The sequence below is a fragment of the Rhamphochromis longiceps genome, linkage group LG17 (genome assembly GCF_057381845.1).
Source record: "Rhamphochromis longiceps isolate RC_006_pf linkage group LG17, R_longiceps_female_GT1.1, whole genome shotgun sequence".
Taxonomy (NCBI): domain Eukaryota; kingdom Metazoa; phylum Chordata; class Actinopteri; order Cichliformes; family Cichlidae; genus Rhamphochromis; species Rhamphochromis longiceps.
Genome location: NC_140573.1, coordinates 7181692 through 7295726, shown reverse-complemented (window position 1 = coordinate 7295726; position 114035 = coordinate 7181692). Strand labels below are relative to the sequence as shown.

The window sequence follows — 114035 nt, the reverse complement described above, 5'->3', positions numbered from 1 at the left end:
ACTGACTGTGGTCATTACAAGAACAGGGCAGAATGGTCGTTTTCACAGGCAATTGGGAACTGCCTATTTTTCCTTTAGCAAATTAATGTGTTAATGTTGCCAATATGTTACACCAAAAAAAATTAACATGTCTAACCAGTGCTTCTCAAAACTTTTAACATGCACCACCCCCAACACCGTACCCTTCAAACTACCAATAACAATGTCACTGTTCTGTCACAATCAGGTCGGAATTGATGGAGAGTGGGGGTTGCCTAAATGGTTTAGGTTACATTTTAAATGTGTCGTTTTTTTGTTTATCCATATGGATGGATGGAGGGGGCAAGCTGGCAAAGTTTGTCATGTGCAGTTTCTGACAGGCTACTTCACAACAAAACAATTGCAGGTTGGTCTTAGAGGGCAAACAGAATAATTTCACTCGATTCATGGGTTACCTGACTGGTTGGGAAGGGAAAGAGCTGCCGTGTTGTCCGCCGTGGCTCCCAGTCGCTATAGTTAGCCTACTATGCCTACTCCAAGTAGTCCTATGTCATGCCGCTGCTACACGCCTCACAACAAATGAACTGCAAGCGTGTTCACGTGACACGGTGACAGTGAAAAAGCGACAGGGTTCGGGTGTCTTTGAAGAAGGGGCACAAATCAAGCCATTATTTTCACACCTTTTTAAATCGCGCAGCTTTAACAAAAAAAAAATCCACGTCTTTCAAAAGGGCACTTTTTTGGACTGAGGGCAAAAGGGCAAGTGCTTCAGCACCACCTCGTCTCTATCTGTGCACGCCAGTGCACTCTGTGGTGTGCAAAGGATTACAGTGTGTGTCCCGAGGGTTTGGTTTTTAGTGCGGAGAGCCTCGAGGTTTCAGCTCACAATCCAAGCAGTTTGTGTTGAATGGAGCTGCCTGAGACCAGAGGAAGGAAGTGCAGTAAAGCAGGTCTGAAATTAGGGGGGGAAAGACACGTAGATGATTGAGAGATGGAAAGAGACATCTTAAAGTTTAAAGCATGGCATTTTGGAATGTTAAAGGTTTGGTGAAATGAAGATATTTCAGGGCTTCTGTCTTTCCAGATGCCAACAGCTAAAAATGAGCAGCACCAATAGATGGTCAGTAATTAAATATGGATATGTGGCTATGCGTGGCATGTCTGTTTACTTATTCTTTCTGTTTCTGTTGTTCCAGGTATGGAACAGTGGAAACCTGAAAATTGTTTTAATTTTCAGGTTACAGCCGAAACATTATGCCAGTATTGCAACCCTCTTAATCGCAAATTTTGTCATTTTAGGATACTTTTGCTAAGAGTTGGATGAGATGAGTTATGTCATGGTCCCCGTGCCTGCTCGGCTGGCCCTGTGTGGCTACATGTTATGTTTTGTCTATTCTCTCTCTCCTCTCTCTCTGCTCGCTGCCTGCGCGGAGCTCATTGTGAGCTCCCGGCCTCCACCACCTGTAGGCAATCACCTGTGGCTCCTCACCTTGTTTGCTCCCGCTACTTAAGGCAGTGACTGAGAGCACCTCGCCGCTGGACTATTGAGTAACGCTCGTCAGTGCTACTTTAGCCTCAGCCAGTTTTGAGCTCTGTCCGTGAAAGTTCCGTGCTAACTCTTGTTCTCTGTATGCAGATTTCTCGTGCTTGGTTTGGGAACCCTGGCCCCCTTCTCCTTCACCTGTGTATAGAGCACCTGGAGTGTGTAAATAAACCTGTTTTTCTGAGATTTCAGTCTGCGCCGAGTCCTCCCTGCTCCTCCGTGACAAGTTATGTGTACAAGATGACCCACGGCACACTGCTTTGCAGCCACTCTCCAGTGTAGTACACACAGCTCTCCTGTCAGGTCCCGGCATCCCACTCAAATAGGGAAGGCATAATTATACCATGAAAATCAGCTGTGTCAGTCAGCCTTCCCCTGACACCACCCCTCCCCTACAGCTGAGCCACATACCACACCCCACCACAGTGTATATGTACATTTTTAATATTAACTTACTGTAAATTAGTGTTCATTGGTAGTGCCTGTAATGTTATTTTGTCTTATGTGATGGATATGTTGCACGAATCAGTTGTGTTTTCATACACCAGCGAAGCAAGCAAGCGCCGCTGCTCTAAATTTTAGAAATTCAATGTAAAACGCGACGTAGCTTGCGGCCAGTGCAGCCAGTGCAGGTGGCCAGCAGGGGGCGACTCCTGTGGTTGCAACAGACAAGTGTGGGCCTAACTTGTCCGAGTGCAGACCAGAAATCCTTTGCTATTGTCCAACAATAAAATTGCAACACAACAACATGAACTGTATTTTTAATTGTTTTATAGTGATAAGCTAAAAGTGTTATTTTTGAGGCTTCCTATGTCCGTGTTTCCAACCTTTGATCGAAGCCATTTCACTTGTACAAACATTGTAGCTTTATATTTACAGCCATGCATGGTGTATTTTCCTCTAATATCTGAAAATGTGCCTTCAGGTCCACCTGTCATCTGTCCAAGTTAAGCTTCAACGCCTAATTGCTGTGAGTTACTTTTGACTCGCATCAAATCTAAAGCGCTGATTCAGTCCACAGTCCACTATTATATCAGCAGTTACCATAATTAAGAAGCAGATTACTGTGTCAGGGCTCCTGCTTGACATTCTCCTCCATCTTCTCTCCACCTTGGAGATGTTTTCACAGAGCCTGCACAAACACACGGAGAGGGGGGGAAAGTCTCGCCTGCCAAAATTAGAGCGCCCCAACTTTATTCATTCCCTTTTTTTCTGCCTATGCACGGCGAGTGGGGTGAAGGGAGTGAAAGACAAATACTGTTAGCAGAGTAGGAGGATGATGGCACCATTAACATTTGGGAGTTGCATGTTTTTCTTTGATGCCGGAGTCCGGTCGGGGTCGGGGGCGCTCAGGTGTGATTAGCCGCGTGAGCCGGCGTGAGATTCCGATGTAAGCTCACATCAGAGGCAGTTAAATACTCCCAACAAAAGCTAGCATCTAAAGTCCCCATGCTGCGATAAAGCTGCCTAAAACAGTGGAAGATGCAGTTATTTACTCTCTTTTTCTGTCTGCATTCGAACGAGACTCACATTAGGCTGAACCTGATCTTTAAATGCCTTTTTTTTTAACTTGAATTATAATGTTAAAACACTAAAGGGAGGCACTGAATGCATGACTTGGAAGTTTGCATCATTCATATGGTTAAAGCAGCTGTAAAATATAAAACCTGAAAGATTTTTGTGTTGGTGCCAAACCCACAGAGGGTATCACCCAACTCTACATTTCCTTTTAGTTCTGCAGAGCTTTGACCCAAAACCCACAATACAGTTTCTGCATGGAAGTGAAAGGCACACAGGTGTGATTAGCAGCTAGCAGACCAGATATTTTTCCTCAATACTGGTGGAGACCAAAAGCAGAGCCATAATAATATTGATCATACGTTTACTAGATGACAAGAAACACAACTAACGTAAGTTAAATGCCGGTGGTGTTTTGTGTCTGCTGGGATGTGTTTTCCATCTTCCTACAGATTACAGGTTATTTCCTAGTTCCTTTTCAGATTTTCAGATCCGATAACAACCGATCTCTTTACCCGTCGGCTTCCCGTGGCTGTCATGCGACCGGCTATTGCAGTTAATAATACAACGGCTTCTTGACATTTTTGTGTTTCTTTTTATCGCTGTATAACTGATTTTAATTGAAAGCCTGCGTGCGCTAGTACCGCTTGCCACGAGTTCCCAGAATCCTTTGCGGTTCTACCCGTGAATGACGTCACATTTTCAATCTGCATGTTAAATTTTATATTTGGGGTAAAATATCAAGTCTTTTCAAGTAAACCGGTTCAAGTCCAATTCAAGTCCCAAGTCATTGGTGTAAAAATCCAAGTCAAGTCACAAGTCTTAGAACATTTTTTCAAGTCAAGTCTAAAGTCATAAAATTAATGACTCGAGTCTGACTCGAGAGGCAGCACGGTGGCACGGTGGTTAGCACTGTTGCCGCACAGCAAGAAGGTCCTGAGTTCAATTCCACCATCAGGCCGGGGTCTTTCTGTGTGGAGTTTGCATGTTCTCCCCGTGTTTGCGTGGGTTCTCTCCGGGTCCTCCGGCTTCCTCCCACCGTCCAAAGACATGCAGCTTGTGGGGATAGGTTAATTGGATAATCCAAATTGCCACTAGGTATGAATGTGAGTGTGAATGGTTGTCTGTCCCTATGTGTTGGCCCTGCGACAGACTGGCGACCTGTCCAGGGTGTACCCCGCCTTTCGCCCTATGACAGCTGAGATAGGCTCCAGCGCCCCCCGCGACCCTGAAAAGGATAAGCGGAAGCGAATGGATGGATGGATGGATGGAGTCTGACTCGAGTCCAAGTCATGTGACTCGAGTCCACACCTCTGCAAATCAATAAATCTGAGTTTGTAATTCCTGGCATTTCAAAGCAAGTCAGTCCAATATTACATTACAAAATATAATTTATTTATTTTTTATATAAAAGATTGCACATGCACACCCACACAATAATTTGTAACCATCAATATAGGCTGATAATTCTTATCATAAAGCCAGCACACAGTTGCAGACTTTTAAACAATATGGTCTTCAAGACACCATAGGGAAAGCTTAAACTGTTTGATTATAAATTTAAATGTACAAAAAAGGCAGTCTGAAAATCAAGTATAAACATTTAAAAACAATTTTACAAATGGACAAAGTACAAAAAGAGCAACAGTCACTCAAAATGAAGAGAAGCAATGTCTGAGGAAGTGGTTCGTAAATAGGAAAAAGGTGTTCATCAGTTTACTGTAGGTGCAGATGGCGGTCTGGCCGAGAATTGTACAGAAAGCATCCGAATGTTTTGCATACATTCTTGTTTGGTTTTTTTTTTCTTCTTTGTTTTTGGCAGTTTCAGTTCAACTCTTGTGTATAGAAAATAGTCTAGATTTAAACGGCATGGGAGGATGAAATGGGAAACTGAATGATGTAAGGTATAGTGATGGGTCGTTCGCGAACGAAATGGCTCTTAGAGCCGACTCTTTGACGTGACCGACGCGAGCCGGCTCCTTATCGCGAGCCGTCACGTGGGTTTTTTTTTTTTCTTTCTCTCAGCCTCTCTCTCGCACCTTTTTTCCGCTTCATTCTGCACGCGAGCCTTGTGCTTTACGCTGGGCAGAGGGGGGGAGGGGCGGTAGTTACACTCAGTAGCACAGGAACAGAGCCAGAGAGAGAGAAAGAGAGGCAGGGACAACAACATTAGAAAGGTATAGTAATCATCCACAACTATTTTCGGTTGCAGATGATAAAGGATTCAGAAAGTTTATTCATGCAGGTCCATATGACAGAGAATGTGCATCTTCTGTTTGTTTTCATATTATAATTTATATTTAATTGTGTTGTGGTTTGCAGTGTTTTGTGTTCTTTTCACTTTAAATTTGTAACAGGAAAAAGCTGAAAATTTAAATAGTTAAAACTTGAAATGTGAATAGTTGATTTTTGTATTATATGATTTATTTATTACATTTTATGTGGAGTGAATAAATAAAAGTATATTTACGGTGGCCCCTAGAGACAAAGCACATACAAACTTCAAATCACGTACGAACTCTGAAGCATGTACAAACTCCAAAACACGTAAAAACTCCAAAACACGTAAAAACTCCAAAGCACGTAAAAACACGTACAAACTCAGAAGCACATAAAAACTCAAAACACGTACAAAAGACAACAGAAGTGCTCCAGGATGCTGGGCGCAGTGTTGAGCCTTTGTTATCTTGTGGCTACACAAGCCAGCAAGTACCAACGACTGGATTTGGTGTGTGGTAGTAACAGGTAAATGAACTTTTTTTTTTAAATTATTTGAATATATATGAGTGCCTGTGTATAAATACACAAACAATACACACATGCTTTCAATTGTGTAATTTAAGTGATCTAGTAGCTCTGCTTTGGAAGTTCAGTTCATGCTAGAAATGTGTTTTGGAGTTTGTACGTGTTTTGTCTCTAGGGGCCACCGCATATATTTATATTTAAACATATATAAATAAAACCACTTTTTTTTACGTTAGTAATTCCTTTTGTGCATAATTTTATATTATTGTTAATAATAAATTAATTAAAGCAACAAAACAACCTGAAGAGCCGGTCCGGAGCCGAAAGAGCCGGCTCTTTTTAGTGAGCCGAACCGAAAGAGCCGGATCTCTAAAAAGAGCCGGAAATCCCATCACTAGTAAGGTAGGAGGAGGTGGACTGTTCCATTTCACGCACAAGGATGGACATCTGCACAATCCCTTAGGGCAGCTTTGAAAATGCATTGGCCTTCAATTCATTGTACATTCACTACTCTACATTAAGGTGTAGATATATATATAGATATATCGATATACAGTACTTGTATCCTGCACCAACATAAAGTGGGACACTGAACAGGCATCACTGACGGATTGGCTTGAAGTATTTCAGATCAAATATATTTTGGGTTAGGAGGGGTAGCATAGTGCATAGCATAGCATCTTGTGTCTCACTGTTTACTACTGTGAAGTCATCAAACCTGTAGCATTTAGTGAAGCTCAGAAGTGTTGCATGTTAGAAATCCACCGCAGTACAATGGCTGATTTGATCTGCCGATGCCATATCGCACAGTAACTATTTCTTTAATGCAACTGTAAAGTCATGTTTTAATTTGGGAGTATAGTGTCAACTTTAAAAAAAATCTCCAAACATATGAATTTGGTATAGGGGGAGAATTTTCAAAAGTTTTTCTAGGATTACAAAAATGTTTATTTTTGAGGTTTAACAATAAATGGACGACAACACTGGAGACTTGAATAATTCTACGTAAGCTCTGTCGCATGGAAACACAACAGTCACACAATACCCTGCATGTCACAAGTTGGGATTGACATTTGCGAACGGCTTTTATGAAGTAACATAAATGAATAGTAGGCATGAAACTGCATGCTCTACTGCAGCGGTCCCCAACCCTCGGACTGGTACACTCTAAGAAATGATACACTGATGTTGCTAGCATTATGTAAACGTTTTATGTTAAAATTAATGTCACCAATTGATTTTTAACTCTAAACACAATGATATTGTTTTGATTTTAATTAATAACACAATATTTCAATACAACAAAATGCAGTACATTAAATCCAATGTAAAAATTTCATTTAAAATGAACAGCACTTTAATTTGAAGAGGATTGCTCTCCGTACTTCTCAGTTTGCACATGTGCAGTGTGGAAGTTTGAACAACCGCCATTTTCAACCGAAACTTGCATCATGTTCAGAAGCCTGGATAAAATCCATTGTCATTTGAGGATTATTTGGTAAGTACAACCATTTAAGGATGACAAATTTGGTTAATGTGTACTAAATGATAAACATCCGACATTTTCGGGAGTACTTCTGTATGTTTTATTTTAAAACAAATGATGTCTGGTAAAAAATTTTTTAGCATTCTAGCTTGTATGCCTCTCACAGGTGTTAGTAGTCAGGCATTTAACAAATATTATTGGGCCCACTTCAGTGTAATTTCCCAAAATGTTTTACGATTCATGTTAAGCTGCAACTTGCCTACTAAGAACTGCAGCTTTAAAATTACTCCCAACATCTACCACGCATGCTCCCTGGTGTCAGTAATGACCACCAGGAGCGCCAGCGATCCTATCCGTTTGAAGAATGAAATATATGTATAGTGTATTTTAGAAACATGCATCAAATAAGTTGCTACATTGTTTGAAGGAATTCTACCCTGTGTTGATATCTGGTTTAGTGTTAATATCAGTGATTAAAGTGTAAGACATGCATTTATCTTGTGTCATTAAAATGCAGCATTATGTGTAACACAGCTATATGTAATGCATTTAACTCCTTGTATCAGTTCCATTGATTATCAAAGTGACAATTTGTGTGTTCCCCCCTTCATTTTACGTTGGTCAGCTAGTTCTGTCTGTCAGTAGATGCAACAAAAGTGGCTCAGATGTGGTTGTGGTTACTGTTATCTTTTATTGTAACTCTTGTTATTGTAATAAATAACAGAAAATATTGTGATAGGATTTTGAATCCATATTGCTGAGTTCTAATATTCTATTTCATTTTAACATTTTTAGGGGTACAATTAATAATTATATTGTTGAACAGTCTAGAATTGTTTAAAGAAAAATGTGAAAGCTTTCATGTATTGTCAAAATTGAAAAGCTTCTAGTTTTGTGTTCATATATTTGTTGATCTGACTCAGAAGAGTCAGTGCCTAACCAATCATTAACCTCACTGAATGTCACTAATGTGAGTTGTCAAACATTGTTTAATTACTCATCGCTAATCACTCATCTGTTAATATTTTTGACTTTGGTTTGGGAAGAGGTGGAAAAGAACCAAAATCTTGTCTCACATTGAGTTCTTATCTCCACCAGAATATCAGCATTGATGTTCGACGGGAATGCGTCCTAAAAACTATCTGTGTCTACTTAAATAAAAAGCCAGATGACCTGTTCAAGGAATTCTTGGTAAGTTAGAAAAGGGGAAAGATCAGTTTGTTTGTTTGTTTTTTTTAATTTGGGATAGTAAATTGAAGGTGGGCTCATTTGTTCATATGTATCTATATGCAATTAGCTTCCCCCCCCCTTTGTTTTCATTTTAAGGATGTGGATCTTAGTGCAAGAAGAGAAACGGAGCAGCTGACTTTAGGAGTCTGTGTTGTCAGACATGAAGGAGCAGACTCTGCAGATACACCTGAGGACATTTGTGTCATCATAGAAGGATACACTGTGCTGAAAGCTCTTAGTGATGTGGCAAAGGGGTGTGCCCTCCTGCTTGGACTAATCTACTAATCTACTAGTCTAAATCTGAGGTACCCAAAGCACCTGAAATACATACTTGAATTTCTTCAGAAGGTGCCGATGGAGTTGGATGGGAACAACCTATCCATGAAGGTGCAAGTTCTGAAAAACAAACTGCTTGAGTGAAACAGCCTGCACTGAACTATAGAGGACACTGAACTGGTTACAAGATTCTCAAACCCATCTCCTTGCACTTTATAAACTGTTCAGTTTGAATTCCGCAAGAACTTCTGCAAGGCCTCATAGTTTTTGGCATGCTTTGTTCATGTTGAACTTTTCATGCTTTGTTCATGTTGAACTTTTACCACCATCCAGCTACATTGAACAAGACTGCTCCTAAGTTTGGACTTCATTTTAAGTTTTGGAAAAAAAAAAGGTTTTTTAAATATGGACAAAAATGCCACTAAAATCATTTCTACTTGTTGTTTATAGGACTGTATTGTGAGTTTTCCATTGTACCCGAAGCAAGTTTAAATTAAATCATGTTAATGTTAAAAATGTTGGAATCACAACACTTTCCAGTTTTAATAACTTGATTTTAACATTCTGTATTATGTCTTCCTGAACTTAATATGCACTTGCATATATGTGAAGATATTTTTGTTTAGGAAAAAGGCATTGATCTAGAATTTTGAACAGCTCAAAGTTTGCTTCAGCACATTTTACACCAAGTGTTATTAAAGTTGGGTTAACTGAATAAAATTGTGTTTGATTTATTCAATTTACTTTAAATAGAGTAAGTAATTTAATCCTATAGTTTCATTAGAGCTCGTTTAGGGTTAGTCAATTTATCAGATGTACTTAAAATTTGTTGTTCAAATTAAATGCGTCATACATTTTAGATTTCACTAACCCAGTTGTGTGGAACCGGTTGACATAACTGGGTGGAGTAAATGCAACATCTTATTTTATAGAGTAAGTAGGGCTTGTTTTGGTTGAGTAGATTTTATTTAGTGTTGTCAATTTAAGTCAACATGTTAGTTAGATCAACATTATGATATTTAGTTAATACAACACCATTCTTGTGATTTGGATTTAATTAGCCAAAGCTTGACAGATGTACTTAAAATTTGTTGTTCAAATTAAGTGTATCATACATTTTATATTTCACTAACCCAGTTATGTGGAACCGGTTGACATAACTGGGTGGAGTAAATGCAACATTTTATTTCTTAGAGTGTACCGGGCCACGAGAGTTGAGGCTCAGGTGTGAAATGTATAGTTTTCAGGGTTATTTTGTTATCGTTTTTATCGTTTACTGTGTTTTCCTTGGTCTTTTCACATGTGTTATGAATAAGTTTTCCTTTTTCGGTACCGGTACTAGTTTTATTTTGTTGTATTTATCTACGACACCTTAAAGGTGTATTTATCTACGACACCACTCCGCTTAAAAACATAGTTCGGGGGGGGGGGGGGGGGGCGCATTTTATAATTACAGGTATCCCGTCATGGTCGGGTCCGTTTTGCCCGGATATAATTATAATATACTTATAATATATGGTTGATATGTGGATTAAATACATTATTTAATCTCAAGACGTTTGTTGAGAAAGTCGATGAAACTCAGTGGCGTATTAATTTTTTCAGTGATGCGGCCTATAAGTACATTGTGCACATTTGAATGAATGTCTTTATTCTAGCAACCAAATAAAGTTATTGTAATGTACGACTAGAAAGCGAAAATTTCTGAAGAAATTTTAAGTGTGCCTATGCCGCCGCTAATCAGTATAGTTTGCCATTCAAACGGCTACAGAGAGCAAAACTCAGCAGAGCAGCCATTCTCCACCATGAACTATGGTAAAACCAAACACCGCTCGCGCCTCACATGTCAGGCCCTGATATGTGCATTTGAATGTCTGAGTCCTCACAGAGGATTGGCTGCCTGGCAGAAATATATAGAAATAGTATGATTAAGCATAAATACTACATTTAGCAGAAATACTATATTAAGCACAAATCCTATAAAAAGCAGAAATAGTATATTAAGCACAAATCCTATAAAAAGCAGAAATACTATATTAAGCACAAATCCTATAAAAAGCAGAAATACTGTACTATGATTTGGTTGAAAAACTATAATTAATCAGAAATACTATATTTGGTAGAAATAATATGTTTTGGCAGAAATACTATCTTTACCTCAAATCCTATAAAATAGCAGAAATAGTATGATTTAGCAGAAATACTGTATTAAGCACAAATCCTATAAAAAGCAGAAATACTATATTAAGTACAAATCCTATAAAAAGCAGAAATACTATATTAAGCACAAATCTTATAAAATAGCAGAAATAGTATGATTTAGCACAATAGTAATAAGTTAAACAGAAAAATTGGAAAAGCAAAATGGACAGCTGAAAAAATGCTGAACATGCTGAGGGTCCCTCAAATATACTTGTTAAATGACAAAAATCTGCAAAAAAATCTATAACAGCCACACAATCACAAATACACTCAACAAAAATATAAACGCAACACCTTTGTTACTGCTCCCATTCCCCATGGAATGGACGTAGAGACCTAAAATTCATTCCAGATACACAATATAACCATCCCTCCCAAACAGTGGTCACAAATCAGTCCAAATGTGTGGTAGTGGGCACATCTGCCATATTGAGATAATCCATCCCACCTCACAGGTGTGCCACATCAGGATGCTGATCTGACATCATGAGTAGTGCACAGGTGTACCTCAGACTGCCCACAACAAAAGGCCACCCTGGAATGTGCAGTTTTTTGCGCTATTGGGGGTCTGGGGACCCAGAACCGGTCAGTATCTGGTGTGACCACCATTTGCCTCATGCAGTGCAACACATCGTCGCATGGAGTCTATCAGATTGTCAATTGTGGCCTGTGGAATGTTGGTCCACTCCACTTCAATGGCTGTGCGAGGTTGTTGGATATTCGTGGGAACTGGTACACGCTGTCGTATACGCCGGTCAAGCACATCCCGAACATGCTCAATGGGTGACATGTCCGGTGAGTATGCTGGCCATGCAAGAACTGGGACATTCTCAGCTGCCATCTGCCCTGAACAATGTGAACCATGATTCATCCGTGAAGCGCACACCTCTCCAACGTGCCAGACGCCATCGGATGTGAGCATTTGCCCACACAAGTCTGTTACGGCGACGAGCTGGAGTCAGGTCAAGACCCCGATGAGGATGACGGGCATGCAGTTGAGCGTCCCTGAGATGGTTTCTGACAGTTTGTGCAGAAATTGTTTGGTTGTGCAAACCAATTGTTCCAGCAGCTGTCTGGGTGGCTGGTCTCAGACATTGGAGGTGAACCTGCTGGATGTGGACGTCCTGGGCTGGTGTGGTTACACGAGGTCTGCGGTTGTGAGGCCGGTTGGATGTGCTGCCATATTCTCTGAAACGCCTGTGGAGAGACGGCTTATGGTTGAGAAATGAACATTCAATGCACGGGCGACAGGTCTGGTTGACATTCCTGCTGTCAGCATGCCAATTGCACGCTCCCTCATTGCTTGTGGCATCTGTGGCATTTTGCTGTGAGACAAAACTGCATATTCCAGGGTGGCCTTTTGTTGTGGGCAGTCTGAGGTACACCTGTGCACTACTCATGATGTCAGATCAGCATCCTGATGTGGCACACCTGTGAGGTGGGATGGATTATCTCAATATGGCAGATGTGCCCACTACCACACATTTGGACTGATTTGTGACCACTGTTTGGGAGGGATGGTTATATTGTGTATCTGGAATGAATTTTAGGTCTCTACGTCCATCACATGGGGAATGGGAGCAGTAACAAAGGTGTTGCGTTTATATTTTTGTTGAGTGTATATTGAATTTTAATCTTACAATGAGATCATCCCATAAAAAGGCTCTCTCTCTCTCTGTCACACACACGCACGCACACACACACACACACACACACACACACACACACACACACACACACACACACACAGGGAGAGAGAAGTAAGTTTCTAGGTCAGCCTGGGAGCTGCTGAATTTGAATCCACCAATCAAGAGAGGCTGTGTACTTTTTCCCGCCAAAATAGGTGCCTGCAGCACAGAGAGACACAGGATCTTTGCAGTCTATTTCTCATAATGAGGACTCCCCTCAAACAAATGACCATAATTTCCTAACCGTAGGGGCTAGAGCGGTCATTCTTACACCATTTTGTTCAGAAGAGATGGGGGAATCTTCCAGTGTTGACAATCTATCATTAAAATATGAATTATTAAAGATATTTGACTTCTAATGCACCATAACTGAGTAGAGCGAAGCAAAAACTGCCTTGACTTGCCCTCAAACAACGCTTTGTAACTCTAACGGTGTGTTCACACCGAACGCGATGGACGCGAATAGAGCGTCAGGTTTACATGTAAAGTCAATGGAAAGGCGCGATGACGCGCGTTTGCGGGTCCCGCGAAAATTCGGAAGCAGATTTGCGTCGCGAAAATGCCAAAACGCGTGAAACGCGCGTCAGTGTAGCGCGTCTGGCGCGTTTGACTCGCGAATAAAACCACGCGCGTGAGTTTTTGTGTTGCATTTTGTGCATACGCGCGTTTTGCGTCCCCCGCTCGAGTTGGAAAAATCTGAACTCCAGCGTCAAATCGCGCCGCGACAACCAATCAGGAGCCTGGTGACGTGGCTGTTACCTAGGTCAAAGGGGCAGATCCAGCCAAAGCCTTTCATACTTCAATGGAGGGGAAGGCTAATCAATGCGGTAGCAAACAACTCGGAGCTGTACGACACCAGCTGCTTTCAGTACCGAGACAGGAATAAAAAGGACCGAGCTTGGAGGAAGATATGTGAAGAGATCGGGCAACCTGGTAAGTTCATTCATTTCTCTTTTGAAAGTTTTCACTGACCCAGGGAAGCCGCACAAAAGCTAGCAAGCCACCGCTATTTTCCCACTGACGTACAAATACCGTTCTGCTTTTATGCATGTTGTCATTTAGGAATATATATTATTGTTTATTAATAAACAGCACACAGTGGTCCCGCTCATCCGTCACTGCTTTGCTTTTTCGCTGATTTTTTATTGCACAGTACAGCATTGCATTCTGCAGCCTGATTGACAAATCTGCTCCGTGCCGTGTCTCCTGCGCTTGCCAAATTTATCACGTTTGGTTTTGATAACCATCGCGTCCAATAGAAAAAACAGCACAAAAACACCCATAACTACGACCTTCATTCGGAAATAGACACCTGCACCGTGAGGGAAAAAGGCGCACGAAAGTGGCGGGCAGATGAAGACAAATACTTTTACGTTTTGCAATCTACAAAGGTTTGCACTTTGAGAATCAATTGTGAGAACTGTGACCAGGGGCTAGTTATTCTGAGAACCCCTGCAATAAATGAGGGACCACTGTCTACTCTACGATTATTATATCCAACCTGTTAACATTTAATACTGTATTGATAGAACCAACTGATTCTGCAGCAGAGCATCCCCAGTCCCTGAGCTCTTGCTACTGCACCCACAGATATGTACAGCAAGCACTGATATCTTTTTAGTCGGTGGGATTCCCTTGTGATCACCTTTACTAAATATCTACAACCAATCTGATTATATCCTGTTATTGTTTTTTTTTTTTCTCAATGTTGAAATTAAAATCTAGTAGCAGCTTTCTCATTTCTTTGTGTTTTGTGCTGTTTTACAGGCCCACAGAGGAGGACGGCTCCGAGGCAGATGAGGGACGGGTCCCAGGACGGTCCATCGGCGGTGGAGCTGGCCATCCTGGAGTCCCTGAAGAGGCCACACCAGTCTCCAATGGAGCATTTCCTCCTCAGCCTTGTTCCTGCTCTGGAGAGCAGCTGGTCCTTTTTATTCCTGTCTCTCTGTAAATTCTTATATTTTATATATTTATGTTTAATGTTTTTCTGTTTGAGACTTTTAATATTATTTCAAATAAATTTTTATAATGACTAATGTCTCAGTTCTACTACACAGCAAATGTTGGCACACGACTTGACACATGTAGAATTTATTTCATATTATACTAATGACAAAATATACTAATACAGTGGGATGCAAAGGTTTGGGCAACCTTGTTAATAGACATTATTTTCCTGTATAAATCCTTAGTTGTTACAATAAAAAATGTCAGTTAAATATCATACAGGAGAGACACAGTGATATTTGAGAAGTGAAAAGAAGTTTACTGGATTTACAAAAAGTGTGCAATAATTGTTTAAACAAAATCAAGCAGGTGCATAAATTTGGGCACCACAAAAAAGAAATGAAATAAATATTTAGTGTATATCAATGTGTGTGTCTCCTATATGATATATGGGGTGCCTTTGTCTGGATGTGCTTCCCATCCAGAGCTGCACAGCACAGAGGAAAGTTCCAGCGCTCCTGGAATCCCTCTGTGATGGACCGCCAGTCTCCAGTTGAAGGCACAGCCATGAAGTCGTCCACTAGACAGTCCCAGATGGACGTCGCTGCCTGGGGGGTGATCTGGCTCACCGTGGACACACCGACTCCGTAACTGAATGCTTGGTCGTGAAGGAGTCCCCGGTGACAAGGAACCTGGACAAAATTGTTCAAAATCAGTATTATGTGTACTGCAGTTACAAAATACATTATTCAAATTCCAAAATACTTTTGTGATGTCAGATTTAAATCACAAAACTTAAATCTTACATAAAACATTTTGTAATTATAAGGATAATTACAAAATGTATATTAGATCATATCTAAAACAGTTGTGTTTTGTTTTAACTTTAACATATCATAATTTGATTGGTAGCAACTTTTGCCACTACAGTGAGCCAATCACTCATAATTCCTAAACATGTCAATCAGGTAGGAATGAAGTAAGACATTAATAGAAATAAAGAGTTGTGTGTTGACATGTAGCCCTTTCCTTGCTTAAATCATTAATATTTTTGAAAAATTAATCTGTGATAAGACAGCTTATCAAGATAGAACCATGTAACTAAAGATGAACCAAACTGTTCAGTTTGATCTAACTCTGTTTTAATAAAGGCTGTGACCCCTGCTATAGAGTCTGACAGCTGCAGGGATTATATACAAATATTCAACTATCCCAGAATTAAACCAGGTCTAAATAAAAAGGAGTGAGTATCACTACAAAGGTTAACTCAGTGGTGCTAATGCTACAGTTTGATATCAGCAAACACCGAGCGCATACATTGATAGGACACCACAGCCATGCTATCATCGCAAACACTGATAACAGCATAAATCGAATTAAATCGGGGCTTGATGAGACCTTCTGAGTATCGCTAGAAATATTATAAAGAGTCGTCTCTGTACCACAGTTTGCTTTCAGTAAACATCGACAGCATTCACTGTTAGCATAGCACATCCATGTTAGCAGTGTATAACTGGATGGATTAGCATATTAGCACAGATATCAATAAAGGACTACCGTATTAAACACTTTTACTAACCTCAGGCAGACGGACAGGCGCTCTGCAGGTGGGATTGAGCGTCTGTAGTTGGTGTCTAGGCGGGCGATGCTGGGACCGACGAGGGAAAGCAGGTCCTCAAACTGGCCGACGGTGATAGCGCTGGAATCGGCCGTCATCCAGGCGCAGCTCCTGGAGCAAGTGGTGAAACTCACCAAACTGCTCATGCCTCTGGAGGACCTGATGGACCCAGGTACGGCGAGGACGTCTTTTACGCTGCTGCTCTGCTCTCCACAGTACATAGAGAAGGGAGACTCTCTCTTCAAGCGCTAGCTCGACAGCTGCCATCTTGCCGGTCTGGCACAACTCCCTCCCACATTCCTCCCACATTTCCGGTTCACGCGCGTCAAAATATGATATTTTGACTCGCGATGGATTTTTCTTGGACACGCGTTGAGACGCGAATGTACACGCGTCAAATTAGGGGCGTTTGGGGCGTTTTATTCGCGTCCATCGCGTTCGGTGTGAACACACCGTAAATCTATTTGGAGTATCGATATCATTCTTTCACCGTAAGAGACAGCAGGCTTTGGTGAACAGTCATGGAAATCTTCAGGTCTCTGTGGAAATCCAACAAAAAGTTATGACGAGAGAAAAAAGTGGTTCATTTCCACAGTTTGAAATCTGAAGAAATCTGTGCGATAGACAAATTTCCTACCCTCAAACAAGTCCAATCCAATTCATTGTGTCAAAACTGTGGGATGAGTTACGCTCCAAAATTTCAGGCGGAAAAAGGAAAATAATAATAATAAGAAGAAGAATAATAAATCCGAGAAAGAATAAGAAGTGTGCCTTTTGGCATAGGCACACTTAATAAATCCGAGCAATAGTAATAAGTGTGCCTTTTTGCATAGGCACACTTAATTATACACACACAAAAAAAAACAAGTTTAGCTCGAAAAGGAGTGGAATGAAGACAAGCTTTTTAACTCCCACCCCTACAATCTTATCTGAGTTTTAAATTTTATAGCTACACAGTACATTTAAATATTTATGACATACAATTACAATTATAAAATTGACATTGTCATAATTACAACATACAGTAGTGCAAATATTTAGCATCAATAATACAGTCTTTGTTACCACCGTTGAGTATCACAGTCATCACCATCAATACATCCTCTCCATTTATTATTTATATTTTGGCTATAAAAATATCAATGAAGTTTGCTTCCATTATATAGTAGTAACTTCATTAATTTTACTTTTAAGAATTAATTCTGGTCTACTGTTTCCTAATAATTGAGATAGCAGCGATAACAACAGCGTAAGACAATATCAACAGTGTCCATTTCAACTCTATAAGATAATTGTTTATATAGCTATTTGTTGTTGTTTTTTTCTTGTTTTTTTACAGTAAATCAACCAGTTTATTTTCCTCGTGAATGGGGCAAATAACAACATTCACTACACTGCATCTCATCTCTGCTGAGTTTAATCATCTTTAGGTATGTAGATGATTTTGAACCTCTCGAATAAGTTGATGTCGTCCTCCAGCTGCTTCATTTGCCTTTCGAGGCAGTCCTTGGTGGCCCTCTGTGACATAGTGTCGATGATGAGGGGAAGGGCCTGGTACTCGTGATGCAGCTTATCCCAGGTCTCCTTCAGGCGCTTCAGGATGGCTTGTCTCTCCTCCTCTGTTATGTGTTTCATGGCCCTCTGCTCCCGCTCTGCTTTTACAAAGTTTTCATACTCCTCTCGAGCCCTCCTCTCTGCTTCGCTGCGCTGCTGGAGGTACGCTGGTACTCTACCAAAGTCCTTTCGTGTGATGAACTTTGGGACAAGCCCTGAGTTTTCCAGCACCTGTTTGTGCCCCTTGCTGGTGTCTACGCATGCAGGCTGTGGTTTCATTGGCACCAGTTCAGGTGTTTCCTTTAAAAAGTCCCTCTTGGTGTGAATTCCCATCAGTGGTTTGTCATTCCTTCTGGGGACTGGAGGTTTCCTCTCAGTGAAAGAGCAGGTTTTATGAACATCTTTGGAGCTCTGTGTCTGTTCAGGCAGTTTGGGCTCTTTCGAATGCTTCTTGAGGAAATTCTCTGGAGATGGCAACTCCAATCTGGCAGGTCCCATCGTCCTTATCGGCTCCTTCACCAGTTTTCTCTCCAACATAACTGCAGGCCTGAATTTTGATATATACAGTGGGGCAAAAAAGTATTTAGTCAGCCACCGATTGTGCAAGTTCCCCCACTTAAAATGATGACAGAGGTCAGTAATTTGCACCAGAGGTACACTTCAACTGTGAGAGACAGAATGTGAAAAAAAAAATCCATGAATTCACATTGTAGGATTTGTAAAGAATTTATTCGTAAATCAGGGTGGAAAATAAGTATTTGGTCAATAACAAAAATACAACTCAATACTTTGTAACATAACCTTTGTTGGCAATAACAGAGGTCAAACGTTTACTATAGGTCTTTACCAGGTTTGCACACACAGTAGCTGGTATTTTGGCCCATTCCTCCATGCAGATCTTCTCGAGAGCAGTGATGTTTTGGGGCTGTCGCCGAGCAACACGGACTTTCAACTCCCGCCACAGATTTTCTATGGGGTTGAGGTCTGGAGACTGGCTAGGCCACTCCAGGACTTTCAAATGCTTCTTACGGAGCCACTCCTTTGTTGCCCGGGCGGTGTGTTTTGGATCATTGTCATGTTGGAAGACCCAGCCTCGTTTCATCTTCAAAGTTCTCACTGATGGAAGGAGGTTTTGGCTCAAAATCTCACGATACATGGCCCCATTCATTCTGTCCTTAACACGGATCAGTCGTCCTGTCCCCTTGGCAGAAAAACAGCCCCATAGCATGATGTTTCCACCCCCATGCTTCACAGTAGGTATGGTGTTCTTGGGATGCAACGCAGTATTCTTCTTCCTCCAAACACGACGAGTTGAGTTTATACCAAAAAGTTCTACTTTGGTTTCATCTGACCACATGACATTCTCCCAATCCTCTGCTGTATCATCCATGTGCTCTCTGGCAAACTTCAGACGGGCGTGGACATGCACTGGCTTCAGCAGCGGAACACGTCTGGCACTGCGGGATTTGATTCCCTGCCGTTGTAGTGTGTTACTGATGGTGACCTTTGTTACTTTGGTCCCAGCTCTCTGCAGGTCATTCACCAGGTCCCCCCGTGTGGTTCTGGGATCTTTGCTCACCGTTCTCATGATCATTTTGACCCCACGGGACGAGATCTTGCGTGGAGCCCCAGATCGAGGGAGATTATCAGTGGTCTTGTATGTCTTCCATTTTCTGATGATTGCTCCCACAGTTGATTTTTTCACACCAAGCTGCTTGCCTATTGTAGATTCACTCTTCCCAGTCTGGTGCAGGTCTACAATACTTTTCCTGGTGTCCTTCGAGAGCTCTTTGGTCTTGGCCATGGCGGAGTTTGGAGTCTGACTGTTTGAGGCTGTGGACAGGTGTCTTTTATACAGATGATGAGTTCAAACAGGTGCCATTCATACAGGTAACGAGTGGGGGACAGAAAAGCGTCTTACAGAAGACGTTACAGGTCTGTGAGAGCCAGAGATTTTCCATGTTTGAGGTGACCAAATACTTATTTGCCACCCTAATTTACGAATAAATTCTTTACAAATCCTACCATGTGAATTTATGGATTTTTTTTCCACATTCTGTCTCTCACAGTTGAAGTGTACCTCTGGTGCAAATTACTGACCTCTGTCGTCATTTTAAGTGGGGGAACTTGCACAATCAGTGGCTGACTAAATACTTTTTTTCCCCACTGTATCTGGGAGCTTTTTCCTTCTTTTTGTCTTCCACTGGAAGGAGATTGAAGGCACTTTCTGGAAGATGAACATCTTCAGACATCATGAATAAAGAGGCGATTAACGAAAGAGTGCCGTAGCTTCTTTTGAAGGCTAATAGCCTTAAAATCTCCAAATTTGTTTGACACCAGCTAGTTGATTAACGGTCAATTTAAATGAAACAAACTGACCTACGTTAAAAAATAAATAAATATTTTTTTATGCTGCTGTTGAACACTTTGAACTGTACGAATTATGAAAAAAATTTGTTGTTAACATTCTATATATAAACAAGGAAAATCACACCCTCGATTCCTCTTTGTACCTTGAGAATATACATTTTTTGTACCTCAATTTAAACAGATGAATATTTGGACATTGTTTGAGCTCGACATCCAATCTGTTCCAAAGTTTCACTCCACACACAAACTTTTCCTGGTAGTTCTAACTCTCTGCCTTTTAAAGTTACTACATCCCCTCAAATTGTAACCTCCTTCTTTATGTGTAAAGAGCTTTTGGATATTTTCTGGCAGTATACCCTTATTTGCCTTATATAGAAGTTGAGCAGTCGTGTATTCAACTAACTCAGTTAATTTTAATAGTTTTGACTGCCAAAACAATATATTAGTGTGACTATGATATCCTACCTTATACATTACTCTTATAGCACATTTTTGTAGTGTGACCAGATGGTGCAGAGAACTTTTATAATTATTGCCCCACACCTCTACGCAATAAGTCAAGTATGGTAGGACTAGTACACAGTATAACAAAAACAATGCATGGTAGTTTAAGAAGAACTTGGCTCTGTTTATGATTGAGATACTTTTAGACACTTTATTTTGTATATGTCTAATGTGTGATTTCCAGCATAATTTGCTATCAATCGTTACTCCCAAGAATTTTATTTCTGATACTACATCTATGTCTACACCATCTAATTTTATTGCAATATCTACATTTACATTGTAATTCCCAAAGAACATTACCTTGGTTTTGCTCAAATTTATAGATAATTTGTTAACATCCATCCATATTTTTAGTTTCCTTAATTCATTGTTAATGTTAAGTACTAGGTCACTATGATCGTCGTTAGAATAAAAAATATTGGTGTCGTCAGCAAATATGACTAGTTTTAATAACTTTAATACATTAAATATGTCATTTATATAAAGGTTAAATAGAGTTGGTCCCAGAATTGATCCTTGTGGCTAGAGCAGGGCGATATGGCCAAAAATATTTATCACGATATATACTTGAAAATTTGCGATAACGATATAACTGACGATATAATTGATGTGAGACAAAATACAACTCTACAACATTACTAGCGCAAAAAGACAACCTTCCATTTATTTTCACTTAAACAAGAAGCTGGTTTTTATGTACATTAAAGCTTTATAAAAATGTAACAGTGCAAATGCAAATTCCTTGCTGAAAGTTTAACCAAAAGGCATTTCCAGTAGAAATGGGCTGACATATCCTGAGCATAACCATGTCCACTGAAGTTAAAAAGAGGTGCTTTGCAACATTAAACTGCAGTGTGCAGTACGTATTTTTCGGACCATAAGGTGCACGGGATTATAAGGCACATTAAGCGAAACAAAGCAGTCAGATAAATCAAACTTTATTAAACTCATTCTTCTTGCTTCCTCCTCTTCTGTACCATTGATTCATTAATGTTGAATTCTCTGGCAGCTGCTCTATTCCCATGTTGTTGCAGTATATTAATGACTAACCTTGTATTGTGGATGAATTATCTCAGTTGTTCTCCTGACTGAAGTTTGGTCCGTTTACAGCATCCTGCCATGCGATTGCATTTGTCTCTAACCATGAGGAACCTTCACGTTAACTTTTATAAGTGGAAAAGTGTTAGTGATCGTCCTCCAGCTTCACTGTTTATGTTATGCTAACATAGTTGTGTCGCTAGCGATCACGTAGCACATCATTTTATACCAGCTAGCCCAACTTCAGTAACCCTACAAACGTCACTGCTGTTTAGTTTCCTGTCTTCATTTATGTTGGAAGTGATAGCAGAGCTGTACGTTTGATTTTTTTTTCAGAAATCTCTCAGTCAGAACATGCAATATCATGCTTAGGTAACTAGCGAAACTAGCGAGCTAACTTCCGCTAGCTTCCTGCTAACGTCTAACTCCGTTAAATGTAATAAATTTTGTTTTCATGGATGCCTGGAAGTTAAACTTCATAGTTACACCTGGTAAAGCAGCAATGCTGATCGTTTTATTAAAGATGAAAGAATTTAGACAGTTTTTAACTCTCAGTAATGCTGCAGTGTTGTTTGACCTGAAAAAGACGGAGTTTAGGACCCAGATTACTCCCAGATTTAAGAGCATCTTAGTCCGACAAATACGACAATAACGACGGCCGCTTGCATGTTCTGCAAAAAAAAAGTGCTTTGTTGTGTATCTGACGGACAAACACCAAACCAGTTCCACATCACTGAAGTTGCACCATTTTTACAAACCAATTCTGGTTCATCTGTTTCACTCAACAATCGGCCATGTGCGTATGAAAACAAAGGCACTGCGCATGCGCGTTTTACTCCCATTCTATCGCGATATTTCATTTTCCTATCGTTGCCTAACATTATACCGGTATTACCGTGAACGGTATAATATGGCCCAGCCCTACTTGTAGCACTCCACAGCTAATGCCCAAATACCCCGATTCAAACTCGCCCATCTTCACATACTGCTGTCTCTCAGTCAAGTAACTTTGGATCCATTTCAAAGTCACTCCCCTAATACCATATCTGTCTAATTTTTTAAGTAATCTACTATGGTTAATCATATCAAATGCTTTCTTCAAGTCAATAAATATCCCTGCTGCATGTTTTTTTCTATCCAAACTGTTGGTTATCTCTTCTATTGCATCAATGATAGCCATTGAAGTTGACCTTCCTATCCTAAATCCGTACTGACATTAATTAATTAATTTATGTTTGTCAATAAATTTACCTAATCTATTATTATAAAGTTTTTCTAATATTTTAGAAAACTGAGGGAGCAGGGACACTGGTCGATAGTTAGTGAGGATGTGTTTGTTTCCATTTTTATATATGGGTATAACTTTAGCTATTTTCATTTTCTTTGGGCATTTCCCGTTTGAAATGATAAATTGCATATATAAGCTAGAGGTCTAACAATGCTATGTATGATTCGTTTGACTAATGTCATATCTATACCAAAACAATCAGTAGATGTCTTGTTCTTACAGTTGTTAACTACATCTAAAATATCTAATTCTGTAACTCCCGACAAGAACATAGTCTTTGAATTTGAATTTTGAATTTGTTTCTATCAATGACATTTCACTGCTATTACATTTTGGAATTGTTGTAGTCAGCTCCGGTCCCACATTTACAAAAAAGCTGTTAAAACACTCCACCATCTCATTTAAATTGTAATTGTCACTGTTATTATTAGTGAAATAATCTGGATATGAGCCCTTTTTTGTGTTACCTTTAATAATAGTGTTAAGTATTCCCCATATCTCTTTAGTGTTGTTTTTATTTTTATGTATTAATTTAGTATAGTATAATTTCTTACTAGTTCTTAATATTTCCGTTAGTTTATTTTTATATTTTTTATATCTATACTCTGCTTCTTCAGTTCTTAGCTTAGTGAATTGTCTATATAAAGAATTTTTCTTCTTACAGGCCTTGTGTAATCCTTTTGTTAGCCACGGGCATTTAATAAATTTATTGTTGATACTGATTTGCCCGACTGGGCAGTTTTTATCATACAGAGAGTTGAAGATATCCAAAAATATTTCAAAAGCACCATCCACATCATCTCCGGCATACACTGCATTCCAATCCTGAGTCATCAAGTCCTGATAAAAGAGGTTAATTGCATTTTCTGTTCTTACTCGTTTGTAGATATATTTCTGAGGTACTTTCTCACATACACTCTTAACGTCATACACTACAAATATTGGCAGGTGATAAGTTATATCACATACCATTAATCCGCTAGCAATTATTAACTCTAAGTTATTTGTAAAGATGTTATCAATAAGGGTAGCACTATGAGATGTTATACGACTTGGTCTTAAAATTGTGGGATATAAACTCATACCAATCATCCTATTAATATAATTCTCGGTGATCTTGTGATTGTTTGGATTTATCAAATCGATGTTGAAATCTCCACAGATGAATAATATTTTATTACTTGCAACTGAAAATATTTTTTCAATCCAATCCAGTGAATACTTCTAGACTCGAACCAGGTGATCTATAAAGACAACTAACAATAATGTTTTTCACTTTTTCATTGATAATTTCTATGGTTAAGCATTCAAATAAGTCATTTATTGTCAATGTCATACTTTCCAATATTCGAAATTTAAATTTCCTATGGACATATATAGCAACACCTCCTCCTGCTTTGTTTGTTCTATTAACATAGTTCAGATTATAATCCTTTAATTCAAAATCAACACCTTTTTCTTCTTTAATCCATGTTTCTGATACTGCTATAATACTAAATGGGTCTTGAAATTGTTGTAAATATTCCTCGATTGAACTGAAATTTGCATACAAACTTCTACTGTTAAAGTGAATGTTTGAGAATTTCTTATCAGTTTTAATTGAGGAATTATATTCTTTTTCAGAATAATATTTACAGTCATTTGGGTTAGCTAATAGGAAATGGTTGTCAGGGTCTAGATGATCTTCTTGATCTAAAGCATTATGATCAGTATATTTGAAATGCTTCAGTTCCAAATCCTCAAGATTTAAACTCCGTTCATGTGTTTCTAGTTCATCTTTTTTCCGTTTTAAGGAGTATTTAGATGTCATTGTATGAGTTTACGCTCCCTTAACTGACACAGATTGTGCAGACCCTCAGTAGTATTCATTCATATTTATTCAATTCCTCTATATCTCTGATAATCACCACTTTAGCTTCCTCAGGCGTTCCTTTCAGTTTGATGTATACCTTACAGTTCATGACCCAAGTATTCTGTATCTTGTCCTGCTTCCTCATGATTCTGGCTTTTTTAGCAATGTCCGCATTTCTTTTAATCAAATGATCATTCAGATAGACGTTAGTACCTTTTAGCTTTTTCCCTTGCTTCATTAGTGCAACTTTGTTTTTTCTGCTGACAAACCTCAGGAACACCGCTGGCATGTTGTTCTTCGTGGGAAGAGGATGACAGGCATCAATGGTATTTACATCCAAGTGTATCTTTTTAGACGCAAAAAAAGACACCACCTGTTGCTCCATCGAATTCTCCTCCCGTAAGCCGGTTTCTTCATTGTTACCGGAGGTCACAGCATGAGCATAAGAGCGGGGTTTGATCTTAATCCCAGTCACAATAACATCGTTTATCCTTGAGTATTGCTCCAAATCCTCGACTTTCTTCTCTAGCGCTGTTATTTTTTTGTCCCGCTCAGCAAGGCGTACACGCAACTCTGTCACTTCCTGCACTAGGTTAAGTATTTTGTCTTGTTTAATTTTAATGTCATTTACATCCTGTGATAGGAAGTCCAGTGATCTTTTGATATCTTCCGCCTCCTCCAAGGCTGAGTTTTTCTTGGGTGGCATTGTCAGGGGTAGTCCAGAGTCTTTAGCTCCGAGACTACCGATGGCTTCTTGATTAGCTCATTAGCCACAGTCCAAGGTTAGCTGTTGTGCTAGTTATCTTCTTCCCTTTTTTCTCCGTTTACACTGCACTCACGTACACTATCCACACTATTAACACTAGCGACGTGAGGTTGTTTGTACATACGTGGGGACGATGTGCGTGAACTCCAGCGGCGCGGATGCAGGCCGCAGCATATCAATAACCTTTCCAAATAGCGTAGCGTGGAAAACAAACACTAATAGATGATGGAAAAACTACAGTCCCGTTTGTCAAGCTTGCATTTTCTCCCGGTCCTCTTCGGCAACGCTGAGCAACCCTATGTGATATTTCGTCGTCCAAATTTCCATGACATACTGCGGTATGGAAGAAATATAGTATCATCAGAATTCAAGTATTTTTAGACATTGAATTTATGACACTGAATTTTTATCCTCCAAATTTCCCTGCAAAAATATTCACCTGCAAAAATTCACCTGCAAAAATTCACCTGCAAAAAATTCACCTGCAAAAAATTCACCTGCAAAAATTCACCTGAAAAAAATTCACCTGCAAAAAATTCACCTGCAAAAATTCACCTGAAAAAAATTCACCTGCAAAAATTCACCTGCAAAAATTCAACTGCAAAAGTGATGAACTTTAATGACCCAAGCCAGAGCAATCAGCACCAGATCGAGTCGAGTGGCTCTCAGCCAATTAAATTACGCTGTTTGATCACATGACACCGTTAGCCAGCAGTGTGTCTCCTAAAAGAGAGCTGTTTAAAGGTGAGTGATTAAGTTTTTCTCCTAAATAGAGATCATTACAGAACGCCTAGTCCGACTTAAAATCCCATTTATTATTATTTTTTTTTATCATCTACTCGAACTAAGGAAAACGTTTGACTAACTCAAAGACAATTTCCACGCCTCCCCTGCCTGACTGCAGAGGCAGTTTTGAATTTAGGAGCGCCAAGATGGCAGCGGCAAACCCTGGCGGCTCTCCGGTGAGTATATATATTTTTTTATCTTCAAGTTTGTCTTTTGAAACCTTAATTTTATTTAAATCCGTTGCTCACGTATAAAGTACACAGACGGGGTCTTTGCTCAACTCGTCTGAGGCGTGTCTCACTAAGCGCTACATGCTAGCATCCTGCTAACCGAGCTACCCTTTACATGCTGTGCTTTAGAAAATAGGATACTCGTTAAAAAAAATACTCCGCAGATATTGATAGATAGACGAACACTGCAAATATAATGTTGGAAACGAGAACGGCCTTTGGTGAAGGGGTAAAATACACCATGAATAAAGCCATAGAGTGAATGGCTGCCATGGTTGCAGAACAGCCTGATTTAATGACAAGAATGGGGAAGAGTGAGGTGAAGTGAACCACAGCCACAAAACACGGTCAGACAAGGCGGCAAAAGGGCAGTGATCTGTCCGTCAGTATGAAGTTGGTGTGTGCTTTGGTGAACAAAAACTCCAGACTGGTAGCAGGAAGATGGGAGACTCGTGTTTCACTGGAATAGTGGTGAATTAAAACATCCTTTGTTGGGGACATTTCGGTGTAAATGCATCCATACAGGCAAGACAGAGGCAGACTAGACAGTGAAGAAAACAAGGCAAACATTAGAAATATAAAAACGGAAATATAGGATGAGTCGGGGATGAGTTCCTGCCCCAAGTGGAGGAGTTCAAGTATCTCGGGGTCTTGTTCGCGAGTGATGGGAGAAGGGAGCCGGAGATCGACAGACGGATTGGGGCTGCAGCTGCAGTAATGCGGACGCTGCACCGGTCCGTCGTGGTGAAGAGGGAGCTGAGTGTAAAAGCGAAGCTCTCAATTTACCGGTCGATCTACGTCCCTACCCTCACCTATGGCCACGAGCTGTGGGTAGTGACCGAAAGAACGAGATCGCGGATACAAGCGGCAGAAATTAGCTTCCTCCAAAGGGTGGCTGGCCTCTCCCTTACAGATAGGGTGAGAAGTTCGGCCATCCGGGAGGGGCTCAGAGTAGAGCAGCTGCTGCTCCACATCGAAAGGAGCCAGCTGAGGTGGTTCGGGCATCTGACAAGGATGCCCCCTGGGCGCCTCCTGGGTGAGGTGTTCCAGGCATGTCCCACCGGGAGGAGGCCCCGGGGCAGACCCAGGACACGCTGGAGAGATTATATCTCTCGGCTGGCCTGGGAACGCCTTGGTATTCCCCCGGATAAGCTGGAGGAGGTGGCTGGGGAGAGGGAGGTCTGGGCCTCTTTGCTTAGGCTGCTGCCCCCGCGACCCGGCCTCGGATAAAGCGGATGAAGATGGATGGATGGAAATATAGGATTAATATAACATACAATTAGGGAAAATGTAAGGAACACAATGTAAATGATATTGTAAAGTCATTAAAACAGCATACTCTGATTAAAAGAAACACATAATTGGGTAGGATAATAATAATAATAATAATAATAACAATAATAATAATAATTAAAAAAAAACTAAAAAAAAACATGTACAAGATGGGTATGTATACTTGTAGCCAGAATTTAACAACTATAAAGTTGTAGCATGTCAGTACCTTACCCCATCCATTATATCCACACTTTCAGAAAAGGATATGGTCAATATCTTTACAAATACTATCTAAACTTAAACGGGATATTCCCTCTGCTTCTTCTGCTTCTCGTATCCACAGGTTTCTGTAAGAGCGTACGTAGGCTGCCATGACAGACTGTACATCTGATCATATTTTTGTCTTATTCAGACTCCACAGTGTTACGTTCAGTGGAATTAGACCAGGCCAGCATCTCCACACAACCCCCTGAGCCACATCTGCACTCAGTCCACACACAGTGGGAGGATCCTTCGCAACAAGACCATCAATACTGCAACAGGTCTCGCAGAAAAGATGTGCAGGATAAGATGACTCAGTGTGATGAAGTTGCATATTTCATTCTTCAAAATGATGCAGACGCTTTGCTGTACACTGGGATAGCCTTAGAAACATTTAACACACTTGTGTCGACACTGGAAGGATATGACAACAATGAATTTACCATGCCTGTCCGAGATCAAGTCCTCATGACACTTATGAAATTAAAGAGTAACCGTGTAATAGGTGACCTAAGCCGCCAGTTTCATATATCACAAAGCATGGCCAGCAAGATCATCTCACACTGGTTAGACAAGCTGGAGGAAGTTCTCCGACCATTAATTCCATGGCTGCCAAAAGAAACTATTCAAGCAACTATGCCTGAAGCCTTCAAGAAGAACTTTCCAAATAGTACATGCATTATAGACTGCAGTGAGACCCTTTTACAGAAACCCAGAAATCTGGGCTCAAGAGGGGAATCATACAGCCATTATTATTCACACAACACAGTCAAATATTTGGTTGCTGTTGCACCATGTGGACTAATCATGTTTGTGTCTGCGGCATATGGCGGCCGATGTAGTGACAAATTTATCACAATGGACTCTGGAATATTAACATACCTAAAACCTGGTGATGAAGTCATGGCAGATAGAGGTTTTACAATTAAAGACTTACTCTTTGAGAGAAAAGTTAGATTAGTAATACCCGCTTTCACAAAAAAACGTAGACAGCTAACTGAGGAACAGGTAACATACACACGTCGGATTGCAAATGTAAGAATCCATGTTGAAAGAGCAATCAGACGCTTGAAAGTCTACAAAATACTTTCACAAATTGTTCCTATAAGCATGGCTCCTAAAGTAGACAAGATACTGAGAATATGTGCTGCTCTAGTGAACTTAAGAGAGGATCTCATTCGTGATACACAATAATTGTGTATGTTATGAACAATTGTGGACTCGGGGATATTAAGATGGTTACTCAGGACATAAAGTTGCGTAGTGTAATGTAATTATTTTAAAATTTGATGTACATACATGTAGAGAGTAAATAATTCCAGGTCTCACTTTTTTATCTTGTGTTCTAGATGAAAGGTTATGTGATACAGTGTGTGTGTGTGCGTATGTATGTATGTATGTATGTGTATATATAAAACAATTGCAATCAATCAATTGAACAATTATTACTTTTTTATTCAACCACAATGTGATAAATTTCTTAAATGAAAAAAAAATGTTTTTCTCAAATCTACAATAATTAGTTGTGCATTCTTGACATTTTTTTGTGTTGGAAGATTACAGAAATACAGAACTATTCACAACATTTAATGTTGTCAGTTTGTCATTCATTTCCCACCATATGTTACAACTACGTACATTTTAGTTGTATTGAAATATTTAACAGATTTCATATTGAATGTCTCCTTTCATTCACAAGACAGAGACCAAACTCTGCAGACATGTTGGTGTCTGACTGTCCCATTTATAGTTGTAACATGTATTAAAGCTTGCCCATTATCTTCAAGTATCTCTCATTTAACTGAAACCGTCCTGCTGCATACTCCTCTACAAGTCGAGGTAAGAAATATGAGAAGTAAAACCCTCTCAAGCGTTTTACTTGTTCCTTTACAAATGCTTCATCATATTGCACTGTAAATGAAACATGCTCAGTAGGTGTCCAGATCACAAGTGTGGCAGTCTTGAGCCCTGTGCAAAACATTGTAAGTTGCACTTGCATGTAATAGCCTCTGCTGCCAGTTTTCTGCAGCTGCAGTTCTCCATCTACCAGTTTGATATCGCTGCATTTCTGGGTAAGCTGCTCCGTGAGTGAAGGATAAGTCTGCACAGGACATTTTATTTCTAGAAGCACATCTGAGTCAATGACCCCGTCAGGACTCGCAGAGAGCCATGGCTCCTGGATGCTGATAACACTACCCATGTGAAGGATGTTCATACCCTGTTCTTTCAGCTGATGACAAGCTTTAACTTCATTTTCTTTACCATAGTTTGTTTCATAATTCCCACGAAAGGAAGGGTACATGTGCTCAGATAAAAATTTGTCATTTTTTGTGGTGGCACGTACTGGAACTTTTTTAGCAGAGCTTGCTGTAAGTCTGATTTTCCTGCAGTTGTGCCACAAATCAGATGCACTTTGCTCTTTTGTTTCTTCTTGTAATTGTTCTGCTTGCTCTTCAGAAACTTGAATGTATGCCTGGTAGAATGCCCTGCATGGATTACAGCTTAGTTTGTAACTGTGTGCTTGGTGTGGCTGAAAAAATTGCTCATCAACTTTACTGTTGCGGTGAGGACCTGCAGATGGCGAGGCATTGTAACACTTTCCAATTAATGTGTTCTTGAGGAGGAAAAGTGGCTTCACTGGTGCTTTGCTAACACTGTCAATAAAGTCTTGATGTGTAAGGTGATATGGTGTGTTAGGGAGAGATTGTGTCACTGCAGTCCGGGAGTTCACATCGTACTGCTGCTCTGCCCTGTGATGTCTGAAGTTTATCTGGCTTAGACGTTTAGGTTCAAGGTTCTTTGCTGTCCCTGCATTCCACCTGCGCTGCTCGTCTGTACACGCAAGCCCTGTCTTTCCACTGATCGCAGCATTCTGCACCTGTAACAAACATTAATAGTTTTTTCTCACTGTCAATACTCAAAATTTAACATAACGAGGAAGTTTACACTAACAAAAGCAGTACACGGTTGGTGTCCTGCATGTTATAGATATGACCCTGGGTCAATACACCTGAATCATATCCAAAACAGATATAAACACTGGCAAAGTCACCCATATTATCCATTTCATATTAATAGTCAGTTACTTTTTGATGCAGAAATATACATCCACAGTCTAATTTTTTTCAAAGTAGTGTGTGTGTACAAATATACATATATATAAACAAACATGTATTATACTACTCTGTGTCACTTCTTATAACTATAGTTTTTCTTGTCTTGTAAATTTGACCTTAATGTTCAGTCTTTTATTTTTTTTATATTTTATCTTCATGTGATTGTACAGCATACAGCCCACACAAAGTTAACGAGTGGCTTTCACATGTAAACAGTGCTCCACGTAATACTTGGCTAGATGGCAGTAGCGTGACTCCTTAATCACAGCCTTTGACCAGTCCAGTGTTTCTGTTTCAGTGATTTAAACATTGTGATATCCAGATAAGTGATATACCTTCCACAGAATAGCAGCCGCATGGCTACATGATCTCCCTAATCCGGCGATACAGGAACAGCCGACTGTCTCCACTACTCCACTTTCTCTTAGCATTGCCCATGCTAAGTGTTTCGCTTGATTAATACTCTGGCTCGGCTCTACAGCTGCTTTAAGAAAAATAAAGTCGCCTTGTTTGTTGAGCAGTACTTTATCAATTTTGTTGCTGTGCAGGTAATTATACGCCTCGGTGCTCTTGTAATTACGTAATTCCTCGCCATCAACGCCTTCGGAAAATACAAGGTAATTAATAATGTCGATGTAGCTAACATCGGGCCATAGTTTCATGTCATCTACCCACTCCGTGAGAAGTGACGGGTGAGGCACTGCAACTGAACTGTCCTCGCTGCTTTTTAAAACATCTTTACTGTGTATCCACCTTCGATGTGTTGCCATTTACTCCAGGTAAAACAAACTGCAGTGAGAGAAATCTTTATCAACAGTGAAGGTGTAACCCCGCAACCGTCAACAACAGCGCAAGCGGAAGTAAAAAACCGGCTTCCGCTATGAATCGGGGTAATGGCGCGAAATCAGAAATACTGTGGATACACCCTCAGGGTTTGTGATCAGCCAGCGGCTGATATGATCATTAATCCTGTAAAATAATATTCTTTCGGTTTATGAATCTGTTTGCATGGATTTCTTAATCCGTTTCCACTGTTAGCAGAAGTTGTGCATGCAGTTTTGGTGTGCTGCTCTCCAAGACTACAAGCTGCGTTAAAGTTGGAAGTAACTGGCCGATGTTCCACTGTTGAAGATCAGCTGTGCCCATTTGTTGCACATTGTGGGTATGGAGAAGTTGAGGCTCTTGCAGGCTACCCACAATTTCCCCAAACTGAGCGATTATACATCTTGCTTCCATATTTGTATCTTGTGTCACTAAAAATGCATTTTATTTTAATTTTATACATTGATTAATGACCTGCAGAATCTCCTTATCATATTAAGTGATTCATAATTGTCACTTTATGCTTTCTCCATCTTGAAAGTGATTACATCCTTTAGGTTCATTTTCTGCAGGCAGGTTTCTGACAGAACAGGCAGATTTAGAATATAACATGCAGCGTTCTATAGATGGACACATAAAGAAATGAAAAATTACATGTATGTGCTAACTTTCTAAACACTGTTACATTAATGATTAAGTAGATAAAACATTTATGTCAGCCTTGGCTCATAGTTCATTTAAAGACAAGAACTTTGTGTGTGTGTTTCAGGTCCTGCACTCTCAAAGACTGAATGAACCAGCATTGCAGCCATGGGTCACTGTGAGCATCACAGGGAAGGTTGAAGCCGCCCACTCCAGCTGTAAGGCCGGAGTCACGGAGACCTGCACCCACGTCACTGCTCTTCTGTTTAATGTAGAAGCAACAGTGTTGATCTGTGGCACAAGGACTGTTACAGGTGAACCTGCATACTGGGTTTTGCTGGGTAATGTGACCAAGATACAATCAGAGGTTGGCCATAAGATAGACTTCTCCTCTTCCTCCTCTTATTGTATTTTGCACACCTCTGTTGCACACACATAAGAATTTCGCTCACATGTGCTGTACCAGTGTACCTGCACATGTTATGTGATACGGGAAATCTCCAATTTTTTAAATTTTTAAAATTTTTTTTAGATTAAATAATATACCATTGTAAAGACGACACAAGAGTTCCAGAGGCTCTTCTGGGAGCCAGAGTCGACCAGAAAACGTTTCCCCGAGCTTGAGTCCTCTATGAAGAGCAGCCTTTCCTTATCGGCAGCGGTCACAGCCGCTACAGAGCGCTGGCAGGCTTGTTTCCCTGGGCCTTAAAACTGCAAAGGCGGCACGGTGCTGTCACGCTGATGGTAAAAACACAGGCCTTTACCACAGTGCCGCTGTGCCACTTTATTTTTTAACAAAACTCTACGCTTTATGTATAAAGAACTGCCTATTCTACTACTTATTGAAGAAAAGAATCCACAAAAGATTATTTTTACTTTCTTTTATTTGTTCCAGATTAATTCTAAATTATTTTTTAAAAAGCAATGAAATGCATCAGATGTCTCCCATGCTTTCTTTTCTGCTGTAATTTTTTTTTTTGAACATAAATTGGTCTATTGAAAATAAAATGTAGTAAGAAACACTACATTTTTTCAATAGGCCAATTTATGTTTAAGAAAACCCCAACAATCAAATGATCCCATCTGAGCAAGCACTGGGCGACGGTGGGAAGGAAAAACTCCTTTTTCTTAAAAAGAAGAAACCTTCGACAGAACCAGGCTCAGATGGTGCGGCTTCTGTCATGACCGGTTGGGGGTTAGGTAGTTAAAAAACTACTCTAACGGTACAGCACTACAGCTTTTTGGTGGAAATGGGTGGAAGGATGGGTGTTACACCTCGTTTCATTGGAGGTCTTACAGGTGGTCGGGGTGTAGATTCAGCTTTTTTACAAATAGGTGGCAGAGGGACAGGACTAGGTCGTGGAATTATAACTGATTGGGTGGGAATCGGTTGCTTTCCACTTCTGGATATAGGTGGAACACACATCCTACGAAAAGGTGGTAGGTTGTCGGTCGAGAAAGTTTCCTTTTTCGTTGGTTGTGTGACTTGAGGAGCGGGTGTCAACTTTGTGTTTTTCGGGCTAATGGGTGGCAGTGGAGTCCGCTGTAACTGTTGTTCGTCAGATGCATCTTCCCTGCCTACGTAAATGTATTTATGTTCCTCAAAAAGGGCAATGTCTTTTTCAACTTGACTCATTGCCTCTTCGAGAAACATTTTGTAATTGTATTTTTTGTGCTGTGAAGGGGAGATAGTAAAAGGGAGGGATTGATATTCAAAGTTTAGCTCATTAAACCTCCTCTTTAGGCCCTGGAGAATGTTTTGTTTCTCCTGTTCGGCCAGTGGTTTAACTGTTTCCTGTTGTTTTGTTAACCAGGCATCATTGTCCTGCTTAGCCTTTTCTTTCTCTGCCTTTCTTCTACGCAGGTAGCCTGGAACGATTCCGTAATCGTTTTTCTGTAAATAAAAGGGGACAAGTCCAGATTTCTCAAGGAGCTGCTTGTCCCCTTTGCGTGTATCCACACAAGCAGGTTGAGCCATGACTTTCTTCATGCCTGTGTGTTCTGGTTTTTTCCTGAATGTGTGTTCAGGTTTTTCGCCTTCTGGCCTCTGTGGGCACATTTCGCGATGAGATGGGGCCTTAACTGTTCTTGGCACCATGGTCCTGTGTTCATTTTTATATTTATTTTCTAATACAATTGCTTCCCTGTATTTAGAAATATACATTTTAGGTTTGGGTGGAGGAAGAGTACTCTACTTTGGGAGAAGGTTATAAGCGCTTTCATCTGAAAACACAATTCAATCGCTAGCTTAAAATCACCTGCAAGGGAATTCTACAACTGTGTGTCGAGGCACCCCTATTTATAGATTTTTATGGCCTGGCATGTGACATCATGGTGGCCTGGCATGTGACATCATGGTGGCCTGGCATGTGACATCATGGTAGTCTGTCTTTGTTCTGTCATTTAAGCCCCACCCCCCTGGTTACTGTTGCTATTGTAACTATTATATTATGAATGCTGGTAGCTAGCATTCCACACACACACATACACTTTTTGCCAAGGTTCCAGCTGCAGTCACCAAGACATGTAAATGTATTTAGTAACCCTCTGGGGTCCAGAGTATAATTGGCCGTTTTTGACTACTTTTGATTTTACCTCTATATTTCACCTTTAAAAAAATCTTCTTCTTTTTTTTTTTTTTGGCACAACCTCAAATATCTGAAATTTGAGTTAATTTTTCATTTATACTATATTTGCACAATAGATCTAAATTCAGACAAAAAAAAATTTAAAATCCGAGTAGAAAATACTTGTCATTTTTACTGTAAAAGCCACAAACATGTTTAAGGAATTGTTTTCATAACTTGAAATGCGAATAGAAGTTGTACATTTGTAAAAATTATGCACAAGTTTTGCAAACAACTTTATGTTCAGTATAATATATGCAGGTTTTCTTCCTGAATACTATCGTTGTTTATATTTACTGCGGGAAGAAACGGTTTTTATAAGGAAAAACACTAGAAAGCACTCAGTCCCCCTCCCAACTCCCCCAGCCTTTCCTATTGGTGAAAAAATATACCATGTGGACCAATCAAAAAATGATAGGGCAACATAGCATTTAGTTGTTTACGAAGGCGGGCAGGTGTATACATATAGTTTGAGTCTGACGGCTCTTTGTTTGCTTCTCATCTGTAAACTCTGCATACTCTCTCATGTGATTCAGTTTGTTTTGAAAAGTCTCAACAGGATCTTGAGCTTTATTGTGAAAGGTTTACGTGGAAAACAAACAAGCGTACAGCGGAACCACGCGATGGTTTTACCGTCATTGTTGCTAACGAAAACACGTAAAAACAGGCACTTGCCCGCCCATAGTGTGGTTATATTAAATATAAGAGAAAGAGAGAACTTTAAGAAATTAATATAGCCACTAAGGTGACCGTCAAAACGATGAAAAATACTGCTGTAAACAGTTTATTTTACGACATCGCGAAACAAACGATAGCGTAATAGGAAACGATAGACATTTTTATATCGTCATTTGATATATATCGTTATATCGAACAGCCCTAACATACACTCTTATATTTTTACATATATTTATTCTTATAATTCTCAGATTTACCCATTCGTATATTTTGCTTGTTCTTATGTTATTGTATTTTGCACACCTCTGTTGCACACACATAAGAATTTCGCTCACATGTGCTGTACCAGTGTACCTGCACATGTTATGTGATACGGGAAATCTCCAATTTTTTTTAATTTTGTTTTTTTTTAGATTAAATAATATACCATTGTAAAGACGACACAAGAGTTCCAGAGGCTCTTCTGGGAGCCAGAGTCGACCAGAAAAGGTTTCCCCGAGCTTGAGTCCTCTATGAAGAGCAGCCTTTCCTTATCGGCAGCGGTCACAGCCGCTACAGAGCGCTGGCAGGCTTGTTTCCCTGGGCCTTAAAACTGCAAAGGCGGCACGGTGCTGTCACGCTGATGGTAAAAACACAGGCCTTTACCACAGTGCCGCTGTGCCACTTTATTTTTTAACAAAACACTACGCTTTATGTATAAAGAACTGCCTATTCTACTACTTATTGAAGAAAAGAATCCACAAAAGATTAGTTTTACTTTCTTTTATTTGTTCCAGATAAATTATAAATTATTTTTTAAAAAGCAATGAAATGCATCAGATGTCTCCCATGCTTTCTTTTCTGCTGTAATTTTTTTTTTGAACATAAATTGGTCTATTGAAAATAAAATGTAGTAAGAAACACTACATTTTTTCAATAGGCCAATTTATGTTTAAGAAAACCCCAACAATCAAATGATCCCATCTGAGCAAGCACTGGGCGACGGTGGGAAGGAAAAACTCCTTTGTCTTAAAAAGAAGAAACCTTCGACAGAACCAGGCTCAGATGGTGCGGCTTCTGTCAAGACCGGTTGGGGGTAAGGTAGTTAAAAAACTACTCTAACGGTACAGCACTACAGCTTTTTGGTGGAAATGGGTGGAAGGATGGGTGTTACACCTCGTTTCATTGGAGGTCTTACAGGTGGTCGGGGTGTAGATTCAGCTTTTTTACAAATAGGTGGCAGAGGGACAGGACTAGGTCGTGGAATTATACCTAGTTGGGTGGGAATAGGTTGCTTTCCACTTCTGGATATAGGTGGAACACACATCCTACGAAAAGGTGGTAGGTTGTCGGTCGAGAAAGTTTCCTTTTTCGTTGGTTGTGTGACTTGAGGAGCGGGTGTCAACTTTGTGTTTTTCGGTCTAATGGGTGGCAGTGGAGTCCGCTGTAACTGTTGTTCGTCAGATGCATCTTCCCTGCCTACGTAAATGTATTTATGTTCCTCAAAAAGGGCAATGTCTTTTTCAACTTGACTCATTGCCTCTTCAAGAAACATTTTGTAATTGTATTTTTTGTGCTGTGAAGGGGAGATAGTAAAAGGGAGGGATTGATATTCAAAGTTTAGCTCATTAAACCTCCTCTTTAGGCCCTGGAGAATGTTTTGTTTCTCCTGTTCGGCCAGTGGTTTAACTGTTTCCTGTTGTTTTGTTAACCAGGCATCATTGTCCTGCTTAGCCTTTTCTTTCTCTGCCTTTCTTCTACGCAGGTAGCCTGGAACGATTCCGTAATCGTTTTTCTGTAAATAAAAGGGGACAAGTCCAGATTTCTCAAGGAGCTGCTTGTCCCCTTTGCGTGTATCCACACAAGCAGGTTGAGCCATGACTTTCTTCATGCCTGTGTGTTCTGGTTTTTTCCTGAATGTGTGTTCAGGTTTTTCGCCTTCTGGCCTCTGTGGGCACATTTCGCGATGAGATGGGGCCTTAACTGTTCTTGGCACCATGGTCCTGTGTTCATTTTTATATTTATTTTCTAATACAATTGCTTCCCTGTATTTAGAAATATACATTTTAGGTTTGGGTGGAGGAAGAGTACTCTACTTTGGGAGAAGGTTATAAGCGCTTTCATCTGAAAACACAATTCAATCGCTAGCTTAAAATCACCTGCAAGGGAATTCTACAACTGTGTGTCGAGGCACCCCTATTTATAGATTTTTATGGCCTGGCATGTGACATCATGGTGGCCTGGCATGTGACATCATGGTGGCCTGGCATGTGACATCATGGTAGTCTGTCTTTGTTCTGTCATTTAAGCCCCACCCCCCTGGTTACTGTTGCTATTGTAACTATTATATTATGAATGCTGGTAGCTAGCATTCCACACACACACATACACTTTTTGCCAAGGTTCCAGCTGCAGTCACCAAGACATGTAAATGTATTTAGTAACCCTCTGGGGTCCAGAGTATAATTGGCCGTTTTTGACTACTTTTGATTTTACCTCTATATTTCACCTTTAAAAAAATCTTCTTCTTTTTTTTTTTTTTGGCACAACCTCAAATATCTGAAATTTGAGTTAATTTTTCATTTATACTATATTTGCACAATAGATCTAAATTCAGACAAAAAAAAATTTAAAATCCGAGTAGAAAATACTTGTCATTTTTACTGTAAAAGCCACAAACATGTTTAAGGAATTGTTTTCATAACTTGAAATGCGAATAGAAGTTGTACATTTGTAAAAATTATGCACAAGTTTTGCAAACAACTTTATGTTCAGTATAATATATGCAGGTTTTCTTCCTGAATACTATCGTTGTTTATATTTACTGCGGGAAGAAACGGTTTTTATAAGGAAAAACACTAGAAAGCACTCAGTCCCCCTCCCAACTCCCCCAGCCTTTCCTATTGGTGAAAAAATATACCATGTGGACCAATCAAAAAATGATAGGGCAACATAGCATTTAGTTGTTTACGAAGGCGGGCAGGTGTATACATATAGTTTGAGTCTGACGGCTCTTTGTTTGCTTCTCATCTGTAAACTCTGCATACTCTCTCATGTGATTCAGTTTGTTTTGAAAAGTCTCAACAGGATCTTGAGCTTTATTGTGAAAGGTTTACGTGGAAAACAAACAAGCGTACAGCGGAACCACGCGATGGTTTTACCGTCATTGTTGCTAACGAAAACACGTAAAAACAGGCACTTGCCCGCCCATAGTGTGGTTATATTAAATATAAGAGAAAGAGAGAACTTTAAGAAATTAATATAGCCACTAAGGTGACCGTCAAAACGATGAAAAATACTGCTGTAAACAGTTTATTTTACGACATCACGAAACAAAAGATAGCGTAATAGGAAACGATAGACATTTTTATATCGTCATTTGATATATATCGTTATATCGAACAGCCCTAACATACACTCTTATATTTTTACATATATTTATTCTTATAATTCTCAGATTTACCCATTCGTATATTTTGCTTGTTCTTATGTTATTGTATTTTGCACACCTCTGTTGCACACACATAAGAATTTCGCTCACATGTGCTGTACCAGTGTACCTGCACATGTTATGTGATACGGGAAATCTCCAATTTTTTTTAATTTTGTTTTTTTTTTAGATTAAATAATATACCATTGTAAAGACGACACAAGAGTTCCAGAGGCTCTTCTGGGAGCCAGAGTCGACCAGAAAAGGTTTCCCCGAGCTTGAGTCCTCTATGAAGAGCAGCCTTTCCTTATCGGCAGCGGTCACAGCCGCTACAGAGCGCTGGCAGGCTTGTTTCCCTGGGCCTTAAAACTGCAAAGGCGGCACGGTGCTGTCACGCTGATGGTAAAAACACAGGCCTTTACCACAGTGCCGCTGTGCCACTTTATTTTTTAACAAAACACTACGCTTTATGTATAAAGAACTGCCTATTCTACTACTTATTGAAGAAAAGAATCCACAAAAGATTAGTTTTACTTTCTTTTATTTGTTCCAGATAAATTATAAATTATTTTTTAAAAAGCAATGAAATGCATCAGATGTCTCCCATGCTTTCTTTTCTGCTGTAATTTTTTTTTTGAACATAAATTGGTCTATTGAAAATAAAATGTAGTAAGAAACACTACATTTTTTCAATAGGCCAATTTATGTTTAAGAAAACCCCAACAATCAAATGATCCCATCTGAGCAAGCACTGGGCGACGGTGGGAAGGAAAAACTCCTTTGTCTTAAAAAGAAGAAACCTTCGACAGAACCAGGCTCAGATGGTGCGGCTTCTGTCAAGACCGGTTGGGGGTAAGGTAGTTAAAAAACTACTCTAACGGTACAGCACTACAGCTTTTTGGTGGAAATGGGTGGAAGGATGGGTGTTACACCTCGTTTCATTGGAGGTCTTACAGGTGGTCGGGGTGTAGATTCAGCTTTTTTACAAATAGGTGGCAGAGGGACAGGACTAGGTCGTGGAATTATACCTAGTTGGGTGGGAATAGGTTGCTTTCCACTTCTGGATATAGGTGGAACACACATCCTACGAAAAGGTGGTAGGTTGTCGGTCGAGAAAGTTTCCTTTTTCGTTGGTTGTGTGACTTGAGGAGCGGGTGTCAACTTTGTGTTTTTCGGTCTAATGGGTGGCAGTGGAGTCCGCTGTAACTGTTGTTCGTCAGATGCATCTTCCCTGCCTACGTAAATGTATTTATGTTCCTCAAAAAGGGCAATGTCTTTTTCAACTTGACTCATTGCCTCTTCAAGAAACATTTTGTAATTGTATTTTTTGTGCTGTGAAGGGGAGATAGTAAAAGGGAGGGATTGATATTCAAAGTTTAGCTCATTAAACCTCCTCTTTAGGCCCTGGAGAATGTTTTGTTTCTCCTGTTCGGCCAGTGGTTTAACTGTTTCCTGTTGTTTTGTTAACCAGGCATCATTGTCCTGCTTAGCCTTTTCTTTCTCTGCCTTTCTTCTACGCAGGTAGCCTGGAACGATTCCGTAATCGTTTTTCTGTAAATAAAAGGGGACAAGTCCAGATTTCTCAAGGAGCTGCTTGTCCCCTTTGCGTGTATCCACACAAGCAGGTTGAGCCATGACTTTCTTCATGCCTGTGTGTTCTGGTTTTTTCCTGGATGTGTGTTCAGGTTTTTCGCCTTCTGGCCTCTGTGGGCACATTTCGCGATGAGATGGGGCCTTAACTGTTCTTGGCACCATGGTCCTGTGTTCATTTTTATATTTATTTTCTAATACAATTGCTTCCCTGTATTTAGAAATATACATTTTAGGTTTGGGTGGAGGAAGAGTACTCTCCTTTGGGAGAAGGTTATAAGCGCTTTTATCTGACAACCTAATTCAATCGCTAGCTTAAAATCACCTGCAAGGGAATTCTACAACTGTGTGTCGAGGCACCCCTATTTATAGATTTTTATGGCCTGGCATGTGACATCATGGTGGCCTGGCATGTGACATCATGGTGGCCTGGCATGTGACATCATGGTAGCCTGTCTTTGTTCTGTCATTTAAGCCCCACCCCCCTGGTTACTGTTGCTATTGTAACTATTATATTATGAATGCTGGTAGCTAGCATTCCACACACACACACATACACTTTTTGCCAAGGTTCCAGCTGCAGTCACCAAGACATGTAAATGTATTTAGTAACCCTCTGGGGTCCAGAGTATAATTGGCCGTTTTTGACTACTTTTGATTTTACCTCTATATTTCACCTTTAAAAAAATCTTCTTCTTTTTTTTTTTTTTTTTGGCACAACCTCAAATATCTGAAATTTGAGTTAATTTTTCATTTATACTATATTTGCACAATAGATCTAAATTCAGACAAAAAAAATTCAAAATCCGAGTAGAAAATACTTGTCATTTTTACTGTAAAAGCCACAAACATGTTTAAGGAATTGTTTTCATAACTTGAAATGCGAATAGAAGTTGTACATTTGTAAAAATTATGCACAAGTTTTGCAAACAACTTTATGTTCAGTATAATATATGCAGGTTTTCTTCCTGAATACTATCGTTGTTTATATTTACTGCGGGAAGAAACGGTTTTTATAAGGAAAAACACTAGAAAGCACTCAGTCCCCCTCCCAACTCCCCCAGCCTTTCCTATTGGTGAAAAAATATACCATGTGGACCAATCAAAAAATGATAGGGCAACATAGCATTTAGTTGTTTACGAAGGCGGGCAGGTGTATACATATAGTTTGAGTCTGACGGCTCTTTGTTTGCTTCTCATCTGTAAACTCTGCATACTCTCTCATGTGATTCAGTTTGTTTTGAAAAGTCTCAACAGGATCTTGAGCTTTATTGTGAAAGGTTTACGTGGAAAACAAACAAGCGTACAGCGGAACCACGCGATGGTTTTACCGTCATTGTTGCTAACGAAAACACGTAAAAACAGGCACTTGCCCGCCCATAGTGTGGTTATATTAAATATAAGAGAAAGAGAGAACTTTAAGAAATTAATATAGCCACTAAGGTGACCGTCAAAACGATGAAAAATACTGCTGTAAACAGTTTATTTTACGACATCATGAAACAAACGATAGCGTAATAGGAAACGATAGACATTTTTATATCGTCATTTGATATATATCGTTATATCGAACAGCCCTAACATACACTCTTATATTTTTACATATATTTATTCTTATAATTCTCAGATTTACCCATTCGTATATTTTGCTCGTTCTTATGTTATTGTATTTTGCACACCTCTGTTGCACACACATAAGAATTTCGCTCACATGTGCTGTACCAGTGTACCTGCACATGTTATGTGATACGGGAAATCTCCAATTTTTTTTAATTTTGTTTTTTTTGAGATTAAATAATATACCATTGTAAAGACGACACAAGAGTTCCAGAGGCTCTTCTGGGAGCCAGAGTCGACCAGAAAAGGTTTCCCCGAGCTTGAGTCCTCTATGAAGAGCAGCCTTTCCTTATCGGCAGCGGTCACAGCCGCTACAGAGCGCTGGCAGGCTTGTTTCCCTGGGCCTTAAAACTGCAAAGGCGGCACGGTGCTGTCACGCTGATGGTAAAAACACAGGCCTTTACCACAGTGCCGCTGTGCCACTTTATTTTTTAACAAAACTCTACGCTTTATGTATAAAGAACTGCCTATTCTACTACTTATTGAAGAAAAGAATCCACAAAAGATTAGTTTTACTTTCTTTTATTTGTTCCAGATAAATTATAAATTATTTTTTAAAAAGCAATGAAATGCATCAGATGTCTCCCATGCTTTCTTTTCTGCTGTAATTTTTTTTTTGAACATAAATTGGTCTATTGAAAATAAAATGTAGTAAGAAACACTACATTTTTTCAATAGGCCAATTTATGTTTAAGAAAACCCCAACAATCAAATGATCCCATCTGAGCAAGCACTGGGCGACGGTGGGAAGGAAAAACTCCTTTGTCTTAAAAAGAAGAAACCTTCGACAGAACCAGGCTCAGATGGTGCGGCTTCTGTCATGACCGGTTGGGGGTTAGGTAGTTAAAAAACTACTCTAACGGTACAGCACTACAGCTTTTTGGTGGAAATGGGTGGAAGGATGGGTGTTACACCTCGTTTCATTGGAGGTCTTACAGGTGGTCGGGGTGTAGATTCAGCTTTTTTACAAATAGGTGGCAGAGGGACAGGACTAGGTTGTGGAATTATAACTGATTGGGTGGGAATAGGTTGCTTTCCACTTCTGGATATAGGTGGAACACACATCCTACGAAAAGGTGGTAGGTTGTCGGTCGAGAAAGTTTCCTTTTTCGTTGGTTGTGTGACTTGAGGAGCGGGTGTCAACTTTGTGTTTTTCGGTCTAATGGGTGGCAGTGGAGTCCGCTGTAACTGTTGTTCGTCAGATGCATCTTCCCTGCCTACGTAAATGTATTTATGTTCCTCAAAAAGGGCAATGTCTTTTTCAACTTGACTCATTGCCTCTTCGAGAAACATTTTGTAATTGTATTTTTTGTGCTGTGAAGGGGAGATAGTAAAAGGGAGGGATTGATATTCAAAGTTTAGCTCATTAAACCTCCTCTTTAGGCCCTGGAGAATGTTTTGTTTCTCCTGTTCGGGCAGTGGTTTAACTGTTTCCTGTTGTTTTGTTAACCAGGCATCATTGTCCTGCTTAGCCTTTTCTTTCTCTGCCTTTCTTCTACGCAGGTAGCCTGGAACGATTCCGTAATCGTTTTTCTGTAAATAAAAGGGGACAAGTCCAGATTTCTCAAGGAGCTGCTTGTCCCCTTTGCGTGTATCCACACAAGCAGGTTGAGCCATGACTTTCTTCATGCCTGTGTGTTCTGGTTTTTTCCTGAATGTGTGTTCAGGTTTTTCGCCTTCTGGCCTCTGTGGGCACATTTCGCGATGAGATGGGGCCTTAACTGTTCTTGGCACCATGGTCCTGTGTTCATTTTTATATTTATTTTCTAATACAATTGCTTCCCTGTATTTAGAAATATACATTTTAGGTTTGGGTGGAGGAAGAGTACTCTACTTTGGGAGAAGGTTATAAGCGCTTTCATCTGAAAACACAATTCAATCGCTAGCTTAAAATCACCTGCAAGGGAATTCTACAACTGTGTGTCGAGGCACCCCTATTTATAGATTTTTATGGCCTGGCATGTGACATCATGGTGGCCTGGCATGTGACATCATGGTGGCCTGGCATGTGACATCATGGTAGCCTGTCTTTGTTCTGTCATTTAAGCCCCACCCCCCTGGTTACTGTTGCTATTGTAACTATTATATTATGAATGCTGGTAGCTAGCATTCCACACACACACATACACTTTTTGCCAAGGTTCCAGCTGCAGTCACCAAGACATGTAAATGTATTTAGTAACCCTCTGGGGTTTATTGTATTTTGCACACCTCTGTTGCACACACATAAGAAATTCACTCACATGTGTTGTACCAGTGTACCTGCACATGTTATGTGATACGGGAAATCTCCAATTTTTTTAATTTTTTAATTTTTTTTGAGATTAAATAATATACCATTGTAAAGACGACACAAGAGTTCCAGAGGCTCTTCTGGGAGCCAGAGTCGACCAGAAAACGTTTCCCCGAGCTTGAGTCCTCTATGAAGAGCAGCCTTTCCTTATCGGCAGCGGTCACAGCCGCTACAGAGCGCTGGCAGGCTTGTTTCCCTGGGCCTTAAAACTGCAAAGGCGGCACGGTGCTGTCACGCTGATGGTAAAAACACAGGCCTTTACCACAGTGCCGCTGTGCCACTTTATTTTTTAACAAAACTCTACGCTTTATGTATAAAGAACTGCCTATTCTACTACTTATTGAAGAAAAGAATCCACAAAAGATTAGTTTTACTTTCTTTTATTTGTTCCAGATTAATTCTAAATTATTTTTTAAAAAGCAATGAAATGCATCAGATGTCTCCCATGCTTTCTTTTCTGCTGTAATTTTTTTTTTCCTTGAACATAAATTGGTCTATTGAAAATAAAATGTAGTAAGAAACACTACATTTTTTCAATAGGCCAATTTATGTTTAAGAAAACCCCAACAATCAAATGATCCCGTCTGAGCAAGCACTGGGCGACGGTGGGAAGGAAAAACTCCTTTTTCTTAAAAAGAAGAAACCTTCGACAGAACCAGGCTCAGATGGTGCGGCTTCTGTCAAGACCGGTTGGGGGTAAGGTAGTTAAAAAACTACTCTAACGGTACAGCACTACAGCTTTTTGGTGGAAATGGGTGGAAGGATGGGTGTTACACCTCGTTTCATTGGAGGTCTTACAGGTGGTCGGGGTGTAGATTCAGCTTTTTTACAAATAGGTGGCAGAGGGACAGGACTAGGTCGTGGAATTATACCTAGTTGGGTGGGAATAGGTTGCTTTCCACTTCTGGATATAGGTGGAACACACATCCTACGAAAAGGTGGTAGGTTGTCGGTCGAGAAAGTTTCCTTTTTCGTTGGTTGTGTGACTTGAGGAGCGGGTGTCAACTTTGTGTTTTTCGGTCTAATGGGTGGCAGTGGAGTCCGCTGTAACTGTTGTTCGTCAGATGCATCTTCCCTGCCTACGTAAATGTATTTATGTTCCTCAAAAAGGGCAATGTCTTTTTCAACTTGACTCATTGCCTCTTCGAGAAACATTTTGTAATTGTATTTTTTGTGCTGTGAAGGGGAGATAGTAAAAGGGAGGGATTGATATTCAAAGTTTAGCTCATTAAACCTCCTCTTTAGGCCCTGGAGAATGTTTTGTTTCTCCTGTTCGGCCAGTGGTTTAACTGTTTCCTGTTGTTTTGTTAACCAGGCATCATTGTCCTGCTTAGCCTTTTCTTTCTCTGCCTTTCTTCTACGCAGGTAGCCTGGAACGATTCCGTAATCGTTTTTCTGTAAATAAAAGGGGACAAGTCCAGATTTCTCAAGGAGCTGCTTGTCCCCTTTGCGTGTATCCACACAAGCAGGTTGAGCCATGACTTTCTTCATGCCTGTGTGTTCTGGTTTTTTCCTGAATGTGTGTTCAGGTTTTTCGCCTTCTGGCCTCTGTGGGCACATTTCGCGATGAGATGGGGCCTTAACTGTTCTTGGCACCATGGTCCTGTGTTCATTTTTATATTTATTTTCTAATACAATTGCTTCCCTGTATTTAGAAATATACATTTTAGGTTTGGGTGGAGGAAGAGTACTCTACTTTGGGAGAAGGTTATAAGCGCTTTCATCTGAAAACACAATTCAATCGCTAGCTTAAAATCACCTGCAAGGGAATTCTACAACTGTGTGTCGAGGCACCCCTATTTATAGATTTTTATGGCCTGGCATGTGACATCATGGTGGCCTGGCATGTGACATCATGGTGGCCTGGCATGTGACATCATGGTGGCCTGGCATGTGACATCATGGTAGCCTGTCTTTGTTCTGTCATTTAAGCCCCACCCCCCTGGTTACTGTTGCTATTGTAACTATTATATTATGAATGCTGGTAGCTAGCATTCCACACACACACATACACTTTTTGCCAAGGTTCCAGCTGCAGTCACCAAGACATGTAAATGTATTTAGTAACCCTCTGGGGTCCAGAGTATAATTGGCCGTTTTTGACTACTTTTGATTTTACCTCTATATTTCACCTTTAAAAAAATCTTCTTCTTTTTTTTTTTTTTTGGCACAACCTCAAATATCTGAAATTTGAGTTAATTTTTCATTTATACTATATTTGCACAATAGATCTAAATTCAGACAAAAAAAATTCAAAATCCGAGTAGAAAATACTTGTCATTTTTACTGTAAAAGCCACAAACATGTTTAAGGAATTGTTTTCATAACTTGAAATGCGAATAGAAGTTGTACATTTGTAAAAATTATGCACAAGTTTTGCAAACAACTTTATGTTCAGTATAATATATGCAGGTTTTCTTCCTGAATACTATCGTTGTTTATATTTACTGCGGGAAGAAACGGTTTTTATAAGGAAAAACACTAGAAAGCACTCAGTCCCCCTCCCAACTCCCCCAGCCTTTCCTATTGGTGAAAAAATATACCATGTGGACCAATCAAAAAATGATAGGGCAACATAGCATTTAGTTGTTTACGAAGGCGGGCAGGTGTATACATATAGTTTGAGTCTGACGGCTCTTTGTTTGCTTCTCATCTGTAAACTCTGCATACTCTCTCATGTGATTCAGTTTGTTTTGAAAAGTCTCAACAGGATCTTGAGCTTTATTGTGAAAGGTTTACGTGGAAAACAAACAAGCGTACAGCGGAACCACGCGATGGTTTTACCGTCATTGTTGCTAACGAAAACACGTAAAAACAGGCACTTGCCCGCCCATAGTGTGGTTATATTAAATATAAGAGAAAGAGAGAACTTTAAGAAATTAATATAGCCACTAAGGTGACCGTCAAAACGATGAAAAATACTGCTGTAAACAGTTTATTTTACGACATCATGAAACAAACGATAGCGTAATAGGAAACGATAGACATTTTTATATCGTCATTTGATATATATCGTTATATCGAACAGCCCTAACATACACTCTTATATTTTTACATATATTTATTCTTATAATTCTCAGATTTACCCATTCGTATATTTTGCTCGTTCTTATGTTATTGTATTTTGCACACCTCTGTTGCACACACATAAGAATTTCGCTCACATGTGCTGTACCAGTGTACCTGCACATGTTATGTGATACGGGAAATCTCCAATTTTTTTTAATTTTGTTTTTTTTGAGATTAAATAATATACCATTGTAAAGACGACACAAGAGTTCCAGAGGCTCTTCTGGGAGCCAGAGTCGACCAGAAAAGGTTTCCCCGAGCTTGAGTCCTCTATGAAGAGCAGCCTTTCCTTATCGGCAGCGGTCACAGCCGCTACAGAGCGCTGGCAGGCTTGTTTCCCTGGGCCTTAAAACTGCAAAGGCGGCACGGTGCTGTCACGCTGATGGTAAAAACACAGGCCTTTACCACAGTGCCGCTGTGCCACTTTATTTTTTAACAAAACTCTACGCTTTATGTATAAAGAACTGCCTATTCTACTACTTATTGAAGAAAAGAATCCACAAAAGATTAGTTTTACTTTCTTTTATTTGTTCCAGATAAATTATAAATTATTTTTTAAAAAGCAATGAAATGCATCAGATGTCTCCCATGCTTTCTTTTCTGCTGTAATTTTTTTTTTGAACATAAATTGGTCTATTGAAAATAAAATGTAGTAAGAAACACTACATTTTTTCAATAGGCCAATTTATGTTTAAGAAAACCCCAACAATCAAATGATCCCATCTGAGCAAGCACTGGGCGACGGTGGGAAGGAAAAACTCCTTTGTCTTAAAAAGAAGAAACCTTCGACAGAACCAGGCTCAGATGGTGCGGCTTCTGTCATGACCGGTTGGGGGTTAGGTAGTTAAAAAACTACTCTAACGGTACAGCACTACAGCTTTTTGGTGGAAATGGGTGGAAGGATGGGTGTTACACCTCGTTTCATTGGAGGTCTTACAGGTGGTCGGGGTGTAGATTCAGCTTTTTTACAAATAGGTGGCAGAGGGACAGGACTAGGTTGTGGAATTATAACTGATTGGGTGGGAATAGGTTGCTTTCCACTTCTGGATATAGGTGGAACACACATCCTACGAAAAGGTGGTAGGTTGTCGGTCGAGAAAGTTTCCTTTTTCGTTGGTTGTGTGACTTGAGGAGCGGGTGTCAACTTTGTGTTTTTCGGTCTAATGGGTGGCAGTGGAGTCCGCTGTAACTGTTGTTCGTCAGATGCATCTTCCCTGCCTACGTAAATGTATTTATGTTCCTCAAAAAGGGCAATGTCTTTTTCAACTTGACTCATTGCCTCTTCGAGAAACATTTTGTAATTGTATTTTTTGTGCTGTGAAGGGGAGATAGTAAAAGGGAGGGATTGATATTCAAAGTTTAGCTCATTAAACCTCCTCTTTAGGCCCTGGAGAATGTTTTGTTTCTCCTGTTCGGGCAGTGGTTTAACTGTTTCCTGTTGTTTTGTTAACCAGGCATCATTGTCCTGCTTAGCCTTTTCTTTCTCTGCCTTTCTTCTACGCAGGTAGCCTGGAACGATTCCGTAATCGTTTTTCTGTAAATAAAAGGGGACAAGTCCAGATTTCTCAAGGAGCTGCTTGTCCCCTTTGCGTGTATCCACACAAGCAGGTTGAGCCATGACTTTCTTCATGCCTGTGTGTTCTGGTTTTTTCCTGAATGTGTGTTCAGGTTTTTCGCCTTCTGGCCTCTGTGGGCACATTTCGCGATGAGATGGGGCCTTAACTGTTCTTGGCACCATGGTCCTGTGTTCATTTTTATATTTATTTTCTAATACAATTGCTTCCCTGTATTTAGAAATATACATTTTAGGTTTGGGTGGAGGAAGAGTACTCTACTTTGGGAGAAGGTTATAAGCGCTTTCATCTGAAAACACAATTCAATCGCTAGCTTAAAATCACCTGCAAGGGAATTCTACAACTGTGTGTCGAGGCACCCCTATTTATAGATTTTTATGGCCTGGCATGTGACATCATGGTGGCCTGGCATGTGACATCATGGTGGCCTGGCATGTGACATCATGGTAGCCTGTCTTTGTTCTGTCATTTAAGCCCCACCCCCCTGGTTACTGTTGCTATTGTAACTATTATATTATGAATGCTGGTAGCTAGCATTCCACACACACACATACACTTTTTGCCAAGGTTCCAGCTGCAGTCACCAAGACATGTAAATGTATTTAGTAACCCTCTGGGGTTTATTGTATTTTGCACACCTCTGTTGCACACACATAAGAAATTCACTCACATGTGTTGTACCAGTGTACCTGCACATGTTATGTGATACGGGAAATCTCCAATTTTTTTAATTTTTTAATTTTTTTTGAGATTAAATAATATACCATTGTAAAGACGACACAAGAGTTCCAGAGGCTCTTCTGGGAGCCAGAGTCGACCAGAAAAGGTTTCCCCGAGCTTGAGTCCTCTATGAAGAGCAGCCTTTCCTTATCGGCAGCGGTCACAGCCGCTACAGAGCGCTGGCAGGCTTGTTTCCCTGGGCCTTAAAACTGCAAAGGCGGCACGGTGCTGTCACGCTGATGGTAAAAACACAGGCCTTTACCACAGTGCCGCTGTGCCACTTTATTTTTTAACAAAACTCTACGCTTTATGTATAAAGAACTGCCTATTCTACTACTTATTGAAGAAAAGAATCCACAAAAGATTAGTTTTACTTTCTTTTATTTGTTCCAGATTAATTCTAAATTATTTTTTAAAAAGCAATGAAATGCATCAGATGTCTCCCATGCTTTCTTTTCTGCTGTAATTTTTTTTTTCCTTGAACATAAATTGGTCTATTGAAAATAAAATGTAGTAAGAAACACTACATTTTTTCAATAGGCCAATTTATGTTTAAGAAAACCCCAACAATCAAATGATCCCGTCTGAGCAAGCACTGGGCGACGGTGGGAAGGAAAAACTCCTTTTTCTTAAAAAGAAGAAACCTTCGACAGAACCAGGCTCAGATGGTGCGGCTTCTGTCAAGACCGGTTGGGGGTAAGGTAGTTAAAAAACTACTCTAACGGTACAGCACTACAGCTTTTTGGTGGAAATGGGTGGAAGGATGGGTGTTACACCTCGTTTCATTGGAGGTCTTACAGGTGGTCGGGGTGTAGATTCAGCTTTTTTACAAATAGGTGGCAGAGGGACAGGACTAGGTCGTGGAATTATACCTAGTTGGGTGGGAATAGGTTGCTTTCCACTTCTGGATATAGGTGGAACACACATCCTACGAAAAGGTGGTAGGTTGTCGGTCGAGAAAGTTTCCTTTTTCGTTGGTTGTGTGACTTGAGGAGCGGGTGTCAACTTTGTGTTTTTCGGTCTAATGGGTGGCAGTGGAGTCCGCTGTAACTGTTGTTCGTCAGATGCATCTTCCCTGCCTACGTAAATGTATTTATGTTCCTCAAAAAGGGCAATGTCTTTTTCAACTTGACTCATTGCCTCTTCGAGAAACATTTTGTAATTGTATTTTTTGTGCTGTGAAGGGGAGATAGTAAAAGGGAGGGATTGATATTCAAAGTTTAGCTCATTAAACCTCCTCTTTAGGCCCTGGAGAATGTTTTGTTTCTCCTGTTCGGCCAGTGGTTTAACTGTTTCCTGTTGTTTTGTTAACCAGGCATCATTGTCCTGCTTAGCCTTTTCTTTCTCTGCCTTTCTTCTACGCAGGTAGCCTGGAACGATTCCGTAATCGTTTTTCTGTAAATAAAAGGGGACAAGTCCAGATTTCTCAAGGAGCTGCTTGTCCCCTTTGCGTGTATCCACACAAGCAGGTTGAGCCATGACTTTCTTCATGCCTGTGTGTTCTGGTTTTTTCCTGAATGTGTGTTCAGGTTTTTCGCCTTCTGGCCTCTGTGGGCACATTTCGCGATGAGATGGGGCCTTAACTGTTCTTGGCACCATGGTCCTGTGTTCATTTTTATATTTATTTTCTAATACAATTGCTTCCCTGTATTTAGAAATATACATTTTAGGTTTGGGTGGAGGAAGAGTACTCTACTTTGGGAGAAGGTTATAAGCGCTTTCATCTGAAAACACAATTCAATCGCTAGCTTAAAATCACCTGCAAGGGAATTCTACAACTGTGTGTCGAGGCACCCCTATTTATAGATTTTTATGGCCTGGCATGTGACATCATGGTGGCCTGGCATGTGACATCATGGTGGCCTGGCATGTGACATCATGGTGGCCTGGCATGTGACATCATGGTAGCCTGTCTTTGTTCTGTCATTTAAGCCCCACCCCCCTGGTTACTGTTGCTATTGTAACTATTATATTATGAATGCTGGTAGCTAGCATTCCACACACACACATACACTTTTTGCCAAGGTTCCAGCTGCAGTCACCAAGACATGTAAATGTATTTAGTAACCCTCTGGGGTCCAGAGTATAATTGGCCGTTTTTGACTACTTTTGATTTTACCTCTATATTTCACCTTTAAAAAAATCTTCTTCTTTTTTTTTTTTTTTGGCACAACCTCAAATATCTGAAATTTGAGTTAATTTTTCATTTATACTATATTTGCACAATAGATCTAAATTCAGACAAAAAAAATTCAAAATCCGAGTAGAAAATACTTGTCATTTTTACTGTAAAAGCCACAAACATGTTTAAGGAATTGTTTTCATAACTTGAAATGCGAATAGAAGTTGTACATTTGTAAAAATTATGCACAAGTTTTGCAAACAACTTTATGTTCAGTATAATATATGCAGGTTTTCTTCCTGAATACTATCGTTGTTTATATTTACTGCGGGAAGAAACGGTTTTTATAAGGAAAAACACTAGAAAGCACTCAGTCCCCCTCCCAACTCCCCCAGCCTTTCCTATTGGTGAAAAAATATACCATGTGGACCAATCAAAAAATGATAGGGCAACATAGCATTTAGTTGTTTACGAAGGCGGGCAGGTGTATACATATAGTTTGAGTCTGACGGCTCTTTGTTTGCTTCTCATCTGTAAACTCTGCATACTCTCTCATGTGATTCAGTTTGTTTTGAAAAGTCTCAACAGGATCTTGAGCTTTATTGTGAAAGGTTTACGTGGAAAACAAACAAGCGTACAGCGGAACCACGCGATGGTTTTACCGTCATTGTTGCTAACGAAAACACGTAAAAACAGGCACTTGCCCGCCCATAGTGTGGTTATATTAAATATAAGAGAAAGAGAGAACTTTAAGAAATTAATATAGCCACTAAGGTGACCGTCAAAACGATGAAAAATACTGCTGTAAACAGTTTATTTTACGACATCATGAAACAAACGATAGCGTAATAGGAAACGATAGACATTTTTATATCGTCATTTGATATATATCGTTATATCGAACAGCCCTAACATACACTCTTATATTTTTACATATATTTATTCTTATAATTCTCAGATTTACCCATTCGTATATTTTGCTCGTTCTTATGTTATTGTATTTTGCACACCTCTGTTGCACACACATAAGAATTTCGCTCACATGTGCTGTACCAGTGTACCTGCACATGTTATGTGATACGGGAAATCTCCAATTTTTTTTAATTTTGTTTTTTTTGAGATTAAATAATATACCATTGTAAAGACGACACAAGAGTTCCAGAGGCTCTTCTGGGAGCCAGAGTCGACCAGAAAAGGTTTCCCCGAGCTTGAGTCCTCTATGAAGAGCAGCCTTTCCTTATCGGCAGCGGTCACAGCCGCTACAGAGCGCTGGCAGGCTTGTTTCCCTGGGCCTTAAAACTGCAAAGGCGGCACGGTGCTGTCACGCTGATGGTAAAAACACAGGCCTTTACCACAGTGCCGCTGTGCCACTTTATTTTTTAACAAAACTCTACGCTTTATGTATAAAGAACTGCCTATTCTACTACTTATTGAAGAAAAGAATCCACAAAAGATTAGTTTTACTTTCTTTTATTTGTTCCAGATAAATTATAAATTATTTTTTAAAAAGCAATGAAATGCATCAGATGTCTCCCATGCTTTCTTTTCTGCTGTAATTTTTTTTTTGAACATAAATTGGTCTATTGAAAATAAAATGTAGTAAGAAACACTACATTTTTTCAATAGGCCAATTTATGTTTAAGAAAACCCCAACAATCAAATGATCCCATCTGAGCAAGCACTGGGCGACGGTGGGAAGGAAAAACTCCTTTGTCTTAAAAAGAAGAAACCTTCGACAGAACCAGGCTCAGATGGTGCGGCTTCTGTCAAGACCGGTTGGGGGTTAGGTAGTTAAAAAACTACTCTAACGGTACAGCACTACAGCTTTTTGGTGGAAATGGGTGGAAGGATGGGTGTTACACCTCGTTTCATTGGAGGTCTTACAGGTGGTCGGGGTGTAGATTCAGCTTTTTTACAAATAGGTGGCAGAGGGACAGGACTAGGTTGTGGAATTATAACTGATTGGGTGGGAATAGGTTGCTTTCCACTTCTGGATATAGGTGGAACACACATCCTACGAAAAGGTGGTAGGTTGTCGGTCGAGAAAGTTTCCTTTTTCGTTGGTTGTGTGACTTGAGGAGCGGGTGTCAACTTTGTGTTTTTCGGTCTAATGGGTGGCAGTGGAGTCCGCTGTAACTGTTGTTCGTCAGATGCATCTTCCCTGCCTACGTAAATGTATTTATGTTCCTCAAAAAGGGCAATGTCTTTTTCAACTTGACTCATTGCCTCTTCAAGAAACATTTTGTAATTGTATTTTTTGTGCTGTGAAGGGGAGATAGTAAAAGGGAGGGATTGATATTCAAAGTTTAGCTCATTAAACCTCCTCTTTAGGCCCTGGAGAATGTTTTGTTTCTCCTGTTCGGGCAGTGGTTTAACTGTTTCCTGTTGTTTTGTTAACCAGGCATCATTGTCCTGCTTAGCCTTTTCTTTCTCTGCCTTTCTTCTACGCAGGTAGCCTGGAACGATTCCGTAATCGTTTTTCTGTAAATAAAAGGGGACAAGTCCAGATTTCTCAAGGAGCTGCTTGTCCCCTTTGCGTGTATCCACACAAGCAGGTTGAGCCATGACTTTCTTCATGCCTGTGTGTTCTGGTTTTTTCCTGAATGTGTGTTCAGGTTTTTCGCCTTCTGGCCTCTGTGGGCACATTTCGCGATGAGATGGGGCCTTAACTGTTCTTGGCACCATGGTCCTGTGTTCATTTTTATATTTATTTTCTAATACAATTGCTTCCCTGTATTTAGAAATATACATTTTAGGTTTGGGTGGAGGAAGAGTACTCTACTTTGGGAGAAGGTTATAAGCGCTTTCATCTGAAAACACAATTCAATCGCTAGCTTAAAATCACCTGCAAGGGAATTCTACAACTGTGTGTCGAGGCACCCCTATTTATAGATTTTTATGGCCTGGCATGTGACATCATGGTGGCCTGGCATGTGACATCATGGTGGCCTGGCATGTGACATCATGGTGGCCTGGCATGTGACATCATGGTAGCCTGTCTTTGTTCTGTCATTTAAGCCCCACCCCCCTGGTTACTGTTGCTATTGTAACTATTATATTATGAATGCTGGTAGCTAGCATTCCACACACACACATACACTTTTTGCCAAGGTTCCAGCTGCAGTCACCAAGACATGTAAATGTATTTAGTAACCCTCTGGGGTCCAGAGTATAATTGGCCGTTTTTGACTACTTTTGATTTTACCTCTATATTTCACCTTTAAAAAAATCTTCTTCTTTTTTTTTTTTTTTGGCACAACCTCAAATATCTGAAATTTGAGTTAATTTTTCATTTATACTATATTTGCACAATAGATCTAAATTCAGACAAAAAAAATTCAAAATCCGAGTAGAAAATACTTGTCATTTTTACTGTAAAAGCCACAAACATGTTTAAGGAATTGTTTTCATAACTTGAAATGCGAATAGAAGTTGTACATTTGTAAAAATTATGCACAAGTTTTGCAAACAACTTTATGTTCAGTATAATATATGCAGGTTTTCTTCCTGAATACTATCGTTGTTTATATTTACTGCGGGAAGAAACGGTTTTTATAAGGAAAAACACTAGAAAGCACTCAGTCCCCCTCCCAACTCCCCCAGCCTTTCCTATTGGTGAAAAAATATACCATGTGGACCAATCAAAAAATGATAGGGCAACATAGCATTTAGTTGTTTACGAAGGCGGGCAGGTGTATACATATAGTTTGAGTCTGACGGCTCTTTGTTTGCTTCTCATCTGTAAACTCTGCATACTCTCTCATGTGATTCAGTTTGTTTTGAAAAGTCTCAACAGGATCTTGAGCTTTATTGTGAAAGGTTTACGTGGAAAACAAACAAGCGTACAGCGGAACCACGCGATGGTTTTACCGTCATTGTTGCTAACGAAAACACGTAAAAACAGGCACTTGCCCGCCCATAGTGTGGTTATATTAAATATAAGAGAAAGAGAGAACTTTAAGAAATTAATATAGCCACTAAGGTGACCGTCAAAACGATGAAAAATACTGCTGTAAACAGTTTATTTTACGACATCATGAAACAAACGATAGCGTAATAGGAAACGATAGACATTTTTATATCGTCATTTGATATATATCGTTATATCGAACAGCCCTAACATACACTCTTATATTTTTACATATATTTATTCTTATAATTCTCAGATTTACCCATTCGTATATTTTGCTCGTTCTTATGTTATTGTATTTTGCACACCTCTGTTGCACACACATAAGAATTTCGCTCACATGTGCTGTACCAGTGTACCTGCACATGTTATGTGATACGGGAAATCTCCAATTTTTTTTAATTTTGTTTTTTTTGAGATTAAATAATATACCATTGTAAAGACGACACAAGAGTTCCAGAGGCTCTTCTGGGAGCCAGAGTCGACCAGAAAAGGTTTCCCCGAGCTTGAGTCCTCTATGAAGAGCAGCCTTTCCTTATCGGCAGCGGTCACAGCCGCTACAGAGCGCTGGCAGGCTTGTTTCCCTGGGCCTTAAAACTGCAAAGGCGGCACGGTGCTGTCACGCTGATGGTAAAAACACAGGCCTTTACCACAGTGCCGCTGTGCCACTTTATTTTTTAACAAAACTCTACGCTTTATGTATAAAGAACTGCCTATTCTACTACTTATTGAAGAAAAGAATCCACAAAAGATTAGTTTTACTTTCTTTTATTTGTTCCAGATAAATTATAAATTATTTTTTAAAAAGCAATGAAATGCATCAGATGTCTCCCATGCTTTCTTTTCTGCTGTAATTTTTTTTTTGAACATAAATTGGTCTATTGAAAATAAAATGTAGTAAGAAACACTACATTTTTTCAATAGGCCAATTTATGTTTAAGAAAACCCCAACAATCAAATGATCCCATCTGAGCAAGCACTGGGCGACGGTGGGAAGGAAAAACTCCTTTGTCTTAAAAAGAAGAAACCTTCGACAGAACCAGGCTCAGATGGTGCGGCTTCTGTCAAGACCGGTTGGGGGTTAGGTAGTTAAAAAACTACTCTAACGGTACAGCACTACAGCTTTTTGGTGGAAATGGGTGGAAGGATGGGTGTTACACCTCGTTTCATTGGAGGTCTTACAGGTGGTCGGGGTGTAGATTCAGCTTTTTTACAAATAGGTGGCAGAGGGACAGGACTAGGTTGTGGAATTATAACTGATTGGGTGGGAATAGGTTGCTTTCCACTTCTGGATATAGGTGGAACACACATCCTACGAAAAGGTGGTAGGTTGTCGGTCGAGAAAGTTTCCTTTTTCGTTGGTTGTGTGACTTGAGGAGCGGGTGTCAACTTTGTGTTTTTCGGTCTAATGGGTGGCAGTGGAGTCCGCTGTAACTGTTGTTCGTCAGATGCATCTTCCCTGCCTACGTAAATGTATTTATGTTCCTCAAAAAGGGCAATGTCTTTTTCAACTTGACTCATTGCCTCTTCAAGAAACATTTTGTAATTGTATTTTTTGTGCTGTGAAGGGGAGATAGTAAAAGGGAGGGATTGATATTCAAAGTTTAGCTCATTAAACCTCCTCTTTAGGCCCTGGAGAATGTTTTGTTTCTCCTGTTCGGGCAGTGGTTTAACTGTTTCCTGTTGTTTTGTTAACCAGGCATCATTGTCCTGCTTAGCCTTTTCTTTCTCTGCCTTTCTTCTACGCAGGTAGCCTGGAACGATTCCGTAATCGTTTTTCTGTAAATAAAAGGGGACAAGTCCAGATTTCTCAAGGAGCTGCTTGTCCCCTTTGCGTGTATCCACACAAGCAGGTTGAGCCATGACTTTCTTCATGCCTGTGTGTTCTGGTTTTTTCCTGAATGTGTGTTCAGGTTTTTCGCCTTCTGGCCTCTGTGGGCACATTTCGCGATGAGATGGGGCCTTAACTGTTCTTGGCACCATGGTCCTGTGTTCATTTTTATATTTATTTTCTAATACAATTGCTTCCCTGTATTTAGAAATATACATTTTAGGTTTGGGTGGAGGAAGAGTACTCTACTTTGGGAGAAGGTTATAAGCGCTTTCATCTGAAAACACAATTCAATCGCTAGCTTAAAATCACCTGCAAGGGAATTCTACAACTGTGTGTCGAGGCACCCCTATTTATAGATTTTTATGGCCTGGCATGTGACATCATGGTGGCCTGGCATGTGACATCATGGTGGCCTGGCATGTGACATCATGGTAGCCTGTCTTTGTTCTGTCATTTAAGCCCCACCCCCCTGGTTACTGTTGCTATTGTAACTATTATATTATGAATGCTGGTAGCTAGCATTCCACACACACACATACACTTTTTGCCAAGGTTCCAGCTGCAGTCACCAAGACATGTAAATGTATTTAGTAACCCTCTGGGGTTTATTGTATTTTGCACACCTCTGTTGCACACACATAAGAAATTCACTCACATGTGCTGTACCAGTGTACCTGCACATGTTATGTGATACGGGAAATCTCCAATTTTTTTAATTTTTTAATTTTTTTTGAGATTAAATAATATACCATTGTAAAGACGACACAAGAGTTCCAGAGGCTCTTCTGGGAGCCAGAGTCGACCAGAAAACATTTCCCCGAGCTTGAGTCCTCTATGAAGAGCAGCCTTTCCTTATCGGCAGCGGTCACAGCCGCTACAGAGCGCTGGCAGGCTTGTTTCCCTGGGCCTTAAAACTGCAAAGGCGGCACGGTGCTGTCACGCTGATGGTAAAAACACAGGCCTTTACCACAGTGCCGCTGTGCCACTTTATTTTTTAACAAAACTCTACGCTTTATGTATAAAGAACTGCCTATTCTACTACTTATTGAAGAAAAGAATCCACAAAAGATTAGTTTTACTTTCTTTTATTTGTTCCAGATTAATTCTAAATTATTTTTTAAAAAGCAATGAAATGCATCAGATGTCTCCCATGCTTTCTTTTCTGCTGTAATTTTTTTTTTCCTTGAACATAAATTGGTCTATTGAAAATAAAATGTAGTAAGAAACACTACATTTTTTCAATAGGCCAATTTATGTTTAAGAAAACCCCAACAATCAAATGATCCCATCTGAGCAAGCACTGGGCGACAGTGGGAAGGAAAAACTCCTTTTTCTTAAAAAGAAGAAACCTTCGACAGAACCAGGCTCAGATGGTGCGGCTTCTGTCAAGACCGGTTGGGGGTAAGGTAGTTAAAAAACTACTCTAACGGTACAGCACTACAGCTTTTTGGTGGAAATGGGTGGAAGGATGGGTGTTACACCTCGTTTCATTGGAGGTCTTACAGGTGGTCGGGGTGTAGATTCAGCTTTTTTACAAATAGGTGGCAGAGGGACAGGACTAGGTCGTGGAATTATACCTAGTTGGGTGGGAATAGGTTGCTTTCCACTTCTGGATATAGGTGGAACACACATCCTACGAAAAGGTGGTAGGTTGTCGGTCGAGAAAGTTTCCTTTTTCGTTGGTTGTGTGACTTGAGGAGCGGGTGTCAACTTTGTGTTTTTCGGTCTAATGGGTGGCAGTGGAGTCCGCTGTAACTGTTGTTCGTCAGATGCATCTTCCCTGCCTACGTAAATGTATTTATGTTCCTCAAAAAGGGCAATGTCTTTTTCAACTTGACTCATTGCCTCTTCGAGAAACATTTTGTAATTGTATTTTTTGTGCTGTGAAGGGGAGATAGTAAAAGGGAGGGATTGATATTCAAAGTTTAGCTCATTAAACCTCCTCTTTAGGCCCTGGAGAATGTTTTGTTTCTCCTGTTCGGCCAGTGGTTTAACTGTTTCCTGTTGTTTTGTTAACCAGGCATCATTGTCCTGCTTAGCCTTTTCTTTCTCTGCCTTTCTTCTACGCAGGTAGCCTGGAACGATTCCGTAATCGTTTTTCTGTAAATAAAGGGGGACAAGTCCAGATTTCTCAAGGAGCTGCTTGTCCCCTTTGCGTGTATCCACACAAGCAGGTTGAGCCATGACTTTCTTCATGCCTGTGTGTTCTGGTTTTTTCCTGAATGTGTGTTCAGGTTTTTCGCCTTCTGGCCTCTGTGGGCACATTTCGCGATGAGATGGGGCCTTAACTGTTCTTGGCACCATGGTCCTGTGTTCATTTTTATATTTATTTTCTAATACAATTGCTTCCCTGTATTTAGAAATATACATTTTAGGTTTGGGTGGAGGAAGAGTACTCTCCTTTGGGAGAAGGTTATAAGCGCTTTTATCTGACAACCTAATTCAATCGCTAGATTAAAATCACCTGCAAGGGAATTCTACAACTGTGTGTCGAGGCACCCCTATTTATAGATTTTTATGGCCTGGCATGTGACATCATGGTGGCCTGGCATGTGACATCATGGTGGCCTGGCATGTGACATCATGGTAGCCTGTCTTTGTTCTGTCATTTAAGCCCCACCCCCCTGGTTACTGTTGCTATTGTAACTATTATATTATGAATGCTGGTAGCTAGCATTCCACACACACACATACACTTTTTGCCAAGGTTCCAGCTGCAGTCACCAAGACATGTAAATGTATTTAGTAACCCTCTGGGGTCCAGAGTATAATTGGCCGTTTTTGACTACTTTTGATTTTACCTCTATATTTCACCTTTAAAAAAATCTTCTTCTTTTTTTTTTTTTTGGCACAACCTCAAATATCTGAAATTTGAGTTAATTTTTCATTTATACTATATTTGCACAATAGATCTAAATTCAGACAAAAAAAAATTCAAAATCCGAGTAGAAAATACTTGTCATTTTTACTGTAAAAGCCACAAACATGTTTAAGGAATTGTTTTCATAACTTGAAATGCGAATAGAAGTTGTACATTTGTAAAAATTATGCACAAGTTTTGCAAACAACTTTATGTTCAGTATAATATATGCAGGTTTTCTTCCTGAATACTATCGTTGTTTATATTTACTGCGGGAAGAAACGGTTTTTATAAGGAAAAACACTAGAAAGCACTCAGTCCCCCTCCCAACTCCCCCAGCCTTTCCTATTGGTGAAAAAATATACCATGTGGACCAATCAAAAAATGATAGGGCAACATAGCATTTAGTTGTTTACGAAGGCGGGCAGGTGTATACATATAGTTTGAGTCTGACGGCTCTTTGTTTGCTTCTCATCTGTAAACTCTGCATACTCTCTCATGTGATTCAGTTTGTTTTGAAAAGTCTCAACAGGATCTTGAGCTTTATTGTGAAAGGTTTACGTGGAAAACAAACAAGCGTACAGCGGAACCACGCGATGGTTTTACCGTCATTGTTGCTAACGAAAACACGTAAAAACAGGCACTTGCCCGCCCATAGTGTGGTTATATTAAATATAAGAGAAAGAGAGAACTTTAAGAAATTAATATAGCCACTAAGGTGACCGTCAAAACGATGAAAAATACTGCTGTAAACAGTTTATTTTACGACATCATGAAACAAACGATAGCGTAATAGGAAACGATAGACATTTTTATATCGTCATTTGATATATATCGTTATATCGAACAGCCCTAACATACACTCTTATATTTTTACATATATTTATTCTTATAATTCTCAGATTTACCCATTCGTATATTTTGCTCGTTCTTATGTTATTGTATTTTGCACACCTCTGTTGCACACACATAAGAATTTCGCTCACATGTGCTGTACCAGTGTACCTGCACATGTTATGTGATACGGGAAATCTCCAATTTTTTTTAATTTTGTTTTTTTTGAGATTAAATAATATACCATTGTAAAGACGACACAAGAGTTCCAGAGGCTCTTCTGGGAGCCAGAGTCGACCAGAAAAGGTTTCCCCGAGCTTGAGTCCTCTATGAAGAGCAGCCTTTCCTTATCGGCAGCGGTCACAGCCGCTACAGAGCGCTGGCAGGCTTGTTTCCCTGGGCCTTAAAACTGCAAAGGCGGCACGGTGCTGTCACGCTGATGGTAAAAACACAGGCCTTTACCACAGTGCCGCTGTGCCACTTTATTTTTTAACAAAACTCTACGCTTTATGTATAAAGAACTGCCTATTCTACTACTTATTGAAGAAAAGAATCCACAAAAGATTAGTTTTACTTTCTTTTATTTGTTCCAGATAAATTATAAATTATTTTTTAAAAAGCAATGAAATGCATCAGATGTCTCCCATGCTTTCTTTTCTGCTGTAATTTTTTTTTTGAACATAAATTGGTCTATTGAAAATAAAATGTAGTAAGAAACACTACATTTTTTCAATAGGCCAATTTATGTTTAAGAAAACCCCAACAATCAAATGATCCCATCTGAGCAAGCACTGGGCGACGGTGGGAAGGAAAAACTCCTTTGTCTTAAAAAGAAGAAACCTTCGACAGAACCAGGCTCAGATGGTGCGGCTTCTGTCAAGACCGGTTGGGGGTTAGGTAGTTAAAAAACTACTCTAACGGTACAGCACTACAGCTTTTTGGTGGAAATGGGTGGAAGGATGGGTGTTACACCTCGTTTCATTGGAGGTCTTACAGGTGGTCGGGGTGTAGATTCAGCTTTTTTACAAATAGGTGGCAGAGGGACAGGACTAGGTTGTGGAATTATAACTGATTGGGTGGGAATAGGTTGCTTTCCACTTCTGGATATAGGTGGAACACACATCCTACGAAAAGGTGGTAGGTTGTCGGTCGAGAAAGTTTCCTTTTTCGTTGGTTGTGTGACTTGAGGAGCGGGTGTCAACTTTGTGTTTTTCGGTCTAATGGGTGGCAGTGGAGTCCGCTGTAACTGTTGTTCGTCAGATGCATCTTCCCTGCCTACGTAAATGTATTTATGTTCCTCAAAAAGGGCAATGTCTTTTTCAACTTGACTCATTGCCTCTTCAAGAAACATTTTGTAATTGTATTTTTTGTGCTGTGAAGGGGAGATAGTAAAAGGGAGGGATTGATATTCAAAGTTTAGCTCATTAAACCTCCTCTTTAGGCCCTGGAGAATGTTTTGTTTCTCCTGTTCGGCCAGTGGTTTAACTGTTTCCTGTTGTTTTGTTAACCAGGCATCATTGTCCTGCTTAGCCTTTTCTTTCTCTGCCTTTCTTCTACGCAGGTAGCCTGGAACGATTCCGTAATCGTTTTTCTGTAAATAAAAGGGGACAAGTCCAGATTTCTCAAGGAGCTGCTTGTCCCCTTTGCGTGTATCCACACAAGCAGGTTGAGCCATGACTTTCTTCATGCCTGTGTGTTCTGGTTTTTTCCTGAATGTGTGTTCAGGTTTTTCGCCTTCTGGCCTCTGTGGGCACATTTCGCGATGAGATGGGGCCTTAACTGTTCTTGGCACCATGGTCCTGTGTTCATTTTTATATTTATTTTCTAATACAATTGCTTCCCTGTATTTAGAAATATACATTTTAGGTTTGGGTGGAGGAAGAGTACTCTACTTTGGGAGAAGGTTATAAGCGCTTTCATCTGAAAACACAATTCAATCGCTAGCTTAAAATCACCTGCAAGGGAATTCTACAACTGTGTGTCGAGGCACCCCTATTTATAGATTTTTATGGCCTGGCATGTGACATCATGGTGGCCTGGCATGTGACATCATGGTGGCCTGGCATGTGACATCATGGTAGCCTGTCTTTGTTCTGTCATTTAAGCCCCACCCCCCTGGTTACTGTTGCTATTGTAACTATTATATTATGAATGCTGGTAGCTAGCATTCCACACACACACATACACTTTTTGCCAAGGTTCCAGCTGCAGTCACCAAGACATGTAAATGTATTTAGTAACCCTCTGGGGTTTATTGTATTTTGCACACCTCTGTTGCACACACATAAGAAATTCACTCACATGTGCTGTACCAGTGTACCTGCACATGTTATGTGATACGGGAAATCTCCAATTTTTTTAATTTTTTAATTTTTTTTGAGATTAAATAATATACCATTGTAAAGACGACACAAGAGTTCCAGAGGCTCTTCTGGGAGCCAGAGTCGACCAGAAAACATTTCCCCGAGCTTGAGTCCTCTATGAAGAGCAGCCTTTCCTTATCGGCAGCGGTCACAGCCGCTACAGAGCGCTGGCAGGCTTGTTTCCCTGGGCCTTAAAACTGCAAAGGCGGCACGGTGCTGTCACGCTGATGGTAAAAACACAGGCCTTTACCACAGTGCCGCTGTGCCACTTTATTTTTTAACAAAACTCTACGCTTTATGTATAAAGAACTGCCTATTCTACTACTTATTGAAGAAAAGAATCCACAAAAGATTAGTTTTACTTTCTTTTATTTGTTCCAGATTAATTCTAAATTATTTTTTAAAAAGCAATGAAATGCATCAGATGTCTCCCATGCTTTCTTTTCTGCTGTAATTTTTTTTTTCCTTGAACATAAATTGGTCTATTGAAAATAAAATGTAGTAAGAAACACTACATTTTTTCAATAGGCCAATTTATGTTTAAGAAAACCCCAACAATCAAATGATCCCATCTGAGCAAGCACTGGGCGACAGTGGGAAGGAAAAACTCCTTTTTCTTAAAAAGAAGAAACCTTCGACAGAACCAGGCTCAGATGGTGCGGCTTCTGTCAAGACCGGTTGGGGGTAAGGTAGTTAAAAAACTACTCTAACGGTACAGCACTACAGCTTTTTGGTGGAAATGGGTGGAAGGATGGGTGTTACACCTCGTTTCATTGGAGGTCTTACAGGTGGTCGGGGTGTAGATTCAGCTTTTTTACAAATAGGTGGCAGAGGGACAGGACTAGGTCGTGGAATTATACCTAGTTGGGTGGGAATAGGTTGCTTTCCACTTCTGGATATAGGTGGAACACACATCCTACGAAAAGGTGGTAGGTTGTCGGTCGAGAAAGTTTCCTTTTTCGTTGGTTGTGTGACTTGAGGAGCGGGTGTCAACTTTGTGTTTTTCGGTCTAATGGGTGGCAGTGGAGTCCGCTGTAACTGTTGTTCGTCAGATGCATCTTCCCTGCCTACGTAAATGTATTTATGTTCCTCAAAAAGGGCAATGTCTTTTTCAACTTGACTCATTGCCTCTTCGAGAAACATTTTGTAATTGTATTTTTTGTGCTGTGAAGGGGAGATAGTAAAAGGGAGGGATTGATATTCAAAGTTTAGCTCATTAAACCTCCTCTTTAGGCCCTGGAGAATGTTTTGTTTCTCCTGTTCGGCCAGTGGTTTAACTGTTTCCTGTTGTTTTGTTAACCAGGCATCATTGTCCTGCTTAGCCTTTTCTTTCTCTGCCTTTCTTCTACGCAGGTAGCCTGGAACGATTCCGTAATCGTTTTTCTGTAAATAAAAGGGGACAAGTCCAGATTTCTCAAGGAGCTGCTTGTCCCCTTTGCGTGTATCCACACAAGCAGGTTGAGCCATGACTTTCTTCATGCCTGTGTGTTCTGGTTTTTTCCTGAATGTGTGTTCAGGTTTTTCGCCTTCTGGCCTCTGTGGGCACATTTCGCGATGAGATGGGGCCTTAACTGTTCTTGGCACCATGGTCCTGTGTTCATTTTTATATTTATTTTCTAATACAATTGCTTCCCTGTATTTAGAAATATACATTTTAGGTTTGGGTGGAGGAAGAGTACTCTCCTTTGGGAGAAGGTTATAAGCGCTTTTATCTGACAACCTAATTCAATCGCTAGATTAAAATCACCTGCAAGGGAATTCTACAACTGTGTGTCGAGGCACCCCTATTTATAGATTTTTATGGCCTGGCATGTGACATCATGGTGGCCTGGCATGTGACATCATGGTGGCCTGGCATGTGACATCATGGTAGCCTGTCTTTGTTCTGTCATTTAAGCCCCACCCCCCTGGTTACTGTTGCTATTGTAACTATTATATTATGAATGCTGGTAGCTAGCATTCCACACACACACATACACTTTTTGCCAAGGTTCCAGCTGCAGTCACCAAGACATGTAAATGTATTTAGTAACCCTCTGGGGTCCAGAGTATAATTGGCCGTTTTTGACTACTTTTGATTTTACCTCTATATTTCACCTTTAAAAAAATCTTCTTCTTTTTTTTTTTTTTGGCACAACCTCAAATATCTGAAATTTGAGTTAATTTTTCATTTATACTATATTTGCACAATAGATCTAAATTCAGACAAAAAAAAATTCAAAATCCGAGTAGAAAATACTTGTCATTTTTACTGTAAAAGCCACAAACATGTTTAAGGAATTGTTTTCATAACTTGAAATGCGAATAGAAGTTGTACATTTGTAAAAATTATGCACAAGTTTTGCAAACAACTTTATGTTCAGTATAATATATGCAGGTTTTCTTCCTGAATACTATCGTTGTTTATATTTACTGCGGGAAGAAACGGTTTTTATAAGGAAAAACACTAGAAAGCACTCAGTCCCCCTCCCAACTCCCCCAGCCTTTCCTATTGGTGAAAAAATATACCATGTGGACCAATCAAAAAATGATAGGGCAACATAGCATTTAGTTGTTTACGAAGGCGGGCAGGTGTATACATATAGTTTGAGTCTGACGGCTCTTTGTTTGCTTCTCATCTGTAAACTCTGCATACTCTCTCATGTGATTCAGTTTGTTTTGAAAAGTCTCAACAGGATCTTGAGCTTTATTGTGAAAGGTTTACGTGGAAAACAAACAAGCGTACAGCGGAACCACGCGATGGTTTTACCGTCATTGTTGCTAACGAAAACACGTAAAAACAGGCACTTGCCCGCCCATAGTGTGGTTATATTAAATATAAGAGAAAGAGAGAACTTTAAGAAATTAATATAGCCACTAAGGTGACCGTCAAAACGATGAAAAATACTGCTGTAAACAGTTTATTTTACGACATCATGAAACAAACGATAGCGTAATAGGAAACAATAGACATTTTTATATCGTCATTTGATATATATCGTTATATCGAACAGCCCTAACATACACTCTTATATTTGTACATATATTTATTCTTATAATTCTCAGATTTACCCATTCGTATATTTTGCTCGTTCTTATGTTATTGTATTTTGCACACCTCTGTTGCACACACATAAGAATTTCGCTCACATGTGCTGTACCAGTGTACCTGCACATGTTATGTGATACGGGAAATCTCCAATTTTTTTTAATTTTGTTTTTTTTTGAGATTAAATAATATACCATTGTAAAGACGACACAAGAGTTCCAGAGGCTCTTCTGGGAGCCAGAGTCGACCAGAAAAGGTTTCCCCGAGCTTGAGTCCTCTATGAAGAGCAGCCTTTCCTTATCGGCAGCGGTCACAGCCGCTACAGAGCGCTGGCAGGCTTGTTTCCCTGGGCCTTAAAACTGCAAAGGCGGCACGGTGCTGTCACGCTGATGGTAAAAACACAGGCCTTTACCACAGTGCCGCTGTGCCACTTTATTTTTTAACAAAACTCTACGCTTTATGTATAAAGAACTGCCTATTCTACTACTTATTGAAGAAAAGAATCCACAAAAGATTAGTTTTACTTTCTTTTATTTGTTCCAGATAAATTATAAATTATTTTTTAAAAAGCAATGAAATGCATCAGATGTCTCCCATGCTTTCTTTTCTGCTGTAATTTTTTTTTTTAACATAAATTGGTCTATTGAAAATAAAATGTAGTAAGAAACACTACATTTTTTCAATAGGCCAATTTATGTTTAAGAAAACCCCAACAATCAAATGATCCCATCTGAGCAAGCACTGGGCGACGGTGGGAAGGAAAAACTCCTTTGTCTTAAAAAGAAGAAACCTTCGACAGAACCAGGCTCAGATGGTGCGGCTTCTGTCAAGACCGGTTGGGGGTTAGGTAGTTAAAAAACTACTCTAACGGTACAGCACTACAGCTTTTTGGTGGAAATGGGTGGAAGGATGGGTGTTACACCTCGTTTCATTGGAGGTCTTACAGGTGGTCGGGGTGTAGATTCAGCTTTTTTACAAATAGGTGGCAGAGGGACAGGACTAGGTTGTGGAATTATAACTGATTGGGTGGGAATAGGTTGCTTTCCACTTCTGGATATAGGTGGAACACACATCCTACGAAAAGGTGGTAGGTTGTCGGTCGAGAAAGTTTCCTTTTTCGTTGGTTGTGTGACTTGAGGAGCGGGTGTCAACTTTGTGTTTTTCGGTCTAATGGGTGGCAGTGGAGTCCGCTGTAACTGTTGTTCGTCAGATGCATCTTCCCTGCCTACGTAAATGTATTTATGTTCCTCAAAAAGGGCAATGTCTTTTTCAACTTGACTCATTGCCTCTTCGAGAAACATTTTGTAATTGTATTTTTTGTGCTGTGAAGGGGAGATAGTAAAAGGGAGGGATTGATATTCAAAGTTTAGCTCATTAAACCTCCTCTTTAGGCCCTGGAGAATGTTTTGTTTCTCCTGTTCGGCCAGTGGTTTAACTGTTTCCTGTTGTTTTGTTAACCAGGCATCATTGTCCTGCTTAGCCTTTTCTTTCTCTGCCTTTCTTCTACGCAGGTAGCCTGGAACGATTCCGTAATCGTTTTTCTGTAAATAAAAGGGGACAAGTCCAGATTTCTCAAGGAGCTGCTTGTCCCCTTTGCGTGTATCCACACAAGCAGGTTGAGCCATGACTTTCTTCATGCCTGTGTGTTCTGGTTTTTTCCTGAATGTGTGTTCAGGTTTTTCGCCTTCTGGCCTCTGTGGGCACATTTCGCGATGAGATGGGGCCTTAACTGTTCTTGGCACCATGGTCCTGTGTTCATTTTTATATTTATTTTCTAATACAATTGCTTCCCTGTATTTAGAAATATACATTTTAGGTTTGGGTGGAGGAAGAGTACTCTCCTTTGGGAGAAGGTTATAAGCGCTTTTATCTGACAACCTAATTCAATCGCTAGATTAAAATCACCTGCAAGGGAATTCTACAACTGTGTGTCGAGGCACCCCTATTTATAGATTTTTATGGCCTGGCATGTGACATCATGGTGGCCTGGCATGTGACATCATGGTGGCCTGGCATGTGACATCATGGTAGCCTGTCTTTGTTCTGTCATTTAAGCCCCACCCCCCTGGTTACTGTTGCTATTGTAACTATTATATTATGAATGCTGGTAGCTAGCATTCCACACACACACATACACTTTTTGCCAAGGTTCCAGCTGCAGTCACCAAGACATGTAAATGTATTTAGTAACCCTCTGGGGTCCAGAGTATAATTGGCCGTTTTTGACTACTTTTGATTTTACCTCTATATTTCACCTTTAAAAAAATCTTCTTCTTTTTTTTTTTTTTGGCACAACCTCAAATATCTGAAATTTGAGTTAATTTTTCATTTATACTATATTTGCACAATAGATCTAAATTCAGACAAAAAAAAATTCAAAATCCGAGTAGAAAATACTTGTCATTTTTACTGTAAAAGCCACAAACATGTTTAAGGAATTGTTTTCATAACTTGAAATGCGAATAGAAGTTGTACATTTGTAAAAATTATGCACAAGTTTTGCAAACAACTTTATGTTCAGTATAATATATGCAGGTTTTCTTCCTGAATACTATCGTTGTTTATATTTACTGCGGGAAGAAACGGTTTTTATAAGGAAAAACACTAGAAAGCACTCAGTCCCCCTCCCAACTCCCCCAGCCTTTCCTATTGGTGAAAAAATATACCATGTGGACCAATCAAAAAATGATAGGGCAACATAGCATTTAGTTGTTTACGAAGGCGGGCAGGTGTATACATATAGTTTGAGTCTGACGGCTCTTTGTTTGCTTCTCATCTGTAAACTCTGCATACTCTCTCATGTGATTCAGTTTGTTTTGAAAAGTCTCAACAGGATCTTGAGCTTTATTGTGAAAGGTTTACGTGGAAAACAAACAAGCGTACAGCGGAACCACGCGATGGTTTTACCGTCATTGTTGCTAACGAAAACACGTAAAAACAGGCACTTGCCCGCCCATAGTGTGGTTATATTAAATATAAGAGAAAGAGAGAACTTTAAGAAATTAATATAGCCACTAAGGTGACCGTCAAAACGATGAAAAATACTGCTGTAAACAGTTTATTTTACGACATCATGAAACAAACGATAGCGTAATAGGAAACAATAGACATTTTTATATCGTCATTTGATATATATCGTTATATCGAACAGCCCTAACATACACTCTTATATTTGTACATATATTTATTCTTATAATTCTCAGATTTACCCATTCGTATATTTTGCTCGTTCTTATGTTATTGTATTTTGCACACCTCTGTTGCACACACATAAGAATTTCGCTCACATGTGCTGTACCAGTGTACCTGCACATGTTATGTGATACGGGAAATCTCCAATTTTTTTTAATTTTGTTTTTTTTTGAGATTAAATAATATACCATTGTAAAGACGACACAAGAGTTCCAGAGGCTCTTCTGGGAGCCAGAGTCGACCAGAAAAGGTTTCCCCGAGCTTGAGTCCTCTATGAAGAGCAGCCTTTCCTTATCGGCAGCGGTCACAGCCGCTACAGAGCGCTGGCAGGCTTGTTTCCCTGGGCCTTAAAACTGCAAAGGCGGCACGGTGCTGTCACGCTGATGGTAAAAACACAGGCCTTTACCACAGTGCCGCTGTGCCACTTTATTTTTTAACAAAACTCTACGCTTTATGTATAAAGAACTGCCTATTCTACTACTTATTGAAGAAAAGAATCCACAAAAGATTAGTTTTACTTTCTTTTATTTGTTCCAGATAAATTATAAATTATTTTTTAAAAAGCAATGAAATGCATCAGATGTCTCCCATGCTTTCTTTTCTGCTGTAATTTTTTTTTTTAACATAAATTGGTCTATTGAAAATAAAATGTAGTAAGAAACACTACATTTTTTCAATAGGCCAATTTATGTTTAAGAAAACCCCAACAATCAAATGATCCCATCTGAGCAAGCACTGGGCGACGGTGGGAAGGAAAAACTCCTTTGTCTTAAAAAGAAGAAACCTTCGACAGAACCAGGCTCAGATGGTGCGGCTTCTGTCAAGACCGGTTGGGGGTTAGGTAGTTAAAAAACTACTCTAACGGTACAGCACTACAGCTTTTTGGTGGAAATGGGTGGAAGGATGGGTGTTACACCTCGTTTCATTGGAGGTCTTACAGGTGGTCGGGGTGTAGATTCAGCTTTTTTACAAATAGGTGGCAGAGGGACAGGACTAGGTTGTGGAATTATAACTGATTGGGTGGGAATAGGTTGCTTTCCACTTCTGGATATAGGTGGAACACACATCCTACGAAAAGGTGGTAGGTTGTCGGTCGAGAAAGTTTCCTTTTTCGTTGGTTGTGTGACTTGAGGAGCGGGTGTCAACTTTGTGTTTTTCGGTCTAATGGGTGGCAGTGGAGTCCGCTGTAACTGTTGTTCGTCAGATGCATCTTCCCTGCCTACGTAAATGTATTTATGTTCCTCAAAAAGGGCAATGTCTTTTTCAACTTGACTCATTGCCTCTTCAAGAAACATTTTGTAATTGTATTTTTTGTGCTGTGAAGGGGAGATAGTAAAAGGGAGGGATTGATATTCAAAGTTTAGCTCATTAAACCTCCTCTTTAGGCCCTGGAGAATGTTTTGTTTCTCCTGTTCGGCCAGTGGTTTAACTGTTTCCTGTTGTTTTGTTAACCAGGCATCATTGTCCTGCTTAGCCTTTTCTTTCTCTGCCTTTCTTCTACGCAGGTAGCCTGGAACGATTCCGTAATCGTTTTTCTGTAAATAAAAGGGGACAAGTCCAGATTTCTCAAGGAGCTGCTTGTCCCCTTTGCGTGTATCCACACAAGCAGGTTGAGCCATGACTTTCTTCATGCCTGTGTGTTCTGGTTTTTTCCTGAATGTGTGTTCAGGTTTTTCGCCTTCTGGCCTCTGTGGGCACATTTCGCGATGAGATGGGGCCTTAACTGTTCTTGGCACCATGGTCCTGTGTTCATTTTTATATTTATTTTCTAATACAATTGCTTCCCTGTATTTAGAAATATACATTTTAGGTTTGGGTGGAGGAAGAGTACTCTCCTTTGGGAGAAGGTTATAAGCGCTTTTATCTGAAAACACAATTCAATCGCTAGCTTAAAATCACCTGCAAGGGAATTCTACAACTGTGTGTCGAGGCACCCCTATTTATAGATTTTTATGGCCTGGCATGTGACATCATGGTGGCCTGGCATGTGACATCATGGTGGCCTGGCATGTGACATCATGGTAGCCTGTCTTTGTTCTGTCATTTAAGCCCCACCCCCCTGGTTACTGTTGCTATTGTAACTATTATATTATGAATGCTGGTAGCTAGCATTCCACACACACACATACACTTTTTGCCAAGGTTCCAGCTGCAGTCACCAAGACATGTAAATGTATTTAGTAACCCTCTGGGGTCCAGAGTATAATTGGCCGTTTTTGACTACTTTTGATTTTACCTCTATATTTCACCTTTAAAAAAATCTTCTTCTTTTTTTTTTTTTTGGCACAACCTCAAATATCTGAAATTTGAGTTAATTTTTCATTTATACTATATTTGCACAATAGATCTAAATTCAGACAAAAAAAAATTCAAAATCCGAGTAGAAAATACTTGTCATTTTTACTGTAAAAGCCACAAACATGTTTAAGGAATTGTTTTCATAACTTGAAATGCGAATAGAAGTTGTACATTTGTAAAAATTATGCACAAGTTTTGCAAACAACTTTATGTTCAGTATAATATATGCAGGTTTTCTTCCTGAATACTATCGTTGTTTATATTTACTGCGGGAAGAAACGGTTTTTATAAGGAAAAACACTAGAAAGCACTCAGTCCCCCTCCCAACTCCCCCAGCCTTTCCTATTGGTGAAAAAATATACCATGTGGACCAATCAAAAAATGATAGGGCAACATAGCATTTAGTTGTTTACGAAGGCGGGCAGGTGTATACATATAGTTTGAGTCTGACGGCTCTTTGTTTGCTTCTCATCTGTAAACTCTGCATACTCTCTCATGTGATTCAGTTTGTTTTGAAAAGTCTCAACAGGATCTTGAGCTTTATTGTGAAAGGTTTACGTGGAAAACAAACAAGCGTACAGCGGAACCACGCGATGGTTTTACCGTCATTGTTGCTAACGAAAACACGTAAAAACAGGCACTTGCCCGCCCATAGTGTGGTTATATTAAATATAAGAGAAAGAGAGAACTTTAAGAAATTAATATAGCCACTAAGGTGACCGTCAAAACGATGAAAAATACTGCTGTAAACAGTTTATTTTACGACATCATGAAACAAACGATAGCGTAATAGGAAACAATAGACATTTTTATATCGTCATTTGATATATATCGTTATATCGAACAGCCCTAACATACACTCTTATATTTGTACATATATTTATTCTTATAATTCTCAGATTTACCCATTCGTATATTTTGCTCGTTCTTATGTTATTGTATTTTGCACACCTCTGTTGCACACACATAAGAATTTCGCTCACATGTGCTGTACCAGTGTACCTGCACATGTTATGTGATACGGGAAATCTCCAATTTTTTTTAATTTTGTTTTTTTTTGAGATTAAATAATATACCATTGTAAAGACGACACAAGAGTTCCAGAGGCTCTTCTGGGAGCCAGAGTCGACCAGAAAAGGTTTCCCCGAGCTTGAGTCCTCTATGAAGAGCAGCCTTTCCTTATCGGCAGCGGTCACAGCCGCTACAGAGCGCTGGCAGGCTTGTTTCCCTGGGCCTTAAAACTGCAAAGGCGGCACGGTGCTGTCACGCTGATGGTAAAAACACAGGCCTTTACCACAGTGCCGCTGTGCCACTTTATTTTTTAACAAAACTCTACGCTTTATGTATAAAGAACTGCCTATTCTACTACTTATTGAAGAAAAGAATCCACAAAAGATTAGTTTTACTTTCTTTTATTTGTTCCAGATAAATTATAAATTATTTTTTAAAAAGCAATGAAATGCATCAGATGTCTCCCATGCTTTCTTTTCTGCTGTAATTTTTTTTTTGAACATAAATTGGTCTATTGAAAATAAAATGTAGTAAGAAACACTACATTTTTTCAATAGGCCAATTTATGTTTAAGAAAACCCCAACAATCAAATGATCCCATCTGAGCAAGCACTGGGCGACGGTGGGAAGGAAAAACTCCTTTGTCTTAAAAAGAAGAAACCTTCGACAGAACCAGGCTCAGATGGTGCGGCTTCTGTCAAGACCGGTTGGGGGTTAGGTAGTTAAAAAACTACTCTAACGGTACAGCACTACAGCTTTTTGGTGGAAATGGGTGGAAGGATGGGTGTTACACCTCGTTTCATTGGAGGTCTTACAGGTGGTCGGGGTGTAGATTCAGCTTTTTTACAAATAGGTGGCAGAGGGACAGGACTAGGTTGTGGAATTATAACTGATTGGGTGGGAATAGGTTGCTTTCCACTTCTGGATATAGGTGGAACACACATCCTACGAAAAGGTGGTAGGTTGTCGGTCGAGAAAGTTTCCTTTTTCGTTGGTTGTGTGACTTGAGGAGCGGGTGTCAACTTTGTGTTTTTCGGTCTAATGGGTGGCAGTGGAGTCCGCTGTAACTGTTGTTCGTCAGATGCATCTTCCCTGCCTACGTAAATGTATTTATGTTCCTCAAAAAGGGCAATGTCTTTTTCAACTTGACTCATTGCCTCTTCAAGAAACATTTTGTAATTGTATTTTTTGTGCTGTGAAGGGGAGATAGTAAAAGGGAGGGATTGATATTCAAAGTTTAGCTCATTAAACCTCCTCTTTAGGCCCTGGAGAATGTTTTGTTTCTCCTGTTCGGGCAGTGGTTTAACTGTTTCCTGTTGTTTTGTTAACCAGGCATCATTGTCCTGCTTAGCCTTTTCTTTCTCTGCCTTTCTTCTACGCAGGTAGCCTGGAACGATTCCGTAATCGTTTTTCTGTAAATAAAAGGGGACAAGTCCAGATTTCTCAAGGAGCTGCTTGTCCCCTTTGCGTGTATCCACACAAGCAGGTTGAGCCATGACTTTCTTCATGCCTGTGTGTTCTGGTTTTTTCCTGAATGTGTGTTCAGGTTTTTCGCCTTCTGGCCTCTGTGGGCACATTTCGCGATGAGATGGGGCCTTAACTGTTCTTGGCACCATGGTCCTGTGTTCATTTTTATATTTATTTTCTAATACAATTGCTTCCCTGTATTTAGAAATATACATTTTAGGTTTGGGTGGAGGAAGAGTACTCTACTTTGGGAGAAGGTTATAAGCGCTTTCATCTGAAAACACAATTCAATCGCTAGCTTAAAATCACCTGCAAGGGAATTCTACAACTGTGTGTCGAGGCACCCCTATTTATAGATTTTTATGGCCTGGCATGTGACATCATGGTGGCCTGGCATGTGACATCATGGTGGCCTGGCATGTGACATCATGGTAGCCTGTCTTTGTTCTGTCATTTAAGCCCCACCCCCCTGGTTACTGTTGCTATTGTAACTATTATATTATGAATGCTGGTAGCTAGCATTCCACACACACACATACACTTTTTGCCAAGGTTCCAGCTGCAGTCACCAAGACATGTAAATGTATTTAGTAACCCTCTGGGGTTTATTGTATTTTGCACACCTCTGTTGCACACACATAAGAAATTCACTCACATGTGCTGTACCAGTGTACCTGCACATGTTATGTGATACGGGAAATCTCCAATTTTTTTAATTTTTTAATTTTTTTTGAGATTAAATAATATACCATTGTAAAGACGACACAAGAGTTCCAGAGGCTCTTCTGGGAGCCAGAGTCGACCAGAAAACATTTCCCCGAGCTTGAGTCCTCTATGAAGAGCAGCCTTTCCTTATCGGCAGCGGTCACAGCCGCTACAGAGCGCTGGCAGGCTTGTTTCCCTGGGCCTTAAAACTGCAAAGGCGGCACGGTGCTGTCACGCTGATGGTAAAAACACAGGCCTTTACCACAGTGCCGCTGTGCCACTTTATTTTTTAACAAAACTCTACGCTTTATGTATAAAGAACTGCCTATTCTACTACTTATTGAAGAAAAGAATCCACAAAAGATTAGTTTTACTTTCTTTTATTTGTTCCAGATTAATTCTAAATTATTTTTTAAAAAGCAATGAAATGCATCAGATGTCTCCCATGCTTTCTTTTCTGCTGTAATTTTTTTTTTCCTTGAACATAAATTGGTCTATTGAAAATAAAATGTAGTAAGAAACACTACATTTTTTCAATAGGCCAATTTATGTTTAAGAAAACCCCAACAATCAAATGATCCCATCTGAGCAAGCACTGGGCGACAGTGGGAAGGAAAAACTCCTTTTTCTTAAAAAGAAGAAACCTTCGACAGAACCAGGCTCAGATGGTGCGGCTTCTGTCAAGACCGGTTGGGGGTAAGGTAGTTAAAAAACTACTCTAACGGTACAGCACTACAGCTTTTTGGTGGAAATGGGTGGAAGGATGGGTGTTACACCTCGTTTCATTGGAGGTCTTACAGGTGGTCGGGGTGTAGATTCAGCTTTTTTACAAATAGGTGGCAGAGGGACAGGACTAGGTCGTGGAATTATACCTAGTTGGGTGGGAATAGGTTGCTTTCCACTTCTGGATATAGGTGGAACACACATCCTACGAAAAGGTGGTAGGTTGTCGGTCGAGAAAGTTTCCTTTTTCGTTGGTTGTGTGACTTGAGGAGCGGGTGTCAACTTTGTGTTTTTCGGTCTAATGGGTGGCAGTGGAGTCCGCTGTAACTGTTGTTCGTCAGATGCATCTTCCCTGCCTACGTAAATGTATTTATGTTCCTCAAAAAGGGCAATGTCTTTTTCAACTTGACTCATTGCCTCTTCGAGAAACATTTTGTAATTGTATTTTTTGTGCTGTGAAGGGGAGATAGTAAAAGGGAGGGATTGATATTCAAAGTTTAGCTCATTAAACCTCCTCTTTAGGCCCTGGAGAATGTTTTGTTTCTCCTGTTCGGCCAGTGGTTTAACTGTTTCCTGTTGTTTTGTTAACCAGGCATCATTGTCCTGCTTAGCCTTTTCTTTCTCTGCCTTTCTTCTACGCAGGTAGCCTGGAACGATTCCGTAATCGTTTTTCTGTAAATAAAAGGGGACAAGTCCAGATTTCTCAAGGAGCTGCTTGTCCCCTTTGCGTGTATCCACACAAGCAGGTTGAGCCATGACTTTCTTCATGCCTGTGTGTTCTGGTTTTTTCCTGAATGTGTGTTCAGGTTTTTCGCCTTCTGGCCTCTGTGGGCACATTTCGCGATGAGATGGGGCCTTAACTGTTCTTGGCACCATGGTCCTGTGTTCATTTTTATATTTATTTTCTAATACAATTGCTTCCCTGTATTTAGAAATATACATTTTAGGTTTGGGTGGAGGAAGAGTACTCTCCTTTGGGAGAAGGTTATAAGCGCTTTTATCTGACAACCTAATTCAATCGCTAGATTAAAATCACCTGCAAGGGAATTCTACAACTGTGTGTCGAGGCACCCCTATTTATAGATTTTTATGGCCTGGCATGTGACATCATGGTGGCCTGGCATGTGACATCATGGTGGCCTGGCATGTGACATCATGGTAGCCTGTCTTTGTTCTGTCATTTAAGCCCCACCCCCCTGGTTACTGTTGCTATTGTAACTATTATATTATGAATGCTGGTAGCTAGCATTCCACACACACACATACACTTTTTGCCAAGGTTCCAGCTGCAGTCACCAAGACATGTAAATGTATTTAGTAACCCTCTGGGGTCCAGAGTATAATTGGCCGTTTTTGACTACTTTTGATTTTACCTCTATATTTCACCTTTAAAAAAATCTTCTTCTTTTTTTTTTTTTTGGCACAACCTCAAATATCTGAAATTTGAGTTAATTTTTCATTTATACTATATTTGCACAATAGATCTAAATTCAGACAAAAAAAAATTCAAAATCCGAGTAGAAAATACTTGTCATTTTTACTGTAAAAGCCACAAACATGTTTAAGGAATTGTTTTCATAACTTGAAATGCGAATAGAAGTTGTACATTTGTAAAAATTATGCACAAGTTTTGCAAACAACTTTATGTTCAGTATAATATATGCAGGTTTTCTTCCTGAATACTATCGTTGTTTATATTTACTGCGGGAAGAAACGGTTTTTATAAGGAAAAACACTAGAAAGCACTCAGTCCCCCTCCCAACTCCCCCAGCCTTTCCTATTGGTGAAAAAATATACCATGTGGACCAATCAAAAAATGATAGGGCAACATAGCATTTAGTTGTTTACGAAGGCGGGCAGGTGTATACATATAGTTTGAGTCTGACGGCTCTTTGTTTGCTTCTCATCTGTAAACTCTGCATACTCTCTCATGTGATTCAGTTTGTTTTGAAAAGTCTCAACAGGATCTTGAGCTTTATTGTGAAAGGTTTACGTGGAAAACAAACAAGCGTACAGCGGAACCACGCGATGGTTTTACCGTCATTGTTGCTAACGAAAACACGTAAAAACAGGCACTTGCCCGCCCATAGTGTGGTTATATTAAATATAAGAGAAAGAGAGAACTTTAAGAAATTAATATAGCCACTAAGGTGACCGTCAAAACGATGAAAAATACTGCTGTAAACAGTTTATTTTACGACATCATGAAACAAACGATAGCGTAATAGGAAACGATAGACATTTTTATATCGTCATTTGATATATATCGTTATATCGAACAGCCCTAACATACACTCTTATATTTTTACATATATTTATTCTTATAATTCTCAGATTTACCCATTCGTATATTTTGCTCGTTCTTATGTTATTGTATTTTGCACACCTCTGTTGCACACACATAAGAATTTCGCTCACATGTGCTGTACCAGTGTACCTGCACATGTTATGTGATACGGGAAATCTCCAATTTTTTTTAATTTTGTTTTTTTTGAGATTAAATAATATACCATTGTAAAGACGACACAAGAGTTCCAGAGGCTCTTCTGGGAGCCAGAGTCGACCAGAAAAGGTTTCCCCGAGCTTGAGTCCTCTATGAAGAGCAGCCTTTCCTTATCGGCAGCGGTCACAGCCGCTACAGAGCGCTGGCAGGCTTGTTTCCCTGGGCCTTAAAACTGCAAAGGCGGCACGGTGCTGTCACGCTGATGGTAAAAACACAGGCCTTTACCACAGTGCCGCTGTGCCACTTTATTTTTTAACAAAACTCTACGCTTTATGTATAAAGAACTGCCTATTCTACTACTTATTGAAGAAAAGAATCCACAAAAGATTAGTTTTACTTTCTTTTATTTGTTCCAGATAAATTATAAATTATTTTTTAAAAAGCAATGAAATGCATCAGATGTCTCCCATGCTTTCTTTTCTGCTGTAATTTTTTTTTTGAACATAAATTGGTCTATTGAAAATAAAATGTAGTAAGAAACACTACATTTTTTCAATAGGCCAATTTATGTTTAAGAAAACCCCAACAATCAAATGATCCCATCTGAGCAAGCACTGGGCGACGGTGGGAAGGAAAAACTCCTTTGTCTTAAAAAGAAGAAACCTTCGACAGAACCAGGCTCAGATGGTGCGGCTTCTGTCAAGACCGGTTGGGGGTTAGGTAGTTAAAAAACTACTCTAACGGTACAGCACTACAGCTTTTTGGTGGAAATGGGTGGAAGGATGGGTGTTACACCTCGTTTCATTGGAGGTCTTACAGGTGGTCGGGGTGTAGATTCAGCTTTTTTACAAATAGGTGGCAGAGGGACAGGACTAGGTTGTGGAATTATAACTGATTGGGTGGGAATAGGTTGCTTTCCACTTCTGGATATAGGTGGAACACACATCCTACGAAAAGGTGGTAGGTTGTCGGTCGAGAAAGTTTCCTTTTTCGTTGGTTGTGTGACTTGAGGAGCGGGTGTCAACTTTGTGTTTTTCGGTCTAATGGGTGGCAGTGGAGTCCGCTGTAACTGTTGTTCGTCAGATGCATCTTCCCTGCCTACGTAAATGTATTTATGTTCCTCAAAAAGGGCAATGTCTTTTTCAACTTGACTCATTGCCTCTTCAAGAAACATTTTGTAATTGTATTTTTTGTGCTGTGAAGGGGAGATAGTAAAAGGGAGGGATTGATATTCAAAGTTTAGCTCATTAAACCTCCTCTTTAGGCCCTGGAGAATGTTTTGTTTCTCCTGTTCGGCCAGTGGTTTAACTGTTTCCTGTTGTTTTGTTAACCAGGCATCATTGTCCTGCTTAGCCTTTTCTTTCTCTGCCTTTCTTCTACGCAGGTAGCCTGGAACGATTCCGTAATCGTTTTTCTGTAAATAAAAGGGGACAAGTCCAGATTTCTCAAGGAGCTGCTTGTCCCCTTTGCGTGTATCCACACAAGCAGGTTGAGCCATGACTTTCTTCATGCCTGTGTGTTCTGGTTTTTTCCTGAATGTGTGTTCAGGTTTTTCGCCTTCTGGCCTCTGTGGGCACATTTCGCGATGAGATGGGGCCTTAACTGTTCTTGGCACCATGGTCCTGTGTTCATTTTTATATTTATTTTCTAATACAATTGCTTCCCTGTATTTAGAAATATACATTTTAGGTTTGGGTGGAGGAAGAGTACTCTACTTTGGGAGAAGGTTATAAGCGCTTTCATCTGAAAACACAATTCAATCGCTAGCTTAAAATCACCTGCAAGGGAATTCTACAACTGTGTGTCGAGGCACCCCTATTTATAGATTTTTATGGCCTGGCATGTGACATCATGGTGGCCTGGCATGTGACATCATGGTGGCCTGGCATGTGACATCATGGTGGCCTGGCATGTGACATCATGGTGGCCTGGCATGTGACATCATGGTAGCCTGTCTTTGTTCTGTCATTTAAGCCCCACCCCCCTGGTTACTGTTGCTATTGTAACTATTATATTATGAATGCTGGTAGCTAGCATTCCACACACACACATACACTTTTTGCCAAGGTTCCAGCTGCAGTCACCAAGACATGTAAATGTATTTAGTAACCCTCTGGGGTCCAGAGTATAATTGGCCGTTTTTGACTACTTTTGATTTTACCTCTATATTTCACCTTTAAAAAAATCTTCTTCTTTTTTTTTTTTTTTGGCACAACCTCAAATATCTGAAATTTGAGTTAATTTTTCATTTATACTATATTTGCACAATAGATCTAAATTCAGACAAAAAAAATTCAAAATCCGAGTAGAAAATACTTGTCATTTTTACTGTAAAAGCCACAAACATGTTTAAGGAATTGTTTTCATAACTTGAAATGCGAATAGAAGTTGTACATTTGTAAAAATTATGCACAAGTTTTGCAAACAACTTTATGTTCAGTATAATATATGCAGGTTTTCTTCCTGAATACTATCGTTGTTTATATTTACTGCGGGAAGAAACGGTTTTTATAAGGAAAAACACTAGAAAGCACTCAGTCCCCCTCCCAACTCCCCCAGCCTTTCCTATTGGTGAAAAAATATACCATGTGGACCAATCAAAAAATGATAGGGCAACATAGCATTTAGTTGTTTACGAAGGCGGGCAGGTGTATACATATAGTTTGAGTCTGACGGCTCTTTGTTTGCTTCTCATCTGTAAACTCTGCATACTCTCTCATGTGATTCAGTTTGTTTTGAAAAGTCTCAACAGGATCTTGAGCTTTATTGTGAAAGGTTTACGTGGAAAACAAACAAGCGTACAGCGGAACCACGCGATGGTTTTACCGTCATTGTTGCTAACGAAAACACGTAAAAACAGGCACTTGCCCGCCCATAGTGTGGTTATATTAAATATAAGAGAAAGAGAGAACTTTAAGAAATTAATATAGCCACTAAGGTGACCGTCAAAACGATGAAAAATACTGCTGTAAACAGTTTATTTTACGACATCATGAAACAAACGATAGCGTAATAGGAAACGATAGACATTTTTATATCGTCATTTGATATATATCGTTATATCGAACAGCCCTAACATACACTCTTATATTTTTACATATATTTATTCTTATAATTCTCAGATTTACCCATTCGTATATTTTGCTCGTTCTTATGTTATTGTATTTTGCACACCTCTGTTGCACACACATAAGAATTTCGCTCACATGTGCTGTACCAGTGTACCTGCACATGTTATGTGATACGGGAAATCTCCAATTTTTTTTAATTTTGTTTTTTTTGAGATTAAATAATATACCATTGTAAAGACGACACAAGAGTTCCAGAGGCTCTTCTGGGAGCCAGAGTCGACCAGAAAAGGTTTCCCCGAGCTTGAGTCCTCTATGAAGAGCAGCCTTTCCTTATCGGCAGCGGTCACAGCCGCTACAGAGCGCTGGCAGGCTTGTTTCCCTGGGCCTTAAAACTGCAAAGGCGGCACGGTGCTGTCACGCTGATGGTAAAAACACAGGCCTTTACCACAGTGCCGCTGTGCCACTTTATTTTTTAACAAAACTCTACGCTTTATGTATAAAGAACTGCCTATTCTACTACTTATTGAAGAAAAGAATCCACAAAAGATTAGTTTTACTTTCTTTTATTTGTTCCAGATAAATTATAAATTATTTTTTAAAAAGCAATGAAATGCATCAGATGTCTCCCATGCTTTCTTTTCTGCTGTAATTTTTTTTTTGAACATAAATTGGTCTATTGAAAATAAAATGTAGTAAGAAACACTACATTTTTTCAATAGGCCAATTTATGTTTAAGAAAACCCCAACAATCAAATGATCCCATCTGAGCAAGCACTGGGCGACGGTGGGAAGGAAAAACTCCTTTGTCTTAAAAAGAAGAAACCTTCGACAGAACCAGGCTCAGATGGTGCGGCTTCTGTCAAGACCGGTTGGGGGTTAGGTAGTTAAAAAACTACTCTAACGGTACAGCACTACAGCTTTTTGGTGGAAATGGGTGGAAGGATGGGTGTTACACCTCGTTTCATTGGAGGTCTTACAGGTGGTCGGGGTGTAGATTCAGCTTTTTTACAAATAGGTGGCAGAGGGACAGGACTAGGTTGTGGAATTATAACTGATTGGGTGGGAATAGGTTGCTTTCCACTTCTGGATATAGGTGGAACACACATCCTACGAAAAGGTGGTAGGTTGTCGGTCGAGAAAGTTTCCTTTTTCGTTGGTTGTGTGACTTGAGGAGCGGGTGTCAACTTTGTGTTTTTCGGTCTAATGGGTGGCAGTGGAGTCCGCTGTAACTGTTGTTCGTCAGATGCATCTTCCCTGCCTACGTAAATGTATTTATGTTCCTCAAAAAGGGCAATGTCTTTTTCAACTTGACTCATTGCCTCTTCAAGAAACATTTTGTAATTGTATTTTTTGTGCTGTGAAGGGGAGATAGTAAAAGGGAGGGATTGATATTCAAAGTTTAGCTCATTAAACCTCCTCTTTAGGCCCTGGAGAATGTTTTGTTTCTCCTGTTCGGCCAGTGGTTTAACTGTTTCCTGTTGTTTTGTTAACCAGGCATCATTGTCCTGCTTAGCCTTTTCTTTCTCTGCCTTTCTTCTACGCAGGTAGCCTGGAACGATTCCGTAATCGTTTTTCTGTAAATAAAAGGGGACAAGTCCAGATTTCTCAAGGAGCTGCTTGTCCCCTTTGCGTGTATCCACACAAGCAGGTTGAGCCATGACTTTCTTCATGCCTGTGTGTTCTGGTTTTTTCCTGAATGTGTGTTCAGGTTTTTCGCCTTCTGGCCTCTGTGGGCACATTTCGCGATGAGATGGGGCCTTAACTGTTCTTGGCACCATGGTCCTGTGTTCATTTTTATATTTATTTTCTAATACAATTGCTTCCCTGTATTTAGAAATATACATTTTAGGTTTGGGTGGAGGAAGAGTACTCTACTTTGGGAGAAGGTTATAAGCGCTTTCATCTGAAAACACAATTCAATCGCTAGCTTAAAATCACCTGCAAGGGAATTCTACAACTGTGTGTCGAGGCACCCCTATTTATAGATTTTTATGGCCTGGCATGTGACATCATGGTGGCCTGGCATGTGACATCATGGTGGCCTGGCATGTGACATCATGGTAGCCTGTCTTTGTTCTGTCATTTAAGCCCCACCCCCCTGGTTACTGTTGCTATTGTAACTATTATATTATGAATGCTGGTAGCTAGCATTCCACACACACACATACACTTTTTGCCAAGGTTCCAGCTGCAGTCACCAAGACATGTAAATGTATTTAGTAACCCTCTGGGGTTTATTGTATTTTGCACACCTCTGTTGCACACACATAAGAAATTCACTCACATGTGCTGTACCAGTGTACCTGCACATGTTATGTGATACGGGAAATCTCCAATTTTTTTAATTTTTTAATTTTTTTTGAGATTAAATAATATACCATTGTAAAGACGACACAAGAGTTCCAGAGGCTCTTCTGGGAGCCAGAGTCGACCAGAAAACATTTCCCCGAGCTTGAGTCCTCTATGAAGAGCAGCCTTTCCTTATCGGCAGCGGTCACAGCCGCTACAGAGCGCTGGCAGGCTTGTTTCCCTGGGCCTTAAAACTGCAAAGGCGGCACGGTGCTGTCACGCTGATGGTAAAAACACAGGCCTTTACCACAGTGCCGCTGTGCCACTTTATTTTTTAACAAAACTCTACGCTTTATGTATAAAGAACTGCCTATTCTACTACTTATTGAAGAAAAGAATCCACAAAAGATTAGTTTTACTTTCTTTTATTTGTTCCAGATTAATTCTAAATTATTTTTTAAAAAGCAATGAAATGCATCAGATGTCTCCCATGCTTTCTTTTCTGCTGTAATTTTTTTTTTCCTTGAACATAAATTGGTCTATTGAAAATAAAATGTAGTAAGAAACACTACATTTTTTCAATAGGCCAATTTATGTTTAAGAAAACCCCAACAATCAAATGATCCCATCTGAGCAAGCACTGGGCGACAGTGGGAAGGAAAAACTCCTTTTTCTTAAAAAGAAGAAACCTTCGACAGAACCAGGCTCAGATGGTGCGGCTTCTGTCAAGACCGGTTGGGGGTAAGGTAGTTAAAAAACTACTCTAACGGTACAGCACTACAGCTTTTTGGTGGAAATGGGTGGAAGGATGGGTGTTACACCTCGTTTCATTGGAGGTCTTACAGGTGGTCGGGGTGTAGATTCAGCTTTTTTACAAATAGGTGGCAGAGGGACAGGACTAGGTCGTGGAATTATACCTAGTTGGGTGGGAATAGGTTGCTTTCCACTTCTGGATATAGGTGGAACACACATCCTACGAAAAGGTGGTAGGTTGTCGGTCGAGAAAGTTTCCTTTTTCGTTGGTTGTGTGACTTGAGGAGCGGGTGTCAACTTTGTGTTTTTCGGTCTAATGGGTGGCAGTGGAGTCCGCTGTAACTGTTGTTCGTCAGATGCATCTTCCCTGCCTACGTAAATGTATTTATGTTCCTCAAAAAGGGCAATGTCTTTTTCAACTTGACTCATTGCCTCTTCGAGAAACATTTTGTAATTGTATTTTTTGTGCTGTGAAGGGGAGATAGTAAAAGGGAGGGATTGATATTCAAAGTTTAGCTCATTAAACCTCCTCTTTAGGCCCTGGAGAATGTTTTGTTTCTCCTGTTCGGCCAGTGGTTTAACTGTTTCCTGTTGTTTTGTTAACCAGGCATCATTGTCCTGCTTAGCCTTTTCTTTCTCTGCCTTTCTTCTACGCAGGTAGCCTGGAACGATTCCGTAATCGTTTTTCTGTAAATAAAAGGGGACAAGTCCAGATTTCTCAAGGAGCTGCTTGTCCCCTTTGCGTGTATCCACACAAGCAGGTTGAGCCATGACTTTCTTCATGCCTGTGTGTTCTGGTTTTTTCCTGAATGTGTGTTCAGGTTTTTCGCCTTCTGGCCTCTGTGGGCACATTTCGCGATGAGATGGGGCCTTAACTGTTCTTGGCACCATGGTCCTGTGTTCATTTTTATATTTATTTTCTAATACAATTGCTTCCCTGTATTTAGAAATATACATTTTAGGTTTGGGTGGAGGAAGAGTACTCTCCTTTGGGAGAAGGTTATAAGCGCTTTTATCTGACAACCTAATTCAATCGCTAGATTAAAATCACCTGCAAGGGAATTCTACAACTGTGTGTCGAGGCACCCCTATTTATAGATTTTTATGGCCTGGCATGTGACATCATGGTGGCCTGGCATGTGACATCATGGTGGCCTGGCATGTGACATCATGGTAGCCTGTCTTTGTTCTGTCATTTAAGCCCCACCCCCCTGGTTACTGTTGCTATTGTAACTATTATATTATGAATGCTGGTAGCTAGCATTCCACACACACACATACACTTTTTGCCAAGGTTCCAGCTGCAGTCACCAAGACATGTAAATGTATTTAGTAACCCTCTGGGGTCCAGAGTATAATTGGCCGTTTTTGACTACTTTTGATTTTACCTCTATATTTCACCTTTAAAAAAATCTTCTTCTTTTTTTTTTTTTTGGCACAACCTCAAATATCTGAAATTTGAGTTAATTTTTCATTTATACTATATTTGCACAATAGATCTAAATTCAGACAAAAAAAAATTCAAAATCCGAGTAGAAAATACTTGTCATTTTTACTGTAAAAGCCACAAACATGTTTAAGGAATTGTTTTCATAACTTGAAATGCGAATAGAAGTTGTACATTTGTAAAAATTATGCACAAGTTTTGCAAACAACTTTATGTTCAGTATAATATATGCAGGTTTTCTTCCTGAATACTATCGTTGTTTATATTTACTGCGGGAAGAAACGGTTTTTATAAGGAAAAACACTAGAAAGCACTCAGTCCCCCTCCCAACTCCCCCAGCCTTTCCTATTGGTGAAAAAATATACCATGTGGACCAATCAAAAAATGATAGGGCAACATAGCATTTAGTTGTTTACGAAGGCGGGCAGGTGTATACATATAGTTTGAGTCTGACGGCTCTTTGTTTGCTTCTCATCTGTAAACTCTGCATACTCTCTCATGTGATTCAGTTTGTTTTGAAAAGTCTCAACAGGATCTTGAGCTTTATTGTGAAAGGTTTACGTGGAAAACAAACAAGCGTACAGCGGAACCACGCGATGGTTTTACCGTCATTGTTGCTAACGAAAACACGTAAAAACAGGCACTTGCCCGCCCATAGTGTGGTTATATTAAATATAAGAGAAAGAGAGAACTTTAAGAAATTAATATAGCCACTAAGGTGACCGTCAAAACGATGAAAAATACTGCTGTAAACAGTTTATTTTACGACATCATGAAACAAACGATAGCGTAATAGGAAACAATAGACATTTTTATATCGTCATTTGATATATATCGTTATATCGAACAGCCCTAACATACACTCTTATATTTGTACATATATTTATTCTTATAATTCTCAGATTTACCCATTCGTATATTTTGCTCGTTCTTATGTTATTGTATTTTGCACACCTCTGTTGCACACACATAAGAATTTCGCTCACATGTGCTGTACCAGTGTACCTGCACATGTTATGTGATACGGGAAATCTCCAATTTTTTTTAATTTTGTTTTTTTTTGAGATTAAATAATATACCATTGTAAAGACGACACAAGAGTTCCAGAGGCTCTTCTGGGAGCCAGAGTCGACCAGAAAAGGTTTCCCCGAGCTTGAGTCCTCTATGAAGAGCAGCCTTTCCTTATCGGCAGCGGTCACAGCCGCTACAGAGCGCTGGCAGGCTTGTTTCCCTGGGCCTTAAAACTGCAAAGGCGGCACGGTGCTGTCACGCTGATGGTAAAAACACAGGCCTTTACCACAGTGCCGCTGTGCCACTTTATTTTTTAACAAAACTCTACGCTTTATGTATAAAGAACTGCCTATTCTACTACTTATTGAAGAAAAGAATCCACAAAAGATTAGTTTTACTTTCTTTTATTTGTTCCAGATAAATTATAAATTATTTTTTAAAAAGCAATGAAATGCATCAGATGTCTCCCATGCTTTCTTTTCTGCTGTAATTTTTTTTTTTAACATAAATTGGTCTATTGAAAATAAAATGTAGTAAGAAACACTACATTTTTTCAATAGGCCAATTTATGTTTAAGAAAACCCCAACAATCAAATGATCCCATCTGAGCAAGCACTGGGCGACGGTGGGAAGGAAAAACTCCTTTGTCTTAAAAAGAAGAAACCTTCGACAGAACCAGGCTCAGATGGTGCGGCTTCTGTCAAGACCGGTTGGGGGTTAGGTAGTTAAAAAACTACTCTAACGGTACAGCACTACAGCTTTTTGGTGGAAATGGGTGGAAGGATGGGTGTTACACCTCGTTTCATTGGAGGTCTTACAGGTGGTCGGGGTGTAGATTCAGCTTTTTTACAAATAGGTGGCAGAGGGACAGGACTAGGTTGTGGAATTATAACTGATTGGGTGGGAATAGGTTGCTTTCCACTTCTGGATATAGGTGGAACACACATCCTACGAAAAGGTGGTAGGTTGTCGGTCGAGAAAGTTTCCTTTTTCGTTGGTTGTGTGACTTGAGGAGCGGGTGTCAACTTTGTGTTTTTCGGTCTAATGGGTGGCAGTGGAGTCCGCTGTAACTGTTGTTCGTCAGATGCATCTTCCCTGCCTACGTAAATGTATTTATGTTCCTCAAAAAGGGCAATGTCTTTTTCAACTTGACTCATTGCCTCTTCAAGAAACATTTTGTAATTGTATTTTTTGTGCTGTGAAGGGGAGATAGTAAAAGGGAGGGATTGATATTCAAAGTTTAGCTCATTAAACCTCCTCTTTAGGCCCTGGAGAATGTTTTGTTTCTCCTGTTCGGCCAGTGGTTTAACTGTTTCCTGTTGTTTTGTTAACCAGGCATCATTGTCCTGCTTAGCCTTTTCTTTCTCTGCCTTTCTTCTACGCAGGTAGCCTGGAACGATTCCGTAATCGTTTTTCTGTAAATAAAAGGGGACAAGTCCAGATTTCTCAAGGAGCTGCTTGTCCCCTTTGCGTGTATCCACACAAGCAGGTTGAGCCATGACTTTCTTCATGCCTGTGTGTTCTGGTTTTTTCCTGAATGTGTGTTCAGGTTTTTCGCCTTCTGGCCTCTGTGGGCACATTTCGCGATGAGATGGGGCCTTAACTGTTCTTGGCACCATGGTCCTGTGTTCATTTTTATATTTATTTTCTAATACAATTGCTTCCCTGTATTTAGAAATATACATTTTAGGTTTGGGTGGAGGAAGAGTACTCTCCTTTGGGAGAAGGTTATAAGCGCTTTTATCTGAAAACACAATTCAATCGCTAGCTTAAAATCACCTGCAAGGGAATTCTACAACTGTGTGTCGAGGCACCCCTATTTATAGATTTTTATGGCCTGGCATGTGACATCATGGTGGCCTGGCATGTGACATCATGGTGGCCTGGCATGTGACATCATGGTAGCCTGTCTTTGTTCTGTCATTTAAGCCCCACCCCCCTGGTTACTGTTGCTATTGTAACTATTATATTATGAATGCTGGTAGCTAGCATTCCACACACACACATACACTTTTTGCCAAGGTTCCAGCTGCAGTCACCAAGACATGTAAATGTATTTAGTAACCCTCTGGGGTCCAGAGTATAATTGGCCGTTTTTGACTACTTTTGATTTTACCTCTATATTTCACCTTTAAAAAAATCTTCTTCTTTTTTTTTTTTTTGGCACAACCTCAAATATCTGAAATTTGAGTTAATTTTTCATTTATACTATATTTGCACAATAGATCTAAATTCAGACAAAAAAAAATTCAAAATCCGAGTAGAAAATACTTGTCATTTTTACTGTAAAAGCCACAAACATGTTTAAGGAATTGTTTTCATAACTTGAAATGCGAATAGAAGTTGTACATTTGTAAAAATTATGCACAAGTTTTGCAAACAACTTTATGTTCAGTATAATATATGCAGGTTTTCTTCCTGAATACTATCGTTGTTTATATTTACTGCGGGAAGAAACGGTTTTTATAAGGAAAAACACTAGAAAGCACTCAGTCCCCCTCCCAACTCCCCCAGCCTTTCCTATTGGTGAAAAAATATACCATGTGGACCAATCAAAAAATGATAGGGCAACATAGCATTTAGTTGTTTACGAAGGCGGGCAGGTGTATACATATAGTTTGAGTCTGACGGCTCTTTGTTTGCTTCTCATCTGTAAACTCTGCATACTCTCTCATGTGATTCAGTTTGTTTTGAAAAGTCTCAACAGGATCTTGAGCTTTATTGTGAAAGGTTTACGTGGAAAACAAACAAGCGTACAGCGGAACCACGCGATGGTTTTACCGTCATTGTTGCTAACGAAAACACGTAAAAACAGGCACTTGCCCGCCCATAGTGTGGTTATATTAAATATAAGAGAAAGAGAGAACTTTAAGAAATTAATATAGCCACTAAGGTGACCGTCAAAACGATGAAAAATACTGCTGTAAACAGTTTATTTTACGACATCATGAAACAAACGATAGCGTAATAGGAAACAATAGACATTTTTATATCGTCATTTGATATATATCGTTATATCGAACAGCCCTAACATACACTCTTATATTTGTACATATATTTATTCTTATAATTCTCAGATTTACCCATTCGTATATTTTGCTCGTTCTTATGTTATTGTATTTTGCACACCTCTGTTGCACACACATAAGAATTTCGCTCACATGTGCTGTACCAGTGTACCTGCACATGTTATGTGATACGGGAAATCTCCAATTTTTTTTAATTTTGTTTTTTTTTGAGATTAAATAATATACCATTGTAAAGACGACACAAGAGTTCCAGAGGCTCTTCTGGGAGCCAGAGTCGACCAGAAAAGGTTTCCCCGAGCTTGAGTCCTCTATGAAGAGCAGCCTTTCCTTATCGGCAGCGGTCACAGCCGCTACAGAGCGCTGGCAGGCTTGTTTCCCTGGGCCTTAAAACTGCAAAGGCGGCACGGTGCTGTCACGCTGATGGTAAAAACACAGGCCTTTACCACAGTGCCGCTGTGCCACTTTATTTTTTAACAAAACTCTACGCTTTATGTATAAAGAACTGCCTATTCTACTACTTATTGAAGAAAAGAATCCACAAAAGATTAGTTTTACTTTCTTTTATTTGTTCCAGATAAATTATAAATTATTTTTTAAAAAGCAATGAAATGCATCAGATGTCTCCCATGCTTTCTTTTCTGCTGTAATTTTTTTTTTTAACATAAATTGGTCTATTGAAAATAAAATGTAGTAAGAAACACTACATTTTTTCAATAGGCCAATTTATGTTTAAGAAAACCCCAACAATCAAATGATCCCATCTGAGCAAGCACTGGGCGACGGTGGGAAGGAAAAACTCCTTTGTCTTAAAAAGAAGAAACCTTCGACAGAACCAGGCTCAGATGGTGCGGCTTCTGTCAAGACCGGTTGGGGGTTAGGTAGTTAAAAAACTACTCTAACGGTACAGCACTACAGCTTTTTGGTGGAAATGGGTGGAAGGATGGGTGTTACACCTCGTTTCATTGGAGGTCTTACAGGTGGTCGGGGTGTAGATTCAGCTTTTTTACAAATAGGTGGCAGAGGGACAGGACTAGGTTGTGGAATTATAACTGATTGGGTGGGAATAGGTTGCTTTCCACTTCTGGATATAGGTGGAACACACATCCTACGAAAAGGTGGTAGGTTGTCGGTCGAGAAAGTTTCCTTTTTCGTTGGTTGTGTGACTTGAGGAGCGGGTGTCAACTTTGTGTTTTTCGGTCTAATGGGTGGCAGTGGAGTCCGCTGTAACTGTTGTTCGTCAGATGCATCTTCCCTGCCTACGTAAATGTATTTATGTTCCTCAAAAAGGGCAATGTCTTTTTCAACTTGACTCATTGCCTCTTCAAGAAACATTTTGTAATTGTATTTTTTGTGCTGTGAAGGGGAGATAGTAAAAGGGAGGGATTGATATTCAAAGTTTAGCTCATTAAACCTCCTCTTTAGGCCCTGGAGAATGTTTTGTTTCTCCTGTTCGGCCAGTGGTTTAACTGTTTCCTGTTGTTTTGTTAACCAGGCATCATTGTCCTGCTTAGCCTTTTCTTTCTCTGCCTTTCTTCTACGCAGGTAGCCTGGAACGATTCCGTAATCGTTTTTCTGTAAATAAAAGGGGACAAGTCCAGATTTCTCAAGGAGCTGCTTGTCCCCTTTGCGTGTATCCACACAAGCAGGTTGAGCCATGACTTTCTTCATGCCTGTGTGTTCTGGTTTTTTCCTGAATGTGTGTTCAGGTTTTTCGCCTTCTGGCCTCTGTGGGCACATTTCGCGATGAGATGGGGCCTTAACTGTTCTTGGCACCATGGTCCTGTGTTCATTTTTATATTTATTTTCTAATACAATTGCTTCCCTGTATTTAGAAATATACATTTTAGGTTTGGGTGGAGGAAGAGTACTCTACTTTGGGAGAAGGTTATAAGCGCTTTCATCTGAAAACACAATTCAATCGCTAGCTTAAAATCACCTGCAAGGGAATTCTACAACTGTGTGTCGAGGCACCCCTATTTATAGATTTTTATGGCCTGGCATGTGACATCATGGTGGCCTGGCATGTGACATCATGGTGGCCTGGCATGTGACATCATGGTAGCCTGTCTTTGTTCTGTCATTTAAGCCCCACCCCCCTGGTTACTGTTGCTATTGTAACTATTATATTATGAATGCTGGTAGCTAGCATTCCACACACACACATACACTTTTTGCCAAGGTTCCAGCTGCAGTCACCAAGACATGTAAATGTATTTAGTAACCCTCTGGGGTTTATTGTATTTTGCACACCTCTGTTGCACACCTCTGTTGCACACACATAAGAAATTCACTCACATGTGTTGTACCAGTGTACCTGCACATGTTATGTGATACGGGAAATCTCCAATTTTTTTAATTTTTTAATTTTTTTTGAGATTAAATAATATACCATTGTAAAGACGACACAAGAGTTCCAGAGGCTCTTCTGGGAGCCAGAGTCGACCAGAAAACATTTCCCCGAGCTTGAGTCCTCTATGAAGAGCAGCCTTTCCTTATCGGCAGCGGTCACAGCCGCTACAGAGCGCTGGCAGGCTTGTTTCCCTGGGCCTTAAAACTGCAAAGGCGGCACGGTGCTGTCACGCTGATGGTAAAAACACAGGCCTTTACCACAGTGCCGCTGTGCCACTTTATTTTTTAACAAAACTCTACGCTTTATGTATAAAGAACTGCCTATTCTACTACTTATTGAAGAAAAGAATCCACAAAAGATTAGTTTTACTTTCTTTTATTTGTTCCAGATTAATTCTAAATTATTTTTTAAAAAGCAATGAAATGCATCAGATGTCTCCCATGCTTTCTTTTCTGCTGTAATTTTTTTTTTCCTTGAACATAAATTGGTCTATTGAAAATAAAATGTAGTAAGAAACACTACATTTTTTCAATAGGCCAATTTATGTTTAAGAAAACCCCAACAATCAAATGATCCCATCTGAGCAAGCACTGGGCGACAGTGGGAAGGAAAAACTCCTTTTTCTTAAAAAGAAGAAACCTTCGACAGAACCAGGCTCAGATGGTGCGGCTTCTGTCAAGACCGGTTGGGGGTAAGGTAGTTAAAAAACTACTCTAACGGTACAGCACTACAGCTTTTTGGTGGAAATGGGTGGAAGGATGGGTGTTACACCTCGTTTCATTGGAGGTCTTACAGGTGGTCGGGGTGTAGATTCAGCTTTTTTACAAATAGGTGGCAGAGGGACAGGACTAGGTTGTGGAATTATAACTGATTGGGTGGGAATCGGTTGCTTTCCACTTCTGGATATAGGTGGAACACACATCCTACGAAAAGGTGGTAGGTTGTCGGTCGAGAAAGTTTCCTTTTTCGTTGGTTGTGTGACTTGAGGAGCGGGTGTCAACTTTGTGTTTTTCGGTCTAATGGGTGGCAGTGGAGTCCGCTGTAACTGTTGTTCGTCAGATGCATCTTCCCTGCCTACGTAAATGTATTTATGTTCCTCAAAAAGGGCAATGTCTTTTTCAACTTGACTCATTGCCTCTTCAAGAAACATTTTGTAATTGTATTTTTTGTGCTGTGAAGGGGAGATAGTAAAAGGGAGGGATTGATATTCAAAGTTTAGCTCATTAAACCTCCTCTTTAGGCCCTGGAGAATGTTTTGTTTCTCCTGTTCGGCCAGTGGTTTAACTGTTTCCTGTTGTTTTGTTAACCAGGCATCATTGTCCTGCTTAGCCTTTTCTTTCTCTGCCTTTCTTCTACGCAGGTAGCCTGGAACGATTCCGTAATCGTTTTTCTGTAAATAAAAGGGGACAAGTCCAGATTTCTCAAGGAGCTGCTTGTCCCCTTTGCGTGTATCCACACAAGCAGGTTGAGCCATGACTTTCTTCATGCCTGTGTGTTCTGGTTTTTTCCTGAATGTGTGTTCAGGTTTTTCGCCTTCTGGCCTCTGTGGGCACATTTCGCGATGAGATGGGGCCTTAACTGTTCTTGGCACCATGGTCCTGTGTTCATTTTTATATTTATTTTCTAATACAATTGCTTCCCTGTATTTAGAAATATACATTTTAGGTTTGGGTGGAGGAAGAGTACTCTCCTTTGGGAGAAGGTTATAAGCGCTTTTATCTGACAACCTAATTCAATCGCTAGATTAAAATCACCTGCAAGGGAATTCTACAACTGTGTGTCGAGGCACCCCTATTTATAGATTTTTATGGCCTGGCATGTGACATCATGGTGGCCTGGCATGTGACATCATGGTGGCCTGGCATGTGACATCATGGTAGCCTGTCTTTGTTCTGTCATTTAAGCCCCACCCCCCTGGTTACTGTTGCTATTGTAACTATTATATTATGAATGCTGGTAGCTAGCATTCCACACACACACATACACTTTTTGCCAAGGTTCCAGCTGCAGTCACCAAGACATGTAAATGTATTTAGTAACCCTCTGGGGTCCAGAGTATAATTGGCCGTTTTTGACTACTTTTGATTTTACCTCTATATTTCACCTTTAAAAAAATCTTCTTCTTTTTTTTTTTTTTTTTGGCACAACCTCAAATATCTGAAATTTGAGTTAATTTTTCATTTATACTATATTTGCACAATAGATCTAAATTCAGACAAAAAAAAATTCAAAATCCGAGTAGAAAATACTTGTCATTTTTACTGTAAAAGCCACAAACATGTTTAAGGAATTGTTTTCATAACTTGAAATGCGAATAGAAGTTGTACATTTGTAAAAATTATGCACAAGTTTTGCAAACAACTTTATGTTCAGTATAATATATGCAGGTTTTCTTCCTGAATACTATCGTTGTTTATATTTACTGCGGGAAGAAACGGTTTTTATAAGGAAAAACACTAGAAAGCACTCAGTCCCCCTCCCAACTCCCCCAGCCTTTCCTATTGGTGAAAAAATATACCATGTGGACCAATCAAAAAATGATAGGGCAACATAGCATTTAGTTGTTTACGAAGGCGGGCAGGTGTATACATATAGTTTGAGTCTGACGGCTCTTTGTTTGCTTCTCATCTGTAAACTCTGCATACTCTCTCATGTGATTCAGTTTGTTTTGAAAAGTCTCAACAGGATCTTGAGCTTTATTGTGAAAGGTTTACGTGGAAAACAAACAAGCGTACAGCGGAACCACGCGATGGTTTTACCGTCATTGTTGCTAACGAAAACACGTAAAAACAGGCACTTGCCCGCCCATAGTGTGGTTATATTAAATATAAGAGAAAGAGAGAACTTTAAGAAATTAATATAGCCACTAAGGTGACCGTCAAAACGATGAAAAATACTGCTGTAAACAGTTTATTTTACGACATCATGAAACAAACGATAGCGTAATAGGAAACGATAGACATTTTTATATCGTCATTTGATATATATCGTTATATCGAACAGCCCTAACATACACTCTTATATTTGTACATATATTTATTCTTATAATTCTCAGATTTACCCATTCGTATATTTTGCTCGTTCTTATGTTATTGTATTTTGCACACCTCTGTTGCACACACATAAGAATTTCGCTCACATGTGCTGTACCAGTGTACCTGCACATGTTATGTGATACGGGAAATCTCCAATTTTTTTTAATTTTGTTTTTTTTGAGATTAAATAATATACCATTGTAAAGACGACACAAGAGTTCCAGAGGCTCTTCTGGGAGCCAGAGTCGACCAGAAAAGGTTTCCCCGAGCTTGAGTCCTCTATGAAGAGCAGCCTTTCCTTATCGGCAGCGGTCACAGCCGCTACAGAGCGCTGGCAGGCTTGTTTCCCTGGGCCTTAAAACTGCAAAGGCGGCACGGTGCTGTCACGCTGATGGTAAAAACACAGGCCTTTACCACAGTGCCGCTGTGCCACTTTATTTTTTAACAAAACTCTACGCTTTATGTATAAAGAACTGCCTATTCTACTACTTATTGAAGAAAAGAATCCACAAAAGATTAGTTTTACTTTCTTTTATTTGTTCCAGATAAATTATAAATTATTTTTTAAAAAGCAATGAAATGCATCAGATGTCTCCCATGCTTTCTTTTCTGCTGTAATTTTTTTTTTTGAACATAAATTGGTCTATTGAAAATAAAATGTAGTAAGAAACACTACATTTTTTCAATAGGCCAATTTATGTTTAAGAAAACCCCAACAATCAAATGATCCCATCTGAGCAAGCACTGGGCGACGGTGGGAAGGAAAAACTCCTTTGTCTTAAAAAGAAGAAACCTTCGACAGAACCAGGCTCAGATGGTGCGGCTTCTGTCAAGACCGGTTGGGGGTTAGGTAGTTAAAAAACTACTCTAACGGTACAGCACTACAGCTTTTTGGTGGAAATGGGTGGAAGGATGGGTGTTACACCTCGTTTCATTGGAGGTCTTACAGGTGGTCGGGGTGTAGATTCAGCTTTTTTACAAATAGGTGGCAGAGGGACAGGACTAGGTTGTGGAATTATAACTGATTGGGTGGGAATCGGTTGCTTTCCACTTCTGGATATAGGTGGAACACACATCCTACGAAAAGGTGGTAGGTTGTCGGTCGAGAAAGTTTCCTTTTTCGTTGGTTGTGTGACTTGAGGAGCGGGTGTCAACTTTGTGTTTTTCGGTCTAATGGGTGGCAGTGGAGTCCGCTGTAACTGTTGTTCGTCAGATGCATCTTCCCTGCCTACGTAAATGTATTTATGTTCCTCAAAAAGGGCAATGTCTTTTTCAACTTGACTCATTGCCTCTTCAAGAAACATTTTGTAATTGTATTTTTTGTGCTGTGAAGGGGAGATAGTAAAAGGGAGGGATTGATATTCAAAGTTTAGCTCATTAAACCTCCTCTTTAGGCCCTGGAGAATGTTTTGTTTCTCCTGTTCGGCCAGTGGTTTAACTGTTTCCTGTTGTTTTGTTAACCAGGCATCATTGTCCTGCTTAGCCTTTTCTTTCTCTGCCTTTCTTCTACGCAGGTAGCCTGGAACGATTCCGTAATCGTTTTTCTGTAAATAAAAGGGGACAAGTCCAGATTTCTCAAGGAGCTGCTTGTCCCCTTTGCGTGTATCCACACAAGCAGGTTGAGCCATGACTTTCTTCATGCCTGTGTGTTCTGGTTTTTTCCTGAATGTGTGTTCAGGTTTTTCGCCTTCTGGCCTCTGTGGGCACATTTCGCGATGAGATGGGGCCTTAACTGTTCTTGGCACCATGGTCCTGTGTTCATTTTTATATTTATTTTCTAATACAATTGCTTCCCTGTATTTAGAAATATACATTTTAGGTTTGGGTGGAGGAAGAGTACTCTACTTTGGGAGAAGGTTATAAGCGCTTTCATCTGAAAACACAATTCAATCGCTAGCTTAAAATCACCTGCAAGGGAATTCTACAACTGTGTGTCGAGGCACCCCTATTTATAGATTTTTATGGCCTGGCATGTGACATCATGGTGGCCTGGCATGTGACATCATGGTGGCCTGGCATGTGACATCATGGTAGCCTGTCTTTGTTCTGTCATTTAAGCCCCACCCCCCTGGTTACTGTTGCTATTGTAACTATTATATTATGAATGCTGGTAGCTAGCATTCCACACACACACATACACTTTTTGCCAAGGTTCCAGCTGCAGTCACCAAGACATGTAAATGTATTTAGTAACCCTCTGGGGTTTATTGTATTTTGCACACCTCTGTTGCACACACATAAGAAATTCACTCACATGTGTTGTACCAGTGTACCTGCACATGTTATGTGATACGGGAAATCTCCAATTTTTTAAATTTTTTAATTTTTTTTGAGATTAAATAATATACCATTGTAAAGACGACACAAGAGTTCCAGAGGCTCTTCTGGGAGCCAGAGTCGACCAGAAAAGGTTTCCCCGAGCTTGAGTCCTCTATGAAGAGCAGCCTTTCCTTATCGGCAGCGGTCACAGCCGCTACAGAGCGCTGGCAGGCTTGTTTCCCTGGGCCTTAAAACTGCAAAGGCGGCACGGTGCTGTCACGCTGATGGTAAAAACACAGGCCTTTACCACAGTGCCGCTGTGCCACTTTATTTTTTAACAAAACACTACGCTTTATGTATAAAGAACTGCCTATTCTACTACTTATTGAAGAAAAGAATCCACAAAAGATTAGTTTTACTTTCTTTTATTTGTTCCAGATTAATTCTAAATTATTTTTTAAAAAGCAATGAAATGCATCAGATGTCTCCCATGCTTTCTTTTCTGCTGTAATTCTTTTTTTTCCTTGAACATAAATTGGCCTATTGAAAATAAAATGTAGTAAGAAACACTACATTTTTTCAATAGGCCAATTTATGTTTAAGAAAACCCCAACAATCAAATGATCCCATCTGAGCAAGCACTGGGCGACGGTGGGAAGGAAAAACTCCTTTTTCTTAAAAAGAAGAAACCTTCGACAGAACCAGGCTCAGATGGTGCGGCTTCTGTCAAGACCGGTTGGGGGTTAGGTAGTTAAAAAACTACTCTAACGGTACAGCACTACAGCTTTTTGGTGGAAATGGGTGGAAGGATGGGTGTTACACCTCGTTTCATTGGAGGTCTTACAGGTGGTCGGGGTGTAGATTCAGCTTTTTTACAAATAGGTGGCAGAGGGACAGGACTAGGTCGTGGAATTATACCTAGTTGGGTGGGAATAGGTTGCTTTCCACTTCTGGATATAGGTGGAACACACATCCTACGAAAAGGTGGTAGGTTGTCGGTCGAGAAAGTTTCCTTTTTCGTTGGTTGTGTGACTTGAGGAGCGGGTGTCAACTTTGTGTTTTTCGGTCTAATGGGTGGCAGTGGAGTCCGCTGTAACTGTTGTTCGTCAGATGCATCTTCCCTGCCTACGTAAATGTATTTATGTTCCTCAAAAAGGGCAATGTCTTTTTCAACTTGACTCATTGCCTCTTCGAGAAACATTTTGTAATTGTATTTTTTGTGCTGTGAAGGGGAGATAGTAAAAGGGAGGGATTGATATTCAAAGTTTAGCTCATTAAACCTCCTCTTTAGGCCCTGGAGAATGTTTTGTTTCTCCTGTTCGGGCAGTGGTTTAACTGTTTCCTGTTGTTTTGTTAACCAGGCATCATTGTCCTGCTTAGCCTTTTCTTTCTCTGCCTTTCTTCTACGCAGGTAGCCTGGAACGATTCCGTAATCGTTTTTCTGTAAATAAAAGGGGACAAGTCCAGATTTCTCAAGGAGCTGCTTGTCCCCTTTGCGTGTATCCACACAAGCAGGTTGAGCCATGACTTTCTTCATGCCTGTGTGTTCTGGTTTTTTCCTGAATGTGTGTTCAGGTTTTTCGCCTTCTGGCCTCTGTGGGCACATTTCGCGATGAGATGGGGCCTTAACTGTTCTTGGCACCATGGTCCTGTGTTCATTTTTATATTTATTTTCTAATACAATTGCTTCCCTGTATTTAGAAATATACATTTTAGGTTTGGGTGGAGGAAGAGTACTCTACTTTGGGAGAAGGTTATAAGCGCTTTCATCTGAAAACACAATTCAATCGCTAGCTTAAAATCACCTGCAAGGGAATTCTACAACTGTGTGTCGAGGCACCCCTATTTATAGATTTTTATGGCCTGGCATGTGACATCATGGTGGCCTGGCATGTGACATCATGGTGGCCTGGCATGTGACATCATGGTAGCCTGTCTTTGTTCTGTCATTTAAGCCCCACCCCCCTGGTTACTGTTGCTATTGTAACTATTATATTATGAATGCTGGTAGCTAGCATTCCACACACACACATACACTTTTTGCCAAGGTTCCAGCTGCAGTCACCAAGACATGTAAATGTATTTAGTAACCCTCTGGGGTCCAGAGTATAATTGGCCGTTTTTGACTACTTTTGATTTTACCTCTATATTTCACCTTTAAAAAAATCTTCTTCTTTTTTTTTTTTTGGCACAACCTCAAATATCTGAAATTTGAGTTAATTTTTCATTTATACTATATTTGCACAATAGATCTAAATTCAGACAAAAAAAATTCAAAATCCGAGTAGAAAATACTTGTCATTTTTACTGTAAAAGCCACAAACATGTTTAAGGAATTGTTTTCATAACTTGAAATGCGAATAGAAGTTGTACATTTGTAAAAATTATGCACAAGTTTTGCAAACAACTTTATGTTCAGTATAATACTGTCGTTCTCTAAACCTAAAAGAGAATTATGGATTTGATCAACTGGTCTCTGAGTGCTATTGACACCCTTAACGAGAAGTCGGGGCTCGGGAGAGCCTGAGTGCCCTGGAGGGACTTTCCCTGCCGGTTACACGATGGACGGGTGGAGAACTGGAGGACCGTGTGCCTGGCGGGACTGTCGATCGAGGACGCTGAAGATATCTACCTATTCGGAACCATGATAACAGGGTTCATGCTGATCGGCGTTGGCTTAGCCCTGGTTTATCAGAGAAATAAGAAAGCGGAACCGGCTGTTCAAACCCCCACAAGGCTGCCCGCTGGTTTCGAAGCGACGGGACGAGGTGCGACCTCTCACAACGAACGTAATATGGTCAACACCTTGGAGACGCTTACAGCTGCTGTGAAGGCTCAAAACAACACCATTGAGCGTATGAGGGGAAACATCAGAGAGAGGCCTGCTCAAAATGAGACCCTTGAGCGACAGTTGGAAAACATCGCGGAACGGATCACTGCAGTTGTGAGGTCTCAGAATCAAAAGACTGACAACACCACGGAACAGAAGTTTGATACCATCATGGGGAGGCTCGCAGCTCTTCAACGGGAGATCGAGAGACCAGCCTCGGAGTGCTAGAATTCGAGCTGCTCACAAAGGAGAAATCAACAATATTCAACATTTGGACACCACGGCCCCAGCTGCAGGCCCAAGGCTGGAGCCCACCAAAACAACTCCCTGATAACGACTGTGTGATGACTATTCTTCCCGCCCCATGAAGGACACCTGGATTGGCTGGAGGACTGTTTACTTAGCCTGATAGGCCGAAGGACACTGTCTCAGCTAAACTATGGACACGCACACACACACACTTACACTGATAAGCACTCACTCATCCCCCTCCCTTTCCAACGCCTTCGATGCTTGTGCCCTACCGGGGATGATAGCAGTCAACTGGACCAGCACAGATGCTGCAGGACCGGATGCGCTGTCTACGCCGGCTCTCTCTTACCCTTTACCCGCCCCTGTTGCTTGTCTCGTGTTTCTATGGTGTATTGATAGTCATGTGCTTTTGTGCTGAGGTGTTTTTTCTTTTATCAAACTGTTCTCCCACTAGGAGCTCAGTCTGAGTGGAGTTTTTTTTTTCTCCTCCTCTTACCTCATGTAGTGTATTTTCGTTGTTTTTTTCCTATCAGCCTACCTTCTGACATGTCTGCCCAATGTGATGTTTGTGTAAAGTTGGTCAGAAGGTTCCTTTGTGAGTGCGCATGCGCCATTAGCGTGCTGCCTGCTGTAACCCCTAATTTCCCTCGGGATGAATAAAGTATTCTGATTCTGATTCTGATTCTGATATATGCAGGTTTTCTTCCTGAATACTATCGTTGTTTATATTTACTGCGGGAAGAAACGGTTTTTATAAGGAAAAACACTAGAAAGCACTCAGTCCCCCTCCCAACTCCCCCAGCCTTTCCTATTGGTGAAAAAATATACCATGTGGACCAATCAAAAAATGATAGGGCAACATAGCATTTAGTTGTTTACGAAGGCGGGCAGGTGTATACATATAGTTTGAGTCTGACGGCTCTTTGTTTGCTTCTCATCTGTAAACTCTGCATACTCTCTCATGTGATTCAGTTTGTTTTGAAAAGTCTCAACAGGATCTTGAGCTTTATTGTGAAAGGTTTACGTGGAAAACAAACAAGCGTACAGCGGAACCACGCGATGGTTTTACCGTCATTGTTGCTAACGAAAACACGTAAAAACAGGCACTTGCCCGCCCATAGTGTGGTTATATTAAATATAAGAGAAAGAGAGAACTTTAAGAAATTAATATAGCCACTAAGGTGACCGTCAAAACGATGAAAAATACTGCTGTAAACAGTTTATTTTACGACATCATGAAACAAACGATAGCGTAATAGGAAACGATAGACATTTTTATATCGTCATTTGATATATATCGTTATATCGAACAGCCCTAACATACACTCTTATATTTGTACATATATTTATTCTTATAATTCTCAGATTTACCCATTCGTATATTTTGCTCGTTCTTATGTTATTGTATTTTGCACACCTCTGTTGCACACACATAAGAATTTCGCTCACATGTGCTGTACCAGTGTACCTGCACATGTTATGTGATACGGGAAATCTCCAATTTTTTTTAATTTTGTTTTTTTTGAGATTAAATAATATACCATTGTAAAGACGACACAAGAGTTCCAGAGGCTCTTCTGGGAGCCAGAGTCGACCAGAAAAGGTTTCCCCGAGCTTGAGTCCTCTATGAAGAGCAGCCTTTCCTTATCGGCAGCGGTCACAGCCGCTACAGAGCGCTGGCAGGCTTGTTTCCCTGGGCCTTAAAACTGCAAAGGCGGCACGGTGCTGTCACGCTGATGGTAAAAACACAGGCCTTTACCACAGTGCCGCTGTGCCACTTTATTTTTTAACAAAACTCTACGCTTTATGTATAAAGAACTGCCTATTCTACTACTTATTGAAGAAAAGAATCCACAAAAGATTAGTTTTACTTTCTTTTATTTGTTCCAGATAAATTATAAATTATTTTTTAAAAAGCAATGAAATGCATCAGATGTCTCCCATGCTTTCTTTTCTGCTGTAATTTTTTTTTTTTGAACATAAATTGGTCTATTGAAAATAAAATGTAGTAAGAAACACTACATTTTTTCAATAGGCCAATTTATGTTTAAGAAAACCCCAACAATCAAATGATCCCATCTGAGCAAGCACTGGGCGACGGTGGGAAGGAAAAACTCCTTTGTCTTAAAAAGAAGAAACCTTCGACAGAACCAGGCTCAGATGGTGCGGCTTCTGTCAAGACCGGTTGGGGGTTAGGTAGTTAAAAAACTACTCTAACGGTACAGCACTACAGCTTTTTGGTGGAAATGGGTGGAAGGATGGGTGTTACACCTCGTTTCATTGGAGGTCTTACAGGTGGTCGGGGTGTAGATTCAGCTTTTTTACAAATAGGTGGCAGAGGGACAGGACTAGGTTGTGGAATTATAACTGATTGGGTGGGAATCGGTTGCTTTCCACTTCTGGATATAGGTGGAACACACATCCTACGAAAAGGTGGTAGGTTGTCGGTCGAGAAAGTTTCCTTTTTCGTTGGTTGTGTGACTTGAGGAGCGGGTGTCAACTTTGTGTTTTTCGGTCTAATGGGTGGCAGTGGAGTCCGCTGTAACTGTTGTTCGTCAGATGCATCTTCCCTGCCTACGTAAATGTATTTATGTTCCTCAAAAAGGGCAATGTCTTTTTCAACTTGACTCATTGCCTCTTCGAGAAACATTTTGTAATTGTATTTTTTGTGCTGTGAAGGGGAGATAGTAAAAGGGAGGGATTGATATTCAAAGTTTAGCTCATTAAACCTCCTCTTTAGGCCCTGGAGAATGTTTTGTTTCTCCTGTTCGGCCAGTGGTTTAACTGTTTCCTGTTGTTTTGTTAACCAGGCATCATTGTCCTGCTTAGCCTTTTCTTTCTCTGCCTTTCTTCTACGCAGGTAGCCTGGAACGATTCCGTAATCGTTTTTCTGTAAATAAAAGGGGACAAGTCCAGATTTCTCAAGGAGCTGCTTGTCCCCTTTGCGTGTATCCACACAAGCAGGTTGAGCCATGACTTTCTTCATGCCTGTGTGTTCTGGTTTTTTCCTGAATGTGTGTTCAGGTTTTTCGCCTTCTGGCCTCTGTGGGCACATTTCGCGATGAGATGGGGCCTTAACTGTTCTTGGCACCATGGTCCTGTGTTCATTTTTATATTTATTTTCTAATACAATTGCTTCCCTGTATTTAGAAATATACATTTTAGGTTTGGGTGGAGGAAGAGTACTCTACTTTGGGAGAAGGTTATAAGCGCTTTCATCTGAAAACACAATTCAATCGCTAGCTTAAAATCACCTGCAAGGGAATTCTACAACTGTGTGTCGAGGCACCCCTATTTATAGATTTTTATGGCCTGGCATGTGACATCATGGTGGCCTGGCATGTGACATCATGGTGGCCTGGCATGTGACATCATGGTAGTCTGTCTTTGTTCTGTCATTTAAGCCCCACCCCCCTGGTTACTGTTGCTATTGTAACTATTATATTATGAATGCTGGTAGCTAGCATTCCACACACACACATACACTTTTTGCCAAGGTTCCAGCTGCAGTCACCAAGACATGTAAATGTATTTAGTAACCCTCTGGGGTTTATTGTATTTTGCACACCTCTGTTGCACACACATAAGAAATTCACTCACATGTGTTGTACCAGTGTACCTGCACATGTTATGTGATACGGGAAATCTCCAATTTTTTAAATTTTTTAATTTTTTTTGAGATTAAATAATATACCATTGTAAAGACGACACAAGAGTTCCAGAGGCTCTTCTGGGAGCCAGAGTCGACCAGAAAAGGTTTCCCCGAGCTTGAGTCCTCTATGAAGAGCAGCCTTTCCTTATCGGCAGCGGTCACAGCCGCTACAGAGCGCTGGCAGGCTTGTTTCCCTGGGCCTTAAAACTGCAAAGGCGGCACGGTGCTGTCACGCTGATGGTAAAAACACAGGCCTTTACCACAGTGCCGCTGTGCCACTTTATTTTTTAACAAAACTCTACGCTTTATGTATAAAGAACTGCCTATTCTACTACTTATTGAAGAAAAGAATCCACAAAAGATTAGTTTTACTTTCTTTTATTTGTTCCAGATTAATTCTAAATTATTTTTTAAAAAGCAATGAAATGCATCAGATGTCTCCCATGCTTTCTTTTCTGCTGTAATTTTTTTTTTTTTAACATAAATTGGCCTATTGAAAATAAAATGTAGTAAGAAACACTACATTTTTTCAATAGGCCAATTTATGTTTAAGAAAACCCCAACAATCAAATGATCCCATCTGAGCAAGCACTGGGCGACGGTGGGAAGGAAAAACTCCTTTGTCTTAAAAAGAAGAAACCTTCGACAGAACCAGGCTCAGATGGTGCGGCTTCTGTCAAGACCGGTTGGGGGTTAGGTAGTTAAAAAACTACTCTAACGGTACAGCACTACAGCTTTTTGGTGGAAATGGGTGGAAGGATGGGTGTTACACCTCGTTTCATTGGAGGTCTTACAGGTGGTCGGGGTGTAGATTCAGCTTTTTTACAAATAGGTGGCAGAGGGACAGGACTAGGTCGTGGAATTATACCTAGTTGGGTGGGAATAGGTTGCTTTCCACTTCTGGATATAGGTGGAACACACATCCTACGAAAAGGTGGTAGGTTGTCGGTCGAGAAAGTTTCCTTTTTCGTTGGTTGTGTGACTTGAGGAGCGGGTGTCAACTTTGTGTTTTTCGGTCTAATGGGTGGCAGTGGAGTCCGCTGTAACTGTTGTTCGTCAGATGCATCTTCCCTGCCTACGTAAATGTATTTATGTTCCTCAAAAAGGGCAATGTCTTTTTCAACTTGACTCATTGCTTCTTCGAGAAACATTTTGTAATTGTATTTTTTGTGCTGTGAAGGGGAGATAGTAAAAGGGAGGGATTGATATTCAAAGTTTAGCTCATTAAACCTCCTCTTTAGGCCCTGGAGAATGTTTTGTTTCTCCTGTTCGGGCAGTGGTTTAACTGTTTCCTGTTGTTTTGTTAACCAGGCATCATTGTCCTGCTTAGCCTTTTCTTTCTCTGCCTTTCTTCTACGCAGGTAGCCTGGAACGATTCCGTAATCGTTTTTCTGTAAATAAAAGGGGACAAGTCCAGATTTCTCAAGGAGCTGCTTGTCCCCTTTGCGTGTATCCACACAAGCAGGTTGAGCCATGACTTTCTTCATGCCTGTGTGTTCTGGTTTTTTCCTGAATGTGTGTTCAGGTTTTTCGCCTTCTGGCCTCTGTGGGCACATTTCGCGATGAGATGGGGCCTTAACTGTTCTTGGCACCATGGTCCTGTGTTCATTTTTATATTTATTTTCTAATACAATTGCTTCCCTGTATTTAGAAATATACATTTTAGGTTTGGGTGGAGGAAGAGTACTCTACTTTGGGAGAAGGTTATAAGCGCTTTCATCTGAAAACACAATTCAATCGCTAGCTTAAAATCACCTGCAAGGGAATTCTACAACTGTGTGTCGAGGCACCCCTATTTATAGATTTTTATGGCCTGGCATGTGACATCATGGTGGCCTGGCATGTGACATCATGGTGGCCTGGCATGTGACATCATGGTAGCCTGTCTTTGTTCTGTCATTTAAGCCCCACCCCCCTGGTTACTGTTGCTATTGTAACTATTATATTATGAATGCTGGTAGCTAGCATTCCACACACACACATACACTTTTTGCCAAGGTTCCAGCTGCAGTCACCAAGACATGTAAATGTATTTAGTAACCCTCTGGGGTCCAGAGTATAATTGGCCGTTTTTGACTACTTTTGATTTTACCTCTATATTTCACCTTTAAAAAAATCTTCTTCTTTTTTTTTTTTTTTTGGCACAACCTCAAATATCTGAAATTTGAGTTAATTTTTCATTTATACTATATTTGCACAATAGATCTAAATTCAGACAAAAAAAAATTCAAAATCCGAGTAGAAAATACTTGTCATTTTTACTGTAAAAGCCACAAACATGTTTAAGGAATTGTTTTCATAACTTGAAATGCGAATAGAAGTTGTACATTTGTAAAAATTATGCACAAGTTTTGCAAACAACTTTATGTTCAGTATAATATATGCAGGTTTTCTTCCTGAATACTATCGTTGTTTATATTTACTGCGGGAAGAAACGGTTTTTATAAGGAAAAACACTAGAAAGCACTCAGTCCCCCTCCCAACTCCCCCAGCCTTTCCTATTGGTGAAAAAATATACCATGTGGACCAATCAAAAAATGATAGGGCAACATAGCATTTAGTTGTTTACGAAGGCGGGCAGGTGTATACATATAGTTTGAGTCTGACGGCTCTTTGTTTGCTTCTCATCTGTAAACTCTGCATACTCTCTCATGTGATTCAGTTTGTTTTGAAAAGTCTCAACAGGATCTTGAGCTTTATTGTGAAAGGTTTACGTGGAAAACAAACAAGCGTACAGCGGAACCACGCGATGGTTTTACCGTCATTGTTGCTAACGAAAACACGTAAAAACAGGCACTTGCCCGCCCATAGTGTGGTTATATTAAATATAAGAGAAAGAGAGAACTTTAAGAAATTAATATAGCCACTAAGGTGACCGTCAAAACGATGAAAAATACTGCTGTAAACAGTTTATTTTACGACATCACGAAACAAAAGATAGCGTAATAGGAAACGATAGACATTTTTATATCGTCATTTGATATATATCGTTATATCGAACAGCCCTAACATACACTCTTATATTTGTACATATATTTATTCTTATAATTCTCAGATTTACCCATTCTTATTTTGCTTGTTCTTATGTTATTGTATTTTGCACACCTCTGTTGCACACACATAAGAATTTCGCTCACATGTGCTGTACCAGTGTACCTGCACATGTTATGTGATACGGGAAATCTCCAATTTTTTTTAATTTTGTTTTTTTTTAGATTAAATAATATACCATTGTAAAGACGACACAAGAGTTCCAGAGGCTCTTCTGGGAGCCAGAGTCGACCAGAAAAGGTTTCCCCGAGCTTGAGTCCTCTATGAAGAGCAGCCTTTCCTTATCGGCAGCGGTCACAGCCGCTACAGAGCGCTGGCAGGCTTGTTTCCCTGGGCCTTAAAACTGCAAAGGCGGCACGGTGCTGTCACGCTGATGGTAAAAACACAGGCCTTTACCACAGTGCCGCTGTGCCACTTTATTTTTTAACAAAACTCTACGCTTTATGTATAAAGAACTGCCTATTCTACTACTTATTGAAGAAAAGAATCCACAAAAGATTATTTTTACTTTCTTTTATTTGTTCCAGATTAATTCTAAATTATTTTTTAAAAAGCAATGAAATGCATCAGATGTCTCCCATGCTTTCTTTTCTGCTGTAATTTTTTTTTTTTTTTTAACATAAATTGGTCTATTGAAAATAAAATGTAGTAAGAAACACTACATTTTTTCAATAGGCCAATTTATGTTTAAGAAAACCCCAACAATCAAATGATCCCATCTGAGCAAGCACTGGGCGACGGTGGGAAGGAAAAACTCCTTTGTCTTAAAAAGAAGAAACCTTCGACAGAACCAGGCTCAGATGGTGCGGCTTCTGTCAAGACCGGTTGGGGGTTAGGTAGTTAAAAAACTACTCTAACGGTACAGCACTACAGCTTTTTGGTGGAAATGGGTGGAAGGATGGGTGTTACACCTCGTTTCATTGGAGGTCTTACAGGTGGTCGGGGTGTAGATTCAGCTTTTTTACAAATAGGTGGCAGAGGGACAGGACTAGGTCGTGGAATTATAACTGATTGGGTGGGAATCGGTTGCTTTCCACTTCTGGATATAGGTGGAACACACATCCTACGAAAAGGTGGTAGGTTGTCGGTCGAGAAAGTTTCCTTTTTCGTTGGTTGTGTGACTTGAGGAGCGGGTGTCAACTTTGTGTTTTTCGGTCTAATGGGTGGCAGTGGAGTCCGCTGTAACTGTTGTTCGTCAGATGCATCTTCCCTGCCTACGTAAATGTATTTATGTTCCTCAAAAAGGGCAATGTCTTTTTCAACTTGACTCATTGCTTCTTCGAGAAACATTTTGTAATTGTATTTTTTGTGCTGTGAAGGGGAGATAGTAAAAGGGAGGGATTGATATTCAAAGTTTAGCTCATTAAACCTCCTCTTTAGGCCCTGGAGAATGTTTTGTTTCTCCTGTTCGGGCAGTGGTTTAACTGTTTCCTGTTGTTTTGTTAACCAGGCATCATTGTCCTGCTTAGCCTTTTCTTTCTCTGCCTTTCTTCTACGCAGGTAGCCTGGAACGATTCCGTAATCGTTTTTCTGTAAATAAAAGGGGACAAGTCCAGATTTCTCAAGGAGCTGCTTGTCCCCTTTGCGTGTATCCACACAAGCAGGTTGAGCCATGACTTTCTTCATGCCTGTGTGTTCTGGTTTTTTCCTGAATGTGTTTTCAGGTTTTTCGCCTTCTGGCCTCTGTGGGCACATTTCGCGATGAGATGGGGCCTTAACTGTTCTTGGCACCATGGTCCTGTGTTCATGTTTAGATTTATTTTCTAATACAGTTGCTTCCCTTCCCACGGGCTACAGCCCTACTATGGTTTCTCGAACCAGGAAGTGATGGAGATGGTGAGAAAGAGGCAGCTGCTGCCCTGCCCCGAAGACTGCCCACCAAGGTATGTTGCAATTACCGGTGCAATATGAGAAGTATACAAGAAGATAGTGCATCCAGCTAATGGTGAAACCCAAGTGTGCAAGTGTCTTTATTGGACTCTGGTATTAGGGTTAGTTTAGTGTATTCAATTCAAATAGAGTTTTAGAAGCAGTCTGATTGTTGCTGTTGTGGTAATGAAATAACTCTGTTGGCTTTTAGGTTTTATGGTCTGATGACAGAGTGCTGGCAGGAAGGACCAGCACGTCGGCCGCGCTTCAAGGATATTCACGCCCGCCTGCGAGCTTGGGAGGGGTTGTCGTCCCACGCCAGCTCCAGCACGCCCTCTGGAGGAGGAGGCAACGCCACCACTCAGACCACCTCGCTCAGCGCCAGCCCCGTCAGCAACCTTAGCAACCCACGCTATGCTGCCGCTGCTGCCGCCGCCGCGGGGTACCTCTACCCAGCCCAGGCTATTCCCGCGCCGGGACAGATGGGTGCAGTTCCAGCATGGACGCCCATGGCCATGACCCAAACCCACCAGCGCTTTGTCCCAGTCAACGGATACCCAATCTCGCCAGGATACGCAGCATTCCCAGCTCACTTTGCACCCCCAGCTCCGCCTACTAGGGTAATCCAGCACCACCTGCCCCCTCCCAAAAGCCGCTCCCCCAGCAGCGCTAGTGGCTCCACCAGCACGGGTCACGTCAGCGGCGTGCCCTCCACTACGGGCTCCAACCATGACGCCAACACGCCACTGCTGTCCCACTGCATCATGCCGGGGAGCGGCGGAGGGTCGGCTCAGGTGTACGGACAAATCTCCCAGAAGGGGATGGTGGACCACGTGTCTCAGACGTCAGCACTGCTTACCCCTGACTCTGATGTGCTGATGTACAACGACTCAGTCATCACTGCAGACCTGTAAATATTCAACCTCTTTGAGCTTAGATCCCAGATATGAGACGTTTATGTTTTTTCCGAAAGTTTTTACGGATTTCATTTTGGAGATGGGAAAAAAAAAGTTCAAATTTAATTTGGATACCTCGTCCTGGTCTGTTCCCTTCTTTGTATTTATACGTCTGTATTGTGCAAAAAGAAAAAGAAAAAAGCAAAAGAAGCAAAACATGGAAGAATAATAAAAGTAAAAGGGTTCAAATGCATAATGCTTATAGTAGTTAGGTGCTTATGAGATCCCAGCCATGTACATAGACAGAAGAATGTTGCATCTAAATAAGGATACTGCAAATTAGGTGTGCTGCGATATTATTGCAACTTGTTTTTAACACACCAAGTGGCGACTGTATTAACATGTACAGGATTCTGACAAGGAGCTCAGCACGTGCAGCTTTTAACAGAAAAAGTACAACCTGAAAAAAAAGTCTGACCGTTTTGTCTGTTTCCCAGTGAAGGATGATGAAGTGTGTGTTTGGTGAGTCTCAGTTTCGTAGCCGCACAAACTATGCCTCAGCCATCCACGATGGTTTATGAGAGGCCAAATATGAAGCTTCTTTCATTCCCTCAAAACAAAAGTCAGAAAACCAGCAGTAATGTGTCAAGTCAACAATCTATGGGTGCGAATGTTCCTGAGTGCATGTTTTAACTACAGCAATAACACATCCGGGTTGTTTTTACTGAGGACATGCAGAGAATAAAGTGCATTTCTGAGTTGTAAAGTAAGTGGACACGTGAAATGTAGCAACAAGAAAAAAGTAGCTGCAAAAATGGCATCACAATCAAATTCAGTTGTCTTTATAAATCCTACTGCTCTTTAGTTTTCCTCAGCATTCAAGTGAGTAGAGGTCAGTAGTGAAGCTGGTTGGCTGTTATTAGCAGCATGAAGGGTGTGCTCTTGTTTCCATGCTATTTGAAATCATTTGAGAGTGTATTTTTCAAATGCCTTTCCTCTCTGTGTGTTTTTGTGATTCTATTTTTCTAAAGCAGAGTGAGCTACCTAAGCATCTTTACCCATGAGCTCCAGCAATGTAAATGATGTACGAATACTAACATAGACTGTATATATAAGCTGGACTTTGCTTCCAGATTTAAAAAAGCAAGGCCAACGCAGTCTGCACTGATGGCCAACAGGGGGCGACTCCCCCAGTCCAGTCCACTTCTCACTTGATTTTTGACATCAGTGAAGCCTTATTTAATACAGGACGTTTCTCATTTTGTTAAGGATGCTGTCACTGACAATTGCTAATAAGGCAGAGAATAGTATAAGGCATGGCTACCGTATGAGTGTACAGAGTCTAATAGAATAAAATAATAAAAGTGAAAATGCTCAAGTGAAGGTTTCAACCATTGGGTGCCGTCATTGTGGCTACAGTCATCTTTTTTTATGTAGTCTATGTACTAATATAGCAGTGCACAAACCACTTGTACACAAGACTGTGAATCTTAATCAAGTTTAGGTATTTTTGTATTTGGCAAAAATTCATTATAGTGCCTTTTTTTGTCTTTTATTGGTAAGAAGAAACAAAAGTATATGTATATTTCAATGCCAGTGTACCCATAACAGGTTTACATGCATATTGATCAAGAGAGGCCTTGGCTTTGTATTTTGTCTGAATATTTTTGCACAGATGTTTTGTATTGCAAAATCATTTATTAAATGTTTGGTAAATCCCGCTGCTTCTGTTGTATGATCGATCCGTTTTAAGAATACAGACTTGTAATAGCAATGTGAATCCACTGGGGGCCACCAAATCACCATTTCTGAGAACAGTTTTGAATGTCTTTGCCTTGTAATTGCAGTGACCACTGTTGGCCAAGTGGTGGGGCCCTTTAGCTGTTTGATTACTGTAGTCACAACTGGAAACAGTTGGAAATAATAGTCAAAGATGAAAAAATGGCTCCTGTGTAGCCTTTCCGGGTGTGTGTTTGTCTGCTTCACTTCATTTCTTTCAGACTCAAATTCAGATCTTTCACCTTGAATTGGGAAAAAAAAATAAGTGAACCAGAGTGACTGTCATCCAGCATATGAATGTCATAACAGATGTAATGTTCTACATATACAGACATACAGACTGTGTCTGCCAGTAAAGTCATACGAGCATGGAGGACATTCCAGGAGAAAGGAGGCTACTCTATGTCGACTGCACAAGATTGTTATTCCATCAGCAGGATGGTCTGTGGAGGCATATTCATGACCTCAACAGGCTCAACCTAGACAACAGGACTCTGAATGCCATTAGGTACCAGGATCAATTGATATCATTGACACTTCACACTTACCTAACCTAAATGTTCTAGAACACCTCTGGGACTTTATGTTTCGGTCCATTCAACGCTGCCAGGTTGAACCTCAGACTGTCCAGGAGCTCAGCTCTGATCTAGGTGTTTTGCTTCATTGCCTTTAAAGGCCTGAAAGGGTTAATGAACTCATGGACCAGAAAATGCTATCAGAATATTTAGTAATGTTTTTCTTCCCTTTTGCAGAGATAAGATATAATTACCAACAAACTAAATAAGTATTCTGTCATTTGAATGAACTAGTCATGCAAAAAAACAAACAAAACTGAAGCTCCATTTTGCAGTGCAGGTGTCCTTTCTTCCCCCTGTCAAGCATGAGCCTGCGAGTGTTCGCAGGAAAAGAGAAGACAGTCGGTCATTAGCAGCAATGCAGACTTTCAGACTGCTCAAAACATTTTCTGCTGCCGGTCTGGAACAGTTTGTTTTGTGATTGTGTTCTGTGAGCAGCGGTAGCACAGCAGTAAACCCTCACGACTCCTACATCAGACACTCCGCGCTCTGACACCATTTAATGTAATTTCTCCCAAGGCATCAACCAAAACCATTTGCTACGCATGCAAGTGCAACCAAAGAGAGGAGTGCACAGGAAACAGAAGAGAAGAAAGGAGGCATCTGTATTTGATAGAAACCAACATCTGCGCTGATGGGAGATGCCAGCATCGTGTCATCCAGAAAACCAATTTGTACATCCAGTACTGGTACACCATGTGCTTGCTGACTGAGCAACTGATGTTGCTATCAAATGCACCCTTTTTAATTCCTAGTCCTTTAATAAAATCCTGTTTACTAG

General features: G+C 40.2%; 21 protein-coding genes and 1 long non-coding RNA gene across 22 annotated transcripts; 2 read left to right on the top strand and 20 right to left on the bottom strand.

Annotated features, from left to right (window-relative positions):
- Positions 1–14797: 14797 nt before the first annotated feature.
- LOC146649224 (uncharacterized) lies at positions 14798–16528 on the bottom strand. The gene is made up of 2 exons (XM_085386729.1): positions 16194–16528; positions 14798–15306 (listed from the first exon to the last, which is right to left on the bottom strand). Exons 1-2 carry the CDS (start codon positions 16451–16453, stop codon positions 15240–15242), a joined length of 327 nt encoding a protein of 108 aa, XP_085242855.1. The 5' UTR covers positions 16454–16528; the 3' UTR covers positions 14798–15239.
- Positions 16529–17617: 1089 nt separating this feature from the next.
- On the bottom strand, positions 17618–18368 carry LOC146649223 (enkurin-like). The gene has a single exon (XM_085386916.1). The coding sequence runs from the start codon at positions 18321–18323 to the stop codon at positions 17649–17651; it is 675 nt and encodes a 224-aa protein (XP_085243042.1). The 5' UTR covers positions 18324–18368; the 3' UTR covers positions 17618–17648.
- A 7583-nt stretch (positions 18369–25951) lies between these two features.
- LOC146649222 (uncharacterized) lies at positions 25952–28612 on the top strand. Its single transcript, XR_014908257.1, has 3 exons — positions 25952–26351; positions 26457–26569; positions 28311–28612. It is a non-coding gene; the product is annotated as an uncharacterized LOC146649222 (long non-coding RNA).
- A 981-nt stretch (positions 28613–29593) lies between these two features.
- On the bottom strand, positions 29594–32060 carry LOC146649221 (uncharacterized). Its single transcript, XM_085387238.1, has 2 exons — positions 31611–32060; positions 29594–31037 (listed from the first exon to the last, which is right to left on the bottom strand). Exons 1-2 carry the CDS (start codon positions 32043–32045, stop codon positions 29922–29924), a joined length of 1551 nt encoding a protein of 516 aa, XP_085243364.1. The 5' UTR covers positions 32046–32060; the 3' UTR covers positions 29594–29921.
- A 1910-nt stretch (positions 32061–33970) lies between these two features.
- On the bottom strand, positions 33971–34903 carry LOC146649220 (uncharacterized). The gene has a single exon (XM_085387480.1). The coding sequence runs from the start codon at positions 34901–34903 to the stop codon at positions 33971–33973; it is 933 nt and encodes a 310-aa protein (XP_085243606.1).
- An 8627-nt stretch (positions 34904–43530) lies between these two features.
- LOC146649219 (uncharacterized) lies at positions 43531–44463 on the bottom strand. The gene has a single exon (XM_085387481.1). The coding sequence runs from the start codon at positions 44461–44463 to the stop codon at positions 43531–43533; it is 933 nt and encodes a 310-aa protein (XP_085243607.1).
- A 4430-nt stretch (positions 44464–48893) lies between these two features.
- On the bottom strand, positions 48894–49826 carry LOC146649218 (uncharacterized). Its single transcript, XM_085387482.1, has one exon. The coding sequence runs from the start codon at positions 49824–49826 to the stop codon at positions 48894–48896; it is 933 nt and encodes a 310-aa protein (XP_085243608.1).
- A 4430-nt stretch (positions 49827–54256) lies between these two features.
- On the bottom strand, positions 54257–55189 carry LOC146649217 (uncharacterized). The gene has a single exon (XM_085387483.1). It carries the CDS (start codon positions 55187–55189, stop codon positions 54257–54259), a length of 933 nt encoding a protein of 310 aa, XP_085243609.1.
- Positions 55190–57464: 2275 nt separating this feature from the next.
- Positions 57465–58397, bottom strand: LOC146649216 (uncharacterized). Its single transcript, XM_085387484.1, has one exon. It carries the CDS (start codon positions 58395–58397, stop codon positions 57465–57467), a length of 933 nt encoding a protein of 310 aa, XP_085243610.1.
- Positions 58398–62804: 4407 nt separating this feature from the next.
- On the bottom strand, positions 62805–63737 carry LOC146649215 (uncharacterized). Its single transcript, XM_085387503.1, has one exon. It carries the CDS (start codon positions 63735–63737, stop codon positions 62805–62807), a length of 933 nt encoding a protein of 310 aa, XP_085243629.1.
- A 4408-nt stretch (positions 63738–68145) lies between these two features.
- On the bottom strand, positions 68146–69078 carry LOC146649214 (uncharacterized). The gene has a single exon (XM_085387504.1). It carries the CDS (start codon positions 69076–69078, stop codon positions 68146–68148), a length of 933 nt encoding a protein of 310 aa, XP_085243630.1.
- A 2253-nt stretch (positions 69079–71331) lies between these two features.
- Positions 71332–72264, bottom strand: LOC146649213 (uncharacterized). The gene has a single exon (XM_085387505.1). It carries the CDS (start codon positions 72262–72264, stop codon positions 71332–71334), a length of 933 nt encoding a protein of 310 aa, XP_085243631.1.
- A 2253-nt stretch (positions 72265–74517) lies between these two features.
- Positions 74518–75450, bottom strand: LOC146649212 (uncharacterized). Its single transcript, XM_085387485.1, has one exon. It carries the CDS (start codon positions 75448–75450, stop codon positions 74518–74520), a length of 933 nt encoding a protein of 310 aa, XP_085243611.1.
- A 4407-nt stretch (positions 75451–79857) lies between these two features.
- On the bottom strand, positions 79858–80790 carry LOC146649211 (uncharacterized). The gene has a single exon (XM_085387506.1). It carries the CDS (start codon positions 80788–80790, stop codon positions 79858–79860), a length of 933 nt encoding a protein of 310 aa, XP_085243632.1.
- Positions 80791–83088: 2298 nt separating this feature from the next.
- On the bottom strand, positions 83089–84021 carry LOC146649210 (uncharacterized). The gene has a single exon (XM_085387507.1). It carries the CDS (start codon positions 84019–84021, stop codon positions 83089–83091), a length of 933 nt encoding a protein of 310 aa, XP_085243633.1.
- Positions 84022–85243: 1222 nt separating this feature from the next.
- On the bottom strand, positions 85244–86176 carry LOC146649209 (uncharacterized). The gene has a single exon (XM_085387486.1). The coding sequence runs from the start codon at positions 86174–86176 to the stop codon at positions 85244–85246; it is 933 nt and encodes a 310-aa protein (XP_085243612.1).
- A 2253-nt stretch (positions 86177–88429) lies between these two features.
- Positions 88430–89362, bottom strand: LOC146649208 (uncharacterized). Its single transcript, XM_085387508.1, has one exon. The coding sequence runs from the start codon at positions 89360–89362 to the stop codon at positions 88430–88432; it is 933 nt and encodes a 310-aa protein (XP_085243634.1).
- Positions 89363–91615: 2253 nt separating this feature from the next.
- Positions 91616–92548, bottom strand: LOC146649207 (uncharacterized). The gene has a single exon (XM_085387511.1). It carries the CDS (start codon positions 92546–92548, stop codon positions 91616–91618), a length of 933 nt encoding a protein of 310 aa, XP_085243637.1.
- Positions 92549–93783: 1235 nt separating this feature from the next.
- On the bottom strand, positions 93784–94716 carry LOC146649206 (uncharacterized). The gene has a single exon (XM_085387510.1). The coding sequence runs from the start codon at positions 94714–94716 to the stop codon at positions 93784–93786; it is 933 nt and encodes a 310-aa protein (XP_085243636.1).
- A 2256-nt stretch (positions 94717–96972) lies between these two features.
- On the bottom strand, positions 96973–97905 carry LOC146649205 (uncharacterized). The gene has a single exon (XM_085387512.1). It carries the CDS (start codon positions 97903–97905, stop codon positions 96973–96975), a length of 933 nt encoding a protein of 310 aa, XP_085243638.1.
- A 5754-nt stretch (positions 97906–103659) lies between these two features.
- Positions 103660–104592, bottom strand: LOC146649204 (uncharacterized). Its single transcript, XM_085387513.1, has one exon. It carries the CDS (start codon positions 104590–104592, stop codon positions 103660–103662), a length of 933 nt encoding a protein of 310 aa, XP_085243639.1.
- Positions 104593–109927: 5335 nt separating this feature from the next.
- On the top strand, positions 109928–112559 carry LOC146649203 (inactive tyrosine-protein kinase transmembrane receptor ROR1-like). The gene is made up of 2 exons (XM_085386896.1): positions 109928–110018; positions 110216–112559. The coding sequence occupies exons 1-2, from the start codon at positions 109963–109965 to the stop codon at positions 110916–110918; spliced, it is 759 nt and encodes a 252-aa protein (XP_085243022.1). The 5' UTR covers positions 109928–109962; the 3' UTR covers positions 110919–112559.
- The last annotated feature ends 1476 nt before the right edge of the window (positions 112560–114035 follow it).

Coding starts and splice junctions, on each gene's coding strand:
- LOC146649212 (XM_085387485.1), bottom strand. CDS start 75,450: ATGTATATTTCTAAATACAGGGAAGCAATTGTATTAGAAAATAAATAT.
- LOC146649220 (XM_085387480.1), bottom strand. CDS start 34,903: ATGTATATTTCTAAATACAGGGAAGCAATTGTATTAGAAAATAAATAT.
- LOC146649203 (XM_085386896.1), top strand. CDS start 109,963: ATGGAGATGGTGAGAAAGAGGCAGCTGCTGCCCTGCCCCGAAGACTGC. Junction 110,019..110,215: donor CCCGAAGACTGCCCACCAAG/GTATGTTGCAAT, acceptor GTTGGCTTTTAG/GTTTTATGGTCTGATGACAG.
- LOC146649211 (XM_085387506.1), bottom strand. CDS start 80,790: ATGTATATTTCTAAATACAGGGAAGCAATTGTATTAGAAAATAAATAT.
- LOC146649204 (XM_085387513.1), bottom strand. CDS start 104,592: ATGTATATTTCTAAATACAGGGAAGCAATTGTATTAGAAAATAAATAT.
- LOC146649219 (XM_085387481.1), bottom strand. CDS start 44,463: ATGTATATTTCTAAATACAGGGAAGCAATTGTATTAGAAAATAAATAT.
- LOC146649218 (XM_085387482.1), bottom strand. CDS start 49,826: ATGTATATTTCTAAATACAGGGAAGCAATTGTATTAGAAAATAAATAT.
- LOC146649221 (XM_085387238.1), bottom strand. CDS start 32,045: ATGGCAACACATCGAAGGTGGATACACAGTAAAGATGTTTTAAAAAGC. Junction 31,038..31,610: donor CGGCTGCTATTCTGTGGAAG/GTATATCACTTA, acceptor TGTTTGTTACAG/GTGCAGAATGCTGCGATCAG.
- LOC146649214 (XM_085387504.1), bottom strand. CDS start 69,078: ATGTATATTTCTAAATACAGGGAAGCAATTGTATTAGAAAATAAATAT.
- LOC146649210 (XM_085387507.1), bottom strand. CDS start 84,021: ATGTATATTTCTAAATACAGGGAAGCAATTGTATTAGAAAATAAATAT.
- LOC146649206 (XM_085387510.1), bottom strand. CDS start 94,716: ATGTATATTTCTAAATACAGGGAAGCAATTGTATTAGAAAATAAATAT.
- LOC146649209 (XM_085387486.1), bottom strand. CDS start 86,176: ATGTATATTTCTAAATACAGGGAAGCAATTGTATTAGAAAATAAATAT.
- LOC146649217 (XM_085387483.1), bottom strand. CDS start 55,189: ATGTATATTTCTAAATACAGGGAAGCAATTGTATTAGAAAATAAATAT.
- LOC146649208 (XM_085387508.1), bottom strand. CDS start 89,362: ATGTATATTTCTAAATACAGGGAAGCAATTGTATTAGAAAATAAATAT.
- LOC146649207 (XM_085387511.1), bottom strand. CDS start 92,548: ATGTATATTTCTAAATACAGGGAAGCAATTGTATTAGAAAATAAATAT.
- LOC146649223 (XM_085386916.1), bottom strand. CDS start 18,323: ATGTTGGAGAGAAAACTGGTGAAGGAGCCGATAAGGACGATGGGACCT.
- LOC146649216 (XM_085387484.1), bottom strand. CDS start 58,397: ATGTATATTTCTAAATACAGGGAAGCAATTGTATTAGAAAATAAATAT.
- LOC146649215 (XM_085387503.1), bottom strand. CDS start 63,737: ATGTATATTTCTAAATACAGGGAAGCAATTGTATTAGAAAATAAATAT.
- LOC146649213 (XM_085387505.1), bottom strand. CDS start 72,264: ATGTATATTTCTAAATACAGGGAAGCAATTGTATTAGAAAATAAATAT.
- LOC146649205 (XM_085387512.1), bottom strand. CDS start 97,905: ATGTATATTTCTAAATACAGGGAAGCAATTGTATTAGAAAATAAATAT.
- LOC146649224 (XM_085386729.1), bottom strand. CDS start 16,453: ATGTACTGTGGAGAGCAGAGCAGCAGCGTAAAAGACGTCCTCGCCGTA. Junction 15,307..16,193: donor CGCCTGTCCGTCTGCCTGAG/GTTAGTAAAAGT, acceptor AATTTTGTCCAG/GTTCCTTGTCACCGGGGACT.